Below are 144,179 nucleotides of genomic sequence, written 5' to 3'. Positions count from 1 at the left end.
TTTCTGTCTGAGATTTGGGTTCACAGAAGAAAGCCTGTGTTACAAAATATTCCAGGGCAGGCTTCTCTAACAAAAATTACAAAATGAACAGAACTGCTGATGTAGCTGAAATATAAATACTTTTACAGTAATGGGATGGTTTCAATAAAAGATGATGTGGCTTTACAGTTGAAGCAAAACCCTTGATATTAGGAATCACTCTGCTTCTTTGTCCCTTACAAAGCAGAATTCAGCACTGTTCTAATTCCCATATATAAGATTCAGATAACATTTATCTCTCAGAAATGTCAATGCAAACATCAGATGGCATTTGACTTCTGGATTTTCTTGCAATTAAAATTCTGTGAATGTTGTTTGATGTAAATAATTATTACTAACTATGTAAATTTATTTCTCTAAATTATATAATTATGTAATATTTAACATAAATTTTCTCTCCAAATAATAATAAATATTCTAACAATCAAATCAGGTTGTTTTACCAAATACTAAAAGGGATTTCTATTTAAATATTCCTGGGTCCAGTGTATTTTCAGAAATTTCAAAAGTGGTTAATACAGTGTTGCAGTAAAATGTATTTTTTTTACAACATTTCAGCTAAATTACTTGGGGCTTTTTAATAGTAAAGCAAGTTACTATAGTTAGCACTGTGTGAGTGTTTCATAATTGTTTATGATGTGCAAAGAACTCATGCCTGCCTTCTCCGTTCTCCTCCATTTCTAGCACAGTGACCTATATAAATCTGTGCAACCTAATTTTGGGTGTGCAGTTTGATGACATCTTCAAGGGCTTCTTCTGTGCTTCATGATGGTACAATCTAATTCAAACTGGCATCAGAAGATGACAGTGTGTAACTTTACTAATTATTTTAATAATGTCTTTCATATTTTCATCTGTTTAACTCCCTGAACTTTGTTAGTCATTTTATCAAGAAATTTAAGCTGATCCTGTTCTCACCACTAAGATTTTGTGAATCCACTGATGAATCTGAGAGTAAAGCTTCTTTGATTCTTTTCTCTCTGCAATATTTGCAACACTGTAAAAAGCAGCATTTGCCAAAGGTATCAGCTGAGAATAAATCTGCAAAGAACTGATCAATTAGAGTGACCAATTAGAAAAATAGAAATAGTCACAGTCTTAAACCACAGTCTGTGCTGTTTAAAGATTTGAGCTTACCTATGCATACTAGATCCATAAAACCATACATTCCATAGCAGATTTGAAAAAGGATGTCCTTTCTTTGCCATACTGCATAAGGGCTGAAGGCTGACCATAGAAGCCAAGTCACACTTGCTACTAAGAACAGAGATCCTAGGATTACAGCAACCATCTGCACTTTCTCAACCAGTGTTATAGTAATGCTTTGCCACTAAAAGAGAAACAAAGTTGCATAAGATAAAAATGTTATTGTCCATGGTTGCACATTCAACTCCATCTTTTTCCTGAAATCAGAAATTATTTTAATATTTACACATATCTTCATAGATATTTACTAATATCCTTGATACTGACATTTTATATATCTTTTTTCCTATTTCAAAGTGAAGCTAATAGTTGCTTCTCCATTTCCTCCAGTGTCCCTATCAATACGATCTAGCTGTGAACTTCTGAAGAGTTAATAGTTTTGTTTCTGTTTTGAATATGTAGGCAAAAAATATATTAAGTCTTAGGAATGGAATTCTGTCTTTCATCTTTGGAGGGCAATGAACAGAATAAAAAAGGAAGAAGACTTTTTCAAATATATGTTATGTTAGTGTGACAGGTTTCCTTTCCATCCCTCCCTCCTGAAGTGTGAAGCCATTTTCCACTTTCAGGCTTCTCATCAAAGAAGTTCCAGACATACCAAGGGAGTTGTCTTTCTCTGCATAAACCAGTGTAAACAGCACAAAAACACTCCTGCAACCTAGTGTGGAAGTCACTCAAAAACTCAGGAGAAGCCCTGAATACAGATAGCACAAACATGTCTTTTCAGTACACCCCAATTATGTCCATCTTTCCAGGGCAGGCTGTATCTTCCATATGTGACATGACTCTGGTTTATGGTCGTACAAGATTTAAATATGAAAGAGTGTGCGTACTGACTTCTGTCAAGATAAGAGAAATAAAATTCCATTATAAGAGTCACAAAAACAAAACACAGCATAAGGAACTAATTGTTCTAGATTACCCTTAACATATATGGCTTTTCTTGGACATAATTATGTAAATTACTTTGGTAGACTCCCCACTCCAGCCCCATCACTCCTTCCAGGGCTGGTGTGAAGATTTTGTAGACATCTTTCCTGTTCCTAATTTTGGATGCACCAGCCCCCTTCTATAGCTGCAGTAGGGAACAAGTGGAGAAAGCTATTGCAATAAGGGTTTTCTTGCCTCTTTTCCCATCTGGCAATAATTTTTCCTTTTTCCTAATACTTTACTAAAGCCTTCTCTTTTTTACAGCTGTTGGGTACCCAGTACCAAAAAATCATAGGATAAAATAATAATTCAGGTTGCAAGGAGCTGTGGGAGCCCTCTAGTTCAACTTCCTGCTCAAAACATGATAAGGGGATGACATTAGACCAGGTTGCTCAGGGGTTTATTCTGTAATACCTTGAAAACTTCCAAGTATGGAGGCTGTTCAGCCTCTCTGTGCAACCTTCTCCATTTCTTGACTGTACTCAGGTTGAAAAAAGCTTTTCTTCAAAAACATTTTTTCTTATATTCATTCTGATGCTCTTTTGTCCCACTTACACTCTTCCTCCCACCAAGTACCACCGGGAAGAGCCTGAGTGAGCAGTGGGTCCCCTGTCCCTTTCTTTCAGCTTTCCCCATTAACTTTTCTACTGTAGCCTAATATGAACAATTGGTGCTACATTCCTTCTCTTCTTGCAAGCCCCTGAATATAACAGTACAAAAAGATAGACATATAACAATTTGTAAATCATCTATCTTGAAATAATATCCTTTTATAATGAACTCATGAAATGCATACTAGCTTTTTCATGGAACATGAAGATTTGGAATGGGGCTATTCATGCTAAATACTACCTTTTTATGTCAAACAACAATGGATACTCACTTCCTTTGTTAAGTCTCTTTATGAAGGTCAAAGAATGTCATTAACAAGTGATGCATGACAGAATGGTGTGAGCTTTCCATGACTCAGTATACAGGATTGAAGTTCGGGACTGAAATTCATTGAACATTCATTAGACCCCATAGGGTAATGTTAAACAAAATTATTTTTCATTTCTCAGCTGAAGCTACATAGCATGACTTGGCAGAAAACTGTCAAAAATGCTGCTGGTTATGTATGACTATCATCTTTCTTTATCAGTGTGTGACAGAACTGTATTAAATTTCTTTGGCATGCCTGAAATCAAAGTCCATTTACATGAAGTAAAGCTTTAACTGTCACAAAATATTGTACTGTCAAATTCACAGAAGAAGCTGGCAATAAACTGAAAAGATTTATATAAATGAAATGAACAGCAGATCTGTCACAGTGCAATTTCAGAAGTTTGTAAACTCACTTCAGTTTATTTTGATTTTCTTTCTTTTTTTTTTTTTTTTAAACTTAGATTGCTCATAGTCTGCAAAGAGAGTAATGAACAAAAGAAAAAGCAATCCAAACATTTGGGATAAATAATGTAGCATGCAGTCTAGATAGCTTATCCCTTCTGGTGTTGTCTGAAGACCAGTGTCTCTTCCTCAGTGCCAACCACTGACCTATTTCATGAGGGCATTTTGTTGGCTTGTTGTTGGGTTTTCCCAATTCTTTAATTCTAGAAAAATTTGACCTTGACCTTGATAAGTTCTAAGAAACATAGATATGATCCTCACCTCTTCCTAGCCTCTTCTAAAGAACGTATTCTCATTATTTTACTCTTCTCTTGATCTGTCAAGAATGCAAGCAATTGAATCTCTCAACCTCAATAAAGTCAATAATTCGAAAGATTCAGCATATTAGCACACTATCAAATTATGACAATTACTAAGAAAAACACACAAGCATTCCAAAGGTTGTTCCTAGTTGTTCCTAACTCTTCTGTCTTTAAAAACAAAAGAACCAAGAAAACCCCCCAAACCAACCAACCAAAACTTCCATCAAAATAATAAATAAAAAGAACCCCAAAAATAAGATTAGATATTTTCTTCTATTACCCAACTACTTTAACCTTTATGGTATTGACATTGTCCTATGAAAAAAATTTAGTTCTCCACCTTTTTCAGTATGAAGGTCAGCAAAAATCAAGAAATTCAAAAATTTTACAAAATTTTCCTCCCTATTACTGTAATCTGTAAATTAAGCTAATTGATGATATTCCACAGTAGATGGGTAGGAAGGACTGTGTGTAAGACAGAAGACATTGCAGTGGCCTAGAAAATTTATGTGAAACCGCTAACTTGCCTCCTTGTAGCCGGCAGTCTGCCATAGGAATCCAGCACCCCAGGAGTGATGAGGTGGGATGGATTGCTGTTCAGCTCTAACACGCGATGAGCTTGGGGACCTCATCTTCTGTCTTAGTCCTGTTAGTCCTTAGTGCTAATGGCAAGAAGACTGTGGATGTTCCTGATGGTTAACTTACCCCAACTGAAATTTCCCCCTCCTTGCCTCTCTCCAATGTGTTTGGATTTGTAACAGTCTGAGATTGTTTCTTGGGAAATAAGTGTCTTGATTTTTTTTCCCTATAAATTTGACCGAGTTTGGGTAGAAATTATAAAAAGGCAAGCAGATGTTACTGGGACCGGTGTATTTGTCACATAATGAAGGTGATATTCTGTAGTTATGATGTTATTGACATGTTGATAGGCTTGGAATGTTCAGTCCTTCCTTAAACACGGCCAGCATTAGCCATTAGACAATGAGATGGACTGCACAGGACTCTATTGTTCGGTTGCTTTGCATTTCATTACAAGGCCTGTGAAGAGGAACTGGAGTTGTGGTCACACCATCTGCTTGTGCCGGAAGTCTCACTCACAACATGGCTAATACGTGTGAGAATACAACTGAAAGAAACCCAGGAAAAGAAAGCTCCTTCTAAGAGTAAGATTCTTATTACAGCATCAAAGTCAGGTAAACTTTCTTTGATTTCTCACAGTTATTTTCCTTATTGTATTCACTGTTCTGTTATAATCACTTCATCTTTTAATGTCAAATTAATGGCTTATGAGGTCACAAAATATAAAAATTATTCAGTGATAGTATGTTGAGAAATTGCATTCAGAGCAAAACAGACAATTATTTAACATTGTAAATTGAATGATCACATTATTCATGTGTCATGACTTAAATCCATTATTTCCACTAGTGTTTTTCTCATTTTCTTCATATAACTTGCTTCTAAAATTTTAATCATTCATGACTACAAATAATATTATGACTTTCTAATTTTATGACTTCTAATTTTTCCTATTTGCTGACTATACATTCCACAATCTGTAACAGTTATTTTAGCTAAACATTTTGCCAAGTTAGGAAAATCTAGACAGGATTTTAGTGTCAGCTTCTGTAAAGTAGATGACTCTAAAAAAAATATTACGAGAAAGATTGACATTTTTGCTCAACAACTAGAAAGAAATGTGAAATATTTTGTATCTTGATAGCTATAATAATACTGTAGGTTTCAGATATAATAATTTTGAAAACCTCATTTATGAGATTTTACAAATGCTTATAAATTTTACATAATAATTATAATATATATTATATTACATGTAATATAATATATATAAGTATAAATATTATAATAAAATTATTATAAACTATTATAGAATTATTATAAACTATTAAGAATAAAATTTAAAATTATTTCAAATTTCTATGAAAATCCCATTTCATATTCCTTCTCATAATATATGTAGTGTTATAATGTAGCATGCCATCTCAGTTTCCCATGAAAAAAGCATTTTATTTTCATTTACAATGATGGCAAAAACTTCCATTGAAAATGGTGTTTTAAACAAAATATAATTAATGCTTCTGGTTTTAATGTAATACTTTCTGCCCTTGAAAACTTCCTAGGCTTTTACTTCTACTGACACTTCATTATATTTGGTTCTTTTAAACTTTTATTTACCACTGGTCTTTCCCTGATAAATCATTTGGGAGTATAATACATTAATGGTACTCTAGAGTTCAAATTCTGACCCCAGAAATATTGCTCCTTTTTTCTTTAAGGTTTCTGTCAAAGAAAAATACAAATATAAGGAAATAATTCCTTATTTTTGAGGTTGAGACTTTCAGAAGCTGAAGGAAATGTATTGATTTGATGGAAAAGTTGTTAAAGAATAAAGTCAATACAGTTATATGCATGTCCTTACTAACATAAAGGTGGATAAAATATTCAAAGGTCTGTCATTTTTGAGATAAATCAATATTAACTTGGCTTTGTTTTAATAATGCCTTGTAGAAACCAATTGATTATGGTATAATATATGGGAGAAAAATTATCTCAAAAGAACTGATACTGTGCTTGTACCTAGAATATTTTGCATTAAAAATGCAAAGAAACAACAGGTTTTCCTACATCCTCAATAAAGAACATATGGAACTTCCTTATGGCTACCGAAATGCGTATCAGCTGTACCAATTTATAATCCACCAAAATTCCTTAAGGAGCTGTTATGGGGTTATCCCACTCTGTTCACTCAGAAACAGAATTTATTATGGGCACTGCTGACAGAAACCTCTCAATCCCTTCACTCATTCTGGAAGGAATATTTTACATACCAGTAACAATAATGCCTGGCTGTGATCTACTGTAACATAACAAGATTAAACTGAAAACATACCAAATATATAACCTCCAAAACCTTTTGTTAGATTGCTCTAATTGCTAGAACTAATTCTTACAAGAAAAAGTTCTTTCCTAGTGTTATTCATTATCCATTACAGGATTTGTAATCTGTGTACATATGATTAAAACTTATAGAGAAGCAAAAGAACACACAGATTTAAGTTCAACATATCATTTTTTAAATGGCTGTTCCTTACTTTACCTTGTTGGTAGTCTATGCTATTAGATAATTAGGATTTCTAAAATGTTTTGCAGTAAGCACACACTGCCTACATCATTCAGTATACAATGATAGTTAATTTACTGACCAGTCTGGACAGAAAATACGTCGTTTTGAGTACACACACACAAAAACATTAGAAATGTCATTTTTAGCTATAGGCTTCTGTTTTTATGACTTTTTCTTAAAAGAATCAATGTCACAAAAATTGCAGCACACCATTAGTGGCTGCCTATTTTGATACATTATTAACACATTGAGTGCCTGGAGTCATGATGCCCATTATCTTTTCATCTGCCAGAGAGTTCATCAATACAGATAGTTTGGGCTGTATGTAATTTCTCCATCAGCTTGGAAGGCTGCACCACTATTTTACTTTGGGACATTCTGAAAACATAACATTTACCGTGCAGATCCTGTCCATCTGTGCACTGCTCAAGCAATTTAGTTGACAGCTCCTGGAAGTGTTGACTTACTGCATGTACACAACTGATTGAACATCTACACCTACCCTGGGTGCACCTTGGATTTCTGGCTGTCCAGAAGCTTGGACATCCTAGTCAATCTACAAAATCTTCACATTCTATTATATTCATCTCTCAAAATCTTACTACTTACTAAGTAGAACAGTTCAACCTTTTATCTTACAATTTTTAAAATTATGTTAGAATTGGGATCTGAGACCACAAGCAGAGCTGTGATGTCAACTACATTAGTCTTACATTATTCTTTCTCTGAGAAATTTTCACTATCTATTTTTTGCTGACAGCTAAAATAATGAAAGGAATTAGGCAAGACTGTGTGACCAGCCGAGGCAGCTACCCAGGCAGAGCTCCAGTGGAATACACTGACACCCTGGTGCCAGGCTGCAGAGTGTGCCCTGCTCTTGTGGCAGTAGGGGCCAGCAGCAGTGAGCGTGCCTGTGGGAGGCATGCCCAGGCAGAGGAGCTTCTCTTTGTACTGACAGAAAAGAGGCAGGCAAGCACGGTGAGGAATATCGGAGTAAGAAAGAAAAAGCAAAAAAGAGTTCAACTACCTTCCCTGGGACAGGCACAAAAGGGCAGACAGAATGCATGATATGGAGGATTCCCTATCCTCTGTCCAATGCAGTGACCTAAATGACAGGGGACAATGGTGACAAGTTCCTGCTGAACGCAGCAGGCAAATCTCTGCAACTCCCTCCCTGCAGAATTTTGGGTTTTTTAATCATGGGTCAATTTACATGGTGTTGAGCTTGTGATGACAGACAGGGTGTACCTGTCGCAAAGCAGAGAAAGGATCTTTGCACAGGAGTTTTCAGGGCTCACTGAAAGAGCTTTAGACTAAACTTGAAGGGAAAAGGGATAAAGCCATGTTCACTAGAGATCAGCCTGAGGGAAGCACACAAGTGTTGGAGAGGCAGAGTCCTTTGGTCTGCCATCTCAGTAATGCAGGAATAAGGACCTGTATATGTCAGCAACAGCACAAGTTGAAAAGGAAACATACATTAGAAAGCAGAGAAACACCTGAGAATGGCCATGTAGGAATTAGGGCTTCTCCCCACAAAAAGGTGGTAGGATCAATAGCCCAGCTGAAGTGCATCCACACCAATGCATGTGACATGGGCAACAAACAGGAGAAGCTGGAAGCCATTGGGCAGCAGGAAAATGGTGACAGCATGGAAACATGGTGGGAGGACTTGCACAACTGGGGTGCTGCAATGGATGGCTGCAAGATCTTCAGAAGGGATAGGCAAGGAAGGAGAGCTGGCAAGGTAGCCCTGAACGTTAGGAGTGTCATGATTCTCTAGAGCTTAATGATGGTGCCAATAGAGTTGAGCATTTATGGATAAAGATTCGGGGGAAGGGCGACGAGGCAGACATCCTGGTGGGAGTTTGTTACAGGCCATCCAAGGAGGATGTAGACACAGATGAAGTATTCTGTAGGAAGCTGGGAGAAGTTTCATGCTTGCTAGCTCTTGTTCTCATGGGGGACTACAACAAAAAAGAACAGATATCTGCTGATATACAACACAGCAAAGAGGACACAGTCTAGGAGGGTTCCTGAAGGAAATAAGAAACATGTACGGTTAGGTAAATTATTCTCAAGTTAACTTTTAACTCCTATGAGACTCAAACTAACTACGTTTAGTTTACTGGCATTTAGCTCATTGGTATTTTGCACATTCCATGGAGGTGTATATTTGGTGAAAATGAAATTACCATTCTATGTGAATAAATAGTATTCCTACTGTAAAGTAGGAACTGTTCAATTTCTCTGGCAGCTGATTTGGAAATACTGAATTTCATTACAACCTACTGTACTTTTGATAGCATTATGTGAAAATTAAATATTAATGACTGGAGGAAATTAAAGCCTGCCATGGTTGTTGCAGTCTCTGCAACCCAAAGATGATCTGCAAAGTGATGCTGACAGCTTAGCTCAAACATAGGCTGTCCTGTTACCGTCAGGTCCACATTCCTGGAAGAACAGTTCCAGGAAGAGAAAAAACATTCAGTATAATTGCACCGAGGAAATAAACCTCAGCAAGATCATAAATAAGTGATATGAAGGAGGTATTAACAATTTTCATGCCATGTAGTCACTTTGGAGAGTTAACCACGTTTGTATATACAGTTCTGCATTTTACTTTTTCAACACGAATAGACAGTATCAGAAAAGGTTCTGGATTTGCTTTTTTCTTCTCTCCTGGGAAAGAACTATCTGTAAATTCTAGCTAAAACTATTGACAACTTTTAAATTTAAAAAAAATGCTGAGCATGAGGCTAAGATTGTGCAGTTCATGATGATATTGATGCAGTCACCAAATATATGTAAGAAATTGCTCAGCATGGAGGGCCAGATCAAGCCTCTTCTACAAAAATACCCTGGACTCTAGTCACTATACAGTCACTAGACAGTCACTATACATTTCTGTTGATGCCTTCTTGTCTTCCATGTTGAATGTATTTAAGTATTAATTCTGGCTCCTTTACTGAAACTCACACTTAATTTGCTAGCTAGACTTTCCGAAAGTTCTGGCTACTCTTCCTCTGTCTTTTTGACCCTATGAATAATTAAATAATTTTTACAACCCATGCAAAAGGAATCATGGAGAGTTTATTTGAGAATATTCTATACCTTAATGTCTGGTCCGTTCCCTTATGAGAACCTTGCCTCAAACCCATTGTTCAGGTGAGTTAAAGCAAGGTTTTAAACTTTCACCTCTAAGAATACTATTTAATAACAGATTTTTGTGTTATTCAGGATATTCAATAGTAGAACTTCCTCCAAGTAATTTATTGGAACACTTCCAGTTCCTGTACAATACATAGATGTTCACTGAACCAAAGGAAAAGCAAATTAATTTGATTACTCTATTCACATCATCTCCTTAGGGATACGTAGGGAAATTATTTTAGTATGGTACAAAGAAAGTGTTAGGAACTATTTCTGACACTGGCATATTTCAGTGGGCCCTGGATGCAGGAAAAGAAGCCATGGAAAGGCTTTAATGGAAAAGAACCATAGAAATTATATGAAAGTGAAAGCAATTCCATGCAATTGGAAATTCAGAGTTCAAAGTTTCCGGTTCACTGAAAGAAGACTGGAAGAGGACCCTCAGAATGTAGATGCACAAACACATTTGATTGGATAAGTACAGTCTAGTTGTAAAGCATAATTTTGTTTAAAGTACATCATAATTACTGCTTCCCACTATCTGCTTGCAGACACTCTATGAATCCAAAGACATGCAATCAAATAACATCATCATGTATTGTTGCTGGATTTCCCTGCATCCTGCAGCAGCACTAGTCACAATAGTTGAACAACAGTTCAGGAACAAAGCAACTCCCCACCTTTAGTTAGGAAGATGCACCTTCGCTATTCAGACTTCTTCCAGTTGCTATATGGCAGTGATGTCTTTCAGCCCTGCAAGATACAACCTCACCAGAAATCCACTGAGTACAAATACTGGCCTCTGCTCCTTTTGGCCCTCAGCAAAAACTAATTCACAGACTGAAACCAGAATTTTCATATGAAAATCTGGAAGATGCTCATAAGAGAAGAAGCAATCCTGATTTCATGTGTTTCTTTGTAAGATGTGAAACAAAGAGAAGTTCAGATTTCAAGGGCAATGAAATGACTCAAGAAACATATCCTGAGTTCGGGTTGTTGCCTTGTCTAATCCCCAAGTAAGATAATGAGTATCTTGGATGAAGGTTAGAAGGCAGAATGGCAAGAGTACCAAGCTATTATATAGCATATAATCATGAAGAAGACAACCCTGGGTTCTGGGTTGTATGAAATCTGGCAGAGTCTGCTTTGTAAGTCAATTTGAATGTAATTGCTTAAATTAATAAATCACTTAGACTGATTTTGTAGTGAATTAAATTAGCAATAAGTCTTCAGTTAAAGAGAAATTAGTCATAATTATAGAATTTTAGAGTGTACAAATGAATATGGTAAATAATATACTGCTTGAAAATTTGGCCTAGTGGAAGAATTAAGTAATTTATTAATTAATATATCACACATAATGTATAATAACTAAAAGGCTTTAAAAATATGCATAATACATTTATAAGAATTAGTATAATGGATTCATTACAGTTTTAATTAATCAATAATTTAATGAATAATTTAATTTAATTTAATTATTAATTTAAAAATTAATAATTTAATTTATTAATGTATTAATATTGGTATTAATAAGGAGTTTTTATTAGGTTGTTATTTAAATATATATTACACAGTAAAATTTTAGCAGTCAATTGCATTAGTTTTTTTCAGGTACTGCTAAATAATCTCAACTACACACTGTGTAGGTGCTGTTTGAATCAATGCAAATTTTTTTCTAATAGTTTGAGTAGCCATTGTTTTGATCACTCACAAGATTCCATTTTTATAAAAACATATAAGCTGTAGTGCTTAATTACAGAGAGTGGCAATTTAGATACTACATATCATATAATATTAGAGCTCTATCTGTGTAAAAACAGAATAGCTGCCTTTGTTGTATACACTGTACCAGATACTCTCTATTTCTCTCTAACCATATCATGAATATGTCTGAAATGCCTTGGCGTAATTAAATTAAATTGCACAATATGCTTCTGAAAATTTCCAGCTGTCTAACGTTACACTCTGTGTCAACAATCATATTGCTTCAAGAAGCAATGGTTGCAATACCAAAAACTGTAATATCCATTCATATCACTGTGTTTGAAAATTCCCAAGCTATAAATTGTTCTTGGCTTGATGGTGCTTATATGGCTTACATATAACCTATGTACCATCTCTTGCAGTAAAAACACAGACATAAAATAAAAATGCCATCCATTTCTCTCAAATACCAAAAGCACCAAAAAGAATGAAAGATAAGTACATGCTATTAATATGGAAAATACATTTATGGAAAAACCACTTACTGTTCTGCAATTGTCATTTTTTTAAGTTTATTACTATAGACACATTCACATTTTGTTGGTTCTAGACAATAGTTCCCTCTTTACATTTTTATTACATATGATGGTCTTCTTTTCAGAACAGAAACTCATAAGATTGTTCTACCTTACAGTCAGCACAGTTTCTGGATTCCTTAACAATATTAACAGTAACAGTTGAGCTCTGATTAAACTAATTTAGGACACTCTTAGAAGAACACCTTAGGAGTCCCCTAGCATATAAGCCCTGAAACAACTTGCTAGCCACTTGAAAAAAATGAAAGCAATTAGGAAGAAATCCTTTATTCAGAGGGTGGTGAAGCACTGGTTGAAGGCCTGGTTAGATGGGATCCTAAGCAACCTCATCTACCAAGTGGCATTCCTGCCCATGGCATTCCTGCTCATGGCATGGAGGATTGGAACTACAGGATCTTTAAGGTTGCTTCCAACCCAAACCATTCTATTATCCTATGATTCTTTTTCACCTCTCTGAATGGATAGAAACAGGGAAGTAGACCTTCAATAGGCCCTGGTTCTGCCACTGTAGTCACACAAAAATTTATTGATTTCCAGAGTTTGTGGGCAACTCATCCTTACGTGGATGATGTCTAATGAAAAAGCAGGGAAGCATCTCCATCTCAGATGGAATTTTCACCTACTCCTTAGACTCTGGTTAAATACCAAGCCTGTGAGCTGAGAAAGTGCAGAGTGTTTAAGTCTCCTCTGACTGCAGACAGAGGTAATGGAACACATTTCAGGGCTGTGAAACAGGTAGTGTAAGATCTCCTGGCTCAAAGAGGTAAATGGCTTAGACATCTAGTAAAGAGAGGACCTAATACTCTTCTTCAGGTATGTTTGTCCAGTCAGGCCTGACTGACTTAGTAACTTATGCAGATCCAACTCTGAATTACAGAAAACTGACTGTGAATCACCACCATAAACTATACCAAAAAAAAAATAATTTAAATTGCCATTATACTGACATTGGACTGTTTTTTGCTATGCTGTATGGAAGAGAACTGTTTCTCTTGTATTAGCCTTAACTCATAGAGGATTCTAAGGGACAAGAGAGATGAAGGAATGCATCATTTCTCCAGTCAGGGAACTTGGAATGAGGTGTTGAACAGGAAAAGTTGGTATTTTAGTGACTGTGAAAACAAGCCTAAGCAACCTTCCAATAGAAGAGCTTTTAAAATGCCACTTCGTGAATGCCTGATCATGGTCCACCAAAATGAAGCAGCCCAGACTCTCAACCAACAAGATAACCAAGTCCAGTGGTGGAATCCTCCAGCTGGAAGTTAAGTAGCTGCGACTTTGGACCCACATCCTTCAGAAATGATGATGGCCACAGTCAGTCTGAACAGTTGGATTGCTCTCTTCCAGCACATACAGGAGTTTTCTGAAAGTGCTTTTCCTTTAGTAATGAAAATTAACATGAGATGTGCAAATTAACCATCTCTTTGAAGGCACGCAAATTCGTGCATGAACTTGAGTTTGTAAATAAAAGTTAGGTTTCTAAAGAATTTTCTTTTTCTTATCATAAAACATATTTTACAAAACTCTCTTCCCCTACAAGAGGAACAACAGGAAAGACAGGGAGAGAGCCTTTATTGGGGAGCATAGTGATAAGATGAGGTTTAGCAACTTTAAACTAATAGAGAGTAGGTTTAGATTAGATATTAGGAAAAAATTCTTTGCAGTGAGAGAGGTGAGACACTGGAACAGGTTGCCCAGAGAAGTGGTGATGAAAACAGAGAAAGTGACCCTGGGACAGAGACATGGCTTCTTATTCACACTTCAGATATGCTAATGCAGGATTATAGGATATAGCACTGCAGAAATTCTAGATTATTTTTAAGTAAACAGGTTGGAAGCCTGTATCTCTGAACCCAAACAAGGAAGGAAGAACTTTGAAGGTTATCTTGAGGACCTGATGCATGAGAGTTGTACAATGAAGACAAAGACTCACTTGTGTCACATGATGACCACCAAGACATCTGGAAGTACTTGAAGTATTGAAACTTCTTTCTATTCTAAAACAATCTAGACTAGAAGACTGAAGTCCATAGATCTTCTAGGTTTAATTGCTGGGGCTAAGTTCACAGCAATTGTATCAGTGACATCTACAAAAGCAGGAGGGTAAGGCCCAGAGGAAAGAGCAGCTTTTAAAATTCCAGCAGCCACTTCCCACTGAACGCACAATAGATTTTCCACAAATATCTGAACACAGTCAAGTACATGGCATCAATTCTCAGTGGAGAAACTCTGATCTAGGCACATTTCCATAGAACCAACAGCAATTTCACATATTTCCTAGATTTTTAACCAAGGCTATAAGAAGGAAAGGGCAGTAGAAGTAGAGAATTTTGAAATCCCAGAGATTATAGGATCATAGAATTTTAAAGTTGCTAAAGATTTCTAAGATCATCAAGTCCAACCATTGACCTAGCACAATTCCTTTCAGCACTAAACCATATTCCCAAGTGCCACATCCACATGCCTTTTGAACACTTCCAGACATGATGATTTCACCATTTCCCTGGGCAGTCTGTTTCAATGCCTGACCACCATTTCAATGAGGCAATTTTTGCTAATCTCAAATCAAAACCTCCCCGGGCCATTTCCCACAACTTGAGGCCATTTCCTCTTGTCCTATTGCTTGTTCTTCACTTGGGAGTAGAGGCCAAACCACCTCACCACCACCTCCTTTCAGGTAGTTGTAGAGAGCAATGATGCACCCCTGAATGCAATTCTACAAGATGTATTTGAAGGTCCCTCTGTTTACACTGGGAAGTGGAGTATATGAAGATCTTTTTTGTAAGTTTGACAGATATCAGAAAAGCATCTGTTATTCATCTAATTTCTATTTGGTGCAAGCATCCAGAAGGCAATGAGATGATATGCAGGACTCTGTAAATGGTGGGTGAGGAGGAAGTGACCCTCTTTATTAAGTCTTAGGAGGATTTTAGGTCAGCTTGTACATTCAAATACCATCAAAGTGTCCTTTTTGGGAGGTGGCATCAAATGATTTGAGCTTACAGTGATTTTTATGGTCACTAAAAACAGCGGCTATGTGGAGGAACAGTGCTGCAGGTGCAGGAGAAGGATGAAAGTGTGAGTCTCCCATATTCTATTTCTATTATTCTGATGTGACTCAGGGAGCTCACATCAGCTGTTACACCCATTCCTTCAACTAAAATTTGTCCAACTGCTCTACTCCTATGAAAGAGCAGCCCTGAAACAGATGCGGACTTTAGTCATTCAAGGAGGAACACAATGTTCTGGGAGTAGCCAAAAGCTCTAGTAGATTGTAAATTGTAGATTGCTCAGATAAAGCGATGAGAGATACATAAAGTGTTCCATTAAGATGTAGACTCTCAGTCTGTCTGTTTCTGCCCATGGAGCAGAGGGAGCCTCCTTAGCATGAAAAAAGAGAAGGCATACTGAAGTTTACTCTCATTTTCTTCAGTTAAAGATTCCTGGCTGCCAGTGTCACGGAATTTGCTTTATCCAAAATATTTATAGTGCTTGGAATAATATGCTTCCAGTGTTAGGAGAGTAGTTAAATGTACATAAAGTTAGCTAGCATTTGATCTTGATGGCAAGGTACATGACTATGTGAAACTGCTAAGGAATTATTTTATTATATCTGTTCTTTAGCCATGAAAGATGATAAAAATGAGCCTTAGCTTAGGAAATAGCCCCCATCCACTAATATGGCTTGTGAGGGTAACAGTATGGTATATTCCTGTACTGGGAATAAAGTCATCACAGAACTGGCAAAGTTTAATGCTGCCCTGAAGGGAAGACACTGCCAGAAAAATATGCAAAAATGAGACACATACACACTAATAGAGTAGGGAGTAAGGAAACAGCATGTGGCCAAGAATGAGAATACTCATTCTCCACGAGCTTCACTGAAATGTAAACAAAAGAAGAAGAAAAATAAAAGAAGAAATAAAAGTAAATAAAAAGGAAAGTTGAAATAAATTTTAAAAAGAAGCAAAGAACCCCATGGCAAGAGTCAAGCAGGCAAAACGCACAATGAGGGTGCTCTGACTCAGACAAGTACTTCAAAGGAAGTGAGGTCAAAGTGTTCCTTCACCGTTGCACTGTAGCCACAAAAGCAGGCAGGGGCAATTCTCCGCACACTGCTGAAGCAATAAGAAAGAGTCTTCAGAGTGAATATCAAACATCCAATTTGAATCTATACATGTGACAAAAAATTTTTTAAAATACAAGTGCAATAGGTACAAAAGCTGTCTCTCCAGTACAGCAAATTAAGAAAGAAGTAAGTTGGTATGACTGCCAGTCATTGGGATGAAGTGCTGAAGACTTCAGTGAGAATGGACCAACATTCAAAACCAAGAAGTATTAAAAGTAAATTTCAAAATTAATTTAATAAAATCTTCTTTGACAAATTTCAGTTGTGGATAACAGTACAGAGACACTTCAGAGTTAACACAGACTGGTAGAGAAGTCAGCATGTATTGACAGTACTTGGTGCTCAGAGCATGCTACTTGCACTGCCAAATTGGCATAAGGTAAGGAATCATGGACACACGGTATGAAAGCAGTACACCATCATGTATTAACAATTTTTCATATTAAAAAATAGAAGAAGCCTGCTGAAACAACCACTTCTTGGTTTCAGTATTTTTCCACTAGTCTCTGTTGATAGGAATTAAAGACTTAAATAATCAGGATTTTTGACATATGACAAAAAGACAAAAATTTGTATTGTGAAAACTCAGAAATCTTTGATCACTACACAAACTTCTAGCAGATCAAGCCATTGGGAAAACACCCAAGCACAGAAAATGACAAAAAAAACAGTAATACAAAGGTTTGTGAATGCAGGTCTGATACCGTATCTTAAGCCTTGCATTGTTATTCTTAGCATTTCAAATGGCAGCACTTATATATATGTAGCAACCCTGATTCCCATTGACATCCTTTTCTACTTTTGGATGTTTTTTTATAATGAAGTCTCTTGCAAATATGTAATTTATGCTTATATTTCCAGCAATAACTGTAATTGGATATATTTCCTCTGAAAAACAACCTGCCTCTGTATCTCATGCAAGTCATTCTGCCCCATGAAAATCATAGGCTGAAGGAATCTAACTTTTTTTCCTTGAAGTATTTAACCCACTATTTAATATAACAAGATAATGCCACTCTTTAAATCTATATTATATGTCTTACCACTAAATCAGTAGGACACTTGTAATTAAAAAATTATTTCCAAGAACCATTCACAGTTTACATTGCACTGTTTTTTTCACACTATTCTAGCAGTCAAACTGCCTTGAGCACAATCTACACATCTCACAAAATAAAAACAGAAAGCAATTGAATTTTAATAAGCTACAGAAAATAAAAGTGTAATGTATGAAGGGCACACACCCACATACTTTTAAGGCTATTTTTTTTTAAGTATGACCTGCTTTTTTTTATTTTGTATTTTACTTGATTACCTTAGAATATACTTGGAAGTCTGACAGAACTGTTTAACTGTTTGATTTTCTCTGTAATCCCCCATATTTCTTCCTGATGGCTTCAGCTCCCACTTGATGTGTCCTCTGACCTCTTAAGATGAATTTAATTTCTTCTCATAACTTACAAATATGCTTCAAAGGAATATCAAAGTCAATATCTAGTATTTTGTTATTAGTTCTTCTCTATCCCTACCCAACTCTCACTGTGATGATAGAATCAGTTCCTTTGTTCAACTACTGTTCTTTATTTTTTCATGACTTTCAGATCATTGGTACTTATGATATTGTTCCAGCCCCTCTTCTCTCTCACCTGTCATTAATTATCAATTAGATCCATTTTTCTAAAGTTTCTAAAGCTTTTTTCTTCTTTTCCACTGTAATGTCCACTTTGCACTCCTTCAGCTCTGTATGCTAGCAGCCAAATATTCAGCTCCTAGTGTGCTAGCAGTGCACCAGTGGCCTGCTTACTTGCTCTGTGAAAAATGTGCTCTCTCATCTGAATGGCCAACCAAATGTTTTTCTCAAGCTAAACTGACTTCTGTCTCCACACCTTTTTACCACCTTTATTTGCCCGTTCTCTACTCCTTTTATTTCCAAGTCTTTCTATGCATTAATTACAAGAAAACAAAGAAAACACAATATGAAATTCATTATTCCATCGGAATTTTCTCTTTGATGCCTTCAATTTTTTGCATTTCTGTTTTTAAGTTGATGTCCTTGCTTTTATACTCTCCGTACTCTGCACCACTTTTTTAAGCTGGCACTTGCTTACCCAATTCTGTTTTTCACTCCCTCATTTACCTTCAGATCTTTAACAGAAAGTAAACATAAAATGTATTTTGCCTTTCCCACCACAGAAAAAACCCCCAGCTGCCCTCTCCAACAGCTCTGCTATCCTTTTGTTTCCTAACTCATTAAGCATGATACTTAGAACTGATCATAATCACCATCTACCCAGTGCAGTCACTGAGCTGACTGTGAGTATATCAGATTAAAACGTCTATCCAGTCTAGTAAATTCTCCCTAGAAGTGGCCAAAAGATGCTTACAAAAAAAAAAAAAAAAAAAAAAAGTGTAGTGTGAGAAGTACAGGTACTGTATCTATGATATCTATGATGATGACTGACATCTAGTTTTCTGTTTCAGATTTCTCTCTCCTGTCAAGACTAAAGAATTAGTCTGCTTCTACCACTTTTTATATGGATTTTACCATTCAATTAGGGTCATTAAAATCTCTAGGATTTTCTGTCCCAGCCCTATAGTTTTATCGCTCCAAAACATGAATTTGTTCTTGAAATGATCCTTAATTCATCAGGAATTATCTTAAATTTAAATATATATTTGGATCCTCCTGTTCTCAATATTTCTAAAGCTTGCATGTGCTTTCTATGTAGCACATCTAAGTCTATTCATATGTAAAAGATAATTTCTCATCATCACTTTTGTCTTATGTCTTAATTACCATAACACATATTTTAAGCTCATGACAAAAGTAATTTTCTCAGCAAGGACAAAACTGCTTCAAGTACAATTCCTTTTATTCCACTACTTTGACCATGTTACTGGCCTACTTTCTCCACTATGATAGACTCTCTTCTCCATTACATGAAATTAAAAAGACTTTATTTGATTTTTTTAAGTCCTTCCAGGCATTTATTGATGTATTAATTACCTTCTAATGACTACTCAGGCATTGAATCTCGTTTCCATTTAGTTCGTAATACCTGTCTCAGCCAAGTATTTTATTTTCCAACAGCCCTTGCATAGTGCTTTCATATTCAAAGGGTGCTTGCAAAGCTTCATTATTTTCTTTTTAAGAGGCCTCTTAAAATACATCCCATTTGAGATGCCAAAAACTTAACTATAGTTAGAAATGGCTAGTGTACCAGGGGTCTTGGTACCAGGGCTAGTGTACCATAGATTTGTTCCTTATCTCTTTTTCAAACTTCTTTGTAAATTGTCCAATATTGGAACAATCCTTTTTGTTCTTTTTTGTCCACTGACATATGGAATAGCACAATGTATTCTTCTGGATCTTCAGTACAGGAAGAGACATTAATAGATTGTCCTTAGTACATTGTGCAGTTTAGAATGCATAATTGAAGATTTCAGCCTTTCCCCTTTCCCCTTTTTAGTTATGCCTAGAAGAACTTAATGCTGTCATCCAGCTGAGCATAGTCATTAGCAAAAACTTTTACTAAACATTTACTCTACAATTTTGTCTGGACACTGACCTCCATACTGAAGTAGCTGAAGAACATGACTTTTGCACTTTTTAGTGTAACACACATTCACATACTTGCAGTCTGTTATGCAGTTTTGCTCATGCTTATCTAGTTGATGCCAGTGAGCTTTCTCAAATGAGCGAGGATTACGCACAAAATTTGGAAAAGTGAAACCTCACCTTTTGAAAAGGTACCACTTTAATTTTTTTCTATTTTAAGAAATCAGGCCTAAAAAGTAAGCATTTACTTATTTAAATAAGTGTTATGATTTTACTGGTATATCAGAAAAGGTGTTGAACTGCCACACAATTAGGTTTTAAATTAGCACATCCATCTACTGTATTACTTTTGGAATAGGTCCATTTCACCAAAGTACCAGAATATAATGTTTTAATGAACAGGATTTATCAAACACCTAATGTAACACCATTTTATGACAGACTACACTAACAGTCTGGAAAAGGCTACTCTCTAAATATCTTTACTACTCACTTATAGAAGTGACAGGTTTTAGTACCAAAGTATATATTCTCAACTTTTGCATTATTCTATTCCACTTTTAAACATTAATTCTCAATCTTACAAGAGCACTGATATTCTTCAATACACATTCATACTTAAGTGCAAGTCTAGTGAACTAATCTCCTGACAGCATAAAAATTACATAGCACCAATAAAAATAAAACAATGTGTTTATACTTCTTTTAGGAATATATTTCCTTTAGGAAGGAAATCTGTACAAATTATAAGCTTATAATGAACTAATAAAAAATATTTATTTTTGCACTTTTTTTCTTTTTTTGTTAATCTCAATTATAATTCTAAATTAGTTTAACTTCCAAGTCACACATTTGAAGTTTCTCTCTCCTTTTTAAGTACTTCCAAAATGCCCTGCCCAAAGCAGTTTTTATTCAGCTCCCCTCATTATAGTTTGAGGGACAGTAAGGAAATTTCCTAGTTATTAACATAGCCCAGCCTATTACTGGATCAAATTCCACCCCGCCAATGGAGCAAGTCCAGCAACATGAACGTGTGTTTTCATAATTGGACTAGTACAAGATACACCTTTCTGATATGATCCTAAGAGGGATACTGAAAAAATTCCAAATCTCTGTTATACATCATATCAAATGTCATCAACTTGTTTGTGTGCTCATCTTCCACTGCTAGCCCATGGGTTAATTTGGGGTTTTGTTTATGTTTTAAGGTTTATTCCCATAATAAAATCTATGTGTTTCCAGGATTAGATTCTTAAAGGTGAATTATGTAGTAGCTGCTGAATCCGGAACTGGAACACTGACAGTGGAAGAATTTCTATCAAAATAGAAATATTCTGTTTCTTGAATGTCCTGCCCCAGGAGATGCACCCCTTGGAGATAACTTTGCCTTCCATGAAGCAATGGAAACCACAGAACATGTTAGATATTAAATGGAATATTCACATCTATTCCAATGTTCTGATCGAAAACAAAGGAAAATCTTTCTTAAGTCTCTACACATTCCTTAAATACATGAGGTGAAAGCAAACCTGAAGAGCTGTTGTAGATCTGCACAGACCTGAGAGTAAATAGACCAGGCTTGCATAGACCTGGCACAAATCTGCATTCACCTGAGAAAAAGCATTTTGTGTTAATAGCACCAGTTTCCTCTCCTATGACACTGCCCACAAAGTTCTAATAAGTAAAAGACTGGTAGAGACAATTCTGGGAAGATGGACTGAGGTGGACTAGTGGTTGTTGACAGAGTAAACTACTCCTGTCCAAATACTGTATCTAATGTAATGCAAGAAGTCCTGACTTTTTGGGAACTTTTAAGTACATTCACTACTTCAGCTGACGATGTTTTAAAATCCTTCCGTATTGAAATGGTCTTACCCTTAGCTTTTTGCTAAAACTAACCAAAAAGTTACCTTAAAATGAGCATTTGTGTAGCATAGAAAACGACTCAGAACCTGTCCAAAAGTTTAAGCCAAGCCAGTGGCTAAAAGCAGCAAATATTATTACAGTCAAGAGTATGGGGAGTAAGCGCATTTTAAAACTGATTCCCCTTATAAAATTACACAGATGACTGCAGTTTGAGACTTCCTTTCAGGTTCTGTTACTACAAGACAAATATTCTGTGTAGGAGACTGAGAAAGGTACTACTGTGTTTCCTCAAAGAGATGTGTGATCTTTTGGGTGTCAGGAATTTGACCTCAGGATTGTATGTCCAACTTATTATTTGAGTGGCAACTCTATGAAATCTTTCTGTATGCTATTTTGTCTTGAAAGAAAGGACAGACTTAAATAACTTACCTAAATAATGAAAGACAGGGTGAAGAATAAATAAAGAATTAAGCTATTTAATAAGAAACATGAATCTGGTTTCATTCCCTCCTGCCCCCCCCCCCCCCCCCCCCCCCCCAAAAAATAAGAAGAAAACGGTGACAACTAATGCAATGAGTGGCATTTAACTTTTGTCTCTTCAGTTTCTTTTTACTTCCCTTGTAAGCTTGGCCAAACTTTGTTGCCTACTGCATCATCTACTGACTCTTCTTCGCTTCTCTTTTCCACAGTTGTTCTTCAAACTTGGGCTTGATTCTGCTGTCCACAGATAGGTGTCTAATGACTTTTCAAATGTCCTTTAATATTCACTTGGCCTCCATCTGCAGTTCCAGAGTCCCTCACAAGTTCTGTCATATCTGCTATTCTGTTACACATTTTGACTACCTTAGGACATCTCAAATAGTACTAGATGCCTCTTTGCAGGCAACTGCGTCATGTCTTTGCTGTCTAACAATTTTCAGATACTATAATTGCAAACTATTGCTAGTAATCCTTGCTAGGAAAAGGATGAGATTGCTGTGGAGATGCAAGAAATAAAGACTTTTTAAAAGGTTAAAAAAGCCAAAAGTATTAAACTCCATGCCAAACCATGCCTGTGTAGAAACAGAATCTACCACCTTCATTTTCTGGAATGTTTTACAAATCATTTACTTTTTAACATCATAAAGATTCTATCCAGGAAAGCTTACCAAAACCTTTCCTTTGAGAATTTATGAAGGAAAAAAATTGAACTCCACTGGCTCTGAAAGTACTTGCCCATAATCTGAACAGCTGTAAGCAAGTACTCCAGATATTCTGTATCCAAGGAATGCTTATCACGTTCACACAACTGCCATTACCACCCAACCATGCCTTTTCTATAAAACTCCAATCAAACACAGGCACAGAAAAATGACCCGTGTGCTCTGGCCTTTGAGAGCTCCATCATCTCTGAGCTCTTAGGATCAAAACTAAAAAAAGATACAATTATCTTACTAAATGTGTTCCTCAGATGTTATAAAATATAATTTCCAAGATGGAATTTAAAGTCCCTAAAGAATTCTGATATGCAAAGTGGTATTAAGGCTTCCCTAAGAGATCTGGTGGAGCTTTGAGTTTCTCCCCCACCTCTCCCTGAACACGCTACCACTACAATGCTCTAACTTACATCTCATGTTCTGATGCTGCTGAAATGGAGCTCTGGAAAATGCTACTGCACATTTCAGCTTCTGAAACAGCTTCTGGTGGACAGAACTTTAAGAGTGTTCTACTGCTCTGAATTGTGCCAAGACTGAAAAGTCCCCTCCTTTTACATTTCTACAGTAGATGAATACACAGACAACAGAAGCTTTCTTCACCTCTCCCCTCTGAATCCCAAGTTGAAGAAAGAACAAAATCAACCTTTGAGTGAGTCTTGAACAAACAATAAAGACATTTTTAAAGTTTAAGAAGTTAATCTGGGAAATCCAAGTTTTCTGTCACATCTCAGCATGATTTAACTACTTACAGAATTTACCAACCTCTAAAAACCATTTTTACAGCAAATCAAAAACTAGAAGAACATAACAGAACCAAATCACTACACATTTTAAGATGTAACTGGTCTTAAAAACCAACTTCAAGTGGGTGCAAGTGCTAGCTGGTTAGGCATATAGGATCTTCTGCTACATTTTCCAAAAACCTTGGAAGTAAAAGTAAGAATAATTTTGTTAAAAAAAAAAGACTGAAAAGACATACTTTTTTTTTAAAAGAACAAATTACCTGACAAGGCTTTTTCATTTTAATGGCTATAACATGGTATCTGTAACAGCAGAGTTCACAGGTCCATGACCCTCTTTCACTTATCCACTTTAAGAGGCAAAGCTGATGCGTGTATCGTACCGAGCCATCACAGCGGCAAGGGTTTAACAATTCACCCTGGAAAGGCAATACAGAAACATCAACTTTAAAGGAACCTTTCACATACATGTACACTCAATACCAAAATCTTTAGGGGTCTGTAACAATGACCTGGTCTCTATCTCACTATCTGTAAAAGCATGTATTTTTGGCTATGAAATACTCAAAAATGTAATTGTCTTAAAAATACCTAGCTGCTTCTTCTGAGAAAAGCCAGAAAGCTGTCTACACATGTTCATCTACCTGTGTGAAACAACTGAAATATTATCTTGCATTAAACAACAGTACCATTAGCCCTTTCAAATACCTCAAAATGTATCAAAAGTGGTTTGATACATATCTACAACAGCTATTTGAAATCACCATTCAGAAAGAAATGTGTGATGTCACAATTCCAAGACAGCCTTACTCTTGGAGCATGGCTCTGTGCTGTCCAGCTAGCCAGCTGTCAGACAGGACCTTAAATAATGTAAGTAAGCACTTCCCCCAGAGTTTCTGTGTTATATAAATCAGCTATTCTCTTCTTTCCAACTCCAAGACAAGCTATAAAATTCTAGTTACAGATCCATTGCTGATATTATGCCCAATAACGTCACGACAGAGATGATACTTGGAGGTCTTCTCAGCATTACCTGTAAACTAACACTCTCATTTTAAAGTCTAACAGAAACCTGAGAAATTCGTACTGTGTAGAGTCCCTCAGAGGTGAACCTGGGAGCGGGAGCGCCAGAGGACACCCCGCGTGCGAGCCAGACACGGCAAAATTCCTGAATTCTCCCAAAGCTTTGCGCCGGCTCAGGTTCGCCCCAGGCTTTTGCCCCAACCAGCCCGCACAGCGGCAGCCGGGGAGGGCGATTCCGTCCGGGGAGCGCCGCCGAGATCAGCACCAGGGACAGGGCTCGACCCCGAGCCGAGGGTGCGGCGGTGCGCGGGAGCCGCCCGCCCGCCCCCGGCGCCTGTGCTCACCTGCTCGGGGCCCTGGAAGCAGATCTTGCAGATGGGGCCGGCCCCGCCGCCGTGGCCGCCGCTGCCGCTCTCGCTGCTGCTGCACACCGAGCGCGTCTCGGGCTTGTCGCCGCCGGCGGCCCCGCTCTCCGAGCCGCCCCTCCGGCCCTCGCCCTCCTCGGGGGTGTCCCCGCTCGCCTCCCCCGCCCCGGCCGGCAGCTCCAGAGGGGCGGCGGCGGCTCGAGGCGGCTCTCCGGCAGGGAGCACGACGCTCCCGGAGGCACAGCTCATGCCCCGGGGCACCCGCTCCCCCGGGGCGGGGACGGCCCGCAGCGGCGGATGGCGGCGGCTCGGGGGCGGCTCGGGGCTGCCGGCGGCCGGGAAGGTGACCCGGCGGGCGGGCGCGGCCGCTCCCTCACGGCCCGGCGCTCTGCGAGGAGCGGCGCGCGGGGCCGCGGGCGGCGGGGCGGGGCGGGGCGGGCGGCACGCGCGGGGGGACGGAGCGAGGGAGGGACGGAGCGAGGGAGAGAGGGAGGCGAGGGTCCGGCGCCGGGCACCGCCGCCCCCGCACCGCTCCGGGAAAGCCGCCGCCCTCGCCAGCGCCCTGGCGCCTGCCCAGCCGGGCGGAATCCCTGCCCCTTTCCGGGACGAAAATCCCTGCCTGCTCTCCCGTCCGCCCCCGGCGTTCCTGCCCTCAGCACCGGCTTCCCCCGCACCCCGGCGGCCGCGGCCCCTGCCCCGCCCCGCGGGCACTGCCTTCCCTTCCCTGGCCTGCCCTTCGGGGCCACCTCCTGGCCCCGCTCCCGGCGCCCTGTGCTCAGGGGGCTCCTTAACCACGGGCGCCAGCGCCGGGGGATGCGGCCCTTCAGGGGACACCTACGGATCTTTCTACTTTATTGGGGTTTTGGCTGCAGGAAGCTGCAGAACGAATATTCAACAGTTGTTCTTTAGGTGTGAAACAGTAGCTCTCCCAGTCTTCTGTGGCTGCCTTTTATTTTTTCCTTTAATTCATTACATCACCTTATTTTCAAAATTAAATCTGCTAAAAGCATAATGATCAAATACCTTCTAAAAAAAATCCTCAGCAGTTGGAAATTCTTTAAAGTTTGGCTGGGGCTGCTGAAAGAAAGTAGGTGTGAATTTCAGCATCAAGTATGACACCAGTGCACATTTGATCTCGTGAAGATGACAGCAACTGTCTGTGCAGGGAAGGAGAGAGAAATAAAACCTTTAAAAAAAAAAAACAACCAAAAACAATTGCCAAGCCATATGCTTTTCCATAGCCACATTTAGATCCAAAGAGTGATGAAATCACACGCCTTCCTCATTGGCCACTTCTCTGTAGTCTCAAGACAAGGGAGTACCTGATGAGCTCAGCCAGTGCCTTCACTGGCTGTGTTGTGATCGTAGTGGCTTTCTTGGTGTAGATATTTTATCAGAAGACTGAAGCAGCACACAGAACCAAAGCAGCACTCCTCAGCCCACGATCTCACGGCATCGCGTGGCTCTCGAGCTCTTCAGAGAGGCTTGCAGAGTATATTCCAAACACCTGGTCCAACCTTTCGGCCTGGCTGGAGACAAGCTCAGCAACGTGCTGTTGGCAGAAAAGCATCAGACCCATATTGCAGGACAGTGACATTCAAACCAGTTGGGGCAAAGTGCTGTTAAAGCAATTTCAGTCCCCCTAGAGTCTGCATCTATTATGGAGGCCATGCAACAGATATATTAAGGACAAAAAACAACAATGCTATTTACAGTATTGCTCTAAAAAATGCATATGCAGAGGTTGACTTCTCAAGAAGTATCATTATAACTTTTCTCATCAGCCACTAATTCTGATTCTCATGAAACTCTCTTTTTCTGGCAGCTCTACATCAGCCAAGTCAGTGGTGGCCATTTAGCTTGGCATTAGAGCAAGATGCTTCAATCCTAAAATTACATTTGTTCACAAGGTGGTTGTTAAGTAGGTAAATAACATGGATTTGTCCAGATTTGATAATGTAAAGCCAAAAATAATGGCACATTGACAGAGACATTTTAATGAGCCACAGATGCTGTGGAGTTAGGAAATTCTCTACATATAATTTTTTTCATAGCAATGTAATACCTGAAGGAGTTGGCAGAGAGGCTAAGCAAAAGTGAAGACAGAACTAATCAAATAGATTAATTCTAAAGAAGGAAGTGGTAATCACAAAAAATGATGGGGGAAAAAAAAGGAAGTGTCAGAACAAACAGATGAATCAAAAATACTGGATAGAAGAGAATTAAAGCAAAACCAGAAGGAGAAGACAGTGGAACTAAAGGAGTAAAATGAGAAATGAATGCTAAAAAGTTACTCAACCATATCTGAGTAATACAGCATGCCCTTGCCATTTGCTGTATGTGGAGGTTTATGACATTTTTCTTTCTCTTCCTTTTGTTTGTCAGCAAAAGTTCAGCAAGTGACATGGCTTTTGGAAAGGCTATAAAAAGAAGATAAAAATGTCAACACAGAAATGGAATGACTTCTTTGTGACAGAAAAAGAAAGAAAAATGCGACTGTAGAGAATAATAAAGTGCTTTAAGAAGGTCAGACTTTTCTACCTAATCTTGCCTGAAATAAATGTATAACATGACTCTTAAAAGGAAATACATCTGACATGAATCAGAATAATTTTTTTTTCACACATATGTAATTATCTTGGAGAGCTGATTGTGAGTGGGTATTTCACAGACATGAGTTTTTAATACATCACCTATTTGCCTGTCTACCAACAGCTACTAGCACACTGGCTAAAACAGAATTACAAAGGCTATCGATCCCTGTGCTTCAGAGAGCATTGGAGTTGTTTGGCATGCTGAGGGTGGGAGGAGATGCCAACAAAAGAGCAGAAGGGGTGGAGAACATTCTGTAACACAGCCTCCAACCAAAGCAGTGTTCAGCCTTCTGCTGAGCGAGAGAGGAGGACCGGAGCCAAAATCAAAGATTGAAACAGAAAGAAGAAAAATTTAAAGCAAGAAAGGATAATTCACTTCATAACAGCAGTAGTGTAGGTGGTTGGGAGAAAGTAAAAAAAAAGAGAAGCTGAAACCAGGAATAATTAATTTGTGATTAACACTAGAACTTATGGGATTTATATTGAAGCACATTTTGCTATAGATTTCTTGAAGAACCTTGAGCAAGTGATCTCAAGTGGGCTGAACAGAGGATCTGGTTGCCTAAAGACAGGCAGCTCTTTGCACTCCCAGACGTGCCGTGTCCAACAGCCTCCAGAGGACTGTGGCTGTCACTTCTGCCATCTCTTTTGGGAACAGTGGGACACACATTCAGACCAGCTTTAGACTCCCAGATGCAGGAACATCTCCCTTAGATTGTTTTTTTCTCTACATAAAACTGAAACAATAATGTTCACTTTCTGTTTTCTTGTTCCTACCTCTTCCACTTCAATATGCGACATTTTACTGGCAGAAAATGTGGCAGATTCAGGCCACATTTGTACAGTCTTGATCTTGGCAGAAGTATCTAGGTATTATAACAAGACAAATAATAAGGAACAGTGATATGGATAAAAATAACACCGAAGTAATAATAAGAGTGTGGGACAGTGAAATGAATTGCATTTCCAGCAGGCAATGGAACAGGCAGGAGAAGTACAACCCCTGAGGGAGCAGGTACATTCTTTTCTCCACAACACTGGCTCAGCACTGTGCAATATTTTCCTCCAAATAAAATAATGGAAGCTCATACCAATTCTTTTACCTGAGGAGAATCAGCTGTAGGTTGAACATCCAGGAACAAAAAAAAAAAAAATGAGGAAGGTGTTTGAGTGAATGGGGGAGAAATGTTCAGGGAATAAACAGAATAGGGGGTATTATTCGGTTTTTGTTTGGTTTTTGTGGCTTTTTTGTTTGTTTGTTTGTTTTAATTGTATATCAAGATGAATACTTTATGCAAATCTTTATGTACAGAAGAGGTTACACTGGAATAAGGTGTGCAGGTAACAAACTACTCAGGGGATTATAGGAATGGAAGCACTGTGTTACCACATGCTGAAAAGCCAAACACTGCTCTTCTTTTTTTTCTCAAAAGATTTCCGTAACACATTGACCTGTACCATAAATAGAGGAACAAAACAGCTCAATAATGAGTTTCTTCCTTTTGGCTGCTTCCTGTACCTCTGAGGAAAACATGATGATACAGTCCTAAAATATTAATAAGGGAGCAAAGGGAGTAATTGCCAGTGTATTACATTCAAAACAAAATACTAATGAGACAGTAGAAAGTTAAATCTACTTAGATAATAATACAGGCACATCATTCTATTTGCTGAATACCACATGTATACCCCTTTCACAATGAAACTCAGATTGGTGGAGATCACCTGTAAACAAAAATGAAGTATTTTGTCTCTAAGAAGATGTTTAATTTTAAATAAATTTTGCATGTTTAATGCAACATAAAATGCACTCCTGAGTAATAAGGCAGTTTGCCACATTTCCATGTCCAGCTTTATTATACTAAAAGATCCCTGCAGATGGTTAATAGCCCTGCTAGTGACAGTGGATTATTTGCTGGTTCACTGAGCGTGCCTGATTTTTGTTATGAGCACACACACTCATCCTGTGGTGGAAGATTTTACAGTTATGTCAACTAATTCAAATCTCATGCAGGCAGAAATCACTTGTCCAATGAAAATCTTTATTTTCACACTGCTCTCTTGCATTTTTGGAAATGCATACCTAGTTTCCTATCCAACCCAGTATTGCTCAACACTGATACATCCCTATATAGGCAGAAACATCCATTCTCAGCAGAAGACTGAGGCATTTCTCAAACTTCTGTACTTGTTGGGGCTCTGAGTGCATTTCCCCATCATGGACGAAACATGGAAATTTTTGGAAATATGAAAACATCCCTTTCCTTCTGTGGCTTGGGATGCTGGGGAAGCCACAGCCCCTTTTTGTGGGAGCTGCTTTTAAGATGAGCCTCTGCTGTTGGCCCTGACGTGAGCCACAGCTCCCACCATGCCTGGCCAGCGCCAGCCTCACCCCAGGGCTGTGGCTGCTCCAGTGCCCAAGGGATGCCCTGACAGCGGATCCTACCATCACACACCTGGGGACCTCTCAGAACTCCTGGAACAGGTGCCCTGACAGATCTCTGTAGGGCTTTTTGTTTGCATTGTCTAAGAAATGGTGGTTGGCATTCTTTTCCTTTCCTTCCCTAATTATTTCAGCATGCTTTCAGATGCTTACATGGATGATGACATGAAAGTTCTGATTTTTCATTGAAATTCATTTTTCTTCTTGAAATGCTATAAAACCATCCACAATTGCTATGTTTTTCTGCTGGAATTCCTGTCTTAATTGCCAGTATGCTGTTTTTTATCAAAGGTGCTGTTTTTTTTTTTAAACTTTTGAAACTACATATGATTAATTTTTCTCAACCATGATCTTCCTGGGACATATAATCTCCCTTTTGATCTTTAACTCTTCTAAACATTTTCTCTTATACCGGTTGATGAGGACAGAAAAAAGGTTTAGCATGTATTCCAGAATGAGGTAATCTTTGTTTGCAAATAAATTTAGTTACTTGGTTTATTTTGGAAATAGATCAGCTGTCACGAATTCTAGAGGGCGGCATCAGTGAGTTCAGTTAATTGAAACAGAAATGACAGAATGTCAATTAGCTTTTCCATTAGATGTTATATGAGCAAAAGCTACTGTACAAGGCCAAAGTTAATTTATTTTAGTATCAGCTGGTCAGATCCTTTTATATATGTTTAAAAAAAAAAAAAACCTTAAAAAAAACACAAAACATTTTCTTTGTATTTCCTTGTCTATAAGAGTCAGAATGACTGTAATATGCAGTACAGGCATCTATAATATGCAGTACAAACATCAAACCTTGAGAAGTAGTGGCAAGACATCAAAAATAATGTAACAGCTTCCCAAATCCTGATAGCTGTCCTTTACTCCATTCAATATGCCTCCAGCCTATGTCTGACAATTTGGAAAACTGCAAACTGACCAATGTTTGCAGCAAGGCAGTGAAATGCAGCATATTCTATGGAAACACCTTCTGGGGGATCCCACCATGAGCTGAACCCTGGCGTGGTCAGCTCCTCGGTACACACACAGGGCAGGGTGAGAACTTCACAACAGAAACTTTGTGATGGTGGGGAACTGGAGCTTGTCATAATTATACTGTGGTGTCAAAACTCAAGTCTAAATACCCATTAAGTGAGAATGGAAATTTTTCTTGATAAACCAAACCACAAAGGGCAACTAAATAGTTATTTTGCTGACATACTTTACTGGTATTTACGTGGTGAAAGGAAAAGGACATCCACTCGGGTCTGAGATGTTCATTCCTGGTTGAAGAGCACTGCTTTGGTTATTTCTTGCACCACAGGTAGGTCTGTTTTGTCTTCAAGGGATTAGTCTCAATTAAAAATTAAAAATACAAGCCCCTGCTATTTGAACAAAGGACCAAGTCCTCCATCCTTGATGCAGCAGCAGTTGTTGCAGCCTGTGTGATCTCAGCCACAGGACGTGCCACAGTTAAGATGAATCAGCACAACTTACAGAATTACCTAATCTAGCATTTTCTTAGAAACTGTGGCAGAAAAAATGCAAGCTGACAGATTTTGCTCTGGCTGGACTGAGAGTTTTCCAGCTCTGCCAGAAGTGACCTGAGGAAGTTGTCAGTTATCTGTTATTAAACTCCTAAAAAAGAGACCAGCTCCTCCAGATATGAGACTTTCCCTCCTAAAAATTCCAAAACATTAGTGAGATTCAATAGAAGAGCTGGAGATAGACATTATAATTTCAAAGTTGCAGCTTGAGCGTGTTTTTCTATGAAATAATTTCTTGTCCTCTTTATCTTTCTACCCACCAGCCCCCCCAAAAATTTAAAAAAAAGAAGAAAATGCTGTCTCATGAGATTGCAAGATTGCCCATGTGTATTGGGAGTCAAAGTTCTCCTTGTGATAAATTTGCAGGAAAATATGTAAAAGTCACTACGGGCCACATTGGATTAGATTAGGAAGGTGTTACATCACTGAAGAGGACCTAGTTCTTACAAAATCCACTGTATTTGCTAATTAAATGATCTTATTTCAGGAAGGCTTGTTTTGGGAAGTTATATAAACCAGAAGTTACATCTTTTGTGCTTCTTAAAGGGGAAACAGCATTTTCTTACTCCATTCTCACTGGTCCCAGATTCCTACCAGATGAATGAGATGTTGGCTAAGTTGGTTATTTAGGGATTTTTTTAGTTCATTTTCTTCCCCTGAAGACCCTTGCAAAAATGCTAGGTAATGCAGGACTGTGTTATCTGGTGTGGGAAAGGAAAAGAAAATGGTTGGTGGAAGCTCATGAGTGTTAAATCAAGGTCTGAAATCTGTAGTAAAGGAAATGTGAGATTTTCTGTACCTTGTTAGGAGGTGATTCCTGGAGGTGGGAGTTGCGTGGGGGTTTATGCAACTCAAGGATAGTTTTTAGGAAAGTTTCTTTATTTATGGCTGTGATACTTTGCAAGCAAGGTAGGACAAGGCAGGAACAGAAAAGGAAACCATGGAAATTCCTACAGTGCAGTAAAATCCAGGGCTGGCCTGTGGCAAGGATCACTGTCTTTCATTGCCATGACATCCCAACACACCAAGTACACAAAGGGTTGAGCACAAATCCATGGGGTACCTTCTTCCTTTGCTGCACACTCTGTTCACTACAGGAAGGCATGTCAGTGATGAGTGCTCTCACTGCCAAATGTAGCTTCACACTTAGAGTTTGCAAGGCCACTGAGCTCGCTGCAAACTTGAACCTGAACACTCAGTTGAATAAAATCTCCTGGAGAGACGAAGGCATGTGTTACTGACATGTGACCCTTTTGAAGAATGGCTGCAGGAAAAGGATAAACTGTGGGATTGTCTTGCAACCAGTTTGAATAGTCTCCAACTGTTAAAACTGCAAAATATAACTTGCCTGAGTTATTCTGGACAGTGTGGAGGCACTGGAGCAGGAGTGGCTTCAGCCTTGGTGGCAGACATTTCAGTGAAAATTTTAAGTTTGCTCATCTGAAATCTGTGTCCTCTGGATGCAAGCTATAATTGCATTCACACGGAGCTTGCAGATATGCCATAGGACCTGTAGAAAATCTGTGCCTTTTTAGGGTAGCATCTGGAGATGTGGAGATCAGACAGGGTACCTAAGGGCATTCAAAGTGGCACGAAATGTGTATGCAACTACATAAAAGCTTAACCAGTCACCTCAGAAATAGGACTGGGGCAAAGTCAGGCTGCATTTAAGTGCATCTCAGCCTCTCACTTTTTCTCTAGACTTCTGAAGAACTAAAGCTTTACCACCCCCACTTCTGTTTTGTCACAATTCCTCTTCTACCTCCGTCATTTGGAGTGGTGATGGTGGAGAAAGAGATACATGGAAAATGCTAACTTGGATGAACAGATCCTGGATACAGTTTCAACATTTTCCTAGATTAGGCCTACTGCTAATCATGAATATAAAATTAGTGAATTTGACCCTTGTTCTCCTGGTAACAAACTCTTCTTTCTGGAACAATTGCTTAGAACAGCAAGCAATTACTTTCTTCTGTACATTTGATTACTAATTTCTTATGAGAACAATAAAAAACAAGTAACTTCTCTTCCAGTCCTCACATTATAATTTTATTCCTGCTGCCAAAGCATCCCTGGCTGCTGCTTTGTATATTTGATGTGCAGCTGTGGTAGGAAGCCACAAATAGCATGGCATCTTGAAGAGCTCTGCTGCCAAGGGTGAAAGGATCCTGCAGGGCATCTCTCCTCAAGGATCCATCCTATTTGGAAAATAGCAAGTCATGTTGTGGTGTGGAAGATGCAGAATCAACTAAAAAAGTGTTCTTTTTCCAGCCTTCTCCATTGCAGGAAAGAAAGTGGCTTTTGGCCAGCACACTCTAAAGAAATGGGTACCCTTTCTCACTGGCTTGAAAGGCTGCCACCAGCTGCTGTGCCTGTGTTACATATTTATGGAGGCATGGCACAGGAGGGAAGTATTTTACTATAGATGGCTGTTTGGGTTTTTTTCACCTGCTGGAGTAGATGAGGGATACTTACAAAGCAATCAATCTGTAGGATGCCTCAGGATCAACTAAATGCTTTTTTTCATCATTTATGGTAAGCATGTGCCTTTTACACTCAAGAGAGGAAGGGGAGCATCCTGAAATTGTGCACACTATAAACTAATAAATTGCACACAGTATAAACTATATAACAGTATAAACATCCTGAAATTGTGCACAGTATAAACTAACCTTTTATTGAATTAAAATGCATGAATATGCATGGGTGGCTGTGTCTGTCTTCAGGTGAAATAGGGCAGTCTTTATAAAGCTTCCATGACTGGCTGTGAATTTTTCAAACTCTGCATGTCCCAGAGACTCCTAGCTCTTTTTAGCCAAATGCTGGAAACAGCACTACTTGAAAGATAAACCTGGGTGCTTAATTAAAATCTGAATAAAGATATTTGAATATGTTACCTTAAATTTCATCCCTGTATCTATTTTGTTCTCATAGATGCTTTTCCTGATACCATCACTTCTTTTGAAATTGGTCTGTCCTTTATTTATAATACACATTCCCAGCTGTCTCTTGATAATATTGCAATGAATCATTCAGAGAGTGGGGTGAGTTAGATGATCTTGTCCAAAGTAAAAAGTATTAGTCGATGATTTTTATATTTTTATGTCTGGATCATGTTCCTCTGAATCACAGGGAAAAGGAGTTTTACCATCTTTAATAAGAAATGTTCCCTTGCAAAGCATACCCAATTTGCAATGTTACACAGCTGATGCACATATGAGAAGTTACCAGCTAACATTAATTAGCATTTTAAAGCTGTAGGTCCTGGGAGCAAAGTTCAGCAGTCTAACTAACTGATCTTTCTGCCTATCTTCTCATGCCCATATACATTCACTAGCAACTTTGATATCAAACAAACAAAAAAAAAACATGCATCCATTCTTGTCCAATTGAATGCCGTTATTGAATTTTTATCAAATTTGACATTGTGTTCTGAATAAACATGAAACTGCAGCATAAAAAATCCCTAGGGGATTCCGAGGCAAGAAGATGAACAGAAGCCTGTGGTAACTTCAGATGTTCATAGGAACATAGGTCTCACCAAGCCAGAAAAGATCACGAGTCTAAATGATGAAATGTCCTGCCTCCTGCAATGGTCTGTAATCAACTTTAAAAGAGAGTTCACATGGCCTATTTCCATGCTGAGTAAAGCTTACCTGAAATTTATGCTTCAAATCCTAGTTGCAGGGGTGTTCAGCTTGTGCCCTAAAGCATTTGATTTGCTTTCCTAAACCATTCTAGTATGAGTTTGCTCTTCTTATTGCCCCCACACACTGCTCCTTTAATCTCATCTTTGATACTTAGGAGAGACGTCAATCCAAAAAATGAGATTCCTTTAGCTAAGTTTTTCCATATTATTTCCCCTTTTTTTTTTTTTCTTTTCATTAATACACTGGTTTTGCTATAGGACATGAAAAATTTTAATGACATAGAGCTTAATTTCTGTACTTTATCTCAAGGGATCTTCATTGTAATCTGTATCACTACTATTACTGCCTTAAGTAATAACTAAAAGAGGTCATGTTCTAGGTTAATAGCCTGCAGCTGCAATAGAGAGAAGTCTGCAGTACTAAATGCAGCTATCCAAATAAACTAGATGTAGCTAAAAGTGCTATCCAATGATAGGAAGTATTTTCACACAGATGTTGACATTAATCTGAAGTGCCAGTTCATTTCACTCTGCTTGAGTTTATTGTATTTGCAGCTACACTGAAAAAAAGAAATAGGCTTTGGAAACAAGTTGACCAAATAATTCTTTCAAGCTGAGGAGTTTCTGAAGGTGTCCAGCTGGAGAGAAAGGTGTCCAAAGCAATAATTTACAGGGGGTTTCAGTCATCTTGCCAGTCTTCACTTCAGATACTTTTATACTCACTGTCGAAACTGACTTTGTGAAGACTTCTTCACCTGTGTTTGATGGAAAATAAATCACAAATCCTACATTGACTTCAACAATACTTTCAGATTTTTAATAGGGACACTGACAGTGTTATGTTCAGTACTTGCAGAGTTCAGTAGCCAGCTTCAAGTCCCTTTCCTGTCAAACCTAATAGTCAAATTTCTGCATACTCAGCCATTCTCAGCTAGGAGGGGGCTTACAGTGAGAACTTGATGGATACAAGAGATTGTCCTCCTATATCTAACATCCTCAGTCCAAACAGTCTCACAATCCCTAGCTTGCACCTCCACAATTCATTACTAAGACTCAAATACTGTTTGCAGCCAGCTGACAAGTCTGTCTTGCTCTTTTTATTTCCTTACAGAAATTATTTAAGAGACACAAAAATATTATTGTCTTTCACCAAAAAAATATATCGAAAATGATCCCAATTTTGAAATTGGCATTATCCCCTTTGGCAAATGTTGGTAAGGAGCAAACACTACAAGAGCCTGTTTTTGTGGCATGCTGAGTAATCAAGCAAGCAAGGATGGAGACACAATAGATGAGATTTTATTCAAGTACACATGAGCATTCCCATTGTCTGAGAAGCTCAGAAATGCTGCAGAGAGAATAAGATATCAAGAGTATCATTTTCCTGGGCAAAGCACATACAATTGCATACAATAGTGGATTAAAATCATTTTATCTGGCACAGAAATTAACACATATGGCATTGCAAATTCCCCTTGCCCCCAAGATCCTAGTGTAATCTTATTTATGTGAGTACATTCTGGTTGTACAAATTAGTCTGTCAATCTCCAGGACTTTCACCATATGGAAAGAATCACTTAGAACTACAGATGTTGCACAGAGCACAGATGATGAGCACAGCAGAGTGCACAGTTTGAAAGTTAAAGGTACAATGGTGGCATTTTCAAAGTACCCTCTGTTTGGTATGTCTCAGTCCATGGATAAATGAAACTCAGTGTGGCTCCATGGACCTTCTCCGTCCTCAGACAGCTGATTGACTTACCACCATTAATTAGCTTGGTTAGTGGAGTGGTCAGTGCCAAGGAGAGGATGGCACCTTTATGTCCTAGGACACATCTTCAACTGGCTGATGAAATTTCAGAGCTGTTAAAAATCACTTTTGACAATTTATGGATAATAGGTGGCATTTCATCCAATGGGAAGAGTAAACATGTTGAACACTTCAACAAGACAAGAAGAAAACGTAACCAATCAGCAAAGCTTCTGTTTCTGGAAACAGAAGTAGTGGAACAAGTAATTATCAAACTACCTGCAGGATAACATACAGAGAGTAAAAAACCATGTAACTTTGTGGGTGTTTGAGAATGGATTATATCAGAATAATCTACTTTTATTCTATAATGGATAACAGATGCTGCATACAAAGGAAAAGCAATTGCTATTGTATTATTTTACTTTAGAAAGGCTGTTGATGGTGGTGGTCATGACATTCATCTTAGCAAATTAGAGCACGTGATGTAGATGAGTCTAGAAGAGAGCAGTCACAACCCACATCAGAAAGAGAGACAAAGAGATTGCTGGGGTGCACAGTCAGTGTGGGTGTTTGTTTGGAGTGGGTTCTACAAAGGTCCAGCAGTGTTCAAGTGGTACTCTGCTGCAAGATACTGCAAATCAATTCTCTGGAAAATCTTTCCTGGTAAGGTTGAGAATAAAGATTCTAAAGGCTTCTCAGGCTAATGACATTCTCCTTAACTGAGTTTTTAAATAACAAACTAGGAAAAAAAAGCATGCTGAAAGTATACAGGTAAGACACTGACTATGGTAATCTCTCAAAATCCATTTTGAGTATCTGCTTTGATACTCACAGATGTGAACAAATACATCTCAGACACTCTTCAAGGTTCATTAACTCAATGCTCTGACTAACCATAAAAACAAGACAAATATAAACCAATGTGAAGTCCCTGCACATGCCTCTGTTTCAGTTTTCCAATTTCTATGAGCTGTTTAAGGTCTCTTTAAGGGTTTCTAGAGCTGACACCTTCTAATGCACTCATGGATTTTCCAAGGCTCTCATCAACCCATTTGCAGTCTTAAGCTGACACCAAGCAGCATTACTGAAATCTACAGTGTAGTCATGTGTAAAAAAGTATTTCTTTTTGCTTAATTTTAAACCTTTTGCCAATACTTTCACTGAAATAATTGGAACCTTCTCATACAGAGTGAGTAATAGAAGCATGACTTACCTCAGGCAGAGGCACTGGAGTTACTGTTACTTACCCAGACTGGCAAGGAGAGAACATCCTTCGTGTTGTTTTTGTTCAACCTTTCTAGAAACCCAAGTGCACACATGATGGCAAATGTCTCAGTATCAGCTAAAATTAGCCCTAAGTTTTCAATCTCACTGTTTGCATTTCTTAGTTTTGTGTCTCACAGTTCTTGGTCCAGTGTTTGTTCAGATGAAGGAGTTACTGTTCTATGGTGCAGCTCCCTTCCTGCCTGCACTCCTGGGTCTTTGCAAAGGAAATCAGACATACAGGACAGGAAAGATATCACCCATGGCTCATCCTGATAGGGAATGGGGTTACTCCTGAGGAGTTCACCTTGTATACCTGCCCCACATTGTCAGCACCAGCCTTTGTGAGGTGATGTAAGCACTACTTGCCACATGAGGCAGCACAGTCTTTATGGCTGGAAGCCTTCTATCAGCTACAGAGAGCCGTATCTGCAGTGTAGCCAGAGCCATAGCTTTTGCTCACAACACATAGGTTTGCCACATCTACCAGGATCTCTTCGCATGTTTTGTGCCTTGGCTTCATTGTACATCTAGATTAAACCATTGTGTCTCACAATGGCACAAATACTTCTGTACATCCCCTGGGAATGCCCTGTTTCACAATGCTGAGCTGGTGCACAAAGAGTGACTGTGCAGCTGCACATTATCATGTCTTGCAAGTAATTTCAGCAGAGCTGTACAATGGACTTTGGGCCAAGCCTCAGCCCAGTGTTTTGCTGCTGTGCCAGACTACGTGAGGCAGACATTCAATCAGTAATGCTTTGCCAGAAGCTGATATCACTCAATGTACTTTCATAAACCTTGAATTATGACAATACATGGCAGATGTAGGATTGGTCCTCTTTATATTTGCCATAACTTTTAGCTAAGTGCTAACAAGCCACCATCATAATATCAAAATTTTACATTCCAGAAATTCTTTCCTGCTTGTAGGAATATGGTGTTATAATAATTATAATAATATGCAATAATGCATAATAATATTTATTTCTTTTTAAAAAGCTAAATTTTGCCACTACTTAAATGAGTAGATGCTTGTCTAGCAATGGTCCTCTTTGGCTTTATTTTTATGATTTTTTGTTAATACTGACAGAAAAAAAATATGACTCAACAAGCTTAGGAATATAAGATCACCTGGATCACTATAATTGGTAAGAAACCTAAGTTTATTGGAAAAACTATAATCAGGATTTGGTATTGGTATAGAATTTCTCCAAGCTAATATACACTGACAATTTCAATGCTACTGGCATTAAGAAAAATTACATCTTTCATTGTTGCTGCATCCTTAGACACTAGTTTTGTGAAAGGGTCCTTTATAGGTAGAAGAGGTTTTTCTGCACACGTGTAACATGGCTGGGTGGAGTGCTGAAGATCCTGTGGTGTTGGATGGACACCCAACTCTTAGGCATTACGCCATAAAACCAGGTATTTCAGCCTAGCAGCATGAAATCATTAAAAAGACATTACATTACATTGCATTAGTTCAATTGTTTTGGGTCAGCTCTCCTTGTTAATCATCATCTGAGTAAACCAGGACTATCCATGTAAGAGTCTGCAGGATCTGCTTTACACAGCTCCTGCAGGACTAACCCTTTGAAGACTGCTGTTGTCAAATGGTGTTCCCAGACAACATGGAATAATTCAGGGGGAAATTATGGATGAATGCCAGATGACATAAACATGGAGTATCAATGTTTTTTTTTATTTCAGTTTTTGAACCATGTGTTAATTGCAAAAAGATGTGTAAAACTGGTGAAAATATGGAAAATGCAGTCTGATGGGCTATTCTGTACACTGATAAAATCTATATAGAACTAAGATACGTGTCTCCGTTTAATCTTCTAATTGCCAAAGACAGTTCATAGACCCTATCCAATTCTCTTCACTCCTCTCCCAAAATTCATGGGCTGAAAAATTTGGCATGCTTTCTCTTCTGTCAGTTAGAGAAAGACTTGTGGAACTTTCATGTTATGACTAGCAATATAATCTCACGTTACACCAAGCTACAACAGTTATTAATGCTAGAAGAATGTTCTACTGTCAAATTTTGTCCTAATTGAACTACAAATATTGGTATGTCAAAGTGCAAGGATGAGTTCTCCCCATTTGACACATTTGTATCAGAAGACTTGGATTTAAAAGCTACCATTCTGGCCTGGCAGTATTTTACACAGGCATCAAGGACTGAGGTAAGCTGGATCTGTACTCTGCATTCATAAGTCTTTCACCTGGGAAGTTTTCTCCCAGTTTTAGGATAACTGGAAATTAATATGGTAATGAAGATAAAATCAGGTATCTAAGTCCAACCAGAGCAGAACAAGGTGCAAAGCAGGCAATATCTGTAGCAAAATAAAAAAAATTCTTTTTCTTCTCCATTTATTATTATCTCTTAATTATCTCATTGGAAAAGATCTTCTCACATCTGCAGGATTTTTTTCTTTAAACCCCTGTACCACTGACCCTTTGAAATCCGTGGTTGTTAAATATGGTTTCAGATGAGTATGAAGGATTTGCCTGGGCAAACACCGGGGGCTTTTTAATAAAAAACACCCCAAACCTTGCATCTCACTCATCTTGTGATAAAGTTCTAAGACCTGCTTCCACCTTGTCTAGTGCTGCTTCTACAGCATGACCCACAAGTCTTTCTTTTCTCTGGCACTTGCTGCTTCCTTTAATACGCTTTTGTAGTCAATATAGTGAAGAAATGGCCAGTCTGAAGGCAGTGAGCCCCAGGAGATCATAAAGCATTCAGACAATGCTGTTTGGGAAGGTGTAGAGAAGTGGCATCTGAGGTCATGAAACCATCCACATGAGAAATAGTTCTCAGTAGTCCTTGTGGATAGGCTCTATCCAGGTCTTTTTGTCTCCCTTTAAAGCTGCTGACAGTAATTTTGACCTCTCACAGGCTCCTACACTTTTCATTTTCACTCCAAGAACCAGGTGATTTAGTGTCTGGAACACATAGATGTTCTTGCAGTCTTAGATCCTTCCCATTCTGCCTCCCTTGATGGGCCCTCAAGCACAATTCACTTGCTCAAATGATATGGAAACCAAGGGACTGTTTTGGAATCCTAACTATGACTCTGTCAACCTGGCCTGGGATTCTCACTGAGTCACTGAATGGCTGAGGTTGGAAGGGTCCTCTGCAGGTCCTTTGATCATATCCCTGTTGCTCAAGCAAGTGACACACAGAGCTGCTGCCCAGGACTATGTCCAGACAGCTTTTGTGTATCTCCAAGGATGGAGACTCCAGAACCTTCCAGTGCTTGGTCACCTTCACAGTGAAAAAGTGTTTCTTGACTTTAGAGTGAAACTCCTGTATTTTAGTAGATGCCCATTGCCTCTGGATCTCTCTCTGGGCACCACTGAAGAGAGCCTGGCTCTGTCCTCTGTGCGCCCTCCCTCTGGATACTTACCACATTGATAAAATCCCCCTGAGCCTTCTCTTTTCCAGGCTGAACAGCCATAGCTCTCTCATCTTTTCCTTCTAGAGAGATAGTCCAGTCCCTCTGTCATATTTGTGGCCCTTCATTAGATTCTCCCCAGTATGTTTAGGGCCTCTTGCACTGGGGATCCACAGACCTGGAAGAGCCCACAAGGTGAGGCCTTCCCAGTGCTAAGCAGAGGGGCAATCACTTCCCTGGACCTGCTGGCAGCACTTTTCCTGATGCAGCCCAGAATACCATTAGCTGCCCCAGTGGCAAGGACACACTGCTGGCTTGTGTTCAACCCAGGTCCTGTTCTGCAAAGCATCTTTTCAGCCAGGCATCCCCTAGCATACATTGGTGCCTGGGGCTGCTCTTTCCCAAATACAGGACTTTACACTTCCCCTTGCTGAACTTCATGATGTTTCCATCAACCCATTTCTCCAGCCTGCTCAGATCCCTCTGGATGGCAGCACAACCCTCTGGGTGTGTCAGCCACTCTTCCCAGTTTGTGTCATCAGCAAACTGGCTGAGGGTGCACTCTTGAGAGCATGCCCTTCTGGGTACTCCTCACCTTATCCAGAGATGATAAAAGAAGATGAAAGATATCAGAGTCCTTGAAACTGCGTGCCGTTCCCTGGTGTACATGTAATTTTGCAGCTGCTTTGATCAGTAGTTATCCTTCCTCATATTACAGCTCATTCAATCCTGACCATGGTTCTTCAAATGGAGAAAGAAATTGGGTACTCTTTTATTACATTCTTTCATTCCCATCCAGTTTATTTAAAATGCAAAAATTACTTTTATCTACAAAAGTACAGACAGGAATCTATATCGATGTATCTGTCTAAAAACTCAGTATGTAAACATGCTCTCTGAAACATACAGGAGTAATTTCTAAAAGCTTAAGAGACAGTGTCAGGGCCTCTGCTAAAGCACTTTAATTTCAGCATGCAAGATTAGGAAGAATAACTGTAGTGATGGTGAAAATTAGTAAATCATATGACTATTCCTATGTATTTGCTATATGTCACCCTGCTTAATTCAGTCTAAGAGCAACATAAATACTTCTGTTAAGCACAGTTTAGCAGATGTCCAATATTTTTTCTCAGAGCAATGCTTTGTAGAGGGGCTGTGTGTTCCAGAAAGGAAAATCAATATTATTAGTTTAAGATCTGTAACTCTCTCTGCTTCCTGGCTTTAAATTGTCACAATTTACTGAAGAAATGAAAGCATGTGGGGCTTCCTCAGCTTTTCTTCCAAGTTTTCCTCACCCAGAGGGAGAGACCATCATCGTGATCAGTTTACCCACATCCCAAGACATGGCATCATCCTTCCAGGAAACAAACAATTTCACATTAATTATGACTGATCCCATAATTCAGATAATAAAATCTCAAGTACTTTTCTGCAACTACTCCAAGACCAATAGGAGGAAGTAGGAAACAGTGTAATGGACAACTCTCTCTGGATGTGACCTCTGATGGAGCTGGTCACTCAAAGCTGTCCTCAAAGGTGGCTTTTTCATGGTTAGCAATGGGTGAAACACCCCCATAGGGAAACCAGTCACTTTGAGAGGATGAGTCTAAATTAATCTAGCTTGTAAGCATTAATTATAAATAATTTGCTCTGGTCAAACCATGGTTTTACTGGTGCCTTTTGTTAAATCTACTAGAATACTGAGTTGATTAGCGCAGCATAGAGAGGAAGCAATATGCCTGGTTTTGTTTGTAAAATAAATGCTTTCCAAAGCTCTGTATGTGAATCCTGGAAAAGAATGGTTTTGATTTTCCCTTGAGAAATGGGCTGATGCATTTTTGTCAATAGGCATCCTTTTCAAATATAAACCAAATTCATTATGTCCTTGCTGAATGGTTTCAGAGCCATATACCCTGGCACCAACAATACTGTCAGCTTTCTCTTAATATTAAATTCACACTTGAGGAGCTGTAGATGATGAATTTTAGATTTTGTTAATCCTTGATGCTGCTTTCAGGTTTTGAGCAAACTAATGCAAAATTTGCTTGCCAAAAAAAGTGAATAAAGAGTCTGTAAATAAGGGTCTGAGCCTTGAGGTCGTACAGTGAAACATTTTAAAAAGTTACTTTTTTTTTATATATGTATTTCAGAAATCCTCTAGGAGAGATGATATTAGGATCGATTAAATAAGCCAAGTAGAGATCAAGACAACTAAGGTATTGAAGTAAAATTCAGTTATAACTGTAAATTTTAGAAAAACTGTGTCTTTCTCTAGTCTGGTATGTATTGATCTTGGGAGGTAAGGCGAGAGGCAGACAATTTTAGTACTATGCATGTTTTTACAATATCATGAACATTTAAAGATGATGTGCCCATTCAAGATGCAAACATAATTGCTTTACACAGTGGCCTTGAGCTCTGCATTTAGTTTTATGGAGAGTGCATCAGAATGAAAATCAACAAACAGAGGCTTATGATACAAGTAGGAACTAGCATGGGAAGCACAGCATTTCTGGAAGGAGACAGAAAAGCAAAGAAGGGGCAATTCTGGAGGAAAAAAAAAAAGGCTCAAGTCCAGTTCAGAAAAAGATATTTCAGAGAACAACTGGCATCCTGTTTGATTCTTTTTTCTAGTGAGTATTGGCATGGCACTACTAGTCTGTACACAGCCTTTCTAGCTCAGCTCATACAAATACTCTCTCTTGAGTATTTCACTAGGATGTGAAAACAGGTAATTCCATTCACCAAGTCAAACAGAAAGAAAAGACACATTGAGAACATATGGTTACTCTAGGTCCTGCTCAGCAATGTGTTTCTGTGTCCATTCTCAACACATGCCACAAGCTCTCCCAAACATTTACTATATGACTTCAGCTCATCTGTCCACAAGAGATTTTTTTAGAATGGAGCATTGCAATTCATTACTGGGGAACAAACTTCCCATCCTTGCCTCAACATAGGAACATAGCTGGATCTCAAGCAGGTTCTACCTAGATGTTTTCCTCCTTAGGCTTCTTTCTTTTCCTAGAGCTGTTCTCTGTTCATGATTTACTGGATCCAGAATTTAGGCAGAGTACACTTTAAAGTCATTATGATGAATGGCAAAAAAAATGGTAGGCTTCAGATTGCCAATTAAGTCTAAATTGGAAAGCCTTATAATAGCCACTATTTAATATGGCTTGTACAAGAGAAGATAAAAATAATTATGACAACATCACTGCAGCATGATCGTGTAGAGAGTTATGATTTGTTTCAGTTTTGAGGAAATTAGACTCAGTGGGAGAAGAAAAAAGCATCAGGCATAAGAACCAGCTGTAGCACTAAAACATAGACAATAATATTAAATCCTGATTTAAAAAATATCCTGAAGTATGTGGGGAAATGTTCCTTTGTCATTCAGTAAGGGAGAGTTCTACATCTTCATTTGTATATCAGGAACTCCTCTGAAACTATCCATTTTGAACCTGAAATAGGCAGAGTGGAATCTTCACATGATGTTCTGGACATCAATCTGTATCTTTCCTTTTACCATACTCAGTCCAAGGTATGTTGCTACGTCCAGAGTCACAAATCCAACATGTATCTACCTATTTTAGCCCTGACCATAGAACCTGGCTCCTCACCAGGGTGTCAGAAATATCTGCAAGTACTGCTGGAAGATACAATGATTATTTGTGTAACACATTAAAATGGAAAACATTGCAATTCACTCAGTAGAATGTAAAAAGTACATAGAGAAGACTTTCCTCAAAACACCAGATTCAGGTAACCCCAAGCTAACCCCAAGCACTGAAGAATGTCTTAAATGTGGTAGCAGCCAGGTTCTCTATACACCACAGGTGTAAATATGCAGAGAGTAGAATCAGGTAGTCGTGTGCATGCTGCACTTACAAATCCAATAGAAGTCCTTCCCACACCCAATAAGGAAAAAGTTGCAGGGGAAAAGAAACCACAAAAGAAAAAACCACAACAGGTTTCTGTACACTGAGATGGCCCCAAGCAGCACCAAATGTAGGGAACTTTCAAATTCATTTTCACACATGAGTGCTCAGGTTTGTCACTGGTATTTTTATATTTAGACATCAAAAAGATGAAAGAATTTCCTGTCACTGAAATAATTCTAGTTCATGGATGTTTGAGGTACTCCTAAGAAGCAGTGACATATGGATACCCTGGACTAAACTGGTGAAATGCAGCGTTCCAGGATCAGCCATCACCACTGCACAGTGATAAAGAGTACAAACACATTGTAGCTCCTGCTGGGCATTTTACAACATGATCACTCACTCCCTCTTCTCAGCCTGTCTAGAGACAGACATGGAGCAGTATCAGGACAATACTAACACAACAGTTGGCTCTTGTTTTGTGGTTTTCTCCCTCTCCACATTTTAGCAATATGTGGCTGTTTCTATTATTTCCTGATCTGAGTCTTGTGTGTGTGTGGAGATTTTGTTAATGGCTAATTGTAGTCATGAAATTCTAGAAGGGAATCCATTTCAGCATGAAATACACTGTATATCCTGCATTTATTCTTAATCAGGAAGCTCAGCTTCTAAGGACGAGTGCTGATACATCTTCTTTATTTTTATGTCTGGCACCTTAAAAAAAAAGGAAACAAAAAAAAAGAAAAGATTGGCAACACCACAATCTTTACTAGATTGAGGATTTAACTCCTTCAGAGCCTTGTGTTAAGGGAGGATGAATGAGTCTGAATAGGAGAGGCATCCTCATCCTTCATGCTGTACTTGTGGAGAAATCTGGTAGCTCTCTGGAGGTGGAATTTCAGAGCGATGTTATTCCTGATTTCAAATGCTAGCAGGAATTTGAAAATGCAGATAGCACCAGCCCACTCAAAACTGAAAGCCTGTATTGAAAGATTTTGTAATGTGCCAGCTAGATTCCTGATCACAGGAACGTCAGTTGCCACACTGAATTTGATCCAATCTCTACATCTCTTGGGGTAGAGTGATGCACATGAGAGAGATGCACATGAACTGAGAAAACCCATTTAACTGCCTTCTCAAGTCATTGAATCTTAAGAATTTCACCAAAGCTATGCCATCATATCTCAGTCTGGAGGCATCTGCTGAGAGGAGTGTTTCAATACCAGCAGATGTTGTTATGGATGATGATATTGCATGTCATTGTTGCCTGGTAAATAACTTAAAAACAAGTGAAGAAATAACCAAGCATGTACAAAAATGTACCCTGCATCCAGAGTTAAAACAAACACTTAACTCATCCTGATCACAAAGAATGTTTCATCAGAGTGAATTTCTTAAGGTTACTCTATTGCTTATCAAGTAACCAGTTACCAAAGAGGGGTCAAGAGGTAAAAATGTGAATTAGACTGGAGGGTCACAAATATTAGGCTGAAAAACCTGAAGCGTTTTGTTTATGCTTCTCAGAGAGGAAAATTCTCATTCCATAAAATCATGTACAGTAGCAGGCAAAAGGGTTTTCAGAAAAAGGTACTAATAATATATGCTAATTTTTAAGACTTTCTTTAATAAATTATGGAAAATGCTCCTTTCAAAGCTTGTATACACTACATTTAAATTCCAAGCAAAATGGTTTGGGAGCAGTAACTTTCTGCAGAATGATGGAGACAACTCAGAAAATGGCCTAGTTTGGTCTATAGTTTAGACTGTAAATCAGACCTGGAATGTGTATGGGAATACATATGAAACTCTACATGTACACAGAACTGTATATAGTGCTGACCCAGAGATGCAAGCTGACTGAAAACCGCTAGGGACTGAAAAGGGGGAGCTGGAACATAGAGTGTTCCAGTGGAGCCACTCCCTCAGCTGACAAAATGCAAGAAGGACATCAAGGCTCTGTCTGCCCCAGAAAGACCTCACACAACTTATTACCCTGAGATCTTTCAACACTTAGAAGAAAATAATGGGAGATATAGGAGCCAACAGCTACTTCCCTTCCACTCAATTATGGCAGGAGAATATCTGAGCTGTTCCCTCCTGACTACCCAACAGTGCCATTTCCGCTGGGTGATTTGTCACGCTCCAGTAAAGCAGTAACCTTGGCTGACAATGATGAAGCATTGTCACCAGCTTTTCTCAAGGCACAGATTTTGGGGTGGTAGGCAGGGGGAACATATAGACTGGACAAGTACCTGCACACAGTACAAACTGTTCTCATAGCTGCTTCTTAAAGACAAACACAGCTCAAGATAATCTATGCTTTGGCTGATAGTCTTAGTAGTATTTATGGGAACTGCTGTGTAAAGTTACACATGATGTTCCTTGCCAAAGGATCAATTTAATGTTCTGCCCTGAAGGTGCATCAGTTGTCTGAATAGTTTCCTCTTTATGGATTTAGGCAATATGAGACTGCATTTTCAGATACTCCTGGCTGGGATCCAATCCACAATTCACAAATAACATTGCTTCAGAGAAGGAAATGAAGGAGATGGGGAGGAACGGGGGTACAGACCTTGATAATCTGTGTCAGACAGACTGAATCACTCTTCTATTACCTGCATTGGAGGGATTGTATAAAGCGAAGATTGGTTTAAGAAATGGCTGTGAATCACTGAGCTCTGTTTCTAAGTAACCAAGAAGCTTACATTTTTGTGATGTTCATTGACCTTTTCAAATTCTTCTTTAGAAACATGATTGTGTTTACTACTCACCAGATTAGCACTTGTCAAAGTGACTCTAGTTTGGTATTGGAGCAGGCTCCTTTCTTCTCCCCATCCTACCCTTTCCAGGTATTGGTTTAATTCCTTAGTATTTTGGATCTGTTAATGTATTTGTAACTTCTTCCTCAGGATCTGGAATGCTGGTTTTTACAACTGCTCTACCTGAGGTGGTGCCAAGCTTGTATGTCCCCACTGAAGCCAATTTACCATCTTCAGTTTTCCCCTGTAAGTCTTTATTCAGCTAAGGTTGGGATATCCAGTCTGATTTCCATCATTTGCACACAAAGCTGAAACAAGAACAACAAGAACAACAAAATTATTGGCAAATTAATAAAAGGAGGAGATATGCTGTTATGTGCAAGATAGTGGCAGGAATGGGAGACAATTAAGAGCTGCTAGACCATAAACAAGTCCAACTAGGTGTTCTTAGAGGAAGACATGATTTTATCAGACTTGTTTATTCTTTCAGATAGAAATAATTTCTGCAGATTATTTCACTGGAATTTGTTAGGAATTCTGCTAGAAACCTGTCTAATTTCTCACTGTTCTCTTGCCCAGCTTCTGTCAGCCTCTTTGTCAGTAGGCATGGGAAGAATGGAAATGCCTGATTCTCAGTGTCCTGTGATCCAGAGTAAATTTTGTGTCCACAAATCTAGCTTTCCTCTCACAAAAGGAGAAGCAGCATTTAATGAAGGGATATTGATGATGTTCACCTCTGCACAGGACCACTCAGATTCACTGTAACTCAGATCCCCATCAGATGCAGAAAGTAATTCTCTCAGCTCAGTTCCCCACTGTCTCATGTCTAGCTCTTCAAAATGTGGGGAAAAAAGAAGAATTGGATGCCTTTGGCTTAGAAAGATGGGAATTCACAGCCAACCCACTCAAGAATTTTGTATTAGTAAGGGAGAAAAAAAGAAAAAAAATCCAACATGCCAGCTGTTGCGAAGTGGCATGGGGAAAACTGAAACCTTAAGACATGTTTGTGAGATGCAATTCAGCTATCTGTAATATATACCACACACTGCCTGACATGGTGTCAAGGTTTTAAGGAGTCCTCTGAAAAAGTAACATGACGCTTTTCTGTTTTCCTAATTCTTTTCTCACCATGTTTCATAGCAGATCAGGTGTCATAGCAGATCAGTTACTTAACTTTATCCACAGTATTTGCTCCCTTGCATCTACTTACTTCTGTGTTGATGTTGCTTCACTAAGAAAAGGCACCTTGCAGATGAACACGTGCATATTTCTTCTCTGAGTAACTGTTGTTTCCACCAGAGTAGTATATCCACCTTCTGGAAACGGAATTGTTTCCACTTTCTGGAAACTGAACTGTCATTAGATTTAATCTTATGGCACTTAATCCACACTATGGCTTCTGGGAGGAAAGAAACAGCTGTAGGGTGGAAAGGAGAGTACAATGATAAATAAAAATACTTATAAACTCAAGGTCTACCTTCAGCCAGATGAGCACAAAGCAGAAAGAAAGTGTTCTTCTTTCAGAAAATAAATTACAGAATCCTCTCTTTGAATGTGTTTGTTACATGTATCTGCCATCAACTGGAATTAGCAGAATGGGAAGAGTTACATAAATTCTGTGTACTGATTGCACAGCAGCCCAGAAGCCACTGGGGTGGAAAAGCTGGCAGGGGGTGTGGGTGGAGCGTGGGGAAATGTGGTAAAGGAGAAAAAGAACTAGAAAAGTTATTCTTGATTAAAAAGTGTTCCTATCTGCTGTTGGAGGCTTCATTTCTGGCCTGTTGTTACTGAATTTCATGAATGTAAATGTGTACTTCCACATGTTGCTGAGTGTCATGTCTGTCAGTCCAAAGGAACTGGTTCCCTCAGGGATGATGGGCAGTCTCAGGGAGACTGCAGTACTTCTGTGCTAATCTCTTCAGTAAGTAATAAGCTCTACTCAAGACATTTGAAACCTATCTCTGAAACTGCCAATAATTTAGTGATTCACTAACTTGGCCACATTGTCAGTGATAGTTCCATCCTCTAAAGCATCTGATAATGTCTTCAGGGTGAGCAAACGCTTTCAGGTTTGTTTCAACTAGCAGCACTACTGCATGCAGAAATGCTTTCTGGGCTATTTTCCTATTCCCAGCCATCTGTTACAATGGCATCCAGGCAGCTTGGAAATCCTTGGGTTTGTTTCATTGATGCATACATGCCAATGTAATACTAATAACACACAGGCAGGCTGTCAAAATCGTTCAAGGGCCACTTCTGTTGAAAGTCTTAAGGAAAAGACTGCCAACCACCTGCTTTATTTCTCTGTAAGGCACTTTGGTACCATGGTGATGAATGCACACAGAGGATTAAACATTGCTTTGTTATCAGATGAGAAATCAGAATTCTTTAAAGAAGGGAAAATGAAAGTTCCATATTATTAAAACACTTATAAAGTGTAAGAACATCTTTTCATTGCACAGTCTGACTATGAAGCCCATTTACTCTTATTCCTTGTTTTATTTGCCAGATTAACTTCTCTAAAATCTATAGTTGCAGTAAAAACCCCACAAAACTCCTGCCAACACTCCTCTGCATGAGCAGGATATCAAGAACAATGATCACAGGAAAAGCATTTAATAAAGTATCAGTCAAAGAGTACTTTTTATGTACTGTGTCAGTGAAATAAAATAAAACCTGTGCAGGTTAGGAACACTTAACAGTGGAAACACCTCTGTGTTTCCAGCCAAACCAGAAAGCCTGCACAGAGCCCTTTATTCAAAGAGAGTCAGCTCTCATCACCTGGACATGAAAGACAATGGGTAGTCTGTGCTGGTTGTTTGTTAATTGTAGGACTGATAAAGATGCTCTCTCTCTTCACTCTCCTGCACACCTCGCGTCCGGTCAGGATTTTTAGAAATTTTTCCAGGAAGACCATTGTCACTGATGAGATTTGGCTTCCAGCTCATATTAGTGTCTTGCACCAAATGCAATCCATTAGTAAAGGGGAACTTCAAGAACAGGAGGAAGAAGGTGGTGGTAGTGGGTTTCTGACTGAAAACAAGCAGCTGGGTTTGTGGTGGCTGAGAGGGCAGCATGGACACCAAGGGCACCAAGGCAGTGAAGTTTGACACCAAGGGAGGGTACTTAAAGGTACCAGAATGAGACCCCAGCTGTGCAGGAATGCTGGCACCAAATGGTAGGAAGGGTAGGATGGTAAGCTTAAGATAAGGTCTGCTGTTAAGAATGAGATTGTAGTCCAAGACCTCTATCCTGACCTTTTCAGAATACTTCTAAAGAAAGGGAGTAAAGCTGGAGAAGGTTTAGTAAAAAGTCAAGTCAATAAGAACCTGCCTTTGTAAGAAAGCATTGACAGAGCTGTGGCATTCACATTCTCTGAAAAAAATTCCTTTGCCAGGTTTTTTCTCCTGGGAAGCTGAGAAGCCTCAGAGAAAAGGGAAACAATTCTTATCTCATTTGCTTCTCCTGTATTGTGCTTGTCTGGAATGTGTTTGGAGATTGTTTACCCAAAGGTGATTGCCTGATTGGATTCTGGTGTGAGTTGTTTCACTCTTTGGCCAGTCAGTGCCAAGCTGCGTCGGGATTCTGGAAAGAGTAATGAGTTTTCATTATTATCTTATTAGCATTCAGTAAGTATCTTTTCTGTATTCTTTAGTATAGTATAGTATTCTTTAATGTAATATAGTACAATAAAGTAATAAATTAGCCTTCTGAGAACATGGAGTCAGATGCATCATTCCCGCCTTTGTTGGGGCATCCCTGCTAATACAATACAGAGCCTGGACCTTCAGTTTGGAGATATGGAAGTTATTCCCAGGTAACCTCTGGAACTCACTACAGGCAGCTTTTGGAGGCATACAGTAGACTCAAGGACAAACTCATTGACCATGGAGAGATGCTAAAGGAAATAAGCAGGAACGCATCTTCAGTGCTGCTATTAAAAGAGGCATGACTGCCCAGGATAGATGAGGAGGGATAATTGAAAATGGCCAAGTTTAGACTCCTGATAGTGTCTCCTTTTGCCTTTGCAGGCTCTATGGGCCATTTGTTCAAGTGGATTTTCCTCAGCACTGTGGCTGCTACTGGAAACAGGATATTAGACTAAATGCCTTTTCGTATGACCTGGTACAGATATTCTCATGCTCCTAGAGAGCTGGAAAATCAGGAAAAAACATGTAAGAGCCAGGTAAGACAGACTGGAACAAATCCAAGGGTTTCTTTCTGAGGATTCCCAGAAAGAAATGCTGTGGTTTACTGCTCTTAGAAGAGGAGCTGAAGAAAAAATCAGCAGAGGAGAATGTAGACTGTTTGTTTGTGAGACACTAATTCTACAGCCAACCTCATTGAGTAAAGCCAGGTTGGAGGGCAGACCCCAAAAAACCAGCAGTGGATAAAACAATTGCCCCAGCTTTATGAAGACACCTGCAAAGAGTCAAACTCAACTTGACCACAGTTAGACAATGGAGGATGTTACACCTGAATCCTCTGCCTAAGGCCATCATCATTATTCAGCTGCTTCTACTTCAGACTTTGGACACTGAGGTAAGGTGCTGAGGAAGGGAAGGTCACTCACAGGTCTGGTCTGCATTACAGAGTGTGAACTAAATGACTGCCTTTGCTGGAGTCTAAAACAGTAAGCAGGAGTCTAAAACAAGACACAACAGGAAGCAAAACAGGGGCTGTAGTCTAGCACTAGCAGCTGGCCTTAGAAAACCAGCCTTAGAAGCCTCAAAAAAATTGTCCTTGGAAATGTAACCTGATTATAGGATACAACCTAAACTTCTGGGCTGGGGGAAGGGAAATCTGTGCTGAGCAGCTACAGGGGAACTCACTTTCTTGAAAACAAAACAAGAAAAGTATATGAAGTACACTTAAGAAGAAGTCAAAGACAACTGGAGTCTAGTGATGCTCAAGGCTTGTGGGACACTAGGGAAGGAAGGCTGGTGAGGATCTGGCAATGCTAATATGGGAGTAGGATAAGGAAAAATGAGTCAAACTCATATACAAAGACTGCATGTTTATACTAACAACTGCTCAGCTTTTTTGTGGTACCCATGGAGCAGTGCTGCCAGAGTTCAAAGACTTGAGGCTTTTAAAAGGTTTTCCATTAGTTCTGTTCTCTCCTTCAATGTCTTGTGGAGTCTGTCCTTACCTTACAGATGATGCCATTTCCAGTTATAAACTTTGGGACTGAGGAGGAAAGCTGGAAAAACTAATACAGTCAGCTGTTAGAGCTTTGGGAGGGCATGGGGGTAGGGAGAGAAGAGAACAGGGTCTGTTCCTTAGCTGCTCCTTAAAGCTGAAGATTCATGGACTGTTTCAGCACCAGGAAAACATCAGTATCTTCACAGAATCATAAAATACCAGGTTGGAAGGGATCTCAAGGATCATCTGGTCCAAACTTTCTTGGCAAAAGCAGAGTCAAGACAGCCCAGCAACCTGTCCAGCTGGATCTTAAAAGTGTCCAGTGCTGGGGAATCCACTGCTTTCCTGGGGGAATTATTCCAATGGTTGATTGTTCTCATAATGAAAAATGTTTGTGTCCAACTGGAATCTCCCAGGAGTGACTTGTACCCATTATCTCTTGTGTTTTCGATATGACTACTTGTAAAAAGAGAGTTTCAATTTTCTTTGTAGCCACCCTGTAAATACAGGAATATGGTGATAAAGTCTCCCCTGAGCCTTCTTTCCTCAGGGCTAAACAAACCCAACTCAGTCCTTCCTCACATGGCACACATGGCCCTTCTCTGGACCCTCTCCATTCTCTCCACAGCTTATTGCATAGAGAGGACCAAACCCAAACAGTATTCCAAGTGTGGCCTGAAAAGCACTGAGTAGAGTAGGACAATGACTTCTTTATCTCTGCTGGAGGTGTCCTTGTTGATGCAACCCAGCATCCCGTGGGCTTGCTTTGCTTCAGCAGCACACTGCTCACTCATGCTGAACTTGTTCACCAGGACCCCCAGGTCCATTTGCACTGAGCTGCTCCCTAGCCAGGTAGATCCCAGCCTGTGCTGCACTCCTGGCTATGTTCTCCCAGGTGCAAGATCTTACTCTTGTCCTTGTTGAACGTCATAAGGGTCTTATCAGGCCACTCTTTCAGCCTATCCAGGTGTTCCTGCAGTGTGGCTCTCTGGAAGTGTTCACTTCTCCTCTCAGTTTGATTTCATTGTCAGACTTCATCAGAAAATGCTTGATCCCATCTTCCAGATCACTTTTGAAGATATTAAACACTCTTGGGCCCAATGTTGATCCCAATATGGGATCAATCTCCATGTGTGCCAGGTTGCCAGTCTGAAGAGAAGCTCTTTCCCACCCCCCTCTGTGAGCAGCCCATCAGAGGGTTCCCCACCCACCACACAGCCCAGCACAGGAGGTGGCCATGGGAAACTGTACTGAAAACTTTGGAAAAATCCAGGTAGACACATCCACCACTTAACCCACATCAACAGAGGAGGTTACTTGGGTAACCTGCAAGTCCAGCTCTGCAGTTATGTGTGCAGACAGATTAGTCCGTTAAGACAAAAGCATGGAGTTCTTCCCACTAGAAGCAATCAAAACCTGAATTTTGGATGCATCATTCAAGCTGCAATACCAAAGCATGTTCAAGTGGATTCTAATAAGAAAATTATTATCTTTGGGCAGCAGGGAGTGAGGGACAGTTAATAAAAGCTCTTACTTCTCTGCAGAGAAGCTTAAAAACACAATTCATATGCTCTCTAGAAGTCCATATTGAGGAAGCCTATGAGGGTTGGGTTTGCCACTTTTTGTGGTAGGGGAGAGTTTGTTATTCCACACAGCAGAGACTGAGGTAAGACTCATAATTCCTATGAAAACCTGCTTCTGTGGCACTGGAGCCTCTTCTGTTCTTCATGGCTCTTTTCTTCAGTGTGTTGTAAAAGGAAAGAAGTTAATCCAACTATGCATGAAAATATTTTAAAGGGTTCTTGCAACTTTCTCCTAATTTACAAAATGGGATCTGGGGGTGTAGAAAGTGCTACAGAGCTGCTATTGCCAGTACACACCTTGAGCCCACTGCCACCAAGACAGGGGACTGCACCAGGCACACCTTTGGTCTGTGCAATATCAATGTTTATTAGTCTCCACAGTGATGTGAGGAAGATGAAAGCAATTTTTTGTAGTCTCTCTTTTGAAAGGATTGAATCTCTTCCAGTACTGCAGTGATGTTTTTCAAAACATACAAAGTTCAACAGGATGAATTAGTACATTAAGACAGGAGTATGGAGTTCTTCCCATTAAAAAGGAAAACAATCAAAACTTAAAGTTTGGACTCATCATTTAAGATGCATTACCAATGCACTTTAAAGTGGACTATAGCAAGAAAAATTATATTCCTCACCCTTGCAGTGACACACCTCCAATTGCATGGCGGACTTGTAAAAAACAGACTTTCCACAGAAATCCATATCACATGTAATTCACTTTGTGAGGCTGATTCTTTCAGGTAATTTAGCTCCACTGATCAATAACCATCTCTCTTGCCACTCCTCATTATCTGTTACTCTCCCAGGGATGTTTATCTGCCAAAGCAGACATCAGTGAGCAAAATACTGCTGAAATGCTGCAAAATGTCTTGGACTTTTTTTCTTGAATTCAGCCCAGATCACAGAGGAGGAAACGTTTCAGTGGAGTTGAGGGGACTTCCTGTAGATACTAAGGACAACCAAGTCCTGTGTTGAATGGAGTAATTTCTCCAGGACTTCTTGGTTTCCACTCCCCAGAAAGAGTCCCCATACTGTCCTACATCTCTAGGAATGATGCAGAGGAAAAGTTTAGGCAGTAGACAAAGTTCTATAGCTGAGTATGGAGCTATGGAGCCTTCTTATCTGCTGAGGTAATGGAAGGTACCGTCAATAATAGCAAGCGCTGTACAAATGAAATAGCACTGGCAAAAGGGAACACCTGAGCACTCAGTCAACAATATTCTGCTTATTCTATTCAGATATTTAGCACAATTCCCATTCACAAATAATACATGCTTATCAGCTGGATCAGCATCACTATTGATATTCTGCATACTGCTCCTCCATTCAGTCATTAACTTCTTTAGGGTTGTTTAACCAAGCTAAGAATATGCAAAAAAGATTTTGATTAACAGGGCTATCTTTTCAATGCAGCCCATTTTAAGGTTCATGTTAACTTAAAGAATGTGGCTCCAAGTGAAATAAAAAGTCCAGGTCATGAATACTGTAAATAGAGCTCTGTATGCTGATGAGTTTGCTCCTGCCATTAGGAGCCAAATAAAACCCAGGCCTAGGTAAATTAGCATATGCTGTACTACTGAGCTATCTACATCTCACACAGTGACACTATGGACCCCCATTTAATCAGAGAAGATGACTATTAAAGGAGATAAAAAAGTGAAAAGGGAAATTGTGAGCTGGCATCAAATTTAGAAGCAGTTGGGAGGCTGGCAAGGTGTGCTGGACAGAGGCTGCCATTTTCTTTAAGATTACACAGAATTTATGACTATTGAATTAGAACCACAAGGCTTGGTTTGTTATTTCTCCGACCCTGCATGCAGGTCTGCTTGGAATGCAAAGGCTAACCCTTGTTTTCTCTTGGCTGGAAACCCTGGCGGCTTGCCACAGAGCTGGGGCTGAAGTGTGGCTGTGGATGGGCCATAGGGCAGAAGTGGAGTGGGGCAGATGGAGACGTGGTGCCTGAAAGCAGGAGAGTGCAGGGGCAGCAGTGGGGAGAGCGCTTCATGGCTGTGGAAGGTTCCACAGAGCAGGTGCCAGAGGGAACACAGGAGCCACCTAAGGCATGTTCCTCCAGGTCTCAGCAGGAAGACTCCACACTTCCCACCCATATGGTGCCTGAGCTAACATTAGAAGCATTCAGCTTGAGTGAAGTACCAGCTCAGGGAAAGGCAACAAGGCTGCTCCTAACAAATGTGAAACTCTTCATCCACATGCCCCCACATGCCATCTGCCCAGTTCATCACCCAAGCAAGGGAAAGCTGGAAGAACTTCCAGGGTGAATAGCCTAGTGAAAGCAGAGGGAACAGAGGGCAGACTGTGTCTTCAGGAGTCCTGCCAGCACTGTTTGCCATGGTGCCTGTATTTTCTGGAACACCCATAGTGACACTATTTATCGAAGACTGGTTTTCTGCTATGGTGGCAAATAGTTTGGTCTGTAAGTGGAGCTACAACAGGTAGTGCAAATGGACAGAAATCCTGGCTGTGTCTCTCTGCTAGGCAGAAATGCAACTGCCTTGGGTGAATAAAGGTGAAGTGGTCTTAACTGCAGTGCACAGACTTGTTATTTTCTGGCTGTGATTGTTTCTTTGCAACTTTTGCTCCATTCTTTTTTTTTTTTTAACCTGCTTACCTCAGGCTCTGAGGGAAAAATTTCCCTTCTTAAAATATTTGCTCATGACTGTCTTAGGTTGAAAATGGTGTGTGTATTCTACTCCTATCTGATGGGCCAGTTATCTTCTGTTAATTGGGCAGCTTTCTTTATCTCTTCCACAACCCATCCTCCCTTTGGAGAGATATCTTCTGTTAATGGACCATTGAGTCTCACTGCATGACTGATAAAACTACATCACCCTATTGTGAGAAGTTCCACCCAGAGGGAGGAGCCAAGCATTCTTAACTGGATATAATCAGAGATTTAGAAGACCACAGCAGCCTTTTCCACTGGATTCTCAGAGGAGCCAGCCTTTTCCCACCGGATTCTGAGGAAAACCAGGTCCATCTACACCACCACTTCAGAGGAAGACTACATCCTTCTACAGGACCACTGCTTCAACAGAACCACATCTGCCACTCCAGGAGGACTGCTGCCAGCACCCTCACCAACAGTGTCATCAGGTTGTATTCTGACTCTGCTGACTCTGTCAGTGTTGTTTTGTATTACTGCATTGTGGTTTTTTTGTTGTTTTTTTGGGGTTTTTGGGGTTTTTTTGTTTGCTTGGTTTTTTTTTTGGTTTTTTTTTTTTCTGGTTGTTTTTGTTTTTTCTTCCCTAATAAAGAACTGTTTTTCCAGCTCCCATATCTTTGCCTGAGAGCCCCCTTAATTATGAAATTATAACATTTCAGAGGGAGGGTTTTACATTTTTCATTTCAGTGGAGGCTGCTGCCTTCTGTAGCAGACACCTGTCTTTTCAAACCACGACAATGACTCAGTGCTGTCTCCAAGCACAGGTTCAGGGAAGTCAGTTCTGTTCTTTTCTCCTTTCAGCACAAAGAACTGAGACCAAACAGATTGAGTATTATGCCACAGCCTCCACTGGACTCTCAATGCACATGCCAGGTGGGAAGCAGAGGCGGGATCTCCTATGCAAGCCCCTTAATTCCACAGGATGCATCAGGTTTTCTCCAGGGCTATAGGAGACAGCATTTCCCCTCTCAGGCAGACACTGCAGTGTAAGGGGCTCTGATGAATCTGGATTGTGGTGAAAGCTGTCAAGGTACAGCACAGGAGCCCTTACACTCCCAGTAGCTGGAGCCAGTTGCTTCCAGTCAGCTGGCTGAGGTTCACACTGTGGTGGTTTCCTTCTGGAGGCAACTTCTCCCTGCATCAGAAATAGTTTTGCCTTTTAATGGATGTACTACAGCAACTGTATCACTAGAAATAATTGCCTGCCCTGTCCTCTTGTGGCTAGTATGGGCTACATTTCACTCCAAGGCCATTTGTGCTTGCTATTGAATGTGGACAACAGTTTGCATTTCCAATCAGGCTGGTGTGCTATCTGTAAAGTTCTACAACTCTGGTGAAGACTATAACAAACTTCTGGTGTAAGATAGCAAATTCTGTCTCCAAAGACAGAAGAAACCACATCCAATGGTTTGTCCTGTTTGATTCTGAATCTGCTGGATCTTTGCAAAGATGAGTGTTTTCCACATCCAATGGTTTATCCTGTTTGATTCTGAATCTGCTGGGTCCTTGCAAAGATGAGTGTTTTCCACAAGTGACAGGATAGGAGACATTGCTGGAAGGAAGCTTAGAGATCACTGCCTGGGGGGCTGATCTGATGACTGAATCAGCAGCATTTTCTGTATTTTAGTCTCAAAATTCAGGACAAGCAGACATCAGACAGCGGGAAGAGGAAAGCAATGAGGTTAACACATCCCACATTAGCCAAAGAAACTGAACAACTAAAATCATGTTTGTAAATAATGCAAATTATGTTATGCCAAAACCTCAGCTGGATTCAGAGCCCTTACAAAAAGCTGTTTTGCGGGAGAACATCCCCAATGTTGTGTGGCTCTCCATAGAAGAGACCTTGGTGCCTACTGCAAGATTTCCTTTTCCTTCTGTCTGAATCTTTCTTGCTGTAACCTTGATCTGTATTTGTACTCCAGATAGGGCACATCACAGAGAAAGATGAACAGATGTGTAGGAATGCTGAGGCATTTTGCAATATCATCACCTTGGCCAAGGAGGAAGATGGCCTTTCAAAACCTGCTGGGTACTCATTCACAAATTGATGCTGTTGCATTAATGAAGGAATTCCAGTTCAGTCTTCAATGGATCCAAAAAATCATAAATTGTAGCACAGCACAGAGAAAAAAGCAAAAGCTCTGTGTACATGACTAAAAATAAAATGAGAGGCAAAAACGTTAAAATGGAACTAAATCAAATAAATTACATCTACCTGAGAACCAGTCACCTATTCCATATCTGGAAAATGCTGAAATGGCTATACTTCATATTTTTCTGAAGCATTTGGCTAGTTTATAAGAACAGCTCACCTACTTCTTCAATGGACTTTTAAAATATTAAGTAACTACTCTGCAAATACTATCCTCTAAAAGTCCATTGAGATTCCTTTATTGCAGGCTGCAAACTTTTACACATTCAGTATGCAGAGGTCTTGGACTGCACAAACCCTTTTCCCCTTATCATACTATTTTATTCTTTTCCTCCAAACCCTTTAAGCTGTGCTGCTGATTTCATTTTTTGCTCGGATAACCTTGACAGTTGCTGGTAGGTGACTAATGAATTAAAACAGGGAAGCTCAAGGTGCATATATTGAGAATTGTCAAGAGTTTGTCTCTGAGATAATATCTAATAGGAATGCATGCCTTGGTCACACAAGAAGACCCCACAAGCACTTAAGATATAACTGGTACATAGTAAAACCCTGGGAAGCAAAGATTTGTTAAAGGTGTAAGGTCTGGAATGCTAAGGAGGGAAGAAAGCCCATAAAATGCTCTCATAATGATTTTACACAAAAACACTGAGAGGGATCTGATTAAATACATCAAGGAACCAGTTATGACATTTTTTGTGTGTGTGTGAAGGTTTGAAAGGCCTATGGTAAAACTGCTCATAAGAGCTACTGACCATATGGGCAGATGGGGCACAGTTTACCTGGATGCTCCTGATACATGACTTAATGCATTTGTATGACCTTCAGTCCAAGGCACGGCTTCTTCTTGCACTTGCCACTGGACATCAAACCATCCCCTAGCTAGTCAGAAGGGGATTATTTCCCCACAACCAGTGAGCCAGTAAAATATTAGACAGAATAAGAGAGGATTTATTTATTTATTCTCTCTACTTGACTGATTTGCTGTTAATATCTGCTGCTGTCACAGATAGGCATATAAATGGGCTTGGAAGTTCAGGAGCCTTCATACTGGAATGCCTTGCTTAGGTGAGCATGGGAGCTGTGATCTGCTCCTGCTGACACAAACTGCAGGAAGAATAAAATGTAAAACATTATTTTGCTGTCAAAGTTCCTTTGGTTGTTTGCTAGTTACCAAGCAGCTTCTTTTGCTTTACTCAGAGCTCAAATTCCTAATTGAGAGCTGATGTAAAGGAACAAAGCACGGATTTGGGGCTACTCTACTGAGTAGAGCTCCCAGCCAGCTTGAGACAAATCAGGAACAAGAGGAACAGCAGCAAAACAAGGACACAGTGCAAGGGTGTCTAACCATGGAAAGAACAGGTGGATTTCCAAATGATTCAATGCTTTGTGACCTTCTGAGTCTGGGAGATCTCACAGCTGGGACATGATAAATGTTTAAGGTGGGCTGACTGCAGTTTCTGGCACTGATTCCTGACCCTGAGTAACTTCAGAGCGCACATACAGCTTTGGCTGTAATCCTGCCCAAAGTACCTCAGCTATTCTTAATGGCTGTGCTGGGATTGCTTCCTGGAGCCATGCCACAGTACAGAAAAAAAAATGGATGATTCATGGGGCCAAAAGACCAAGTCATTTAATATAAAACTTCAAAGGCATCTGGCTGATTTCTATATTTAGCTGCTTAGTAATGAGAATTTGAACAGCTGGCCTATTAATTAAGAAAAGGGCACCCTCCTGCAAGCACTTAAACCTTTAAGTCAGTCCTGGTCAGCTATCTGAAAAGCATCTGCCCTCAGGAGAGGACTCTCTGCTTCAGATTACAACTCAACACAAGGGGGAAGGCAAGATGTTGCATTAGATCCTGCTGATTAATTCCTGATAGCTCTTTGCTAGAGAACTGTGTGGGCACAGCAGAGCCACCTAATCCTCTCTTGTGCTCTGTAAATGGCTATGAAACTGTGCCATGATTGTACTGCTCCTCTCCTCTTCTGTAAAAGGCCATTCTTATGTCAGGAACTGTGTTGCAGGAAGAACCACGATGGCTTTAGGTGGAAAAGAGTCAAGGACAAACCTAAGCACAATGTGTTCTCTCATGCAGCTATGTTAGGCATAGCTGAGTTCAACAGACAAGGAAGGAAACCAGGACAGACTCTATGATGAATTATGGGGCTTCTACTGACACCTGTTGGCAAAACTCTCAAATATCCAAGGGTGATGGACACAGCTCCACACCTCACAGGTCACTCTTCCCTTCTCTGTGGGTCAATGAACCTTCCACTGGCAGGAAAGCAGAGGCAACTGCCACATCTTGTACTGAAGATGAAGAAAGACAATGCCATTTACTAGTCATTTACTTGGATGTGGATCAATTATTAGAGCAAAAGTAAGTCTGGGTTTATTGTTGGTCTATGGCCATTTTAAGGTAATATCAGTTGGTAATGCTCAGCACTTAGTGGGAAAAACCCCTTGAAACAATTCTTCATTTTGAAATGCCATATTTTGAAAGCCTGCACAGTATAGTTCAGTTAAAATATGGCAACTTGAATGGCAGGATCTACTGAAACACTGTGATTGCAAGGAATTAAGTAAACTAGGTATGACTGCTCCTATGAAAGATGTCAGAAAATATCTGGATTTTGGAAAACTTCAGTGAATATTTTATCAAGATTTCACTGTATATATCATGAACAAACACAAAGCTGCCCCATCTGTTAAGGCACTAATGTTAGTGCAGCAGAACAGGAAAAGACCAAATGCAGATCTTGCCTAGGAAAGCCAGGCTGCTTTCATGTCTGTAAAGTGCAGAAATTTAAGGGTGGAAAGCTACCCAAGCCAGAAAAAGAGAAGCCAACATATCTGTAGATGACTGTATAAACCTTGCAAACCATTAACAGGCATTGGCAGGGGTAGGAAATGTGAAATTGTTTTTGCATGGGGGGATTTGGTTGAGGTGCAGCAATGCAAGGCAAATTGGCCCTGAGGTTTACAAGCATGCCCTCTTTTCTAGCTTAAAAGAAACACAAATAACAGAGGAAGCTGAGGCAGAGACAGCGCACTCTGGCTTCAGCTGGTGTTGAGGGCTGCACCTCCATGTGCTGCAGGGCCTGATGTGAGTGTGCTGCAGAGGCCAAAGGCTCTGGAGCACTGCAGCCCATGTGACACAGGGAGAATGCTCAGGAAGACTCCTTCCACCTCAGCTTGCTGGAAAATATCACCAAAGCTGGGTAACAAGTTATCCTGCTGCACTGCTCTTACACATCTGAAGTCCTTGGTTTACCCATTTGTTGCAGAAATGCAACTTCTGTTGGTCTTGTGACTATTTACTGAGCCACTCAGTTTTGCAAACTTCTCTCTGGGTCTTCCTGGCATGCTTTAAATATTAAAGTTCTCATTGAGCTGGCAGCATAAACAAAGAAGTGTTCCAAGGAGAAGTGTATATTGCTACAAATTTCATTTTGTAAAACATCATGTTATTCTTTGTGGCCTCTTGAGCTCATACAAAATGTAAAGATTTTCCTTTTCCCCTTCTGTAATCAATAGCATTTGCTGCTGCTAAGTCTGTTATTTGGCTTATTGATTGCCAGTCATTCCTACCCAGACCTGTTTCCTGAAGATCCTTCAGGAAAGGAATATTAAGATATGAGGTTACCTGAGTGAACATGCAGCTCCTCTGAGTCCTGGTACACATTCTGTTTTGCTTATTAACATGATGCAGGAGGAGCAAGCCTCTTACTTCCACATGAAACATTATGGAATTTATCACTGTAAATTGCTGGCAAATATTGAATATATAAATACAGTAAAGTAAAAAACAAATAAGGTTCCAAGACAACAAATATAAGAAATAACAATAAATATGTCTCAATGTTAGACAGCTCTTTTCCTTGCATCAGAGAACTGTATGAAGACATACATGCTTGGTAATGTCATTATTAAAAAACCTGCTTACAGATCGCTTTTGCTTTTGGGAAGAGTCATCTAACTTTACACTGGGAAGAACTTTCAGAGTGATTGTGATTCTCTTCCTGGCCCAGCTAGAATTTATCACTCTGCCTTTTAGTCTGGTACAATAGATGTGCAGAAATCCTTAACACAAAACCAGTTACAGGTGTCCTGCCACCACTTCTACAGCTCCTGAAATGCCTGGCTGCTGCATCTTACACAGTTCGGAATGCAGTGGGAGACAACAGAAATTTCCTTTGGGTCAGAAGTGCCTTTAGATGGCCATTTTAAACATCCAAGCTCTGCCAGCTGCTGAGGATTTGATGATAATCTGGTGACTGCTATTCTGCAACTGCAGCATGGTAGACTGTTGGATTAAAGCAATTAAACATTAAGACTCAAGGAGTTAAAGATGTATTTTTAATTTTCAGTCAGATGTGTCCTATAGCTTATTTATAACCTTCCATCCATTGTGGTCATGATAGTATAAACCCACTTTAGTCCCTGCAGTGCAGTGTCCCACCAGCAGCACTGAGCTGACAGTGTGGAGGAGGATGACCAAGGCCCATTAGCACAGGATGCCACAGTTTTAATAGATCAAAACTTTTAAGAGCTGCAGTGGAGAATCTCCCTGAGATGCCTCCCCCAGCCGTCAGCTGGGTAACAGTCCAACACCTTCACATGTCAGGCCATTTACACTGAAGAAATCAATCAGGGATCAGCAGTGGACTCTTAAAGGGGCTGCTTACTTTAAATACTTGTTAACTTGCAGCTTCAGCATAATTAGCTGTTAATTTGTGTTACATTTCTGAGTCCCCTGTGTCTCTGCCACACTAAATCCATATGCTTCTCTCTCATTCTTAGCTCCCTCCTTCCAGATGACAGGTACATGCTTTTCCCTCTAATAGCATTTTGTTGTTTTTAGGTAATTAAAGTGTACAAAACAGAAGTACTACTTCCAAAAGGAGATGTCAGATGTACAGACGTGCTCCACCAGCTTCACCAGTTCTTTCATTCTTCTGCTTCATTCTGCAGAATCAGATGCAGCACAGGAATCACTTCAATACCCAGGTGTTAATGGACAGGCAGGGAGAACCCCAACCTTGTCCAAAATGAGGTACCTTTGCTATGCTTATTACCAGCCTTCCTACCATGAATGCCCTCCCTGAGAAGGGGTGATCTCCTGCTCTGGGAACAGCATGGCCACTGAATTACAATCATACCAGGACATTCTTGCTCCAGAGTACCCACTGCAGTCTGACACAGTCTCAAAAAATCTACTGATCGTAGGAGCCAGAAAATGCAAGGTTAGAGCAGGGGAGCACAGGCTGGATCATAGCTGGAAACACAGCTCCCTGATAGGAACAAATGTAATTTGGAATTCTCTTTGGAAACAAAAAATTGCCCTCAGCTATCCTTTGTACAGGGAGGTAAAAGACTAAACACTGAGAAGTGAGTTTAATAAAAATACTCTCAAATACTTTGACATAGCTGGAATTACCTACAAGTTGTGCATATTGTAGCATTGTTGCTGACAATCCCCATGTACTTGCTCCAGCCATCCTGTGCCAGCAATGCTCTCCCAGGACCTACATAAAGATATTAATAGCAATTCATCTCACAGAAGCCTGGTAGTGGTGAGCTTTGCAGTCTCACCCTACCTCTGTGCTGCATGAACGCACTCTTACTCGGCTTTATTTATTTTCATAGTAAACACAACTCCAGGAAAAGCTTTCCTACGCCCTCTGCTGGTTTTCCAAGACAGCCATTTTCACCCGAGTATTACAACTCTTCCTGTAAAATACCAGTAGGTTCCCATACCTCTCTTCCATTTTCTTCTGACTAAACTTCTTTAAGATGTATAGGACAGACTCATAGGTACAAATTATACCAATTACTTCCTCCTGCTTCCCTGTGACCTGCAAAATGGCTACCAATTTTCATAATTACTTACCAGCATTTTTTCTGAACTAGACTGTTCAGGAAATTCAGGCAATCCCCATCTCCTCATAAACAGCAGGCTTCCCTGAGCAAGTCAGCACAGAGGACAGGAGCTGCCTTTGGCTCCCTTTCATGCTGAGGAGAGTGGCAAACTCCATGCACCTTCAGCCTGAACCTTATGGCCACAAAGTAAGTTGTCAGTGGATCAATTATCTCCTTGTATTTCTGCCTTCACTGCCAAGCCTCCTTAAACACCTAACCACTAAGATAGAAGCAATTGTACTAGGTTATTCTCAAAACTCTTCCAGAATGATTCTTTAGTCTTTAGTGTAAGTTTTGTATATTCCATGAATGTTTACCAAAAGCTCAAGACTGCATACTGCTCTGATTCTCACTGGTGATTTAATTCTGGTATTCAAAGCCAGCTCTGCAGGTTTCAATACTCACTCAGGTTAGTAAGTCTTAACACTTCTACTTCTGTATTTTTGTGTATTTATGTATTAAGACAATCTAACTTACCCATAAACCTAAGACCCTTTGATTGTAATTCTCGAAAGAAAAAGACACGACCAGCTCCCAATGGCCAGATGGTGAGACTTGTCAAATACAAGCAGGGTATATCCTCAGTGCCAGAAATCCATACATAATCACAGGCTGGGCCAGGTCATGACTGTAATATGGGATATGGTGCCTGATGATTCACACAGCTTGAGTCACAGAGCTGAGACCAGGTGTCTTACCTCTGACTTTGAGAGTGAATAACCCAGAGCGAACTCTCTACAATAAATTCAAATGTGCACCAGATCCAGCTAGGGATATACAATGGCACTAACTCTATCTTGTCAGGAAAAAGGAGATACTCATTAATCAATCCAACTTTAGTTTAAGGTTTTGGATGTGAACACAGCCTTTCTCGAAAATTCTCTCTGCTTCCGTTTTCCTTTCACTCTAATTTAGTCCTTTCTAAATGCATTAGCCAGTTTACTTACTAAATGTTGTGCAAACCTGTAGCCTCCATTACTGCTCAAGCTCTTTGTTCTTGGTAAATCCAGGAACAGCAAAAAAAATTTCCAAGGCAGTAGAATTTTCACTAAAGAAACAAAAAACCACTAATGAGCAAAACATCACAGACAAATCCACAAAACCAAAACCCCCACACAGCATGCACCTCCACTACGAAATTATCACTTTCCTAGGAATCCCATAAATACACTGCTCTCTCAGAAGTGCTGACACAATGATGGTGCTGCTTCTTCAGAACTTACCTCTTAGGGAGACTAGGGAACTACTTTAAGTCAAAATACAGCATTAACAGACAAATCTCTCTCTGTTATTCTCAGTGATATCACACACACACCATTCACAAGAAAGAAAGAAAGAAAACTTTTATCAAAACCACACAGTGAAAGCCACTCCTTGGGAACCCAGAGCAATCCTAAATGCAGCAGGGACACCTGGCTGTAGCCAGCTGCCTTCCCAATGAACTGATAGGCAAGGAAACAGCCATGTTTCTGTGGCACATGCTCAGTGTCCAGCACACTACAGCTCGGGGCATCAGGAGCCAGCTCATGACTTTGAAGGTGCCTGCCTCCTTAAAGGAAGGTCAAAACTGGTAAAGTCATGGAAATATTTAACATCTCCACCAGCAGGACCATCACAGCACTTCTGCCTAAGCTCTAACATGCAGGTTTTCTCTGCACCAGCCTGCAACAGTTCACCTGCTTAAGTGGGAGAGCCTACCTGTTCCACCCAATACATGTCTTAGGTCACTGCAAGATGATAACCAAACACCAGTACTGAGTGGGAACAACAAACACTGTCATCCATAGTATCTTCAGAGTTTCAAGCAGGAAATGCAAAATTTTGACTGACATTCATCTAAATGTTAGGATAATGTTGAGCAGTTTCCAGGAAATGAAAATTCATTACATGCAATGTAAAACAACTATGCTGCAGATTATTACTCCAGCCCTGAGCTGGAGCATTAGGCAGGTAAAGTCAGCTTCTGAGGACAGTATTAATCCTGGAGTTATGTTTTCCATCAGTGCATTTCTTTAAAGAATTATTACTTAACCTTCCATGAAACTTTGCTCTCAAATTTTCACCTCAATAGTGCCAGCTAGAACTCCAAAATGCCCAGCTGATATGTCTGGCATGACAACTGAAAACATTCAATACACTCCATCTTAAGCATTTAGATCTAGGATCTTCTCTTGGCTTCAACCAGTTAGTAGAACTGGAAACAGAAGATATTCAGACAAATGACAATGTCAACTGGCCCCTAGAAATGGGCTGCACAAAGATGGGCAGCAAGACTATGCATGTACCTTCAGTCATAGCCATGACTACTCTGCCACATGTCCCACTGAAGATATTTTATTTATAAGTTAAGCCCAGCATTATTTCAGAAGAGACAAGTTCTCTGCCGTTCTTCTTTTTACAGAGGAAGACACACCAGCAAACACATCAGCATTTGATAGGTACCAAGTCCATTTTAATAGGAGAATCCACGACCCAGAAACCATTAAATCCCCCTTCCCATAACCAGCTGTAGGGAGTTCTCTTTGGAACTCAGAATCTGACTTGCATCCGGAAATGCATCTGCTTTGTAGCATTGTTACTCATTCCTGTCTTCAGCATCCATTTTGCCTTCATCCTCTGCAGGTATTGCATGTCACGCTGCTGGGCAGAGATGGCCCCTGCAGGGAGAGAGAAGGAAGAGAGATGGATCAATGTCTGCCACCTTACTTACAACTTGTATGCAAACCAGCTGACCTGCCCACGTACTTCAGCAGTTACCTACAGGTTTTCCAGCCCATACTGGTATATTTCTTTTCCCTTTTCTCTGGAGAGAGCCCAGTTCCCTCTACAAATACCCATGACTGTGATTAAGGCAAAAGGTTGTTTTGCATTCCAAGCGCGATTCTTGTATTTCAAAAGTGGATATAGACCACAACTCTGTTCCCCTACTGGAAAAGCATTCTGTCAAAGCATGACTTATATTATTAAATAGCAAGAGTAGTGACTTGGACAGGCAGAAACCAAGAAATCTCAGAAGTCACCAAGTATCACAAAGAATGGAATGAAAAGCTTACACAGAAGCTGCACTGGAGTTTAGAAACAAACTTCCTGTATCTGCTTGGATGTCAGGAATCAAAATGAATTGAGTGGAAGACAAACTACTGCATAAACCCCACATGTAAAGCAAAGTCAGCCTCTGGAACTGTAGAGTGATGCCATCCCAGAGCCTCCTCCTCTGCAAAGCCCTCCCACTGTCACTCACCTGCCTGCCCTGTCCAGCCCAGGGCTCGGTACTGCTGCAGCACCCGGCCCACGGCTTTCCTGTTCTTCACAACAGCCACGTCTCTTGTCACACCAAAACGCTGCCTGTAGTACCTCATCAAGGAACGGTGACCCACCCTGGCACCTGCTCACAGGAGGGGACATCTTATTGGTCATCATGAAACAGCTTCTGAAATGGAGTACTCAAGCACATTGTGAGAACTATGGAAAACCCTTCTGCTGAGAAATGGTATTAAAGGGTCCAGAACCTTAAAAATTTTAGGATTATTAGGGAACCTAATGTAATTACTGTAAGAGTTTGAAGAAAAAATACATAATGTACTGCTATTCAAGAGGGCCTTAGCTCAGATAATAAACACATGGTTATCAGAAAAGAAAATCTTAATTAGTGCAATGAGCAGAGAGGCAATGCTGTTTCAAGTAAACAGTGAAGCCACTTGCTGACATTCAGGAAAACTTGTGCAACTGAAGAGTTGGCAGCACTTTTCAGAATTAAAGGGCTGAGGTCCCCTCATACAAAACCACCAAACAAAAAAAGAAGTGAGAGTGCCAAATGCCAAACTAGAGAAAGGCTTTTTAATAATTTAATTTACTGAACTAGTTTACTGAGTTAGGTCGGAGCTGGCTCTCTACAAAAAACTCCTACATTAGATAAGTTAAGTTATAGCCTCTCCAAGCTGCACTCAAACAAATATGGAAACTCTTTTTGGAGTAAACCATAAGAGTCACATGATAATGAAGATGTAAAATGGGCAAAGCAACCCACTGCCCCAGTCCAATATCCATCAGTGCTGGAGAAGCTGAACTACTTGGCAATGAAAATAATGGAAGGTGAGGACATATCCCCAAAGATACTTAAATGCTAAACTACCTTCTCCCTTCCCAGAGGAAAACACAACAATGGCCTGTGCTGCAGGTACTGGAGGCAGATACGGGAAGTGCAGAGAAAGTGAGCGGTGACACAAACCCTGTGCCCACCTGAAGGAAGGATTAGCTCCATGGTGTCATCATCATAATCCAACTCTTTCTCTGCTGAGTGCTTTCCAAGACCCTCCACATCTTTCCCATCCTCGTGATCAGGATAACTGCTCCTGTGGAAGAGCACAATACATGGTTTAAACACGGGGAGCAGCCACAACTATCCAGACCCACTCTACAAAAGAACCAGGATGCACAGCTACAGCAAGGCACAAACATTGTCATGTTTCACCTGCCTTACTCTGAGAGTTCCTAACAGCAGAACTTGGTCCTGAACAGAGCCTGGAGACAAGGAATCCTTTTCCTCCCCCCTGTTCTGCACCTCAGCACAGTTCTGCTGCTGCACACTTAACAGTGACTTATGGTGAAAAGCCACCACAGTGCAGATCACCAGTTCTGCACAGCTGCTGAACAAGTGCTCCCAGAAGCTGCACCTGTCACCATAATATGAGCTATTTCTGACCAAAATGAACACAGCTTAGGATTTGTTGCAGGAAGTTCAACAAGAGGCCTCTAAATCACAGAAGTCCTGATCAACTCCAGCTACACAATGAAACTTATGTAAGAAACCCACAGTAGATCTTAAGTCCACAATCTGTATAAAGGTAGTGGGAAAGTTATGACCTTTTTATGGCCTTTGCTGGTGCACTGAAATCTCAATTCAGTAACAGCAAACATACAAAACAGAATTCAAAATGTACTTTGATGTAGGACTGGTAATCATGGTCAGAGAAGAAGACAATCAATCTTGTTACCATTATCTAAAAGAGTGGGGAACCAACAATGCAAAATAAGTACTGGAACCTGAAACACCATCAAATTTTAAGAATTAATAATAGTTTCTAATGTAATATTTAACTGTTCTTTTGTCTGTTCCCATCTGTGTCCCACTCAAAGACAAATGACCTCACCTAAAATCATAGAAATCTGCAAATTCCAGGGCAGCATCTCCATCTGTGAAGAGTTTGCAGTGGCTTTTATCATTCATGTGAGCCTGGACCGCTTCCGTAGAGTAGAAGGATTTCCCCTTTTCATTGCACCAGATGCAGATTTTCCCAACGCCAACTTTCTCTCCTGCAGAAAACATTGGCATTTCTAATGGTCTGAACAAAATCTCCCTAGCCAGTAATTAACACTTCTGTGACAAAGCCTTCCCAGCTTGCAGGCAGAGAGACTTGAGAGGAGCCTCAAGACCTTAATTTCCAGGACAGCCCTGCTGTTCCTATGCCTTGACCATATGGCCCCCCCAGAGACAAGTCTGGCCATTTAAAGATTTCTTGTGACAAGGTATGGGTCACTCAGAATTCTCAATAACAAACTTCACACTTCCAATACGTTTTTCTATCCAATACTCCAAAATTATTTTATTCTCATCATTATTTTTAGACTTGAAGGATGACAGAGTTTTTCCTTTTAGCTCTCTCACAAGCATTGTAAACCAAAGAGAGAAATACTTGTGACTCACTGGTAGGACAACACAGTTCATATGCACATTTTAGCAACAGAATTCTGTCCCAAATTTCACGTTATCTAAACAACTTTCTCAAAATCAGAAAACTATGTGAGACCTGCAGGGTACATGACCATTTTAGCTCATCAAAACTTTCTCTCATTCTCCCTGGAAAGCCTGTGGTCCTGCTCATGATCAAAATACTGACAGCACTCAGACAAAAAAGCAACCCAAACCAAAACATTTGGTGTCATATCCAAACAAAAATAAGCACTATCAGAATATAATTATTCTTCCAAAAAGATTAGAGAACATTCAGTCATACCAAGATACTTGATTAGTCCTCTGAGATCCACAAGGTACTCTATGTCTGGAATGAAGAAGCTGTGGATTTTTGTCATATGTGCCACATTTTTTGTGAGAGATCTTGAGTGATGAGAACAGAACAAGCAGTCTGTGACTGGTATGGCCCCAACAGCAGGAATGCTTTCAGCCTCTGCCTGCTGTTCCTCTTCTTCTTCTTCTTCCACACTTTCCATCTCTTCATCAGAGCCAATGTCTTCATCAGAATCCATATCTTCCCAGTCTTTTAAAGGAAGTTGAAAAAAAAAGTATTTATTTTATACTTTTCCCAAGCAAAATAAGTCCCAAATAAGTTAGAAAAAGCCATTGTAGAACACATTGCATTTTTTGTTCTTACAGCTAAGTGCCACACAGTCACTTCCAGGTGCAAGAATTTACCATCACCAGTAAAAGATATTTCTTTTTAAGATGCACAGCAAAGCACAAGGTCACTCATAAAAACCACTGGCAGATCTGATACTTCCCCCCTCCATTTTCTCAACTATTAACACTTTACTGCCGTTTCTAAGCCTTAAATTTAATTCACCACAGTGCAAGAACACAAGCATGGCTCATTGAAAACAAGACAACTCTGGTGACATCAGGAAAATACTCGTTTCCAGGGAAAACGCACTCCTGTTCACACACTTAAAAGAACAGTTAACATTCAGAAACCTACTAAGATTTTTGCAATACAATCTATGACTAACACATTAACACCAGACAGGGGCAAGCTGGCTTCTTCTTTAGCTGTTACAATGTATGTTCAATGTTTCTTCTCACCCAGAGCAGATTCACTGAACTGCAACTGAAATTTCAAGAGCACAAAACTGCTGCAACAGATGCAGTAACGTGACAAGGGGGTTTCAGAAATGAAGTTTCACCTCATTCATTTCTGTCCCCTTACTACAGCTCAATCATCCCATTCAGCTGTTCTAATAGATGTGTTTGGAGTTGCACTGTCAACTACAGCAATGAAAGCATCCAGGTTAAAAATAACTCTTTTCTGGAAATTCTGAAGCTCTGATCTTTTCAGCTGTCTGCTTTCCAGCCTGACCTCCAACACAGACCTGTATTCATAGGAAAAGGCCACTAGGGTGGCAACTCTTAAATCCATTTTAACACACACATCAAAATGCTGACAGGTGACGTTACACTGTCAGGCTAAAGAGCAAATTTTCTCCTCCGGTCTTGGTGGGCAGAGAGCAACAAAACCAACTATAGCCCCACCTCACTTCAACAGATCAGGAAATGAGTTGGGACAATAGCAAATAATCATAACTGGATTCCTGTAATTTATTTTTTCAGAAGTAGTTTTAGGGTAACCTGTTACATTAGCGTTCTTTAAAGGAAACTTCCTTTGACATTTTATGTGGGAAATAGTGCTCTATTACATGGATATACTGGTGACTATTTATAGTCAATTTTTACATGCATTAGTGTCTGTCTGTAAGTTGAACAGCTGGCAGTTCAGACACTAACACAGAGTCCTTGGCTGCAAACATGGGCCAACTTTAACTCCTTTGTTAAACTGAAAATTTAAACAACAGCAAGACCTTCTGTGATGAAAAAAGCTGCACTGATACAGAAGTAGAAGAAAACTTTTGCTCAAACCATAGCTCACTCCAAGATATTTTCTGTCAGTTTGTTTACTACCTTACCTTCCTCATTATCCCCTTCTTCCTCTGCTTGTTGCTTGGCCAGTTTCCTTGCTTGCTGTTCAAACCACTGCAGCCGTGGAGGAATTTCTGGTCGTTCTCTGCTCTGGGACAAGCTGGCACTTTCCCTGGACACTGGAGAGCCACTTGCATTACTGGGAGGTAGAGGTGTCTTCTTTGGAGATGAAGATGGCTGGGCTCTGATGGCTTGCTGAATAGCTGTGTTCATTTCATCCTTATTTACACTCTCTGGGGCCAGCCCCTTTTCCAGATTCTTCTCATTTAATATTTTCACCTTCTTGCTGACAGCTTGGACAGCTTTCTTCTCCAGCTCCAGGTGCTTCTTGGACTTGAGGTGATTCTCATAGGCATTGAAGGTGGAGAACCTCTTGCTGCACACTGTGCAGTAAGTGGCAGTGATTTTGTTCTGCTCCTCTGCTACTGCTCTCTGTGCCAGGACTCTCTCTTGGAAATTCTCAGCAGTAACAGGAGGCATGTCAGCAACCTTACGCTTCAGGTTGTACCTGTGCCAGTCGGTTTTGTAATGGGCACGCTGAATGTCACCATCCTTGAAAGCCACACGGCAAGTGATGCAAGTGTAGGTGGCCATTACTAGAAAATGGAAAAAAAATAAAATTATGTTAAAAAAAATTAAGTAACAGACACAAAAAAGCCCCAACACCTTCATCTTGACAACCTTCTCTTAAGGCAATGTTCTTGCACAGAATTAAATTTATTAAACACCAGCATCAGCAATGAGTGCAGTATTCATGGGCAGCAGCAAGAGAGGAAACTTATAAATAAAAGACTTTGAGACCTTGAGTTTCCTTGTAGCACAACAGCAGTTGAGCATCCCAGCTCTGGATGCAGAACCTGCTGTGCCTGTTGGGATTGGGATGCATGAGAGGGCCCCCAGTCACAGCACCAGTATTTCAAAAGTTCCACAGTTTTCAATGAAGATCAGTGACTAGAGGTTCTGAACAAGCTCATCTTCTGCCAGCTGTAAGACTTTGAGGAGACGAGTGATTCCTCAGAAACAAGGTTAAAAAGGGAAAACCTGCTGACAGGCCTATTTCGTATCTTCCACAGCTTTAATAAATGGCCAAGGAAAAAAAAATGGTACTGCCTTTAAAAATAAAGCCTTCTTAGCTGCTTTGGAGCAGCATGTGTAGTGCTGACAACACTTTACCCTGCAGAGCTGTTCACCTGGAGATGCAGTCAGTCATGGCTAGATCTAGTCATGACCACTAACAAACCCTGGTCTCCCTTCACTTCCCACCATCCAGCCAACCCATGTTACTAGGGCTGGGACAGGACAACTGCAGAGCAGTGACCTCCCACTCATGCTGTCCTTTCCAAATCCATACATTTCCTTTCTTCTCAGTGCTTAATGAAACTTTTCTTTTCTTTTTTTTTTTTTTTTTAACTAAGTTGATGCAATCTCTTGAATGCTGCAAAAGCAAAGAGCAAAAAAAGTGTCATCTGGAGATCACAGAAAGCACCTTCATTATTTAACTGATTTAGAAAAACTATGGCTTAATCTGGAGAAAAAAGAAATAATACATCAGGATGAGGGGGTCTGAAAACAGGGAGAGGAAGAGCAGCCCCTCCCTGAAATTACTAACAGGGAGAAGCAGTGGTAGAAGTCAAAACACGTTATGAAATGCTCATTTCCTGGAACCACTGGGATCCTTACTTATTATTGCTTGTCCTATCTACAGTGTGATAGTGACAGGGGGGATGCAGCAAATGAAGGCCATATCATCTGGAGTACTATAAGCATCTACTCAGTATAACAGCAGCTTTTCTTTTTTTGTTTCAGAGAAAAACGTGGTCTCTGCCCACTGAGAGATCCACTGAGTACTCCCTGAGGCGTTCCCCTGCCACCTGCAGAGCTCCCTGCCCTTCTCCCCGCCCAGGCACCAACCTTTGCCATGAAACACTGACTCAGAGTCACGCTGGCTGTTAGTGACACAGTGCTTGCAGCACCCTGAGGCAGAACACTCTGCTCTGGTCCGTGACGGACAGACAGAAGCTACAGAGACAGAAGCTACATGCTACATTACCAGGGGGCTATTTAAAAACACTCAACCTCCTCCCGCTCCGCCCCACCCAAAAGAAAGCAGCTCAGAGGTTTGTAACTAAGAGAAGCTAAAGCCATAAACCTTCACCTCTGACTATTACGTGGAGATGCGTTTACAACACAAGCTGCACAAAACAGAGAAATCCCCTGTAGTTACACAACACCTTCCCACGACCCGCCTGCATTTCCCTCCCGTTTTGAGCCCCAGGACCGAAGTCCCGAGTCCTACCTTGTGTGGGGCTCAGGAAAACCAAACCCGGGGCACTCGCAGCACAGCCGAGCCCTTCCAGGCAAACCGCGATCTCCCTGAGGGTCTTTAGTACGGCTGATTTTCAGCTGCCTTCGGCGTGATTTAAACTGAGGCCGTGTCCCTAATCCTGGCACAAGGCAGGCGTTTATTACACGGACAACAAAAATTCGGGCAAAACCTAGAGATAAATAAATAATAAGAAAAAATAAACCCAAAAACCAAAAAACCCCCAAGAGATAAGGCGGGGTGCAGGCGGCAGCCGGAAGCCACCAGGCCAGGCGTGGAGCAGGCCGGGATCACAGGGAGCCGGCATCCCAAGGGAGCGCATCCGGCTCGGCCGGGCCACGCCGCCTGCCGCCTGCCCCCGCTATCCTCGCTGGCGCGGGCAGGGCCGGGCCGAGCCGGTCCATCCAATTCAATTCAATTCCATTCCATCCCGTCCCGCCCCATCCCGTCCCTCATTCCCGGGACACGCACCCGCGGCCGGCGGAGCTGGGGGTGCCGGGCGCGGGGCGGGGCGCGCGGGCAGGAAGCGGCCGCGCGGCGTCCGGCGGGAGCGGCCCGCGCGCGCCCCCTGGCGGCCGGAGGGCGCGGGGCAGGGGCGGCGCCCGGAAGGGACCCGGCGGCGGCGGGAGCGGCGCCTCGCGGGCCGTGCCTGCCCGTGGTGGGGGTGTGTTCGCCTTCGGTTGGTTGGGTTGGTTTTGTTTCGTTTCTTTTTGTTTTGTTTGTTTTATTGTTTTCACGGAATCCGTTAGGTTGGGAAAGATGTCTCCGATCATCGAGTCCAACCTGTGGCCGAACAGCGCCGTGTCAACTCATGTCACTCTGGCGCCGAGAATGACACAGGAACAGGCGGGAGGCGGAATTGTAGAAAGAGCAAAAGGAAAGCTTTATTCAAGAGAACCGTGCGGTTTTTATAGAGTGATACGATAGATTATATTTGATTGGCTAACTAATAAAAACACCTTCCTCATACACCGTCTTTGAGAAGAACAGAAAGACGAAGTAGAAAAACACCACCTGCAGATTGTTTATACTTAACAAGTTATCACATCCTTACAACACCCCAAAAATTCTCACAAGCTTCTGTAAGAAACGGTAGCCATTTCTCTCTCTCTGTCCCATGGCATCCACAAACTAGCCCATGGCACTAAATGCCACGCCCCGTCCTTCCTGAAACACCTCCAGGGACGTGACTCCGCCACTCCCTGGGCAGCCCATTCCAGTACCTTATCACACTTTCCGTGAAGAAAATCTTCCCGATGTCCAACCTAAACCTCCCCGGTTGCAGCTTACGACTGTCTTCTTGTCCTGTCACTGGGGGAAGAGGCCGAGCCCCACCTGGCTAGAACCTCCTTTCAGGAAGTTGTAGTGATAAGGTCACCCCGTTTGTTGTTATAGGGTTTATTTCCATTTCTTGGAGCAAAGACACAATGAGATGATTTAAGATAAAAACTAACACATATTTATTAAAACAATCAATATAATAGTTCCATGTTTACAAAACAGTGATCAGGCAGGTAAAGTGCTGCAGAATACTTAAATACGGACATTTTGTAATTCTCCAGTTTCTGGTTGCCCGCATGGGGGTTACTCACAGACTGCGACGCTGCTCATGTGCTGAGAACAGACGTGGAGACTACAGGGATTTATTTGTTCAGAAGGCTGGGACAGCCTGGAAAAAGTGCAGAATGAACACAGAACAAGTAGAACGAGTATCTCTTCAGATCCTGTTACTTTGGGTTATAATTATTTAACCTCCTCTGCATAGAATAGTATTTTTTTTCCACTAACAAACAGAAGAATAGTCAGTAGGGGCGTGGTACGTATGCATGGAAACCCCCTGTGCTGGGAACGGGTGGCTTTGCACTGGATTTGACACACTAAAGGCCACCAATCTGATGGTGATGCTGTCACTCATGTACTGACACAAGGGGAAATTTTCTGAGTACAAAAGAGTGACCTGCATCCCTGCCCTGACATATGTCCTTTTCTTAAATCAGGATGCATGAAGAAGCCACTGCAAGGCACAGGAGGGTGAGCCCTTTGCTGCCAGGTACGAGCACACACACACAACAGAAGCAGCACTGATCCCAGGGCAGGATCACACACTCTTACCCCATGGCACTGGCTCACACTATGCCCTCTATGCTGCCTGTGTGCCTTCTGACTGGAAATGACATGCAAGGAAGCTTTCCATGGAAAAACTGTATGTTTCAAAGCTATGTATTGCCTTATACCCCCTTGCCTGTCTTCCTGCCCTGGCATTCCATTTGAAGGATGGGAAGGTGACAACAGTGCTCAGTAGAAAAGACGCTGTAGACCATTGTGACAGGCATTTTTAAGGAACTGTTATTTCTTGGCTGCTGCTATAATACAGTAAAATGTAGTTTTCTCAAGGGATTTCCAGCTGAGGGCGGTGTGGAGAGGATCCACAAAGGAGAGAAACATTTTCTTTGTGTTTTGCTGGCGAACTGCTGCCAGTGGAATGTATTGTGTCCACGCAAAGTGTTTCTTACATGTGGTTGTGTGGAAGAGAAGAGATAATTTCTTGCAGAAAATTAGATATCTTTTTTACTACCTGAGGAAGAATATTAAATGTTACAGAATTACATCCTTCCCATTACACAGTATTTAGGGTCTTGAATGTAATTGACTATCATGACAGCAGGAAAAAAAATTAGAATTTTTTTTCTCTAAAGACTCTCAGATAAGCAACTATGTCCCTAACTTTAAAGATTTACTCCTTCAAGTTTTGGTTGGTTTTTTCTTTCTGAAAAAAAAAAATAAATGAGAGTCTTACTGGAGAAAAATCAATGTATTTACCTATCTTGAAACCAGAAAATGGGTAATTTACAAAAAGTCTGAGAAACTCCTCCAACTGCTTTTCTTTCTGATCTAATCTATTATTCTAGAAGAGTGCCCCTGTGTTACATACTTTCATAACCACAAGTATTTTCCATAAAACAACAATAAAGTGCACGCTGTTACAATGCCACCATTGACAGCCAGCTAGCCTGTCCTGCCAATCTGCTCCAGAACAGCCTGTGAAGGACTGCTCCCTCCCTGCTGCCTCTCCTGTCCCACAGCCTGTTTCCCCTTCTGGCACCAGTAACCCTGGACAAGGGAGCACACAGTTGTTTGGCATCCTACAAAGCTTCATCAGCAACTTGGATTTGTACTCTTTTAACTCTACAGATTATCCTAAACGTGCGACAAGGATGAGGCTTTTAAGTCTTCTGAGAACTTTTTAAACTCACTGATTTTCCAACAAAAGCATTTTTAAATTTTGGTTGGGTATTTGATCTTTTGCTTAATTTGTTTTTGCCAAATGAGAGGAACAACCTGGTGAAAGCTAAAGAAGAAACTTAGCAACTAATGCTGTGGATGTGATGTGGGCCATGTTTTCTAATGATTTCCAGAAACTCAGGTGTTGAGATATTGTAATTTGAAAGCTGCGTCTTGTGGGATCTATATCCAGCATCCACTTATTTCATAATGTATTTGATAATGAAGGCACAGGCTTACCCTTGTACTGGTGAAGGACAGCAAACACAGTCAATATGCATTACTGACACAAAAAACACAAGCAACAATAAAGCTAGTGTCAAAACATCTCGGCATCCTTCCTTTTGCTGAACTCTTTTTGGCTATCTGCCTATTCTTCCACCTCAAAAGGAAAAAAAATACAAAATATAGTTAATTTCAAACACAGGTTTACCTACACATATATGTTAGTGGAAGATTTTTATCATCTGTTGCTGTACTTTTTGAGGGTCCTAGATGACAGTATTTACCTCTTCAAATGCCAGCAAATGGAAATTTACTTGAGTAGTAGTAGCAGCTGACATGGTCCCTCAACTTTGCTAATGGTTTACATCACATTAAAAAAACTAGCTTTATTTCTTCCTATTTCTTGGATTACTATTGCTTGGTATTGCAATGCAGTTTTGTCACAGGTGAACAAAAAAGCCCTAGAAAAATAAGTTATCTGCTTGAGATCCCATGCCACTCACTCAGCATGTGTGGACTTTAAACTGGCAATTAATTTAAACAAGTTCTTTTTTTGTTTTAAATTATATGCCAAGAAGAAGATTCTGAGTGTCTTCTCTAGCAACTGACCTCACCAAATGCTTCTAAGTATATTAAAATCATCACATTGCAACACAACTTTTGTTGCAAGTGGAAGCAGCTATCATGGGAAAAAAAGCCAAACCAAAACCTACAGAATCTCAAATTAAGGAAGTGGCACCTAAAAAGCCTTTTTGCTTTGTTTTTTTTTAATCTCTAATCTCTACTCCAAACAATAACTACCCTCACCTGCTCCCAAACAGGTTATTCAGTTTACACAATATTACCTTTTAAACATAAAGATTTATTGGCTGACTTCACATGGGCAATACTGCCAAGGACTAGACTCCATCAAGGAACACGGTGGTCAGTCATATAACATGCCACTTCACAACTCTACAAGCCTATAACAGCAAAAAACTTGGAAATGCATTACCATATCCAAAATAATTCAAAGGTTTTAAGTATGAAATCTAGGGGGTTTTATAGTGTTGCACACATAATTAAACTTGAGTTGTGCCAGTTCATGTGTTTCATATACAGTAGGTGCACTACACATAATGCTAACTGCAGGGATCCATACTTTTTGGTAGGATTGAAGGAGGTGAGATGCAGTTAATCTCACCGTAGCCCTCTGATAACTTGCCCTCACAATATGAGTCATTAATTGTATTACATGATTGGAAAACTAGAGTAAATAAACTGCCAATATTGGAAATTTGGCTCAGGACCCCAAAATAGATGGTTGGCAAAAAGGTAAAAGAAACCTTGCCCCCAACTATTTTGAACAACTGACTTTCACCACGCATCTGCAACCAAACAGTGGATAGAGAATTCATCTCCATGCTATTACATTGAGGTATAACTACCAGAAACATTAAACTATCAGTATTAGCTGATACTTATCCAGTTAATTCACTTTGCATAAGGGAAATTATTACAACACATCTAAAGGGATAGTTAAAGCTTACAGCTCAGAATTTTCTTCTTTTTTTTTTCTTTTTTTTTTTTTTGTTTGTTTTGTAGTATTTGATGGGGTTTTTTTGTGTTTTATGTTTAGTTTCTTCTGTGTTGCCAGCCATAACTTCAAGGTTAATGACTTCCAAGCAGATTTGAAAGGAAGCCTGAAGACTTTTTCTTTTCCTGGGATTCTGTTTCTTGACCTTGTGAAAGTCCCAATTCTTTTTCAATCTGCTCTAGCTCAGACTGGTCAAGCAGTTCAAAATCATCAGCTTCCTCTGTGTCTGTCTCCTCGCTCAAGCTGGGCGCTGCCTGTGAGGGAGCTTGCTGTAGGGACTGCAGCTGGTCTTTGATGGCAGCAGACACTGCAGCCGTGATGACATCGCCAGCAATTCCACTCATTAAATTAAAGGTTTGGTCACTGGTCAAAGGCAAGGACAGCCCTGCAGTGGATGGCCTCTCTTTACCCTGTCTGGAAGCGTGATCCACCTTGACATCAGTTTGCTCTTTCCTTCGTTTTTGCTGGGTGGGCAAACCGATGCTGGAGTCATCGTCATCGTTTGTGCCGGCACCATTTTCTAAAGTGGGAAACTCTAAAAGATCTCGAGCGAAAGCTTCTTCATGATCACTAGGTCGGTCAAAATCTATTACAGGGTTAACAGAAGAAAACAGTGTTAGCACTCACAAAAGTTTTCCCAAAAAGGCAGCCAGATGTAACAATGCAAGTAGCAAGTGTTCCTCTGAATACATTTACTAATCCCTACTCCAGTAGTTCTCTACTGGAAGGAGATTTGTGTGACATCGAAAACAAAATCGTTTTGAGGTCATAATTCTAGTGCCACAAATCAGCTGGTATCAACCTAACTATTTGAACAAAATAACTTTTTAAAGCTAACTAGCTAACTTTTTTAGGTATGTATCTGTTATGAAACAACCCATACAAATCCTAAGCACAGCTATTTCAAAATATACCAACCACATGAAGTCCTAAAATTTATTTCTCTTCACAATATATACAAACTACAAATATGTAAACATGGAAGGATGTGTTACAAACTTTTAACATGCATATGGAGTAATAAAAAGAATGTTTATCTGTTTAAAGAAAAAAGATATAAAACCAATGTAAAGACTAATTTCTTTTTCCTTTATTGGCCAATGCTTGTATTAAAAAGGAAACAGAAAATGGAAATTCTGCAGATGATCAGAATTTTTTCATGTCAAGAGGATAAAAAGCAACTTGTAATCAACATTAGATTTGAATGGCTGCATTAGTGAATGACACAATATTTGTTATTATAAATGTGTAAAACATACCATGGAATACATGGCTTGTGGAAGAGGCCTAAATCAGCACAAGTGAATACTTTCATCAAGTATTTGAATGAGAAGGTAAAAAGCTTGAACTTACTTTCTATGAAAACAAGCAATAGAAGCTTGTTGTAGGAGCATTCATAAGGGTTAGGGAAAAAAATTCTAAAAATGACTCATAGGTCATTTTCTCCATTTTCTTTAGGAAAGACAGGCTGGGAAGGTGAGGAGGAAGGGTTGTACTGCATGCAGAGTGGTGGCTTGAATGCACAAAGCTTTGACAGGAGATGAGCCAGTCCTTGAATGCATCCCATTAGGTCTCGTACTTCTGTGTGTGTCCCATTTGCTGAAATGCTCCATGGAGAAGAAGAGCTGATGTTATTTTTCACTTAGCAAGGCTATGAATAGAGTTTCCCACATGATCCTTACAGCCAAGCTGGTGAGCAAACAGGGTAAGGGAACTGTAAGGTGGGTGGAAAAGTGGCGAGACTGCTGGGGTCAAAGGTTCATCAGTGACACAAGGTGCAGCTGGAGGCTGGTTATTGGTGTCTGTCACAGGGACTGGAACCAGCACTGTTCAAGGGTTTTATTAATGACTTGGATGACAGGCTGGAGTGCACTCTGCAAGTTCATGGGCAGAAAGGAATTGCTGCGGGACAGGTGTATTTGATATTCTGGAGGTGAGGATGCCTTCAGAGGGACCTCAATAGGCTGGAGAAAGGAACAGGCTGAAAAGGAACATCATGACATTCAACAAAACCAAATGTGAAGTCTTGCATCTAGGATGAAATACCCTGTGCAGCAGAACAGGCCAAGGGCAACAAGAAAAGCAGCTTTCCAGAAAAAGATCTGTGGGCAGCAGGTCAGTGGTATGCCCTTGCAGCAAGGAAGGCCAACCACACACTGAGCCATAGTAGCAAAATTGAAGGCAGAAAGTCAGTGGAAGGGATTTTCCTCCTCTATTCAGCAACTGAGAGTACCCAATGAAGTACTTTGCCTGGTTTTGACCTCTCCAGTCCTAGACAGACAATGGCATACAGGACGGAACCCCCTGGAGGGCCAGCATGATTATTTAGGGGGCTAGAGAAAGGATGTATGTAGATGCTGAGAGAATGGGCCTTGTTTGGCCCAAGAGAAGGTGGCAAAGAGGGATCAGTTTAACTACTGAATGGGAAGGTAGAGAGAAGATGGGCCTGACTCTTCTAGAAAGTGCACAGTGAAAGGATCAGAGTAAATTGACACAAACTGGAACATCGGAAATTTTGACTCAGTGTAAGAAAAAAACTTCTTCATCATGAGGGTAAGCAAGTATTGAAAAAGGCTTTCCAGGGAAGTTGCTGAATCTCTACCACTAGAGATGTTCAGAATTCAAGAGGTCACAGCCCTGAGAAACTTCATAAAGCTTTAATGAAGAGCTTTGAACCTGCTTTAGATAGGAAGACAGATGAGATGAATGACAATTGCTTTTTACAACTTATGGTTCTGTGATCATACAATGCTATTTACAACTTAAAATATTAGGAAAATAACTGAAATTATTAATTTGGCCTGTAGTATCATCCTGCTTGTCATTTACAGGGAGCTTTTCCTAGGAGAAATGCAAGATGAGCAGAGCAACAGATCCACAGGTGAGATAACACCAAACTACTGCTGTTCTTAATCTTTATTCCAGCAAAGTGTTTACTGATAAAAAGTAAGAATTTTTTTCTGGTCAAGATCAAGCCAAGTGCTTGAGAATCTTTTCCTAGTCTAAGTCTTCATAGGCTCATTGCTGGCTGTCTTCATGTCTAGTAGTAAAACTTGATAATACTTTCTTTAATTGGCTGTTTAACAAGTCAGTGTATTCACTGTTTCTTTCTCAGCTTTTATTTGCTTAGCTTACCCACAAAGGCATTAGTAGTAATTTTAAAAGGTTTACTTGCTTGAAAGGTTTGGTGGAAGAGAGTGCTACATCTAGCACTTATTGAATGTGTTGGTTTTACCCAGTACTACTTATTTATTTAGACACTTGCTGATGTATTTTAACATTTTTAAGATGAGGACAGTTCTTACACAAGATGTATCCAAAACTACACAAAACACTAAGATTAACCTTAAATTAGTTTCAGAGAGAAAAGTAACAACGCCAAAACCTGTCCTCAAATTGTCTAATAATTTTGAGGTACCTTGCACATCTGGAGTCCAGTGATGATATAGATGAAGCTGTTACATACCATCAGATGTGTCTGTCTGTGGAGAATACCCCTCGGATAAGTTAAAGGTCCCATTATCGGTCCAGGATACTTCTGAGACATCTGTGTCAGACACTGACAGCTCTTTGGCAACAATTGCAGGACTAACCTACACAGAAAATAGTCCCATACATGGTATTATTATATTTTTAAAAAATCACACTGCAGAAAGCCAATGCTTAGAGACGGAAAAAAACCCCTCTTGTATGTCATAGCAACATAAATCACCTCCTATTTTAGCCTTAATTGAAGAAACATGAAAATACTATACAATGCTTATAAGTGAAACATGCCTCTTTGTAATAACTAAAGGCTGTATTATACTAAAGAAGCATAGAAAATTCCAGTTACTGTAATAAAAGCAAAATGGGCCTGCAAATACCAAATGTGCATAATGTAACAAAATGAGTAAACTTGGACCAGAAGAAACAGCCCAATATCTATAAGACCATCAAAAATTAGTTGAACAAAAAACCTATTATCCGTTACCAGTTTATTGAACAGTATTTACTTATGTCAGATACAAATTTTTATCCCATGGGATATTTTTTTCCCAACACAAAATCACCTCCAAAGCAATCCCTGTCAAAGTCAGGCTTTATATACCACGGATCAAATACTACATAATAATTCCTATTAAAATGATTTTTAAAATACCAACTGGTATTTTGATTATAGCAGAAAAACCTTTGCCATACAGTCATTTAGAATACTAGAAGAAAAATGAGAAATTTGAGTGTTCTCATACAAATCTAGAAAGATTTTATATACCTATTTGCACCATCATTGAAAATAATTAGACAAGGGATTACAAAAATATCTGACAAATTACATAGAACCACAACAGTTTCCTATTCATGTTTCCCTTTTGTATTTTAATTTGATAAAAATCAACTGCAATTTCAGTGTTGGAAATAAAAGTAACCACCTTTGCTTTTAAATATTAACACAATCATTCTACAGCCAATACAAAATAAACACATTCTTAGCTCAGTAGGCCAATGAAACCATTACCTTGAAGGCCAGGAGTCACAAATGCAGTAGGTTGGTTAGTATAAGGCTAAAGGTGGAGACTATGAATCACTTCTAAAGCATACTGCTTAGTTCAGGAACACAGCCTCCTGGGGAGGGCAAAGTCTTCCACAGAAGAACAGAGACAGCAATCTAGATAGCCTCCCATTATCTATATAGATTCTAAAAGCAAGACAGGGCTGACTGAAAAAAAGTCACCTTAGGACACAGAGCTGATATGTCTAATTCACTGTCATCTTCTGTGGCTTTTGTTTTTGCTGTTTCTGAAAGAAAAAAGATATATTTTTTATCCTACTCATGACAATGGATTTCCAGGTTCAGTGTGTGTTCTCTGTCACACAGCTTGTGTACACAATAACTCTCCACCTGCTGACACAGTGCACCATTTATGTGCTATGCTACCAGGGAAACAAGCCTGACTGAGAGACTGGCTGCTTATCAAAATACAGCAACCACAGTGGGAGAAAGAATGTTATTCTGAATACATTCCAGTAGATCTATTTACCTGCACTGTACTTCCTTCTGGAGTCTCTGTTGCTCACTAGAAAGTCATCTGCCCTGGCAAATAGATATCTCTCTTTTAGACTACACTGCTGGTAAAATGCACAGGTGTAACATGTTGGTAGAACAGGCTGTGTAGTTATCCAACCACATTACTTTTACATGAGAACGTGCAATTTTCTTGATAATTGCATGTAATCTTGATTTACAAACCCCTTCTTCTACCAACACCCAGCTACCCTGCATTCACAGTCATATGCAAATATGCAGACAAAGCATCCTCTGAAGTCTGGTAGAATGTTGCTCTTTACAGATAAGCAGAGATAAAAATTTTGCCTCCTCTGTCTGAGAATCTTTTAAACCAATATAAAATGAAAAACACAGCCAAAGTGCCCTTGGTTGCTTCTTCCTGCAACTTGCTCTTTCCTCTCTTGTGCCAACACAAGGTTTGTGAGCCCATGCGGTGAACCCAAGAAGCAAAGCAAGGTAGGGAACTTGTCAGTGTTAAATTAAACTGGAGGATGAAATGCAGTTAAGGATGCATCTAACCTCAACCATTTTCCCAGTGCTGGCTTATGAAGTTTATGAAACTATAGTCTGATCTTTGTCTCTGCCAGTTTCACTTAAAAACTGAACAGGCAGAATAATGCATGAAAGAAAATTTCCAATACATTATTCCTTATTTTCAATTACTATCACATTAAATGTAAGAGAAGGGGAAAAGACACACGGTGGTTCTCCTTGGGTCTAGGAACAGCACATTGTATAATGAATTGTATAATGGTTACAAGAAATGCACGTTTTAAAGCAGATATTAAGTCTACTGATGTAGCACTAATTTAAAAGGGTAGAATACCTGCAAAGTAGTGTGACTACACTGCAAAGGTTTAATTACCAAAACTGGAACATGCAGAAGAAACAAACTAACACTGTTCATATACAGATTTTCCTTTAAATAGCTTTATTGCTTAAAATCTAAAAGTTTCCAGTATTAGAAAGATCTTGGGTGAGATAGGCAAGATTTTGTTTAAAAATTATTCCTCCCCTTTCCACATAGAAATTTGGATTAATTTGTAGCTGCTATCCTGTGGCAATTCTTATATGCTTTTGGAATATTTGGAGAAGAAAACAGTTTTGTTTTTTTTTTGCTGGAAGGAGTGAAACCAAGGCAGATTTAGATAAAGGAACAGAGTTTTGTCTCTTACTGAAAATTCTGTTGTGTACTTATTTTGAGACTCTTGAGTGACTCTCTCTGCTGGGAAAGTTTGCCTTATCTGAAGAGAGATAAGCATTGCAAGCTTACAGCAAGTATCTTTTTTTTCTGAAAACTTATAAGCAGTACATCTAATCACATAAAAAGAGCTTGCCTTGTTTCTTTCCATGAAGTAATAATTTCTTTATTATCAAACCCAGATATCTGACATACATTGTTACTCCTTATAAAGCTAATAACAGTAGCCAGGTTCAAAGCAAGAAATAACTCTACAGCTGGCTTCTCAGGACAAACCAAACTTTCTGCAAGGTGAATGAAATGCTCTGCATACAGAAACACAATAATATTATATAATAATATATGGAACTATAATTAACTACTCACCAGATCTCTCTTTTTTCTTCTGGTTGATATATTCCACTATTCCAAAATCTACTTTCATCAAAACAGCCTTTATTTTGCTGCACAGTTTCTGTCCAAATTCATTGCACTTAAGGAAGGGACATAAAAAGGCACACAATACTGTGATAAAAATGAAGACAGAGAAAAAAATGGTATTGAAATATTGCTGTACAAGAAGCTACTAAAAAATTTAAACAATGCCTTTGCATAAGATAACTAGTATTTTTACATAATACAGTTAGTTTTACATAAAAATGCATTGTGGAATGCCCATGTCAGACACTTTTAAGGTAAAATCCAGTTTTGAGAAGCCATTCTTACTTTTTACAGAAAATACCATTATATTCATACCAATTTTGGTATGAACATATTTTTGACTATCAGTAAGACACAATTTATGGTCTTTATAACATCTATCGTTACCTTAACTTAGTCTGATTTTGATATATCAACTTTGACAGAAATGACTATGCAACATTGTGCCAGAATCAACACACTGAAAACACTTATAAACTGACTTCTGAATGACAAAAAACTGCAAACAAATTCTTTCTTATATCTAACCTAAATTGACCCTCCTTCAGTTTAAAACCATCACCTCTTGTGCTATTGCAGCAGGCACTGCTCAGATGTTTGTCCCCAGCTTTCTTGAAAGCCCTCCTTAGGAACTGAAAGGCCTCTCCCCAGAGTGTTCTCTTCTCCAGGCTAAACATCCCCAGCTTGCTCACTTTTCACAGGACAGGTGCTAGGGCCCTCTGATAATCTCCATGTCCCCTCCTTTGGACTCAACAGGTCCATGTCCTTCCTGTGCTGGGGACCCCCAGGACTGCAGGTGGGGTGTCACTAGAGCAGAGTAGGGGGGCAGAATCCCCTCCCTCCCTCCCCTGCTGCCCACGCTGCTTTGGATGGAGTCCAAGACACGTTTGGCTCTCTGGGCTGTGAGTGCTCATGGCTGGGTCATGTCCAGCCATTCCAGCACCCCCAAATCCTTCTGGGCAGGGCTGCTCTGGATTTGTTCATCCTCCAGCCTGGGTTCATACCAGGGTTTACCCTGATCCAGGAGCAGCACCTTGCACTTGGTCTAGCTAAACCTCATGAGGTTCTCATGGGCCCACTTCTTGAGCTTGTCGAGGTCCCTCTGGATGCTATCCTGTCCCTCAGACTTGTCAACTGCACCACAGAGATTGGTGTCTTCTGCAAACTTGCATGAGTGTGTAAACAGGTATATAAACAAATAAATAAACAGTCCCTACACAGAGACCAAATAATGAACAGTACACACATACACAAATCATGACTGGAAAAGAGACCATACTTACACAAGACATAGGAGAGGACAACTCCAGGAATGTAACTTCCCAAGACAGTGAAAAATGTACATATGCTGCAGACTAGTAGGCAAAACTGGCAAAAACATTAAAATACACCATTAATACTTTCACTGAAATGATTTGATCATTTTGCAAAAGGAAGATGTTGCATGCTAATGAAATCTAGAATGCAGTGCAAAATTGAAGTTTGTTTTTTAACACTGGGAATTACCTTTAACACTTCTGGTGAAAATAAGCATCAAACAGTCAATTTTGGATAATTAGGGATGCATCCCCTCTTCTACCATAAAAACATGCTATTTTTATTCATTTACTGTAAAGCTTTAACAAGCTCATGTTTATTGATAATATCACTAGAAATTATACCTTCATTGCATGAAAATAGGCTGGACACTTTATATGCAGGAAAAAACCCAACTCACTAATTGCAATATTACAGTGCATGCTTGCTGCATGTTTACAAAAGCAAAACATCCTTCCTCCAGCTACAGCTCTCTCCCCTGTTGTGTTACTTTGTGAAACTGTTTTCTCTCATATGCTGGCAAGCAATCTCTTGATGCTTGTTGGCTGCTCTAATACCCCTGTTAACAACACCGGCTGAGCCAAATTTTCACCATAAAATTTGAGATTTGGCCTTTGTGGTGACTGAGACATAACAGTGCATTTTTCACCACTGCACAGTGCTCAACTGATCTGTTGAAAGTTTGCAGAAAGGATCCATTTGCTTTTGGAGCTGAATTCAATAAAATGGTTAATTCAAAGAAATTTTGCACACAGCATTACTGTCTAATTTGCTTCTAATTATACCAGTAAAATAATGGCATGGCTTAGAGAATGAGGTCAGGGAAAAGAAGGAAAAACGTGCTATCAACATTATAATTTCTAAATTAGTATTAGATATCTCTTAACATACAGTTACAGTCATGTCACCACAATACTGCTACCACATTTCTTTACTTCAATATGAACTTCTTTTAAATATAACTTTATTGTCCAGACATACAACTGCTCTTTATATAATTTATTAATTTTTTCTCCATAATTTTCATTCTTCTATAACTTTCTTTTTTTTCATCCAGTTGCTCCTCTGTATTTTCAATCTTAACTGCTAATATTTGAGTGTGGTACTACATACTTTCTATTTGCTAATTCTGAATGGCTTGTTTTTAGGAAAGACCTTCTGGCAACTAAGAGATTAAAAGAGGAGAAGAAATCCTGTAGTCTTCTTTTAACTTGTATTTAGCAATACAAATATAAAAATTTCATCTATTGTTATCATAATATAAATTTACTTATTTATATTTCTCTTTGGGAAAAAAACCTCTGCTTCACGTTTTACTAGAACTAAATAATGGTATCCTTCCAACCTGGAGGAAAAAAAAGCCTTACTTTTGCTTGCCTCTTCATGAGCTGGGTTCTCCAGCTCAGTCTTTCTAGTAAAAAAAGGGAAAATCACCAACTGTTAGTGTATAGATGAAAAATTGCCACAATAAAGTATGAGAAACTCTCTTCATGCAGCTATTCCTGGAAACTACATTTATTTGAGTTAAAAAAAGTTTATGTTTAAGAACATGCCTATTTACTTTTTTGCTTTTTCAAGTTTTTAATAAATTGTAATTAAATTGTGGTGTTTTAAATTTCCTTTAAAAAGTTCATGGAATAACTGGTGAAGTTCTAATAGCTGTAAAGGGATGGACTGTATTGCTATAAAGTTTACTGTGAACAGCTTTTCCCACTGACTACCTACCCATGTTCTTCACAGAAAAAAAAAATAGCAGAAACTCATGACTATGTGTCAGAAGGTACAGTTTTCTCTTTTGTTTTTTGCTTCTTTGTTTGTTTTTTTTTTCTAAATCTATCTCACCTTTTTATTAAATCATATAGAACCATTAATCTTACTGGGGAGTGCTTACCTTGCCAGGGTTTTGTTCCTTAAAGTGGGACATTTCTTGAAGAAATACAAATAAACTCATCAGCGTTTCTGAAATGCACTGATTTATTCTGAGTCTGTAGTCTTGACTGGAATCGGTGACTTTCCAGCTGAATAAAACAAAAAAACAAAAATACCTGACTTTGTTTACAGCTCATATGGAAGTTGAAACTGGTTGAAAACATCATGTAAAATGGTTGTTGCTATGCTAGAGACACCTGTGCTTGTTTCTTTGTATTTTATATTGAGCTAATTGGATCTTTTTAACTAAAAAATATTAATCTGTTCAGTAGTAGCAGTTTTCAGTCCGTAAAAAATTATTCATTCTTGTCATATGAAGACATTGAGTTGAAGGCACAGTTGTCATCCAAATGAAGCAACTGATCCCAAACCTGTTTTTAAATACTATTTTTTCTTTTAAAAAATACCACAGTACTTTTTATTGCCACAAGATGGCCACACATATTAATAAATTTCATTTTATATATTTAATCCTTGTGCTTTTTCTTTTCTATTTTTTTTACTTTGTTCTGCAAACTATGATGATGAAATTGCTACTCAACCTAGAGAAAAAGAAACTGCTCTTGGAGTCTTGATGTTTACATTAATTTTCCTATTGAATTTACGTTTTTCTATTATACTGAAAGGACTGTTTCTAAAGCTATCTTATGACTGTTCAGTGCTTTTAATAAAATAACAATCCCCCCCCCCCAAAAAACCTGTACCAAAGAATTTTTGGAAAACCATGGGACAGAGGCATATGTGTCTATCACATTTGGGGCTGATCAGTTTATCCAATATTGAGCTTAAATGGTCACATCATATACCTTTGTGGAGTAAACAGAGCGTCTACAACAAAGCTGGTTTATGAAACAACAAATAATAATAAAGACATGCACAGGCTAGTCAGTGTCAAGTCAAACTGGTACAAAGAATGGACAAACCACCGTGCAAACACTGAGAATCTGAAGTCAATTCTACACCAGCTTTTACTAAGTTACTTTTCACATAACACACCGCTGAGTACACACAGCTTTGATCACAGCGAATGCAAGCCAGCCATGAGCAACTCTGGTCATTTCACAGAGATAAATAACCCATTACATGACTAATGCATTAACAGTAAACATTTTGTCCCAGGTAGATCGAATTACAAGATAAATAATCTACATGATTAAAAAATGGCTGTACACGGGTCTGTGACCAGCCATCGGGGGACACACAGACGGTCAGGTCAAACTCCCGACTCCTATCAGCTGCACACGGTCGCTTTTGTAAAAAGGCACGATTTCGGTCAAAAATGCTCCGCGGAGAGCCTTCCCTGCCTCCCGGCTGTCCTCGCTCGCCACGAGGTGGTGGCACAGCCGCGGGGACCAGCCAGGGACGGGAGGGGCGGAGGGGACACGGCGGGGACAGGACCGCACTGCCCGGGCACCGCCACCTGCATGGAACTGCGGCTTCAGCCCCGGGGTAAAGCTCATTAAAGTCCGAACCTCAAAACTGGTGCCCTATTCCTGACTGCATTATAGTATTTATAGTCTTGTAGTGGTGAGATTTCCTCTTACATTACAAAATAGGCAGGGTGAGGGGTTTTTCCTCCCCTTTGAGGAAAACAAACATTGAACTATTTAAACAGCACACCTGAAATGCATAGGATAAGAGCCCTGTGTCTTGGCCTAGGTGACTTTGACGATTTCCCAGCCATGCAAGGCATTGAATGGAGATATTTGTCTGTGACAGAGGATGCAAATAAAACCATAATATAACTCATGGAGATCACTGCAGGAACCCAGCTGGATGGATGAGCAATGTTACACAGAACTGTCTGCATCCCACCCACAGTAGAGATTTCATTTTCCATCATCTGTGATAATTAGTGGCTTCAGGAAAGTACTATGCAAGCATTTTGGCCTACAGGAACTGCAATTCTTATGGATAGGCTACTTCCCTAAAGAAACACTGCTTCCAACTTCTGTAAACCATTTTACAGCACTAATAATAAGTATTTTAAGAGCTGCCTATTTATTCCATTACTGAAAACTACTATTATGACAGTGCTCTGAATAATAAAATCCTTTCACAGACTTTTATTCCTACCCTTTATTTGAAATTGTTGACAATCAAAGTAGAACTTTGTGGAAGCACAAAGAAAAAATGAACAGGCCTGATGCCTGCTATCAAATTAGACCTTTGAAATACCTGGGACAACTGTAAATACCTAGGACAACTGTAGATACTCAGTTTAATAATTTAAAGCTGATAGTAAAAACAGAGGGGGGAAATACAAAAGCAGAAAGTACAATAAAAATGCAAACTATACCACTAATATAAAGACAATATAGATTAAAGAGAAGAAGCTATAACAAGTCACAATCATAACTAGTAACAATTCAAAACCAAAAATGCAAATTATGACAAAAAAGTGCACATTTGCAGGGAAAGTTCTCTGCAGTAGCCTTGCTTGGTGATAGTGATGCTTTCTTTAGCCAAGTTTTTGAAAGCATGAGCTGCAGTGCAGATGAAATATCTTGCTATATGCTTTGGCCCTGTGGTCCACATGTGGTGCATGGACAAGAAGACAAGCAAGAGGAGTGGATGAGTGGATGGTATAGGTGAAATTTGCTTCAAAACTTTGCAAACACACTACTGAACTCCACAAAAGAGTACTTGGCAGTCGCTTCTAGGCCACAAGAAATCGTAAGACAACACAATTTTCTATTTTACAAGGAACACCAGGGACTATTTGGAAGCCTTACTCTGATCTTAGGCAATTAGAGGTGTAAGAAAGTCAGCTTGCTGATCTTCGGTGTGACCACCAGATGCACATGCTGCCTCCAATTGTTCACACCTCCCAACAACCACCAGCCTTAGTGATATCTATCTTTCCTGTCTTTTTACCCTGAGCTGACTCAAATAGCAGTGTTACACACAGTCCAGAGGTTGGAACAAAGGGGAAGCAACAGATCCTGGAGAAGGGGGAGTGAAAAAGAAAGAAGGTACATCATATAGTTGAATGTACAACATATAATGTATGTACACAAAGACAGAGGGGTTATGTCATGGCCCTGTAAAGACAAAGGTAACTATGAAGCCTGCATTAGATCAAAAGGAAACAAGCACACAGTGATGCATACTCCAGAGAATTTAATTTTCCAATGGTCACATTTAAAGATAAAAAGGGAAAAAGAAGACACGTGAAGTGATGTAGATGATGAATGTGGAGTGCCTGACTATGACATAAGTCAACCAAGAATATAAATCTATTTCAGCATAATATTAGTACATTACTTAAATGTGAACCCTATACTTGCTGCCAAAACAGCTCTGGGGACTGCTGCCCAGGTGCTCCTTTGGGGGTAATCAGCCAAGTCTGAATACTTTCAAAGGCTTTTGTGGGTAATTTAGATAGAATAATAGTTTATGCTCCCATCACTTATTATTAGTTTGATATCCAGTGCTACACTTCCATTCTAAAACTACCATCAATAGGGTTGAGGGTGTTCAGAAAAAATAAATTACTCACATCCTTCTGACTGCCTATTGCATCATTTCTATAACTGAGCAAATATATAAACTGTTGCCTAGTAATTGTTAAAAAAACCTACCCAAAACACTCTACCACCCAGACGCTCCCACTGATCACAGTCACAAACCCTGGCCAGAAGAGACAGTGGCATTATGTTTGCTAAAAATGACTGATGGTGTCATGCTCCCATTTCATAGCTAGACATCTGTTCAAGCAAAGCCCCATCACATTTCTCTCAGAAAGGTCAGCAGATCTCATGTTACTGGTTTAAAGATCTCTTCGTGATGTGCTGGATTGTTTTGAATTTTGTGCACACACTTTTCTATGTATCTTCATGCAGATATGCTACTCAGAACTGCAGCAGTGACAAGAGAACACCATGATGTGGTGGATCAGAAGGACTGCACCCACATAAACATAGAGTTTGTAATTATAGAGCTTCTAAACCCTCCTGATTTCCCAGCTGTAACCACACACATTTGAAGCCTGTGCACTCTGTAATTTTCGGGTAACTTGGAATGTAGTAGTCAAGGTGGAAGAACCAAAAGTTACATTCCCAAAGATATGTACATCAAAATATAGGTAATATGGCTATTTGGTAATTTTTAAAAAGGTAATATATAGAACCTGTAGGATGGTGCAACTGTAAGGGATCTGGATATCAAAGGACAAACAGGCAACCAGGAATTCATAATGAAACTCAAAGGAAATCCAGGCTGCAAACTGTTGGCAAACCCCAGTCAAGCAGGTCTACCTTTTCAGAGCTTTCACAGGTTTCTGCTGTAAGAAAGAAGTCACTGCAGTGCAAAAGGGAGTTATTATAATGGTACAGTTTTTCTCTGAAGCAATCACTTTATACCTGAAGACTTACACAAAAAAATTAGGTTTTAAAATTTTTCTTCTAAATTATTAAGGTACAGAGATAAGGGATTTAAAATAGTATCTAGACTAAAAAGTTTTGTGTAAATTTTTTATTTTACATAGCAATTTCAGGAGGACATATACTGAAAATGAAAATAAACACCCCTTTTTCTTTCCAAAATATAAAATAGTGATAAAAGGAAATTTCACAGTTAAGTATATTAAAGTACAAATGGCAAAAGCTCTAAAAGCTACTATTGAACTTTGTTGGAACACAATGCACTATTGATTAGCCTTATGGACACAAAATGTAACACATTTGTGAATGTTATGTGCACTATGTGGAAAGACAGAATGGCCAGCACTACTAAACTCACAGCACAGCATCCTAATGACCAATGTGGCTAATTTTAAAGGTGACTAGGTAGAACTGGGCTCTATCCTGTGCCACTTTTGGATCCTATGCAATCATTAAGTATACTAAAATAATTGTATTTGTGTCATGTGGCCATGACCAAGTTAACAAGACCTGCAATTTAAATGAATCACTGGGATACCATGTAAAATTGTCCTTGCATCAAAGACTTCCACAAAAAAAAAAAAAAAAAACCAACCAAAACCAAACCAAACCAAAACAAAAAAACAAACAAACAAAAAAAAAAAAAAAACACCCAAAAACAAAAAAAAACCCCACCAAACCAAACCAAACCAAACCAAAAAAAAAAACAAAACCAGGATGCATCTACAAATACACTCCATTCTTAGACTTTGGGGAGAATTTTCATCTTCCACCTTTTTGCTCCAAATATTGCAAAGTTTTTCTAACAGAAACCTCTTCAGCTTGTAGATATCCATATGCACCCTATTTCCCATTGTCAATCCACAGGTGCTGCACAGATTTAGGCTCACTAACATGTGGTACTGTGGCTTACATCCTTTAACAGATCACACTTGACCATCCCTTCAATGTTGAGGCTTTGGGACTCTTTGAATCTCTACAATATAGAGACAGATCTTGTTTTTAAATGGAAGCTGGAAAATGTAGTTATCCCCCTCAAAGAGTAGCTAACATTTCCCATCCAAAAATCACCTTTAATTATCACACCTCCAGTATTTCAAATACATTGTTTATAAGAACTAAATGAATTGTGTTATACTGTGTAACATTGCTTTTCAAACTCTTGAAGTCTTTTCTTCCCAGCCTCGTCTATTTGCATCTGACACTTCAATTTTGTGCTTTTTATTAACAGTGCATCTGTCCACTTTGCTGTTCCTGTTTTGGTTTTTTTCCCAAGGGAAGGTGGGGAATAAAAAACTGAAAAAAAAATCTTATTTCACAGCTTTCCCCCTTTTATTTCTGACCAAGATGATGTTTTGTAATATTACTGTACAAGAAATATGTTTAAATCATCAGCATTTGATGAGGCTGGATGAGCCTTTCCCACTGGACTGCATAGCAAAATGGTGGGGCCATGTGACAGATAAGCAACCTTTCATCCCTAACTCTATATACTCCTTGCACAGAGAGTTAAACCAAAGCTGTAATTATATTTTCTTCTCTTCAACTGACATGGGAACATTTTACCACTGATGTCCTGCTAAACAATATCAATCCAATAAATTAAAGTAGTTTTTTTGCTTATTGTACTAGTTGAGAATAAAGTTTTCCGAAAATGAAAGCAAACTTACTTTTATAAAAATACACTGAAGTGTTCTGCAAAGAGACAGGGGGAATTCATCTTATCCAACAATTTGCTTAAATGAAAAAAACGACCCATTACTAACAAGATTTTATTCTGGAGGGCATGTGTTCATCTCTTCTATTCAGGTATAATACATCAGTCATCTTAGGAAGTCTTAATAAGGAGCTGCATTGTATTTCTTCAGCTGACCAAAAACAAACTGGTTAATTCCAGCTTTTTTCGAAGGTGATTCCAGTATACGAGTTCCTCAATACAGCAGACAGTATTAAATGTTGTCACTTTTTGCTGGATGTCCTGCTAAGACAAACAAAACATAGTCCAGCTAAACTGGGGCATTTCAGGGCTGAGCTCCTGTGGGCAGACTCTGGTGAGCAGACTGGCAGCTCCTACAGGAAACCCTTCCTCTGACCTGTACTCCTCCTGCCCAGCCCCCCTGAGGAGAACACCAGCGACTACTGCAGCTTGAGGTCATTCAAAGCATCATCTGACAGTCAAGTGCCATTAGTCCAAATTCATGACTTCTGCCATTAAGATTTTTTTAAACGTCTCTTTCAATGAGAATGGAGTGTTATGTAAATACAATTACTGAGTTGCTTTCTCTTTAGCAAAGACTATAATGCTGTTTACTATGTGCTGTTGCCCTTTTTACCAAGATGGTCCAAGGGCTGGGATCTTTCAGGTCAGGTTCCCATTTGTAACTGTTACAAACACAAAAGAGATATTTTAGTTCAGAAAAATAAGGAAACTCCTTACTAAGCAACAAGATCATCATAAAGTTCCCTTTGCAGACCTTTAAACAGGTCTGCCCACCTGTTGGAAGCAATTCTTTTGGAATTATTTTTCTCTTGCAAAGACAACTCTTTTAGTGCTTTTTCACAAAATCAATTTATTTTCCTCCTTCACAGCCTCCTCATTCTTCAGCTGGGATATTCCTAGCTCAAGGCCTTTCAAAGTCAAACAGCTAAGAAAGATGAGCTTAGTATTCCCTGAAGTGCAGAAAAACTGCACAGAAAAAAAAAGGAAAACTGTATTTTCAAGTGTCAAAGAATATTTTTTTAAATTACTTTATGTGTTACCTAACAAGATGACTGTAACTTTTTCTGTGCACAACTTCATTTTGACTCTTTTCCATGGGTTTTAATGTATTTTGTACAAGTAGACTATCACTTACTACTCTGATGCATTAGTGAGAGTTCCTAAAGCCATATATTTCCACCATTTCAGGACCAATGTTCACAATGTCTTTTATACATTCTTGACTATCATTAGATTCCTCACAAAATGTCAATTAAAAAAAATATATATACAGTCTTACACCAAAACTGCAGTGGACCTGATGATAAAGAATTCCTGAGGGAAAATATCTCCTTATGCTAAATTGTTTTAAATCCTCTACCTGTGGCCATGTATTTCCTCACTGTTCTTCATCTGCTACCAGCCATGATCATGTGCCAAAACACAACAGAAGATTCGAGTGGGTACCTGCTCTTCACAACTCTTCACTTTTTGGCTAGCCTTACTAAGAAGTATTTGTGCCTCTGTTCCTTTGCTTTTCGTTATAATTTGCATTATGACTAACAGAGTATTGACCAACGCCACATACTTAACTATGACGTAACCATGTTCATGAAATACACTTGTGACACAATATTACATATTTTCTGAAGTAGGACATGAACTTGGAGAGAGGATGTAAGGAGTATTTGCATCTGAGCAGGGCCTACAAGGAGGGCAGTGCACTGAAACCAATCAGGGATCAAAGCTCATTCTGCACCTTTCACAAAAATACTACTGCTCTCCTTCTTTAAATGCATACAAGCTGAAGCTTTGATTCAGTGTGCCCTTAAAATTACACCATTATCTGTTCATTTACATTACAATTTCTTCCTTTGCAATTCTAAGATTAATTGCTCCTGTACAGCACCCATAGCTCCTCCTTCTATTCCCTCTTGTTTAACTTGGACGAAAATATTCTGACCTCCACCAAGCCTCATTAGCACTTCTTCAGCAATGTTCTCCAGTTATATCCTATTTGTTATGACCGAGACAAAAAGGCAAATTAATTTCAGAAAAAGAAATTGGAAGACACAAAAGAATGAAGGATGAACATCAGGGTCAGTTAATTTAACGGCAGCTTCAAAAATGATAAATGGGCAGAGCGGGCTCTGTTATGTTTTTCCAGGTTACTGCTTTAGAAAAGCTCATCTTTTTTCTTCCAAAACAAAAACTCCCAACTTTGATAGAAAAAGAGGTCTTAGAGTCTTAGGCCTTCTGTTTAGCTGCCAAATTTTGCTGCAAGCCTTTATAGAGAAAGAATTATGAACAAAATAAATTAGATATTATTACAAAGCTGAAAACTTTTTTTAAAGGGTCACACATATTTCCATTTTTCTTTATTGAAAAATAAACAATTGAACAAAGTGGAGATCTCACCAAACATTTTTTGAAGAGCAGCAATTAACGCTTTGGTGGTTATCAGTAATGAGTCAACATTTCCTTAAGAGAAGAAAAAACACTACCTGCCACTACAATTAATTGTAATCTCTGTCATATATATACAGGGCACAACCCAGATATCCCTGCAAACGGAAATGTGTAGGTGACCCCACCCCTGCAGAGACCCAATTGTCCCTGGGGATCCATTCACCCACGCTCATCCAGTTTGGAGGCTATGCTTCAATGTGCTGCTCTACAACAGACAACCAGAACCATCTCCTGCGTTTCATCTTGCAACACACTGACAGACATACTGGAAAAACATCCACATAAATTTAAATTTTAGATTTAAATTTAACTAGAAGAAATCAAACCCAAAGCCATAATGAAATGCCGAATTCTGATCCCTGTAGTTGCTTAATTTCTTAGATTTGCCTCTGTATTCTGGCATTTGTTCACTAACTTCTAAAAAAAAGAAGCATCTCTTTCTACATATATGACAAATACTCTTTTTACAACATCAAATATTTCATTAACACCATTTTAGAGCCAACATTTTGATTCCTATCAAGACTATGGAAAAACCATATGGACTTTAGGAAATCTAGATTATAAACTCTGCCATAGCCAAACATCAATAACATCTACTTTTCAAATACCTATTTTAAAAAGTATTTGGCTAAATTTAATTAGGGCATTTATTTCATAGGAATGTGCTGGATCATATTTGAGAAAAACAGTATTTTGAAAATTATTATCAAGTTTTGTATCCAATAACTTTTTTTTTGTCCTGTTGGTTTTATCAGCTAATTGAAATAAAAGCTGAACTTCAGAAAGACAGGCATACCTCAAAGGGACCCAGTGCCCTATCTCACAGAAATGAGTTACTGTTCTGTCAGTAGCATGGCTCCAACTAAACTATTTCCATGCCTGACATATTGTGGCTTTGAAGGAAAAAGTGACCCAGTAGAAACCACATAGTATTTTCTTCCCTTCACCTTCGGTTTAAGAGGTGCTTCAGAGCTGTTCCATTTACCCTCTATCAGACATTAAGACTCACACTTCCCTCCTGAGAAGGTTAGCATGAGAGGCAAAGCCCCCAAGAAGCAGAAGATCGGTTACAACACAGAGATAACTGATCTCAGGCTGAGCACCCAGGAGCACACACAGATTAATTACATGGAGCCTCAGTCCTTGCTGCACTGCACGGGAGGGCCAGCACAAGCAAAGTACAGTACCTGTCATCTTGTCCCAGATCCTCACTGTCTGGCATTTCAGATGTAAAAGGGAATTCTCAGTCTCTCTCTACCAATCTAGATAATCCAGGCAATGATCTTCTAGTCTGTTTTGTGTTTTAGGAGCCACCAGCCAGGCACCTGTGCTGCTCTCCGCCAGGAAGAATGCTCCTTGCTCAGAGAGCAAATGTTTACAAGACATCCTAAGAGCTGCTGGTCTTGAATGAAGTTCAGAGCGGTCGCCTTTGATTGGCCATGGCTATAAATAAACAAGTCGTGACTCACCTCACACACTATGACAGGGTGTTTAGTAGCAAGCACGGTCAAAAGCCAAACAGTTTGTTTTCCTTCTGGTCATGTGAGGGAGAATCACCACCCATTTAGTACTTTTATTTTTCTGCTTCTACTGGAAATCTTCCTCAATATCTCCCATTTTTCTCAGGTGTAAGCAGCAACCCAAATGATGAGAAGCTAAATCACTCAAACTTCAATAAAGTGAAAGGCTTGAAAATATGACAGCAAAGAGTTTATTCTTAAAACCATAAAAAATCCTTTTTTTCCTCCCTGCAAAGCATCAGTCACAAGCTGTCAGAAGAAGCCAAATTATTCTCCAATGACTACATTCACAGATGAAAAAAATCCACAAAAACTTAATAATTCTTTTTAATAAGGAATAGGAAGACAAGTTTTCAACAATGATTAATTGCATTGCATTTAAGTTCTGATTCTAATCTCATCTGCCACAACTAATCTTAGACAGGAATACTAGAACATTGTGCTGAAAGAGTCCTCAAAAACTAAAGTGTGCTGGCAGGAGGAAGCTTTCTGCCAAAATACTTTGATTGCTTCTGTGAAGGTGAATTGAATATGGATTTCCTCCTACGGCTTTTCCTCCTATTGCCGCATGCATGACAAGGATTCTGTCACTCCAGCTACACCAGCTACGTCTCTATTAATTTTCAACACCCCCGCAACCTTATCTATGCTGGTGAAGCTTTATCACACAGCCCAAGACTCCAAGGATCCCTATGTCTGTCGTTCAGCACGTGGCTCAGCACTGCTCCTTCACACAGCTCCCTTCCTTCACTGAACAGGCTGACCTGTTGTTCTTAATATATTTTCAAATCCACATTATATCCAGAGACCTTCACGTAAGAAATCTCTTTTCCTAGGAAGGAACCTAAATTATGTAATGCAATATATAAATAAGGATTAATAAATGTTATGCCTACAACCAAGACTTTCCATGGTCACCGATACCTCCATACTCCAATGTAATAATTTTTTCTTTTCTTTTCTTTCCTTTTCTTTTTTCTTTTCTTACTTCTGATAGTTATAGATGAAATAATTAAAAGTTGAATTTCTTCAAGTTTAATCTGAAACAACAGAGCTGCTAAATTCAAAAATCTTAATTAATGAAATGATTCTGGGTAACAGTTTAATCTTCAGATTGAAGTTGTGATGTCTTCTAATTAGAAAATGAAGCAAAAGAAGTAACTGAAATCTGCTAACACGAAGGAGCATCATTCAAAATTTAAATGTAGCATCAAAAATGAAAGCAAACAAATCTGAACCCCTTATGCAACTTGGGCTGCTTCAGTTTCCATGCACTGCAATATACTCTTACACAACCACCTAAATTTACTATGTCAAATACCTTTTTATATATTCCATTTTAATGCTGATGATCACACTCAGAAGCTGAAAAGCTTTCAGTATCAAGTCTATCCCTGTATTTCAGCCTTAGGACTTGATGTACTTTAAACTCCTCAAGTGCAACTTTGGACTGTTTATTTCTTGGTCACACTCTGTACCCAGAACTTATTGCTACAGCAGAAAAACTGTTTACTTTTACAATTCCTTACAACTCTTTCCAGCTCACACTGAGGCAAGGAGGATAATATCACCTTATTTACTTATTCATAAGGAAGACCTGGAAAAATTAGGTTCAAAAATGTCTACTAAATGAGTACCTATATAAAATGTCAAGGACCTGTTAGGTTGGAATTAGAGCATTTATAAAACACTTCAGTACTCTAGTATTGAAGTGGTATTCTAGTGGTATCACTGCTCATCACTTTTGAAAATCATACTTGACAACAGCATGAGTGCATAATTAGTGGAACTGCAATCACACTGAAGTATTTTGCTTGATATCACAAAGACGATCTAGAAAAATCATCTCTTTTTTTTTATCATTCTGAATTCTTCTGCACCCAAGGGAATTGGAGTTTGTATTGGCCCTTCTGGAGGTTTCCTGCAGAACAGGTTCCAGATTATTTCACAGCAGCATGAGATGGACTGACCTCTCCAAGAACACTTGGGTGGAAGCAGCAGGTAAACAGAAGTACTGTACTGAATCAGGCCAAAGGGCTTTGGCATCTTTTATTGTGTCCAAAAGGAACAGCCAAGGAAAAAATACATTGCTTCCTTCTACAGATAGTCTTCCAGACTCCAGCTTGTGGAGATTTGTGCCACCAGTGATGCCTATTTTTTAGCTCTGAGTGGATTTCTATCCTATGGTGACACCTACAACATCTTGTGGCAAGAGCATCTGCAGATTAACTGCATACTATTTGGGAACAAAAAACCAGCAAACCCCCACCCAATACTGTTTGCTCTAGTCTAGCCACTTCAACTGGCTTCCAGGATGTTTTATACTGGAACATGCAGATGACAGTTAACTCTCTGCAGCTTTTCACAGTGATTTATTTTTTTTTTGCAGACCATTATAGTTTGGGGTTTTTTTTTGATGGGACTGCAAAATTGAAAGACAAAGCTGTTTAGAAAAGAGTTTACAGTTTTTTATCATTGCTAAAAATCAGTTTTAAACTTCTCTAATATTGAAAACTCAGAGCAACTAGAAATGACAGAATGAGGAAGGAAAGTATTTTCCTACCCATGTTATTTTCCAAGGAGATCCTTATTTCCTTGCTTAGCCACAGCTAAGCTGTGTATTAACTGCACTGGAATTGAGTCACTCTTCTCTGTCCTTCTAAGTTCCTTCTTGCCACTTTTGAGGCCTCAACTTACATGACTAATCTGTGCTTCTCTGAGCAACTTCTTTGTCTGAGCTGCTACATTCCAGCCTTGCCATGTCCCTCTCAGTTCTTGCAGCGTGTTCTGAAATTCTCCCTCCCCTTGGCTCTGTTGGTTCTTCAACAGAAAGAACAACCCCTTCCACCTTACAGTGAATTCCTCCTCCTTGTGCTATTATTTCTGAAAGGAAAATGGGAGCCCTTGGTATCGTAATCAAGAGGAAGAAGATTGTATCTACAATATCCTCCTCTTGGTCAGCTCATTCAGCTTTGAAAGCCCTATTTTGCTCACCTGTTTCATTCATGTAAGCTCTTGCATGCCCTCAAACATCCTCACTATTCTTTTGTAAATTCTTCCTGTGTTTACCATAACCAATTTAAGGTAGGAGAGACCAGAATTGTAGTTATTCCCAGTGAGAGCATACTATTATTTACACATGCTGGCCTCTTTTCTAAGTTGTCCCTCGTGCTCTGTTGGCTGTCATTACCACATTTTTACACAGAGCTTTCCAGAGTACCTGATCTTCTTTATGTAACTTCGATTACTTTAAGAATAAATTCTTCTTACTTCTGCTTCTCCCCATTATCCTGTTTTCCACTACGCTGACCTCATCTAGACCTTTCTGAAAACTTCCTTGAGAGCTGTTGAGTAACAGCTCTTTACTGTCAAATATGAAAACACCCCAAAAGATGTGCTGGTATGCAGATCAGATTGACAGTCTGCCTGACATATTGCTTGACCAGGGAATCTTACCAGTTTTGCTTGTTGAGTACAGATTTGGACTGAACATGTACCATAATTATCAAGTAAATGGCCTTTTCCCCAAATAGTATTGATATTTATGCAAAATTTTCCTTTTACCAGCAGGCACCAAAGATTGCACAAGTCTTCAGCAGAAGAAGGGAAATAAAAGCTATATTCTTGCTAGAGACAAGGAAGCAGCCTCACTGAAAAGCTAAAAAGGATTGGAAATAGTATCAGATACATTGTTTTACACACTCAAGATAGATACTGACGATGCTCAAGCGTTTTAGGAGGTAGGTGGTGTGTCCCACCGAGGCTGCAAGCTTTCAAAGGTTTTAATTAATCAGCCTGTGGCATACTTTAGCCAGACAACCAGCTCCAGAACTAGTCACAACTATTGCTGCCTTCTATGTCTCTCCTCATCTAAAACGAAACACAGTGCTTTCAATGTATAACCCTGTTCTAATTATTCAGCTATGAATGAGTCTCACTTCCAATAATGTGAATGAAAAAAAAAATTATATATATTATATATATATATATATATAACCTCACTCCCAAAAGAACATCTAGTTTAGTTTGCATTTTCAGAAGTAATGGAAAAGTCTAGCATTTCACTTTTTTTTACTTTAAGTAGATGGTTTGTACTGATGTTATCTTCAGCAAAAGCATGGGTTTAAAAATAACCATTATTGTCAAATACATGTTTAGGATGAAAATTAAGGTGTAATGACTTTGAATGCTATTGAAAAAAAATCATATTATTAACATACATGAAGTCCCCCAAAATGGACTGTTTCCCCTCTTTTTCAATTTAGGAAACTGAATAAAATGATCATATTTGTGTGTGTGTGCAGGCATGCGTACATTTATATATTTATAAGCACACACATATGCAAGTATATGTTTTACCATATTTCATCTTTTTGATGGGTGTGCCTGATTTTCCCATATTTTCAACCAAAATTTGCTAAAAGTTTCCTGTCCCAATTCTTCTATGTAAAGCTGAATTCAAACTGCAAATACTTATTATATTTACTTAACTTTGAGGTCTCTCCATACACTGTGAGATAAACAAAGGAAGCTGGTTTTAAAAGAGAAAGAACCTTTCATACAAGCATAAATTAAAAACCCTCAAACTGGACCTGCTGAACCCGCTCAGTTCTTTGATGGGGTATTATCCCAGGTGTAACCACAAGCAGTAAGCAGTGTGCTAAAAAAGACAAAGACACCTATTACACACAAAACATAGTCTGGCATTTAGCTGTACCAAGGCTCAAGATTGGAAAAAAAAAAAAAAGAAAAAAAAAACCTTTCAACAGTTGAAGACCAATAAAAACAAAGAATAAAAGTGCTAAAAGAAATAAATAAAAGAAAATTTTTCTTTCTTCATGGAATTCTGCATTTTGTGCAGGATTCTTATTTGTACCTGGATGGAATAATTCATTGTTAAACATTTTTTAGATCACAAGCTGCATTTTCAGAAAAAAACACCCCAAACAAAAAGCATTCCCTTTTGACAAAAAAAAAGTAGTGCGACATTCAAAAAGCTCAACAAGATACCACATGCAAGAAATATTCACTGGGCAGAACAAAGCACATGAACATGTATTTTTAGAGAATCATAAAAAATTAAGTATGAAAGCAGACTGACTATCAACAGACACCAAAACCTGAGCAACAATGAATTGTCACTATGAGGTCTTAGTGTTTCTCACAAAGCACACATAATAATGCTCCCTGGTGCATGACAGTATTTCCAAGTTTCAAACACAAGCAGAAAAAGGAGTTAAAGGAAGTAAGAGACACTTCAACTGCAGTTTTAAAAGCAGATTATTACATTTTAGTCACATGAAGACAGCAAATCTTGCTGTTTACAAATATGACAGATCATGCTGGATTTGTGTGACAAACAGAAAGGAGCTGGAGACAGGAAGGTAGATCTTACCACTAAGGGTGAAAATCTCAACTGCTCTGTGACTTTTTGGCCATGGAATCTTGTTAAACAGCTATAAAAGAAACAAATATTTGGAGGGAAAAAAAAAGACTAAACAAAAACCCTAAACCCACATAGCAATGATCTCAACCATTTCTGAATATAACGGAGTATTTTTTCAAAATTTTCAAGAAACCTTTCACATATTGTTTCATGAAATTATTTGATTTATTATACTGCATTTCTACAAAGGTTTTCTCCTAGTTCTCATGATCTGTAATTCAGTCAAGTCATATTAAAATGCATTTTTTTTCTCTAGGCATACATGCTACTCAAGATTCTGAGTAGCCCTGCCCATCTCCCTGTCTCTTTGTTTGTAGCACTCTGAATCTGTTTCTTCTCAGCAGTTGTTTTCTTTTCCTACTGACAAAAAGAACTGTATGAAAGGCAGACCATACAGCAAGATACTCAGACCACATACTGAGTGCACCTATGTCTAAAAGACGTTGCTGATATGCTCACAATTTGCTTAGATGACACACCATTACTTCAATGCTGCAATCATCCTATGAACATGAGGAGAGGAGCCAGTTTTCCACCTAATTATATAATTTATTCTTTGGTGCAGCATAAGAAAATCTCTCCAGAGAGAGATTAGTGCAACTGCAAGCCATAACTAGATCCAAGTCCAGGTCACCAGTTCTGAATTAGACCTTAGAAGCTTAAGGATGAATAACTGCAGGACTTCAAGTACATTATAATGTAAGCACAGCACACAGTTATGTATCATTCCTCATTTTCACTGACACCAACCCTATTCTCCCGTCCCAGCACAAAGAGCCAAAGTTTTGATTGATATTCAGAATTGCTAGCCAAACATTTTTATAGTAGGTATGATTCATTTTGATTCTTTAAGCTTCACAGCCTTTTTCAATGCCTGTATACTGGAAGTGAGACAGATGACTAAATGACTGCAAATTTATCAACTTACTAGCATCAACTTATCTATTTGTTTGCTTACTATGAGACCAGACATGAACTCTCCAGTGTTTACATGTCCGATGATAAAATTGCATTCATATTCTCTCCCTTTAAAAAGAGCTTTTTTCATTAGAATTGTCTTTCTTCAGTCTCAGTGTGGTAGTTTATAAAACTGTGCAGCTATGGCAAAAGAAAAGATTATTAAATTATCACTAACATGACTCAGTTTCGAGACCATATTTTCACGTGATGGAGAAACTGGTAATCTGAATGCTACATCTGTATGCTACTTTCCAACTCCAACACTTGTAACAGCAAGTTAGCAAATCTGATATACTATATGAAAAACAGTAACATGCACATTTATATAAGCAAATTTTTAAGTATTTACAAACTAAAATCAGGGAGAAAATGTCAGAATGCATGCCACTTTAGAATGCACGTATTTGTGTATGCTGATGAATAGGCTGGTTTAAAAAAAAAATAGGACCCTGTCACCACAGTTCATATTATGTTTTTACCTCACATTATAGCCCTACCAGCTGAAGAGAGAAAACAGACATAAACTTCTTAAATGCTAACATCAAAACTTAAAGAAAATAGTTCTACCTAGTATCCCTTGTGACAACATAGAAGGGTAAGATAGGTAATAATGAGAAGCATCAGCAAGAAATACATTATATAAAGCAGCAGTATGTTTCACACGATGGCAATTCATACACATACACAATTAGAAGCTGGGTAAGATGGTAAATTCTGAGTGCACTGATTAAAACAAAGCTAACTTGATCCTGAAGTGACTGGATAAACCAATTTCTTCACAGAGCTTCTCTAAAGTGAATACTTGTCAAGCCCAACCATTCTGCTCTTTTAATATCTAGCCCTCCATGAAACATGTGCAAATTTAAAGCAATGGGAGGCCAACACGACACAGCTCCATGGAAAAGGCAGAGAGGCAGCCAAGACTGCAAGAGAGAACTCAGCTCTCCCCCAACCACACCCACCCCCAAAAAAACTACAGTCAAGTGGCGCCTGGGCTAGTAGAAGTCAAGAAGGGTTTAGACGAGGGATGATGATTAATGAGGAGCTGCAGCCTGACCCATTTGTCAGCAAGGGCACCTGCTGAGCTGTGGCTGAGAGGAATCCCCCGCGCTGGCCAGGCGAGCGCTGCCAGAGCGCTCAGCCAGAAGGGCAGAGCACCCGATAACCTTCACCCTGCCTGGAGAGGGTGACAGGACCCAGGGCATTCTCCTCAGGGGCTGGGAGAACCCCTGGGAAGTCAAAACTCACTTCAGTTAGCTAGGCTTTTGTCCCAGAGACAAATTTGCCATTCCCTATTCCTTTACTATTAATTTTTATTTAAATTCAGGGCATTTCAGAAGGTGGTTTAGAACACAGGTATAGACCATTTGTATTATACAGCACGACAGCCGCTCCTGTCATTGCTAAAACTGCCTTTTCCCTCATCTTTAAAGGGACATAAAAAAATGTATAAAGAATCCTTTCTCATTAAGCTGTGTGAAATACATTTTAAAAGTACAATTTGCTGCTAGAGGACTGAAAAATTAAGCTTTCAATTTAGAAGTTACTTATTTATAGATTTGTACATATCTATATAAATCTGTAAAACACATAATATTTTATCACAGCTTTTGCTTTTTCCTTGAGAATCTTGAATAAAAATCATTGAACCCATTTCCCATCTCTGGATGTTCTTATAGATGTTCCTATAAAGAAGAGAAGCAGGAGGATGGAAAAAAACCCTCTCAACTCAGATTTTTACTTTAATGCAGTGAGGTGATTTTTCATATCAAAAAACCCACCAAAAAAACCACAAAAAAAAAAAAAACCTAAATAAAAACCAAAATAAAATAAACCCACCCCAAAGATTTTATTTGGGAAACATTCAGAGCACTTTAAATACATAATTTTTCAACTGTTTTTCAGGTAACCTCCAGTGCTTTTTGCCTCCTTTCAGTGACTAAGAAAGACTCAAAAGACTAATTTCCATCTGCTAGAAGTATTTGTTATAAAAGAAAAGCACCTCTTCAGTATGTTTTGAGTTTGATTACTGATTGAAGAAGTAAGTATTCTCCAAGATACATCTGCAGGGATTTTGGTTGAAATATTTGAAACTTTAACCAAAAAATTCTATTTATATGTCATTTTCAGAAACTTCTGTTTCTGTGTATCATCATATTGAGTTTCTAGCTGAATTCCCACACTTTGAGACTTTGATTATTATAAAAAATATCTGATTCAGCTAACCAGTTAGGACAGAAGTTGTCAAGGTACGCATTCTAAGAAAATTGTCTGCTTATGCTGAATACAACAGCAACACCTTGTACAGTCCTGACATGAGAACTTCATACATAATTGTTCAAACACATCTCAGTTTGTGCTCTAAGGCAAGCTATATGTGTTTAGAAGAGTATTTTTTTAAAGATCAGACATGCAAACCTCAGATTAATTGTTGCTCTGATTAATTATATGACTCTGATCTCATGCCTAAATGTACAAAAGCGTGATGTTAAGGTACACACTGACCTTGCAACTTCCTTGGAATGTGATGGTAGCAACAGACACTCCATCTAAAACTGAGCAACAGCTATCTCATGTGCTCTTCTCAGATTTCTCAGAGTTTAACATTTATATACAATTCATATACAAATGCAGATATAAATAGCTACATTTATTTCAGTCTTACTGTGTCACTTAACTGAATAAAAAGTCAATGTTTGGGTATTACCACGACCAGCTTGGCTGGGCCTGCCAAAGGCCCATCTAGCTCTGTGCCCTGTCTTTAACTCTGGCCAAAACTGAATACTTGGGGACACCTAAGCAACAGAATAAAAGTATGGGATAATGCATAATGATAGCTCCACAAAATACAATAGAGCTTCCAACAATTTGCAGCTTGGGGACTTCCAAAGTCAGAGTCGTGATTTTCTATTTAAAAGCCTTCAGTTAATTTTCTTTTAAAAAACTGTCCTGTAATTTATATTTAAAATCCATGTATAGTTCTAATATTCACAACAATCATGTGTCAAGGATTTCTGAAACTTATTACATATTTTTATTTTTCCTCACCTTTCTGCCTGTTATTTTGATGCCTTCTCATTCCAGAAGTGAGAGAGAAAGCATGTTCTGTGCGGTATTTTGAGAGACCTCTATTGTATTTCTCTTTAATTATTCATTTTCTCTTTTTAAAAGACCTACCTCATTTACTTGTTCTTTATAAGGAAATAGTTCTGTGTATTTTTTCTACCTTGTTGCTGTGCTCTGCATTATCTTTTCTCCTGTACTGTTTTCTGAAAGGTAGGAGATCAGTCCCACACAGAGTATTAAGAATTTGGACATACAATAGGTTTACGAGAGTGGGATGTGACTGTCATTGCTTTTTCCCTTCATGTCTTTTTTACTGATACTTAACAGTAGATTTAGTCTGTTGACCAATGCTGGTTTTGTGTGACCACATCTTATTCATGAGTGGTTACAGTCACCTTCAGACACTATTATTTTATATGTGAATTTGGTACTGGTATTTCTGCAGAACTTCACAGTTATCTACACTGAATTTCAGATGCTATTTTACTGAGAAAGAATCCTGTAACAATCTTCTGAAATTCTTCATAATTGGTCCTTGTCTTAATTTTCTTGAATAATTTGGTACCTGGTCATCCCACTACTCACTGCCTTTTCAAATCCCTTATGAATACATTTGTCAGAATAGCTCCAGCACAAATAGCAGATTTTTTTTTTCACTATGAAATTCTCTTTAGCATTACCTCTCACTATGAACTGACCTACAGTAACCTCAATGGCCACAACTACATCAGTGATCTATTAATCATACTACTAATCCAAGCACTCGGTAAAAAAAGGCTGAACTTCTGAAAGAGGAGCTAGGGAAAATCTAAGCTAGGGAAAATCTAAGCTAGGGAAAGGAAATGTGTGTCATATGGTGCTGTGGCCATAACATACACGTTCTCCCATGGTTGACGTGGGAGAACGTGGTTTTCTGCTACAGCAAATATTTATCTCCGAAAATTTTAATTAAACTGGCCACCTTAATATGTCTGATCATCTGTATTCATGAAGTGCCCTGCAGAATACGAGCATATGTTACTTTCTGTTTCCCTTGTAAAAATAAACTATTTACAGCTGTCTAGAATTTATCTTCAGTGTTATAGACTCTAAAACATTTGGAATAATAATTTTAAAAGTGTTAAAAGCATGAAATATATATTTAGTAGTAAATATGTAACATCTCTTATGTCAATAAGAAATAAGAGACAAAAAGGAGACTTGGAAGGAATATCGTGATTTTTGCTGAAAAACAGCTGAGCTGTTTTACTCAACTGTATGTTGAAACACCTAAAAGAGTATAATATGTTATTCTGCTGATAGGCTCACATGCTTCAACAAAACTGTGCCAGGACATTCCTTCCTAAATTAGTGACTAATCAGATGCTGGGCTGGGAAGCACACCCTCACATGTTACTACCACCCAGACGTCTGCAGCATTAAAAAACAAAAACCAAAAAAACCCCAACTACAACTATATGTTCTTGCGTCCCCTATAAATAATTTCCATCATGCGTTTTGTAACCTAATGCTTGCATTTGGCAAACCAGATGCAATTAAAGGTCAAAACCTGACTACTATAGAAAGTACCTGACTACTCTACTACTTCTGATCTTTCTCATGACTATTACCATTCTAAATATTCTAAGCAAAGATGTCCTCCTCCCTCCATACCAATAACTAGTATATATTTCTAAATACTAGTATATATTTTTTGTTTCATTGATCACAAAAGTTTCTTGCTTCTTTTATCAAGTTCTCAGATTAATCAAAATTGCTTGCTTCTTTTTCTTTCTTATTACCCTCAGATTTCCATTGTCCTTTAAAAATTGTTTAGAATTTGAAAACTTGACAGAAATTAAGTCAATAGGCTTTTAGAAGACCAGCACTTTTTTTCTTGTTGTTTTTGCGGAACAAACCCTACTCCTTAAAAAAATATGTGTATAGCAAAAGCAGCATTTCTGCCTACAGGAAACAGTTAATACAGGGCAATATTAAAAGAGGATAAAAGCTACTTGTATTTTCAGGAGAAATACATTTTTTTCTCATGTTTAGCAGAAGACATTCCATTTGCTTTTCATGTAGTCTTTAATGATAATATAAAAGTACAGAATATGGTTAACCTTGCTACCTATTTTTATGGAGCTTTTAATCAACCATCATTAGCCTTACATTTAAGAGAAGCCATTCCAAAATGAAACAGTCCCATTTTCTTCTTAATCCTAAAGGAGTCTCTCTATTTAAGGTAACACTGGGGGCTCCCTAAATGCTATAGTTTATAAATACCCTTTAAGATGACAAGTCAAATGACTTCAGGATTGCAAGTTATCTCTCACAGTTGTTCAACTGTTAAAATGGAAAGTGGTAAGAATAGAATAAAAACACCGATGGCAAAAATATTACATGTGCAATGGAACAAACATAGCGCACAGGACATGACCATTTTAACATTACTCTTTTCACTTAAATTTACTCTCTACCCGTTGAAAAGGTCAGCTTTGTGAATTTCTCTCCCGATGAGCAATTTGAGGTCTGTCACTCCATTCACACTCTTACACTCATCAAAAATGCAATCATCCTTTATTTACGATCAGTCTGGTACTTGTTGCAACAATATTGTTCTAGTTTAAGTACTAATTTGATGCAATCCACCTAATTCTATAGTAATCTACATTTTAAAATACATAAAAAATGCGAAAAATAGCAACATTACGTTTGCAAGCAAAACGAATCTCTGAGGCAGGCAAACACATCCAGCAGCTCTGTGGCAATCCAACAGGCTGCTTCCGGACTAGGCAGTAGTTACATTTATTTTATGGTGTAAGCCTACAAAGAGGTAGAAAAAGGATCTTTCAACTGTTTGTCAGGTTATGTTCTCTTTTGCAATGCTTGGTACTAAAAAAGTACTATTGCCTGTTAACCAATTCAAACTTACAAACACAACGTGCAGCTAAGGTCTGACTGTCTAGACATCTAACTGTGTCTGCCTAAGCTCTTTGAAGTCTTTGAACTAGAAGAGAGAGCCTTGCTAACTCGGAGAATTGCCCTAGAAAACAGATGTCCTTAACAAGGAATTGACTTTTGCCAGTTTATGCTGTCTGCAAAGCCTTGGAGTACAGTATCTCCACTTGAAGACTGCACTCTGGTCAGTAATTTAGTGTCACTTCTGCTGTATTGATATGAAGCTACTTCTGCATAATCACAAATTGCAAGACAGATAAATTCCCACCAAAAATTAGAAAATCCCGGAACATGGAATATTTGTTCATAAATCTTTATGTATTAGGGATAAATATTGAGGGTGAGACCTGACAGAGGCAGTGACCAGTTGTTCTGTTCAAAATGATGTGACTGAATCCAAGTCATCTCCTTTCCCTGTCTGAGCTGGTTGGGAAGGCTGTTGCCACCCGTCAAGAGGCAGTTCTTGTAACTTGAACCTAGTAAGTTCAACACATGAGTTAAAGTACATGACATTACTTTTTGGCTGACATTTTGTAAGACTATGTCCAAGTCTCTTGGAGCCTTCAAATGGAAGGATCTTTACTTAAGATATGAGGGGTCTTTGTCACTTTCTACTGCATACACACAATTCCAAGTTTCACTTTCTTATTGACAACATGCCTGTCAATCACACCCCTGGACAGGTTCTCCTGTAATGCTACTTAGGCTGGCAACCAAATTAAGAGTGTATCCTTCTACACCCTGTGCTGAAGCATTCTATTTATATAAACAATTTGTAAATAGAAACAAGTTTTAAAAAAACCAAAACAAAACCCAAAGCAAAGTATTTATGCTGAAAGTGCAGTAGTATTCACAACTGACAACAATATGTAAATGTGCCTGCCATACTGACAATTTCCAAGCAGCTTTGGAAAAAAAAAAAGGGGAAAGAATAACAGATGCCATGGTTAGCATAAAAAAGCTGACCTGCTCAAGAACAGCCAGAAAAGAACATTTCATTAGATTCAGGAAGTAACTAGATATTGCCCTTTTAATTCATTTGATACTCTCTGTGGGGTATTGCACTCCACAACAAGATTAATTGCTTGCTTCACAAGAAGTCACTGAAAACAGAAAAAGTAATCTGAGATGGATGGTACCAGCATAATTCCTCTGCAGTTTTTCAGATAGATTTCTCTCTACAGAGATGTTCACAGACTTAAGTCTGTGAAGTCCCATGAAGATGGGATAGGCAAGGATTTTAAGAGAAGCTTGTAGCTTTCAATGTATGACCAAAGTGTGGCCCACATCTCAAAACAGAAGTGAGTATGGTTTATTTTCCCTGTAATTAAGATTTTTAAAGTTTTAGCTCAGTTGATAACAATACTGGTGTCAATATTGCTGTACAAGTAAGAAATATGAAAGTATTCAAAAGTGAAGGACACCTCCAGACTCTCTTGCTGAAAGCTGGGAAAACTTGCCAAGCAGCAGGTGACCACAGCTGTTTGCAGACACAAGTCTGCAAATTCAAATGCAGCACTTGCCATCCTTGCTGTTGTCCAAGATGGAAGAGTAGATCTAAACACTCCTTACTGAGAAAGCACAAAGCTGAGACAGGGACAAGTGGTATGGGGGAGCTTCAGAGTAACACTAATTCTTTTAGCAATTTTCTCCTTGTGAATCCCTTGTTTGTTTCTCCACTCACCTCCCTCTGTGCCATTGCCATTTTCTGTATTCACTTTATAACTTTCCTTTCAACTCCATCAATTTTAAGAAGTTCTTTTACTTTCAAAGTGCTAGGAAAAAACTGAACTAAAAAAACCCTCAAATACCTTCATTTCTACGAATCTTCTACCTAATATTTGGTTAGTGCTGTGACCAAAATAAACATTCTATCATTACAATAAACACAGTGACAAAAAAAAAAAAAAAAAAAAAAAAAAAAAAAAAAAAAAAAAAAAAAAAAGATGTGAGAAAGCTGAGATGATGGCAGGCAGCAGAGGGGAGGGTGCATTTTTTCCCCAGTGATGACAATATGGGTGGCACATGACATGCCAGTGAGTATGTCAGAACTGGGTCAGCTCAGAATTAGCAGCTCAGGTTGTCCACAATGGGAAATCCACCTGCCTGTGCTCACAGATGCCTTTAACAGAACTGCATTTTAGACAAAGTGGATCCTGGAGCAAAACACTCACCAATAACTGAACAGTGACTGCAGCTCCATACTTAAAAATATCAAACATGGAATAGAGCTGGCTTTACTATATGTTGAAAATTGCTGAAGAAAAAATGCACTATGTTTAAAGAAAAAAATGATGAACAAAGGCTGTGTATCCATCCTCCTCCCATCACCACAGGCTATGATCACATTTTCCAACTGAGTGCAGCCGTTCATTTTTACCAATGTGTAACAAAGGAAATTAACTACTGAGCCACTTTTGCACAGGTTGCAGCAAACCATGCAGTTTGCACAGACTGCACTTATGTCAGGTATTTATTTCACACATCTAATCATGGACGCAGAATTATTATTTTGTAATACTTTCATGAACAAATTATTACAAAATTTAAAAAAAGAAGTATTTAAAACTTAACTTATTTAAGTATAGTAAAAATACACATCTCACAGTACCCAGATGAACTTTTTTCTCAGCATGGAGGCAAACTGGCAAAATCACAGAACCATTTAGTTTGAAAAAGGCTTTCAAGATTATCCAGTCCAACCACAAAGCAAGATATAAGGATCTTTTGAAACCTCCACATAAAATTGCCTTATATTTTTTCATGAAATTAATCCTTCTGGCTTAATAGAGGAATAATATTTGTTTATCCCTGAGAAGATACAAACAGAAGACACACACCCCCCAAAAGGCTTTGAAACAATATGCTTAGAAATTATAACTGAAATCACCTGTTTGTGAGATTAGCAAGACCAAAAAACAACTGTCAAATCAGACTATGTGAGGTGCTGTTTTGAAGCTTAGAATTTTAATTAAATATTTGTGTAAGAACACTTCTGTCACCAGAACAGAAGAAAAAAATTTCCCAGAAGGACACTACAATAGTCTTCCAAATGATTCCTTCGTATCTCAGTACTGGAACCCTAAAATAAACAATATGAAATGCTTTCAGAGCTCTCTAAATAGAACTAAAAGTTTAAAACAATTCTGAATAATTTTGCTTACAACTAGCCAGTGGGGGTACAGGAAAGGACAGGATTGTGGGACAAAGAAGTAGAGTAATAAATTTCTCTAGGAATTACAGTTTATGAAGTAAAACTACAAAAAAAGGGCTATCCAAGCAATTTTAGATCAACTGCTTTCACTTGGATATTAGAAAGACACTGAGCAAGTAAGTAACAAAGCTAAGAAGCTGTTAAAGCAGTCAAGGAGGATTATTCAGCATCCAAAAAAGTAAAAAGAATTTCTTTTTAAAAAGTACACAGGCTGTCTGGAAGATGAAAGCATACATCTCAACTGCTACAATGCTTTTGAAATTCTGCTATATGACACTTAAAAGCAAACTGGAAAAAAAACCACCATATATGCAAACCCCATAACTTCACATTTAATTGAAAAGTTATACCAAAGGGGAAGGGCAGGGTATTAGAAGTGCCTTGTTATTTGAGACTGGTATGTCCTTAACATTTTCATTCAGTATTTGCCTTAATCCTTCAGATGAGTGAGTTGCAGTAGCCCAGAAAGAGTGCAGACACAGCAAAGGACAGAATCAGGGTTCAAAATATATAGCAGCTCAGATTGAGAAGTGGCATAAAATCAACTACCCTGACTCATCAGGAACGTGCTTTAGTTGACAAGGCAAGTGCATAAATGCAAAAGGGGAAACAACTTATTAAACAAGCAGTGCAGTGGAAAAGGACAATGTTTCTACTTGAGTTATTTACAAGTTCTTAGGAAAAAAAAAAAACAACTATGCCTGAGATGCATTCACAAGACATTTACCATACACAGCACCAGTCATGTCTTTTACCTGATACTGCTAAGTGTTTACTGATGTTGCTCAGTTTGAGCATCATGCTCAGAGCAATACAGATACTGACACACGAATAATGCCATTTTCTGTAAATATAACTGGGTTAGAATATATTCCTGTATAAAAACAGTTAAAGTAGCTCCAGTACAATTCTGCTGGGCCTTTGTTTCTGCCCTTGCTTCTTCAGAAGTTGCACTTCTTGCAGCTAAGATAATGTTTTACCTTTATGTTTAACTAATAGGGACAGAAGACAAGCAAGGCTTACAGAAAGAGGAATGCAGTATTCTTTTTGTAATTGTAAAGAAATGTGACAATTCCAACACTTTCTCCTCTTCTGTGCATCCTCTGTAATGAAAGGTGAGCTGAGCTTCTGGGGACAAGGAAGAGAGGAAAATGCCTCGTGATGGCTAAGACAGAATTGAGATATAACCAAATTACTAGAGAACCACAGAGAGTAGGCTTGACTTCAAAAGTTTGCAAACCACTCTATGTGAGAAGATGTTGGTTATGTGCACTACATATAATTTCTGGCAAATATAAGAAAAATAACAAGCCAAACAAGCCAACTATATCTACCAGTGAGATACATGGCACCTATAAATGCTGTGCAACATCCCTCATTTCCCCTCCCCTTAAAGAAAAAAAGAACCAACCAACCACCAAACTTTTCCTGCAATTGGATAGAAAAAGGTATTAAACAGTTTTCAGACTGAGTGTGACACTTTTGCCAAAGTTACAGCATTTCTACTGAATTATTGGTTTTTGCTCCTGTAAGAAAAACTTTACCACTATGTTTATTTTATCATGTATCAATATAAAGCAAACAAACCCAGCAGAATACATTACTTGGAAAGGTAGCTAACAACTTGGAAATAACTAGCCAGAAAGAAGAAATAAGGTCACATAATATTAACAAAACCCAAAAAAATGAAGGGTTTTTGCAATGTAGACAATTCTTTCTGCGATCTGCAGAAGGTTTGATCATTCATGTGTAAAGTGCCTTTAGAAAAAAAACCCCCAGACATATTGCTGCCTATCTGAGTTGTAGCAACAGATTCTATAAAACAAAGGACAATTACAATCTGGTATTTGAACAGTAAAGTGGTTACTGAAAAAGTATGGGTTTAGGCTGCAAATAAAACTCAATTTCCATTTGCTTTCCACAAGTATGCATTCACTTCCTGAAGGACTGCAACAGCTTTTATATATTAAGAACATTTGGGAGAACCATATTTGAAGCAGAATTGTTTGATATATGTTATCTAGCCATCTATATCTTCCAACACAAACTCATACAAATATATGAGGCGAAATGAACAGAACAGCAACCACTATGTAATACCAAGGCTGGAAGTCTTTGAATACTCCAGATGCCTTCAGACTACATTGAAATAACTGAAGAAGCAAATATTTGCTCTCTGGAGCCTATTTCTATTTATCTGTTAGACTATATTCTGCCCTCTGCCTTGCTGTAGGTCAACAGGAAGTATTTTCTTCAGTCTGTTACCAGATTGTGCAGTTGTGTAGGGCCATGTGAGGAATGGATCCTGTCTGGATGACCAAAGCAAGACAAAGAGACTGTGCAACAGAAACTGGAACTGATGGTGTCGTGCTTTGGTACTGACTGGCCCACATGACTGCCCTTGGCTCACATTACATTTTTTCCTATCTGTAACATCAAGGAAATGGATTAACAAGTGTATAACAGAAACACTTCTGCTACAGCCTTGATCTTGTTGGAGTTCCTAATGGAAAAAGACCTCTTATTTCCTAATCCACTCATCTGCAAAGAAATCTCTTTGCGACACCCTGAAGGACAGGACTTTTATTCTGAGATACAGTGAAGCAGCACATCCTTGGTGTCTCAAGAGTGATCTGAATACACAATCATACTGTGCCTGAGACTCATTTCAGAGAAACTTTACATACACAAAGAGGTAAATAAACCAAGTCCCCGTGCCCTGCAGTTATTACTGCTGTGGATTGGTATTGCTGTGTTTTGTGCCAAGAGTGCAAGAGCCAGTTTCTTATTGTAGCCACAAGCAGCAGTCAGTGGCATCTCCAAAACAGACAGGACTTCAGATCAATGGGGAACAATGACACAAGGGTTGTAAACACCTTTACTTGTCTCACCACCCTAGGCTTCCTGTCTAAATTCAAGGGAAACAAACAGTCACCATTAAGACACAATATACCTGACCCACCTACAGACATTTGTTTGGGAAGAGGTAGATCAGGATATATATCTCAAGAAGTATTTCAAATGTTTCTCCATTGATCATGAAATCAGACTAAGCAGACTACGTCAGAAATATTTAGGCACATGACTTGCAGATTGTCTTAAGCAAACCCAGCAGGCAAAACATATGTAAATCAGAGGTATGTAAAGCCTCTGACATAATAAACAAAGCATGGTAATTAGATGAAAGGGGCAACTGTCTCATTTGTATTTAGGGACAACACAAAGAGTTTTTTTCATTGTTCTCAGTGACATATTAGGAATAATTTTGCACAATTGTGTTACAGAGTTATTAGAGTTATGGAGTTATTAGATTCAAAAGATTATTTTTTCTTCTTCTTGGAAAAAAGCCCAATAGTCACACATTACATGAAATCTGTCAAGCTCTGAATGATGCTAGCTCAGAATATTGTTCTTCAGAGCACACTGACCATTGTAATGAATACAAATGTCTATGAGCTGGGCTAATGCAAGTGTGAAACCAGTGTAGATCAAAAGATGAATTCAGATCCAGAAAAGCTATGACCTGAATTTGAAGCTGATCTGTCACATCAGCTGACCCAGAAATGGATGTTGTTACCTACCAAACAGTAACGCTCGCCTGCAAGCGGGCAGCAATTTTGATGGCTCTGGGAGTCCACAAGTGTCACCACAGCTAACTCTCATAAAAGGAATCCACAAAGAAGGGACTGGAGGAGGGAGGAGGACTGGTGAGAAACAGGAATATCCTGGGCTTAGAAAATAACCTCTGTGTGTCAGTTTGTAACCTTCTATCAGTGAAGGCTATTATTTCAGAAATATCTCAGTCAGCTAACTACAGAGCTTCAGGAGCACTTCAATATTAACCATGGTTTTCAACATCAAGTCCTAAAGTGCTTCAATAAAGACAACTGCCCGTTAAAATCTTCCACCAAGAAGTGTCCTTTTTCTCTTGCAAATGTTACTGTTTCTTCTTAGGGAATTCCAAATCTTCATTGACCCAAACACACGAGCGGCAGTGGATTAGACATGCTGTTCATGGTGCTGCACGCTTATTTTTTCCTCCTCTCAGGAGCAGAGGAGAAAATGTGCTTTGGGAATAAAAAAAACTTTATTTCAACCTACAGGGTCAGGAGAACCCTTTCAGGATTTATTTTCATAGTCTAAAGGATTATATCCACAACATTCAACGTTCAATAATACAGTAAATACTACACACCTACTGCAGTCTGTGGCTGAAGCAGCCATTAGTGCAGTAGGGAGCTTAACACCATGACTGGTCAGGCAAGGCTCTTCCCAGAAGTCCCAGGTAGCTTTGATCTGAGAAAATGATAAAACATAACAGGGGACTGAAAACACACTATGCAGAGCTGCTTGTCTTCAGAGCATTAACTCCTTTTTTTCTGGCTTATTATTTTCAGTCACTCACTGATGGCCTTTTAAAAGGACTGTTGCTCAGTCCCTTCTCAGGCTGCAACTAGGGTTTTTTAGGCTTGCTATAAAATAATAATTCTGCATTAATATTAATTTCATCTTCTTAAGTTTGACCACTCAAGAAATGAAGGTGTGCTACAATTCCTGTGGATATTCTAATACATCTACTGACTTAAACATAACACCGCACTGACTAGAAAAGCTCCAGATTTCAAAGAAATCTCTCTAGGATAGGAAGAAATAAAACAGCTTTATAATAAGGAACAGTAATTTAACAAGTGACCTTTTCCAGTGCTCCTTTAAAAGCTGTCACCCATTTTTAAAAAAGGCAAGATACCTTTACAGCAGTTCCTCAGAAACAGAACTAGATTTGGGGGAAAAAATGTGCTAAAATGCTACCATTCCTAAGGAAGGTTTAGCTTATCTTCAGTTTGAAATTTTAAAATTAAAATAGTACTAAATGACTCCATTAGAAATACAATCACAGGTCTTCTTACATAGACACATTTTACATGTGAGACAACAAGCATTCTGCATTTAAATTATGGCCATGAAAAAAGTAATGCTATGCTTGTTTTGACTAGTCAGCAATGTTCAACAAAGATGAAGGAGGACCAAAAACAAGTGCCACAAATTAACAGCATTTTCATTGAAGTACTTCAGTCTCTGATACTTGGAATGTACATGCAGCAGACAAAATACACAATGCATGTGAATGTTGAAAAAATGCGAGTTTCAGAACAGTCACAATCATTAATTCACCCTCCAACTACCAAAAGTTTACCATTTCACTATAAAACTCATCAGAAATCAGTGCCGCCATTTATGAAACATTCGACTGAGCTTGTGACTGACTGATACTAATTTTCAAAACCAGAATGACACAACAAAAAGGTAGGGCAGGAAACGAGTCTGTTCTGATAATTTTGGTACCACCTACATCTGTTTCAATAAACCAAACTGAGTGTGGCAGTTCTGTCAGGCACTAGAATTGGTCAGTTCTGCAGTTAAATCATTAAAATGGCTCTTAGCACATTTTTGGCGGATGCCAACTAGCACTTGCCAAAGCAATCCAGAGGAATTTCAAAGCTGGCACAGACTAGAAATCCTTTCCTGCCTGCACACAGCCATTCTGCATGGACCTTAAGGCAGTTACAAACTACAGATGCAGGGCTGTAGGGCCATCATGCCAAAGAAAAATCATGCACACATGTTATTTATTAGAATAGACATTTATAAAATAGGCATTGTCTCTCACTGAAAGTATCACCACAAAGATCTACCACATTTTTTTCTCTGCAAGTTATTTAAGAGCCAGTGATTCTTTGCTGGATATGGGGATATATTTGGCACATCTTGCTCATATATGATAACATGAAAACAGTTTTTCATATCCAATTTTGAGTAAAATGAAAAGGAACCATGCACCCAGCCTCAACATTTTACAGAATTCTTTCAATTTCAATACAATCAACAGGCACATTTATAGGAGCATTCAGAAAAAGAAAAGCCCACCCACAGTGCAAACAAACGCAAAGTCATTTTGTGAACTTATAAAAGCTATAAATGAAAGGCTGGGTGCACCAGTTGAAATTTCATTTCGGTTAAACAGCGTCTCTTAAAGCTGCCTTAAGGCAGAGGACTGTGAAGTGTCTAAAGCAATATCTATTTTTAGGGAAGGCACACAAGAGCCAGAGAACTGCAAACCACTAAACACTCATCTCTGCTCTGTGCAAACTGTCAGGAAAACTAACAAAGGGCATGCATGCCTGTCCCAATGTAAGCTGTAAAGGACATCGTATCTCAAACCTTCCGTCCTTTCCAAAAGTGAACCTGCTTTTAGATGAACACTGATGTCCATAAAAAATTACCTGGATTTCTGAGAAAGCTTTCAACAAGGTCTCTCATCAAATGCTTTTATGGAGCATAAGAAGCCATGACAAATGAGAGGAATTATTCTGGTAAGGACAGAGACCAGCTGCAAGGATTAGCAGAATTTAATCAAGTATCACATGATTTTCTTGCAAAAAGGCAGATGAAATGTAAAGAAATTAAAAGATAAAAAAACCCCATAACTCTTAAAGTCATATAGGCTTTAAGCTGATCTTTACTACTCAAGACATTACCTTGAGGTGATTATCCATGACAACATGGATCCATGAAAACACCATTTCAGAGCTCAGCAGAGGTTGAAAAAGCCCCAATCAAATGTTGGGATTTATTATGAAAAGAAGAGAGGGACAATGTATAGTCCAAGGATCTCCCTGAATGCTATTTGTAATTCTGTCTCCCCAGCAAAAAGGGGCACAGAAACAGAAGAAAAATGCAGAAAAGCACAATGAAGACATCAAAACTCAGAGAATCTCTATTTTAGAAACAATTAAGCAGTCACGAACTGAAGAGAACAGGTCGGGACAGAAGTTTATGGAAGACACAGCTTGCTGGAGAATACTAATAGAGAGCAATTGCTCAATATTTCTTCCAACAGGAAAAAATGTAGGAAGAGCTTACGAACTACCATAGGGCAGTAAACAAACAGAAGACTGTTCACAAAGCACGTGGTTCAGCTGTGGATCTCTGTGTACAGGGTGTTGCCAACAGCAAAAGTTTCTAAGAACAAAAGCAACGAGACAAATTCATGGTAGGTCCACCTAGAATAGCTTGGGAGGGGGGTAGGGGTAAGGTTCAACTGGAAGCTGCTGGGAAAGTACACCAAGAGAACCCCGCTTTAATGCAGGACATTACCCAAGGTCATGTTTCTCCTGGCTGGATCCCTTCAGAGAGCAGAGTCTGGGCTAGATGGACACATACAATGCTTGTATTATATTACCCAAAGGCATGAGCTATGGTGAGCTCATCAAATTCTCTTTTTCGCTCCCTGCATTGTCTCCCCACAGAACAGCAAACCAAGTCCAGCATTCTGAACAAATGAAAACCTGAATCCAAGATATTTAAAGTACTATTTATAATATTTTAATTAAAATCAACTATTCTAGTTTGGTGACCTGATGAACTGAGTAAGAGAAGAAAAATTTATCAGACTGCAGAATTATTTTTCAGGGAAACAAAAGGCAGCCAAAAACCTATGCTTCCTTTCACTTCACAAGCAATTTGGTTTTCTTTGCCTTCCTCTTCTGTAATGTAAACAGACAGGTAAAGTCAGATTCAAAACCCTGAAAGACAGCAAATTTTATGTAAATTTCTCTGGCAAATAACAGGAAGGAGAAATGAAATATAAATCATACTAATCTACTGTGCCACAGGAATAGCTTCTCAATTAAAACTTTTAAAGCATTGCCACTCTACACAGATACATGAAGTAGCACTAGCTATGGTAAAAGCATTTTAATCTGCTCAGATTATAAACTAAACTGTCACCAATTCCATATAGCTCCATTTTATGCTTATGAGATTTCATACCTGTGGAAGTTAAGAGGTATGAAACTGAACAGGAGCTGCACATCTGAACTGCCTTCTGTAATTGCTATGACATTGATATCTGTCTCTAGACAACAAAAAGAACAAAACCCAGCACCTTCCCTTTATCAACTCTGCATTACTGTTTCTTCAGTGCCACGCTATAATACAATAGTGTACTAATGGATATGCTTTCAAATTATGTCAGATATATAATAAATCCTGTGGTCTGTTTAGAAGAATAATGCCTTAAATATGCAGCCTTTTGTTCTGAAAATGGATTGTCTGCAAATCGTTTAGACATTGATTATACTGCTGTTGTGCTGAAGGAATGGTGTTCCCCAGGTCAGTGTTCCCACTGAAACACTCCAAACCACACACTCCCCATCACCCCTGTGGAGGGCTGGACAGGAGAACTGGAGACAAAAGAGGTAAAGATCACGGGTTGGAATAAGAACAATTTATGGGAACAGCAATGAGAAAGAACAATAAACAGTAACAGCGACAATATCAGTGTACGTGGGAGGTGAATGATTCACACATCAGGTGTAAACTCCCAACCACACCTGACCATGCTGTCACACTATGGGACCTGGAAGGGACTCCTTCCCCCATCCCTGGAAAATGAGGAGAGGTGCTAGAGAATAAAAAGTCCTTTGAGTCCTGGCCACGCCCCTTCTGGCTACTGCAAAAATCTGTCTTGGCTGGAACCAGGACAACTGCCAACAAATTAAATAAATTATATATTCTACAGTAATATGACATAAACATTTTTCTAAGACAGGCAGGTCAACAGGCTTCAAAATTATTAATTTCTATTCATATGGATATCAACTGATATTTATTCGCACTTATAACAATCAATTACTTATGTTGACTTGAAGAGAAACCCCAGCCATCTTACCTACTTCTATTCAGCAGCACTGGTATAAGTTCTAAAAGTTCTATAAGTTCTAAAAGTTACCTCCTTGACCAACACAGTATTATTCTGCTTTTCAAAGAAAGCACTAGTTCTCAGAAAACACAAAGCATGATAATACCAGTGTAGCAAAAAGCATTTCTAGAGGTATTCTGATATGTTACTATATACTTTAATATAACTCAAATCAGAAGAAAGAATTTATTAGAAGTCATGAACAAGCACTAATAAACTTAGAAAATATTTTAAGATCAAAATAATTCAGCAATTTATTAGAAGAAAACAGACTTTAAAGAAAAAAATTCCAGGCCAACTATAAAAAAATAAAGTAATAAATAACCATGCATTAAAAATAAAATACCTACTTGCCAGTGATGGTCCTCCAAAGCTGCGCACCTGCAATTTTAAGAATGTAAGATGAAACACAATGCACTAAATCAGAAAGAATTTTATTATTTATTCATAGAACATATTCAGAATTGGGACAAAATGACTAAGGAGTTCTCTGTATCAGTCAAACAGGAAAGCTGTATCATCTTACAGTAACAGTTCTTGAATTGCTTTCTGTAAACTTAACATACAGTTAAAATCATTAACGGAGAAAGTCAGGATCCTCTATGGCTACATTTCTACATGGAAGGATGTCATAAAGATGATAACATAACTTTAACCTGAACATACCTTCTACTTCTACACACTGACAACCTCTCTGCATTCCTCATGAATCTGTAATAGTCTTGCCATCTAGTGGCTGGCTGGAAGCGGGAAGCAGCTACATGGACGTGATACATTGGGAAGAATTTTTTCTGCTTCTTGGAGTGGCATTTCATTGATTTCTATTCATTACCACAAGACTCCTGCAGTATTACTTCAAGGGCCTGATTTTTCTTGAACATTGTCCACAATGGCATCAAAGACAATAGTAGAATAAATTAATTTACTACAGTAAATAATTATTCTATAAGCTAGGAAGCAGGTCTTCCTAGCCTCACCTCTAAAATGAATCGTTAAATAATCAGACAAACATGAGATTGGTACATCCTGAATTTGGTCATTACAAAAATATTATTTACAGGTATGAGTGAATGTACCTAAGTCATTGCCCTCCAGCTAGCAAGTATTCAATGTTTGTGGAGATTTATACAGCACAGAGCTTAAAAAATCAAATTCTGCTTAGCTTTAAAAGTTGGCCTTGGGCTTGCAATACTCAAGCAGGAAACAGAACGGTAACCAAAACTCCCAGAAAAGGGAATGATAGTAAATCATCCTTGAGAAAAGGTAGCAAATACCTGTTGTAACTAAGCAGGGAACAACTGGCTTTGGCAGTCAGAAATTAAGTGTTAGTACATCACAGAGGAATACCATGCTTCTCTGACATCTATTTCCTGCTTCTGTACTATGTTCAGATGTTTTTTCAAACACTTTGCATGGGCTTTAACAATAAATAAAAGGCAAAATAAGAATCTTGAAAAAAACAATCTTCATGGCAAAGAAAACAGAAAACCTATAATGAGCATTTTGTCCAAGAATTTTTAAGATGGTAATGAAGTACAGGACAGGAATTGAAAATAAAATTCCAAACCACCAGACCAGCCAACAAACTCAAAATCCCTTTCAAAATTGCTTGAATTCACATAAGACTTTATACACTCTGGAAAATATATGCTATACAAAGTAAAAAGAAAATACTGTTCACTTCTTATTTCAACTGTGCTAAGATAGGTAATTTCTCTGTCTATTTAAAAATTTCACTGATATATATTGGATGTCCCAAACTTTCCAAAAATTACATGATTAATGTTGGAAGAAGTACGAATGTCTAGGAAAACTTTGTATTTTAGAAAAGAATGCATGTTCAGACCTAGCAGTTAAGAAACAAGAATGACTGTCCACTCCTAACAATTACACTCATCTAAATGCTAAAACAAATCTCCTAAAGCCCTCCCTATAAAATATAGCAAAACTTAATTGAAAATGGCAACAGACCATCACAGATCTACTACCACTCTCTAATATTAGCTGATACTTTTACAATAAACATAATATTGGCCTGGCTTTAGTAATGAATTTAGTAATGAATGCTCCAAAGTGCAGGTGTTTAAGCACAGAATTCTGTCAGTACACTTACCTTTTATTTTTGAGAATACCAAATCCTTCATTATCTGAAGAATTAACACTCCAAGTATTATAAGGGAAGTCAGATGATATACTCTCCAAGGGGTCAATGCAACAAACCTAGAATATCAAGAAGAAATAAATGTTGAATACTTCAAAACTCATTGGAAGCATGCAAAAACTAACAGCTGCTACTAATACTGAAAACAAATAGGAAGAAATAGACTCAGATTGCAATAATTGAGCTCAGTTTCTCCCCACAACCTTTCCATGAGAAGCAAATACTGAGCTCCAAGCATTGCATTTAAAGATACAAAGATTAAACACTGAGTTTGTAGTAGATTTTTGTCCATACTTTTACTTACGCACAGAGAAAATAAAGAAAAAAAATAATTATTGCATAGAAAGCACTACTTTTAAATTAACTGTGGTTTCATTAAAACTGTCTTGGCACAATGCACAAAAAAGGTAACAATTTTTCTTTTACTTTCTCCAGAACCTATGTTTAAGCAAGATTTTTATACAAATCATTCTTTCAAACACAAAGATGAGGTAAATCTATATAATGGCATAACACTAAAAGTTGTCTTCATAACAAGATTTCATGAATTTTGTTTTTAATTACATAATTTTTTAGAACATGTCTAGTCAAGTCAAACAGACCTAGACTCAGAAAGTATGAATTACAATCTCATGCATTGCTGACTTTGCTATCCAGGTGTGTTTGGAGATAAGCTCTTCTACCTGTTTTACTGGCAAATATCTTAACTCACAAAAAAGGGTGTGAAGTAAAAAGAATTAAAATTCAACTAAGTAAATTTAAAAAACGAAAGTATTTTAATAGTTTTGAGCACTTTAAATAAGTGATCTGAACAGAAACAGTGAACAAGTTAAGTTTTCAAAGTAAAAGTAATTAACTTTAAAAAGTTCAGGTTAGCCAAGACCAGTAAGAAGCCACTGTCCAAGGCACTGGATCAAATAAGAATACCAACAGAAACAAAATCATACAAAGCTGAGATGTGTTCAAGAAACCTCTCAGAGCTGAAAACAGGGCAGCTGGCTACTCAGCTTCTACCCAGTTTCTGCTGCAGAGCTTTTCTGCAAGAAGGAGGGGGAAGGGGAGTGAAAATAGTAGCAAACATGGCCACTGCAGGAAGCCAAGAGGTACCCTTTGAGCACTGGATTTTTAGAAAGTAAACTGACTTCACAATGTTTCTAACAAGCTCAGGACACACTGTTGTAGTAGCAAACTGCTCCAGTATTCCTTGAAAACCTCAAAAAGAAAATCTCCATTAAGCCACTAATTTTCACATTTAACACAAACTCATAATACCAATCACCCTGAGCAGACCAGTATATGAATTCCAATACAAACACATAAGCTCACTTTTATGGTTTTATCCAAATATAATGGGTTTTTATATCTGTAGAGAAGTTGAATTATAAGATTATCCTATAAAATAAATGTATAAAATCAGCACCTTTGTATAATTCAGCCAGCTCAAGAAAACCAACAGAGAAGTGTAGAGAAAAAATATTACAGGGCAACCTCTATCAAAACTGCCCAATCATAGCTTGATAATGCAAAACTTGTAACAGCTTTGCATCATGTTGTCCTACTATTTTCCTTGGCAATATTATTCAGCATTAAAAATCTTTGATTGTGTTTAAGTGTTAAGTTCCACTGCACAGAAGACTTTGTTTAGCCTACTTACTTAATTTACTGATAACAGGCTGGGGGAGAGATATGATGCTGTATTAAAAAAAATCAAATGAAGAATTTTTCATCCAACTTCTATGCAACAGAAGTTTATAACAAATGCAAACCTTCAAACTGTTTGGGCTTAATACCATGTCTATTTTACAGGGTCTTCATGGTGCTTGTGCATGAATGTTTATAGAATCACACAGAATGCCCTGACTTAGCAATTACCACTGGCCACTTTTTGATGGTCTCAAACACATGCATCAATACCAGAATTTATATACAAGTGTGTGCATGTGTGTACATACACACACATCTTACTAGCTTTTCAAGGTAAGATCAGATGCTTACTAAGATGGCTAGTGTGTCTTTCAAAAAATGCACAGAACATGTTTGACCTACTTTATGCTCCCAACTAAACCACACTGTTAGTTTCACTGCAATCACAGCTGTCACCTGCTGTTAAAGACAATTGCTCTAATGAGGACTAGGATTAGCAAACAAGGATTAACAAGGTAGCATCCTCTCTGAAAGATGCTTCCAAGTCATGTCATTCCACCTTCTCAATACTGCAGTGTCCCTGCTCCAATGTTTGAGGGAAAAAACTGTAATCCAGTTGAAGCAGCCAATGTAGTCACCAAACAAGGACTCTTAACTTCTTTGGAGAACTTTGAATCATTCTGTCTGAACTTCCCATGTCTTAACATTATTAGCTCTTTATCTAGACCGTGATGTTTGCAAGAAAGACCATCCCTTGTGAATTCATTCAGCCAGCTTGTGTCAGCCCTCAGGTGCCAGAGCAACAGAGATTAGAAAAACTATTTGTGAGCCATATGTCAGAGATCTGTGTCCTTGAAGCCCTTCCTAGTGGAAAGCTGATAAGGCCCCCTTGCACTCTTTTGGCGTATATCCATCAAATATAAGCTTCTCAAACAGTTAGTTCAACATGCAGGGATCTGAAAACCACTTATTATGCTACTGCCACTGTTAGGATTCAGAATTATTCTAGGAATTACCCACATGATGTATAGCAACCAGACTCATAGTTTCTGTGGTACTTCTGCTTATTAATAAAAGTTAGGGCATTTTTGCCCCTTTTTTTTAAAAAAAGTAAGAGATTGTACTCTTAAGCATTTCTGACACACACATATCTGACAAAAATGCAAGGCTCCAGAATGAAATCCTCATATAGTGCACTCCTTCTGTATTGTAGAAGAATGCTATGTAAGAAAAGCTTACTGAACATGCTCTGTTTTTTAAGCAATAAACAAACCATGCTAAAGTTCAAATTGTTTAATTTCTTCTACAAGTGGTGCAGAAGTAAAAACCATTCCTGGAGACATAACCAAGATTTGTTCCCCCTTGAATTCTGCAGTGTTTTGTGAATGTTTTTTGAGGGGAATGGAGGGGTTAAGAAACAATGTACAGAATAATGCATTCCAGATAACTACTTCAGCAGCTAATAGGACAGCTTGCACAACAAGGGGACAAAAAATTCTGCTGTAGGCAGTGCAGGACTGCAAAAAAACCCAGTCATGAGGTGCCCAAGACTCAGTCCCTGTCAGTGGCTGAAACAGGCACTCCCTGCACAGGAAAGGCCCTCACTCAGACACAGCCCCAGGGGTGGGATACAGCCACCTGGCTTGGAGGCTGCAAGAAGGAACAGTGGCCTCACTGTGAAGGATGTCCTCTGGTCCAGAGCACTCAAGTGAAAGAGCCAATGGAGGTGCTAACCAGGTGGCAGACCACTGCAGAGTAGGACTTTCCAAAGCTTAGCTGTGTGAGAACCTGAGCAATGTGCTCCAAGTGGAGATCATTTGAGCAAGCCAGACCAGCTGACCTCCAGCGTTCTTCCATCCTATGTCCTTCTATGTAGGAAGAATGTAAGTGTGATGGAGCCAGCCTGCCACTCAACTCCACTCTGGAAGACTGAGAAACCATTTTTGTAAAATGAAATAGGAGCAATATCAATGGATAATTAAGCAGTGGCTGTCCACAAAGGTTGAGGAATTTCCAAACTTGATGACTATGAAGACAAAACCCTGAGCAATCTCATCTGAATTAAGTACTGATCTTATTTTGAGCTGCAAGCCATACTAGAGACCTCATGAAGCCCCTACCAACCTGGATGGTATTTTCAATCTGTGACTATTGTAGGCTATTACAAGTGGTTGGCAAATATTTTTTGGTAAGATGCTGACCTTAGAACTCAAAGCCATAACAGTTTCTGTTTCTGGGCCTGGTTAAATTGCAGCTGCTCTGAATAATTCTAAACTGCACAAGTAAGAATCAAAACTCGACAACTTCCACAATTAAAAGTGGAAATTATTCAACTGCATGATGGTGGACCTAAAGATAGAAAAGTAGCCTAAGGTACTTTCTTCTTGTCTTTTCTCCAGTTGTTTAAAGTATGGATGGTCATTTGTCAATACTGTCAATTTGTTGTATCACAAAGCAGTATCTCACAGTACACCAAAATTGTCCCAGAGCACCTGGGACAATGAACTGCACAAAATGGATTGTACAAAGTTATTCAAGTGTCATGAGTCAGTGAAGAAATTTTGACGGTTAACAATATCATACAATATTGCAGTCAGTAAACATAATAAAACTTACAGGGCATAACAAGAGCTATTTTTATCTCATGTATCATTGAGATACAGGGAAGGTGCAGACCTACCAAATTGTTTCAAATGTTAAATAAACCAATTTGATTCTTTCATTTCAGCTGTTAAGGATTTGAGTTTTTTACAACACATTCTACAGCTATGAATGAGTTGCACTTTGTAAACACAAAACATAAGAAAACATTTAATAAAAAATTAAATTATTTAGACTATCAGCAGCCAGTGCTAGTTATTTCTGGAAAGCCTTAGCAGGTACATTTTTAATAGCCATCTATCCCTAGATGAAATCCAGAGATAGTCACATAAATAAATGAAAGCTGTCAATGACACAGATGTGAGCATGGAGCTTTACTTTACCATCAGCTTTATGACACATTTATTGGCTGCATGAGTGACTTGTGGACTTCAGTTCTGTGTTCCACAAACTCATATTTACATCTTAAAACCAGAGGCCAAACTCTCCAGAGCAATTCCATGGAGTTCTAAGGAGTGAAGGTTGGTATATAACTGTTTCCTCATAAAATGTTTAGGTGAAAATCTACTGACACCTTTCAGCCCAAGCTTTCCATAGAACTGGTCTTCTTCCAATCAGGCACTGATAAGCAAGCATGGCCTATGACATAAACCACACAGAGAACGGCCCTCCCCTGTGGAGAGGAAATATTTCTAGTGCACTTTGAGAATACTGAACTGCTAATTTCAAAGCTACGTGTACTTTGCTCCTACAGGGGACCACCTAACGCTGTTTCAGACAAACATCTACAGAGAAGGCATCTGGGTAAGGAAAAGATGTGGTAGTGACTGTTTCCTGGTGGCAACTGCTTCCTGCTTGGAGCTGAATGTAGACCATTCTTCCACACTTACTGCTGGAGCAATCAACACCTGTGTGGTTGCAATAAATTCTGATGACTGTCTCAAGCAAGAATTTTGGGGAAGGGGAAGAGGGCTTGTTTTCTTCTAATTACAGCATGAAGCACACTGCCTGAACAACATTTTTGAAATACATGGTAAAGGTAGTATCAGAAAACTTGTGCCCTTACTGATCAGAGGGTCAATCATTTTGTTTGCTCTCCTGTGAATCAAGAAGGAAAAATATATATTCAACACTATTTTATTTACAGGTAATTTGATGCTTAAACTCTCCTCACTGAAAAACCATCCCAAAGCAGGTTTGCAAATCCTGCTTTTTATGTCTAATAAATTTACAACTTTTATGTGAATTGCTCTTCTATAGAACTGATTTTCATACTAAACCTCTGTAAATATCAAAATCCTTTATCTACATATACAGAAATCCAAGCCTCGAGTATTCAAAACACTGGAAGTCAGAACTCAATAATCCAGTATTTTTCCCATTGTTCCTTTAGTACATCTTGGTGTTGTGGTATAACACTAGCCGACAATTAATGTTGCTCACTTTTCTCCTGCCCTGTTGAGATGGGAAGGACGATGGAAAGAAGTAAAAGCCAGGGCTTAAGAACACTTTAATAATTGAAATAAAGTTCATAAGAGTAACAATAATAATAAATGAAATGTGATACAACAAAAAGAGAGAAAAATAAAGACCAGTGATGCACGGCGCCACTGCTCATCACCTGCTGACCAGTGCTCAGCCCAGCCTGATCAGTGATGGGCAGCTCCTGGCCAGCTCCTGCCACACTGTGGTCTGGAATTTCCCTTTGGCCAGTTCAGGTCAGCTGTCCTGGCTGTGCTCCTCCCTGGTTTCTTCACACCTGCTTGCTGGCAGAGCATGGAAAACTGGAAAGTCCTTGACTTAGGGTAAACACTGATCAGCAACAACTGAAATATCAGTTTGTTATCAACTCTGTTCTCATACTGAATCCAAAATACAGCACTGCAACACTGTATCAGGAAGAAAAATAATTCCATCCCAGCTGAAACCAAGACACCTGGTCTGAGCCAAAGTATTTAGGTAACTGTTCAAGAATTATAATGCAAAAATCCCTTCCCAATTCCTACACAAAAAGTGTAGATTTTCACTTAAGTCAGAGTAAGTTATGCACACTTTTTTGGTGGAATCTCTTTATAGAATATAATTTGGTAAAATATTATTATATTTATATGATATTTAGCTTGCATATCTGAAAAATACACAAAAACTGGAACAGCAGATTCCATATTGAAGAGAGGGAATTACATGTAAAAAACCACATATGTATATGTTCTGTCAAAAATTTTAGAAAGAACAAAGGCTTATATTCTGTCTAAAAAACCTCCCTACCCTTCCAAAAAGCACAATTTGTTGACTAAAATAATTTCAAAAGCGTTTATTCCGCATCTAATGCTAATTAAAATTGAAAATATACATACTAGCGCTCTGGGTGTCTGGCATTTTGAACCTAGAAAGCTGTATATCTGTTTAGCTGAAAACCTGTGAAATGTTGTAATGGAATGCTTCTTAAAAATAAGTACATTAAAAATGTTTTAGATCATGTCTAATTTAGTTGAGAAAAACATTCCATGAAGACATAAATTAGAAAGAAGCACCATTTTTCACTTCAAGTTTTTCTCTAAATAAGAGAGAAAATTAGGTACTTAAGATATTTCAAACAGAGTAAAATGAAGCATGGAAAAGCATGCTTCATTTTACTAACCTATGTGCCAGCTAGCAAAGAGTGTTCCATTGGATAGCACCCAGAAATCTAAAAATTCTAACACTAGGTACAGAAAAATAAACAAATAATTTAAAAAAATAACCCTCAAGCAGAAAAGGCATGCTTATTATTCTAAAACTTGGATCATTAAAAAAAAAATTCTTTCTTTGTTAAGACTAAGAAAACTCAAGCATAACTCTTTTATTCAAAGAGCTTATTTGTCAGGTTTCATTGAAAAGATTAGGATCATATTTATTCAGCCAGAAAGCACAGACCAAATCAGTTTTTCTTTAGAAAACCTTCTAGAACTTATTAGAATTCAAAAACTTTTGAATAATAAATAAACCTCTTGTCCTAAGAAACAGACTCCTAGAAATTTAAATTACTGTTACAGGCATCTGTAGAAGGGGTAGTTCTCTGGAAGGTCTGTGCACAGGTCTCGGGGCAAAAGCAAAGACAGATGGACAATGCTAACTTAACACACAGGATGGGAATTCAAATTGTGTATGTTCTCGACCCCAACTCAAGAAACTAGCTCTTAACCTTAAAATAAGTCTAAATAAAACCAAAAATACTCTAAGCCCCTAAGAAAAAACACTAGAAAAATTGTTCCAATGCTTTGCATTTAATCACTAAAGATAAAATTTGCCTATAAACTAGTACACTGGAAGTATATTGGTGGTCTGGGAAATAGGATTAAGTTAATAATTTCACATTGCAAAATTATCTCGCACTGTTTGCAAGGAAACCTCTTGAGGAATGCAGCAGTTAGAATCAAGTTTCAATATCTGTGCTTTTGGATCAGATTTACTGCAACCTGTTGCATTCAGACAGGCACATAAAAAGCATTTGAAAAGGAGAAAGTTTAAATGACCTAAACTACATACCTTCTGGGTCTACCATAACATCAAATTCTACTGTTATGTCAGTGAAAAGAGGGGATGATATGTCCATGGAAGTTAAAATTATTTTGATTTAAACACATAACATCAAATAACCTTGCTGCCTTTGTTTTTTCAGACAAATGCCCAGATGACCTTAATTAACCTGTGCTCTGGCAAAGTACAGAAGAAATCTTAATCCCATTTTCTCATACAGTAGCAGCAGTTTGAGCAGTAGCACCTCTACTGTGCTGCCCTAAATCTCCTTTTCTTTAATGCTCTCATTAGTCCTGTAACATCTACCATGGAGCAGAGCATATCCCCCTAAAACATCCATTGTTCTCAAAATTCTACTTACTATTTGAAAGGTCTCATTATTTTGAAGCCATACATGAAGAAATTATAATTTCTCTCTTGAAACAGCTGCTTTAGACACAGCATATGTACGTTTCAGCAAGACAGAATAAACACAAGCCATGCTGCAATTAATTTCTGTTCTCCTTTGTTCTGGATTTCCATCTTCCATCATGTTCTCATCCTAGATTTGATCCTAAATTTTTCAGTAATGCTTACTTTTCCTCAATTATGCCACTTCATTTCTTTTCTGACTGATCCTGATTTCATCTTATTGGTTGAAAAATGCCGTCAGCTGTCCAGGTTTTTATGTAACACCGTCTGGCTCTTAAACAATGTCAATTTTCATTCCTGTAAACTACTCTCTCAGCCAAAAGTATGAAAACTGTCACTAAAAAGCTGTTAATGGCTTTTAATAATTTTTGTTAAGTAAATCAAAAGAATTTAACTTTCCGTTCCACTTTTCTACCTCCAAAGCCTTCAAAAGTTTTCATAATTTGTATTGGAAAAGTGACTATAAGCCTAAAACTGCCTGGGTAAAAACAAGTAGACCCTAAAATTATATCACAACTTGTGGTGAAGTTGGAATTTTAGCTTTACTTGAGGAAGAGTATTTTGGCATACCACCTTCTCAGAAGCAAAAAACAACAAACCACAAACATCAACAATTTGCTGTACTACATCTAGGTGAAATAAAATAAATTCCAATACCAATAAGTTACAAAGACTTAGCAAAAGGGAGCAAATTAAATAAGTTAAGGACTATAGACTAGAAGAAACAAACTAGCAACCATATAAGAAATCCATTCATGTGAATGCACAGTGAATTTCAAAACTCCCTATGCCAGAATTTTTTTTCTATTTTTTGATAATGAAGGTATTATCATTACAAAATAATAATGTCAATACTTAACCTACTCTCCTATTCCTACTTGAGTCATCAGAGACATAAACTCTTACTAGAATTTAAGGGAGGAGTATTCACGTGCGTGCTGTCCTGATACTTTGGATTTTGGGAAAGTAATCCCAAGACAGCTATGAATGTAGCTCTAAGATTTCCTGTAACAAACACAGCCAAAGACCAAATTTTCCCACATTCAAAACCATATTTAGCATCTGGGTGCTATAAGGAAAAATCCATACATGTTCTCCCGGCTTGGAAGATATTACAAATTTAATTAAGTGACCTGAAGACCAGCATACTACAAACTGGCCTCTGAATACCAACATCCTGCCTTACTCCAACTCAGTTAATTTTCATGTATTTCCTTTATGTTTTGATTTCAAAGATTTCTTTTATTGACATTTATTTAATTTGACATTTTATCACCAAGAATGTCTGAGTAGGTCCCCTAGACTATATTTCCAGTGATAGCCAGTCAGTGCCGACAGTGAACAAAAACCTAAGTCCACAAACACATAAAACAGGGCTGCTGCATGTCTTTCTTCTTGTAACAAAGAACAAAAATGCAAGCATACATTGTGCATGCACACTGCTCTCTAAATGGGCAGAAATCTTGATTTATAGACAAGTGAGGTATAGTAGTGGTAGCATTTACAAGTTATGTGCAAATACATGAAAGAAATGCTTAGCTTAGTACTGCTTTCTTCCATTGAAAGAATTAATGAATGAAAAGTACTCTGAGATGTCTTCATGGTATACTTTTTCATTGACAAGCAGAGATTTCAAGTAAGAAACACTTTAGAACAAATCTTAAAGTGAACTGGATACTTTAAAACAAAACAAACATTTCAGTAACAACTCCTAAAACAAATTGGACACTTAAAAACAAAACACACCAAGCCGCTAAACTCTGAATGTGTGTTTTGTTACTAATATTTAAAGAGCAACTAGATTTTCTGTCAGGAAAATACACAATCTTTACCTGATGCAATGCACACAGACAATTCAGATATAAGCAATACTGTTTTCTCTCTTGATTGTTTCTCTCAGACAATGGAAATATTCACTAGATCTGAGACCAAACAAACAAAAAGTATGAGTACGGATGGTGACACTAGACTATTTTTAATGGAAACTTAGGCCTGCACACCTGTTTTATTCAAGGACTGATACTTGTATTTTACAAAGTTGGTCAGTTACTTTGTTGAGTCAGTACAATAACATCATGTAACGTTTTAATATACCTTCTGAGGTCAGAAGTAAAATGTGGATTTGGGTTGGTGAAGAGAATAGCAAATAGGGCAATGCAATAAATTTGTTCCACAAGATGGGAAAAGAGAAAAGATGTATTATATCTTAGTTTTTCTGCTGCCTCCCTTCACAAAAAATCCGAGGGAAATCAGGAAATTGGGCAATTGGTGAACAGATGCAACTGGTGTATATAGGGATGACCTTGCAGACATGAATGTACTTGAGTCTGAAACATTTATTTGCAGATAGAAAACATGTATTTGAAATAGATATCTGCAAACTACAAAACACATGGAACAGTACAGAATTACTGAAAATAAACTTCTCCCTCTGACCTTGTAGAAATTTAAAATTACAGATTGGGAGAACAAAAAGCTGCCACTATCCCCTCTATTCCATACAAGCAGAGAATAATAATTAGGATAGAATTCTATCTTAAAAATCTAGGACTGAATGTTAACATTTGGATAAGATTAAACCCAAGACTGAAAGTTATCAGTCAACAGCCTAACACTCAGAACACCTGGAGTGAACTTCTGGCACCAGCACAGAGTTTCTCTGGTTTTGGCCCAATCACTCACTTTTTCAGTACAACAGGGGTAAAACAGGGGGGAAAAATAGCCTTGTTTTCCTGTGTTATTTTGACTTCAGTCTGCAAACAAGAATTCAAATCATATTTCAGATGGTTAGGTGCAAAATAACATATATATTTAACCCCTGTTCATTTTAAAGATTTTTGGTCAGGTTCATTTGGGGCAAGAGGCTTAAAGCTGTTCACGGTGAAAAAATAATGGAGGTGGTACCTGAAAAATGCTTTTTCAGTAGCCAGATTGTGTCTACTGTCACTCTTCTCTCATTAAAGAGTCCACAAAAATTTGTCAGGAATATTAAGAAAATCAAGGAAATCAGAATGAGATTAAGTTAGTAAATTTCTTGTACTTACAAGAACAATATTTTAGTAGTAACCATCAAAAAATGTATTTATATACAGTACAATGGCTAAGAGGTTTTTTTTTAAACACAAAAGAGGCTATAATGGAATATATTAAAAAAAAAAAAAAGAAAATACTGTGACACCAGAGAAACAGTTCACTCTCAGCAGCTCCTACTGCGACAGTTTACACATGAAATATTTTGATGAGTGAACATACAAGAACTCAACTAACCATGAGGAAAACAGTCCCAACAAAATTAAATGGATGCGAGGAAGGACCTGGTGTTGCTTTTCCAAAATTCAGAAAACTGTAAAATTAAACCTCACCTCCCCTTTGTCCTTCTTCCACCAATTGCTGCTCTAGTGGGAGACGTCTCCCATCCAGCAATACAGACTTCTGAGCTCTGAGATATCCTGATTAGAGGCTGCATGCATTGGGGGTCCCCTATGGGGCACAGATACTTGTAGGCACATGAGACAGCAACTAGGAAATGTTCCTTCTACCTACAGGCTCCAGCCAGCACAAAGCTTGGGAGAGACTTCACAGGCAGCAGGGGTGGACACTTGTTCCCAGTCCTGAAGCAGTTTGTGACTGTGTGAGTCATCACAAACCGGGCTGACCAGCTGGATCTCAAACAGGAAAAGGAGAAGCAGCAAACACACTGTGCTGCAAACACTGACAATCCCAACACCAAAGCAGGGAAATGTGACCTCAGATTTAAATGACTGTTTAATTTTCAAAGTCTCAGATTTCATAGGTTTGTTACCGAGATCTTTCCTTATGTTCTCAAACCACAGAAGTTTACTGGTCATCATTCCTGCTTCTACACATTTCCTTGTTTGTCTACACCTCTCAAAACTCCCTGGCACTAGGATAGCGAGCTTCCTTCTGAGGTACAATACCACCAAATTAAAATGAGCAATCCGTGCCCTGACTTTTGCTGTTCCAACTCATCCTCAAAGGAACACAGTAGAGTGAGCTATGAATTTTGGTAAAATAACTTCAAATACTGATCACCATAACAAGTTGCCAGTAAGACTACCAAAGGAGACTTCTTACAGGCATTGAATAGTGCAGGCATTTTATACCTTGCTTGGGTCAAATCTGGAGAAAAAATAGCCAACGGGTTGCCCAGCACCTACTACTCCTTAAGACATGGAAATGTATTCTGCTAGATGTTGTCCCTGAAAATTTTATCAGAGCCACACTGAAAAGAAATATAAGTCATTCTGACTCTTCCAAATGGCTGAAAGAACAGGTGACCTCTGAAGTATGCAGAAAACGAGAGCAAAACCACATAACTTATTCAATGAAAGGATTTACCATGGACACCTAAGAGCAAGACGGATAATAAAAGTCAACCTAAAATAGACGTCATGCACATTCTGCTTCTGGGATCAAAGAGGATAAAATGATTTTGAAAATATTTGCTGAGATTTTCTTGTGCAGCACAAAGGTCCAGAAAGTCTTCTTTCTATGACTTGGATCTCATGTTAAAACATCACACTGTTAGGGTTATAGAGAATCAAGAGGAGTTTGATATTAATCCACTGCACCACTTGTTTACCTCTTATTTGCTTAAGAGGAAAGGAGGCAGTTCTAGCCACAGGAAAAGAAACACTATTCAGTCCTAAGAGCCTCTGCAGTATTAGGGAGTGCACTAATTTATAAATTGCTTTACATCATCAAGCAGGCATACAACAATATTGTAGATCAGAAAGCAAAAAAACATAGGCATTGGCAAAACCTAAGATCACGGGAAAGCCCTGAAGAAGTTTCACATAGACAACTTTTTTCCTACAGAAATTAACAAAAGAGACATGACAAACTCAACAATGAACATATCCCTATGTTAATCTCTGGGGCTTATTCAGCTAAACTGCCTCCAACTACAAAAAGCTTAGTCCGAAAAGAGAACTGGTGCACTGCAGTAACATTCTGGCTGTGCCCACTTCACAAAGACTCCACTAAGTAGGCCACCAATTTGGAAAAGCACATATACCCAAAGTGAACTCTAAAGTACTGGACCAGGGCATCAGCACAGCACAACCGATGGGCTCGGGACCTGATTTCAGCAGGTTTCAAAACTCTGCACAGAAATGCGGGCCCGCGGCTCCTCTCGGCTGTGCCAAATGCGAGTTCTCGGCGGGGTGTCCTGCAGCCGCCCTGCTCAGCTTCCACCTGAGACTCATCATCATCATCATCATCATCACGCATCATGCTGTGGGATATGGGGGCAGAACGTGTGTGTGTGCGAGGCTGGGGCAGAAACCGAGGGTGAAAGAACCCGACCAGGCAGATGCACTCAGCGTGAGGGCCGTGGTCAACCCCGGAGCGGCGGCTGGGGCCAGGGAACGCCGGGGGCCATGGAATGCCGGGAGGCAGGTGGAGCGCAGAGCAGGACCTCCCTTCGCTGGGGGCACGGGTCAGCTCCCCGCTGGGGCGTCGGGAGGGGAGGGCAGGGCACGGGGCAGACGCTCCTCCTGGAGGCCGGGGCAAACGCGGGGCTGGGGGAGGAAGCGCCCGCTGCGGGCGGGGCGGCCGGGCCGGGCCGGGCGGAGGCTTTCCCATCCCGGGGGGCGGTCCCGACCCCGGCCTCGGCCCCGGCGCCCACCCCGGCCCGGCTGGCTCACCAGAAGAGCAGGTTGGCGCAGACGAAGCCGCCCAGGCTGCGGAGGGGCCGCTCCCAGCTGAGCGCCGCCGCGATGCAGCAGCCCACGGCCAGCCCGGTCTCTCCCAGCACCGCCGCCGCCCCGGCCCCGCCTGACACCTCCGCCGGATCCGGCTCCCTGGGTGCCGCCGCGCCTCGCTCCTGCGGGGCCTCCGCTTCCTGGGGCTGCGCGGGGAGCGCCGCGCTCGCCATGGCTCGGTGCGGCCGCCGGGCTGCGGCTCGGCCGGGCGGAGCCGGGGCTGGGGCCGGGCCGGGCCGGGGCGGCAGGGGCGGGCCCGGGGCGGAGCGCGGCGCTGCCCCCGCGTTACCCCGCACCGCCTCCGCGCAGGTGCCGCGGGGCGGGCCCGGCCGGCGGGACGGGGGAGGCGCCGGGAGCGGGCGGGAGGGCCCGAGGCTCCCGCCCCTGGCGGGAGTGTCCTCCGGGAGAGACCGGTTCTCAGCCCGGGGAAAGCCGTGCAACCCAGTTGCTTTCTAGATTTGGGAAGGTGAAGCCCGCTGGAAGGTGTTGCCAGTGTGACTCGTCCTTCCTTCATCTGCTCCTCGCAGAGCTGCGGCACGTCCAGAGGAGTGCTTATCAACTTGCCACCAACTTGATAAGAGCACTGGAGCATCTCCCCTATGAAGACGGGCTGAGGAAATCGGGGCTGGTCAGCTTGGATAAGAGGAGACTGTGTGCAGACCTTATAGAAACCTCCCTGTGTCTGAAGGGAGCCTGTAGGGAAGCTGGAGAGGGACTCTTTGTCAGGGACTACAGTGATAGGGCAAGGGGTAATGGGCTCAAATTAAAAGAGGGGAAATTTAGGTTAGACATTAGGAAGAAATTCTTAGCTGTAAGGGTGGTGAGACACTGGAAGGCGTGTCCCAGGGACGCTGTGGATGCCCCATCCCTGGCAGCATTCAAAGCCAGGCTAGATAAAGCGTGGAGCAGCTTGGTTTAGTGGGAGGTATCCCTGCCCAAGGCAGGAGAGGTGAGAATAGGTGATCTTTAAGGTCTATTCTAATTCCTTGACATTCTGTGATTCCATGATTCTAAGATAACAGTCCCCAAAATCCTGAAAAAAACAAATGGAAGTAAATTGCTATTATCATAATACTGGTAGCTTCTAAAACCACTAAGGAGCCTATGGGAGTTTGATGGCTTACATCTGCATCTTAAATATCCAAGAGACATAAAATCTATACCGTGCTGTCCTGTCATCTGCACTGCTACCTATCTGGCCAGCCCCAGGCTCCAGATGGAAACATGGCACTATGTTTGAGCTGGTGATGTGTGTAATAGCTGATGTGACTGTTGGGAATCTGAATTCTGGGGAGCATGCCTGGTGAGAATTGTCACTTGAGCATCTGTTACTGAATAAGAAGAGCCAAAAATTTGAATTGTTGAAGGTGTTTCACAGGATAAAGTGTGTAAAATAAAATATTTTTTACTGCAAGAGCAAGAATAATCATTTCGGATTGGCAATTGACATCTGTTTCAAGCTTGAGCTACCCCATTAGAATGTTTTTTTAATGGGAAAAGGAGTCACACTCCCTTGAAGGTCAATGTGTCATTTTTTTTCTCTGAGACAGAAGAAGACAAAATAAAATTACATCATTAAGTTGTAACATTGGCTGTGGATTGCAAGTCTACTGTGTGTTTTCACCAAATAGCCTTTGAAAGGAGTTCCTTTAATTTTCTTATTCCACATGCTCTCTCTAGCATCTAAGAGGAAATGTACAGAATCTTATTCTAAATAGGCAATAAACATTTTTCTAAAGGGCATTTTCGTTTTATGCTAATTAGTTATACTTTTATGCTCTTATGTCTAAAAACCCAAAGCCAGACAGACCTACCTGAATAATAAGCCCAGCTAAAATGTGATTAAGTGTTGTCTCTGAAAGTCTGAAAGAGCAAAAGGAAAGAGACAGACTCCTCTAGTAACCTGAAACACACATGAAAAATAAAGGGAAGTAGTTGCAGCGAGGTTGGAGAAATACTTCGTTCTCTTGCTTCAGTTTTGTGCTGATGAATAAAAATTTGTCCTAAAAGGTCTTGGTCAAAACAGGGCGTTCTCTGTGTGCTGGAAAGCAGGCAGCTGCCTCCTATGTGTGAAAGCAGCTGCTCACAGTTACTGAGCACTCCTCCTGCTGTCACTTGGGCATCTCATGCTTTCCTAGGCTTAGCAGTTTGCTTCCCTGGCTTTGAGAGAGGGAGCAGAGGGAATCCTAACAGGAAATCTTAACAGTCCACAGGAGAAAAGCCAGCCTTTTTGCAAGGAAAAGGAGGTAGAGAGATGGGCACAAATGAGAGAGTTTCTCCTATATTCACCCTTTTTTCAGGTCACTGCAGGATGCCAAACTGCTGCTCTAGTGAACACTGCCCATAACTTGCAAAAACCATCCCCAGCGTAGCCAGAGGCAATTTGCTTTCCCTTGCTAGCATTCAGTTATTTCAGTAATGTGGGCGGTTCTATCCAGCACCCAAATGTAGCTAACTCCAAACAGTTAATAGGTAAGCCTGGGAAGGAGTCAGATGTTCCCCATGCACTTTTAAA

At 39.3% G+C, this 144,179-nt stretch overlaps 3 protein-coding genes across 5 annotated transcripts in view; all 3 read right to left on the bottom strand.

Moving 5' to 3' along the window:
• Positions 1–25,909, bottom strand: part of MARCHF11 (membrane associated ring-CH-type finger 11) — a 32,697-nt gene extending 6,788 nt beyond the window's left edge. The window contains exons 1-3 of the mRNA XM_071454008.1: positions 25,319–25,909; positions 24,215–24,370; positions 1,177–1,369 (exon numbers count right to left, since the gene is read on the bottom strand). Of these exons, the coding sequence (XP_071310109.1) occupies positions 1,177–1,369; positions 24,215–24,370; positions 25,319–25,588 (619 nt within the window). The 5' untranslated portion in view covers positions 25,589–25,909. The remainder of the gene's footprint in view (positions 1–1,176; positions 1,370–24,214; positions 24,371–25,318) is intronic.
• A 42,635-nt stretch (positions 25,910–68,544) lies between these two features.
• ZNF622 (zinc finger protein 622) lies at positions 68,545–76,734 on the bottom strand. The gene is made up of 8 exons (XM_071453995.1): positions 76,614–76,734; positions 76,116–76,314; positions 73,807–74,415; positions 72,129–72,389; positions 71,265–71,427; positions 70,354–70,466; positions 69,356–69,499; positions 68,545–68,771 (listed from the first exon to the last, which is right to left on the bottom strand). Exons 3-8 carry the CDS (start codon positions 74,411–74,413, stop codon positions 68,644–68,646), a joined length of 1,416 nt encoding a protein of 471 aa, XP_071310096.1. The 5' UTR covers positions 74,414–74,415; positions 76,116–76,314; positions 76,614–76,734; the 3' UTR covers positions 68,545–68,643.
• Positions 76,735–77,578: 844 nt separating this feature from the next.
• Positions 77,579–141,923, bottom strand: RETREG1 (reticulophagy regulator 1). 3 transcript variants are annotated; one of them, XM_071453964.1, is made up of 9 exons: positions 141,608–141,923; positions 127,716–127,822; positions 125,953–125,983; positions 91,102–91,255; positions 89,177–89,261; positions 87,840–87,977; positions 85,940–86,004; positions 84,692–84,818; positions 77,579–81,811 (listed from the first exon to the last, which is right to left on the bottom strand). In XM_071453964.1, the coding sequence occupies exons 1-9, from the start codon at positions 141,835–141,837 to the stop codon at positions 81,300–81,302; spliced, it is 1,449 nt and encodes a 482-aa protein (XP_071310065.1). In that variant the 5' UTR covers positions 141,838–141,923; the 3' UTR covers positions 77,579–81,299. The 3 variants fall into 3 exon arrangements, with proteins under 3 accessions (XP_071310065.1, XP_071310073.1, XP_071310083.1); XM_071453972.1 differs by having other exon boundaries at positions 91,102–91,228; positions 141,608–141,922; XM_071453982.1 differs by lacking the exons at positions 125,953–125,983; positions 127,716–127,822; positions 141,608–141,923 and adding an exon at positions 100,883–101,032 and having other exon boundaries at positions 91,102–91,228.
• Positions 141,924–144,179: the final 2,256 nt, after the last annotated feature.

This window comes from Agelaius tricolor, unplaced genomic scaffold, assembly GCF_023055355.1.
Source record: "Agelaius tricolor isolate 1412-34295 unplaced genomic scaffold, bAgeTri1.0.p SCAF_2, whole genome shotgun sequence".
Taxonomy (NCBI): Eukaryota; Metazoa; Chordata; class Aves; order Passeriformes; family Icteridae; genus Agelaius; species Agelaius tricolor.
This window is presented reverse-complemented; position numbering and strand designations above follow the sequence as displayed.

Coding starts and splice junctions, on each gene's coding strand:
- ZNF622 (XM_071453995.1), bottom strand. CDS start 74,413: ATGGCCACCTACACTTGCATCACTTGCCGTGTGGCTTTCAAGGATGGT. Junction 71,428..72,128: donor AGGACTAATCAAGTATCTTG/GTATGACTGAAT, acceptor TGTTTTCTGCAG/GAGAGAAAGTTGGCGTTGGG. Junction 69,500..70,353: donor GGAGCTAATCCTTCCTTCAG/GTGGGCACAGGG, acceptor TCCTGTGAGCAG/GTGCCAGGGTGGGTCACCGT.
- RETREG1 (XM_071453964.1), bottom strand. CDS start 141,837: ATGGCGAGCGCGGCGCTCCCCGCGCAGCCCCAGGAAGCGGAGGCCCCG. Junction 89,262..91,101: donor AGGAACAAAACCCTGGCAAG/GTAAGCACTCCC, acceptor TGTTTTTGCCAG/TTTTGCCTACTAGTCTGCAG. Junction 81,812..84,691: donor ACAGACAGACACATCTGATG/GTATGTAACAGC, acceptor ACCCTGTAATAG/ATTTTGACCGACCTAGTGAT.